Below are 144,179 nucleotides of genomic sequence, written 5' to 3'. Positions count from 1 at the left end.
CAGATTCATGAACAGTTATTACCCTACAACCATCAGGCTCAAACTGGCATGGATAACAAGACTCACCACAAATCTGAACTGATTCTACAACCTACAGACTCATTTATAAGGACTTTTTACAATTCATGTTCTCAGGATTGTTTATTTTCTCATTTAATTCCACAATTTGTCTGCTACTGCACATTGGTTATTTGTCCATCTTGTTACATGCATAGTCTTTCATGAATTATATTGTATTTCTTATTTTGCTGTAAGTCGCTGCAAGAAAATGAATCTCAAGGTAATATAATGGTAACATTTACATACTTGAACATTGAAAGAGTCATAGTCCATATTGTCAGCTTAAACGCTTTTAAAATTTGGATTTCAGCAGCTGCAATTTAATTTTTTTACACAGTGCAGTTAGAATTATTTTTAGGAAGTGAGCTCCAGATAATTTAAAGGTACCATAAAAATTTCAATTCGATGTCCAAGAGTTATTGTATTTCTCACTTTTAAAAATCTGGAGGAGTAAGGTTGTTGCAGAGTTACCCATGCTGACAGCTAAATTATTAACACAGCACCACCATCTGGTGTATGCTGGTACTGCAAGCGCCTTTTCAAATTATTCTAAATATGATGGCTATTGCAATTACTCTTTTACCCAAAGGTTATAAAAGATTATTCAAGCTTTCTCTACATCTGTGAGATGGTGTAAAATATAAAGTTAAGCAAATAGGGAAATTGTAATAGTTGATTGTTGATTGATTTGGATGTGGAACAATGGAAAGAGGCTCAGACGCAGCACAATACCACGTGGACTGTTTGGATGAGGGAGAGCCTGACTGAAGTGCATCATATAATTAACAGATGTGGTAGCAGAAATTCTGTTTTCTTGTATGACGAAGTCCCGAACAAGAACAAAGTTGCAACTTGGCCAGGAGAGAAAGAGAAACCAGAAACCCAGGCTGAGTGAGCTGAAACTTTCAGCAATGAAATGAGTATATTTTTGTGGCTTACAATGTGAGCTAGAGGTAATCTCATTAAAGGACAGGAGAGCCACAAGATGGAATGTGGCCACCACCTGTCACAAAGTTCAAGTTAAAAGACAGCACTCCTCCTATATATTAGCTGCATATAGTTACACACCAAATGCTGTGACTGTCATTGTAACCTTGGTCCTAAAGACAAACAGTTCAGCATAATTTTGCAACAAAACTACTTTAATGGTTTTAGATCAAAGTTTTACAGCTTTAACAACCGATGGTGGAAATCTGAAATCGTAACGGGCTGGCAGCATCTGTGGATAGGGAAACAGGGTTAATGTTTTGTCCAAACTGGGGAAAGTGAGAACTCAAGTTAGTTTTAAGTTGCAGAGAGGAATGGATACAATGTAGGTTAAGACTAGGGATAAAGTAACGTATAGACCATTGTCTGTTACTATACCCTTGGTCTCTACGTTATCACTAACTTCCACAAATAAATGACATAACTTTCATCTTAATTCTGACCTCATCCAATAGCTATTTAATTCTGTACAGTAAATATTTTAGTTGTTATTTTAGCTAGGAGAAGGCAAGATGTATATTTAATTAAAACCAATTTGCAAGATTGTGGTAGAAAATATGAGGTGTGGAACTCATATTTTCAATCGAAGCAAGAGGCTGAGAGTGGAAGACTGAAGGCATCGTGGAGAGAAGGTCGTTTTTCTTTAACAGTTCAGGGAAAAGCGGCTAGGCTGTGCAGGCGTGTGACGTAGCACGCCAAGGTTTAAAAGGGAGAGAAAAACTTTCAACAGTCTTTTCAATTGAAGCAAGAGGCTAAGAGTGGAAGACTGAAGGCATCGCAGAGAGAAGGTCATTTTTCTTTAACAGCTCGGGGAAAAGAGGCTAGACTGTGCAGGTGTGTGACATAGTGCACCAAGGTTTAAAAGAAAGACTGCCATATACAGCGGCCATCGTTGGAGTAGACTGAGTCGGAGTGGGACAGCTTTGGCTTAGTCAGACTTCAGCGAGAAACAGGCAGAGGCAAGGATAGATTCCGGTAATTTTCTATTTTCTTCTTTTTTTTGTTCAGACTAGAGAATATGTCTAGAGGCAGGATGTTGGAACGCTCCTCTTGCAGGATGTGGGAAGTCAGGGAGTCCTCCGGTATCCCTGACAACGATACCTGCAAGAAGTGCATCCAGCTGCAGCTCCTAATAGACTGCGTTAGGGAACTGGAGCAGGAGCTGGATGACCTCCAGATCATTCTGGAGACTGAGCAGTTTATAGATAGTAGCTTCCAGGAGGTAGTTACATCTAAGGAACAGGGCACAGGTAATTGGGTTACCGTCAGGCGAGGGAAGGGGAAAGGGCAGGTAGTGCAGGGTTCCCCTGTGGCCATTCCCCTCCAAAACAGGTATATCAATTTGGATACTGTTGGGGGGGATGGCTTACCTGGGACAAGCTGCGGCAGACGGATCTCTAGCACTGAATCTGGTTCTGCAGTGCAGAAGGGAGGGAGGAAGAAGAGGAGAGTGGTAGTGATAGGGGACTCCATAGTCAGGGGTACAGACAGGAGATTCTGTGGTCGTGACAGAGACATGGTTTGTTGCCTCCCGGGTGCCAGGGTCAGGGATGTTTCTGATCGTGTGCACAGCATTCTGAGGTTGGGAGGGTGATCAGCCAGATGTCGTGGTACAGATCGGTACCAATGACATAGGTAGAAAGAGTCAGAAGGTCCTGAAGAGCGAGTACAGAGAGCTTGGTAGGAAGTTGAGAAACAGGACCTCGAGGGTAGTAATCTCCGGATTGCTGCCTGTACCACGTGCCAGTGAGGGTAAGAGTAGGATGCTCTGGCAGATGAACACGTGGCTGAGAAACTGGTGTAGGGGGCAGGGTTTCAGATTTCTAGATCATTGGGACCTCTTCTGGGGCAGGTGGGATCTGTACAAGAGAGACAGGTTACACCTGAACTACAAGGGGACCAATATACTCGCAGGGAGGTTTGCTAGTTGATGCACCATCAATAACTCACTCTGAGACATAAGAAGCGAGATATAGGCTTTTATTGACTGGAAGAATGAACAACACTACATCCTGGAGAATGAGGCCGGGCTCAGGCTTCAATCGCCTTTATACAGGGGTCTGTGGGAGGGGCCACAGGAGCAGTCCAGACAGGTATATGTAGTTCACCACATTCACACCCCCCCCCCCCTTTGTTTTAAAAAGAGTCCCCAGGTGGCGAAGTTTCTTACAAGTATATTTACAGGTTAAGTCTATCAGGTGGTCGAATCTGTCGCTGCGATCTATGTAGCTCCGGCTGCGATTGCACAGGTGCCAGAGGTGGTGATTGCACAGGAGATGGAGGTTGTGCTGGTTCTGGCCTAACTGGAGGTGTCAGGGATCCCTCACGTGTGTGCGAGGCGCCCGGAATATACGCGTACGAGATGCCTGGTACATGAGCGTCGTGAGGAGTCTGTGTAGGGCTCGGTGTGCGCAGTGTCACCTCGGGTACAGGGTTCATAGTTACCGTGGAGAGTTCGGGGTAGTGGTCTGCTGCTCCTGCGGGCGACAGGTCGCGGACAGAGACCGTGTCCTCCCGCCCATCAGGCAAGACCACGTAGGCATACTGGGGGTTAGCATGCAAAAGGTGAACCCTCTCGACCAGCGGGGAGTATTTATTACTCCTCACATGTTTTCGGAGCAGCACTGGCCCCGGGGACGTCAGCCAAACTGGTAGGGTGGTCCCAGTGACAGACTTCCTGGGAAAAGAGAATAGGCGTTCGTAAGGGGTGGCATTGGTGGACGTACATAACAGGGAGCGGATAGAGTGGAGTGCCTCAGGGAGGACCTCCTGCCATCGAGAGACCGGCAACCCTTTTGACTTAAGGGCTAAAAGTGTGGCCTTCCACACTGTGGCATTCTCCCTCTCCACCTGTCCATTCCCACGGGGATTGTAACTCATGGTTCGACTAGTAGCAATGCCCCTAGCTAGCAGGTACCGGCGCAGCTCGTCATTCATAAAGGAGGACCCTCTATCACTGTGGATATAGCAGGGATATCCGAACAGAGTGAAGAGCTGGCGCAGGGCTTTTATGACGGACGTGGTAGTGGTGTCGGGGCAGGGAATGGCAAAGGGGAATCGCGAGTACTCGTCAATAATATTGAGAAAATAGACATTGCGGTCGGTGGAGGGAAGGGGGCCCTTAAAGTCAACACTCAGTCGCTCAAAAGGGCGGGTGGCCTTGACAAGTTGCGCCATGTCAGGATGGTAGAAGTGCGGTTTGCACTCAGCGCAGATTTGGCAGTCCCTGGTCATCGTCCTGATGTCCTCCAGGGAGTACGGCAGGTTCTGGGCTTTAACGAAATGGTAAAATCGGGTGACTCCCGGATGGCAAAGATGTGCATGAAGGGCATACAGCTGGTCAAGCTGTGCGCTAGCACACATTCCCCGGGATAGGGCATCAGGGGGCTCATTGAGTCTGCCAGGCCGGTACAGGATATCATAATTGTAGGTAGAGAGTTCTATTCTCCACCACAAAATTTTATCATTTTTGATTTTGCCCCGCTGTTGGTTGCTGAACATGAACGCAACTGAGCGCTGGTCGGTCAGCAAGGTGAACCTTTTGCCGGCGAGATTGTGCCTCCAGTGCCTAATAGCTTCCACTATGGCCTGGGCTTCTTTCTCCACCGCGGAGTGCCAAAGTTCAGAGCCTTGAAGGGTACGAGAAAAGAATGCTACTGGCCTGCCTTCCTGATTGAGGGTAGCGGCAAGCGCAAAATCGGAGGTGTCACTCTCTACTTGGAAGGGAATGGTCTCGTCCACCGCATGCATCGTTGCTTTGGCAATGTCCCCTTTAATGCAGCTGAAGGCCGCGCAGGCCTCGGCAGAGAGGGGAAAAGTGGTAGACTTGACCAGGGGGCGGGCCTTGTCTGCATAATGAGGGACCCATTGGGCGTAATAGGAAAAGAAGCCCAGGCACCGTCTGAGGGCTTTGAGAGTGGTGGGAAGAGGGAGTTCTAACAGGGGGCGCATACGGTCGGGATCAGGGCCAATGACCCCGTTTTCCACGACATACCCAAGGATAGCGAGTCGGGTGGTTCCGAACACACACTTGTCCCTATTATAAGTAAGGTTCAGGGCTTTGGCCACTTGGAAAAATCATTGGAGGTTGGTGTTGTGATCCGACCAGTCGTGACCACAGATGGTGATGTTATCCAGATAGGGAAATATGACCTTCAGTTGGCACTGGTCCACCATCCGGTCCATTTTCCTCTGGAAGACCGAGACACCATTTGTGACACAGAATGCGAATGGGACACGCAGGAAGTGATAGAGCCTGCCGCCCGCCTCGAAGGCAGTGTAGGGGCAGTCCTCTGGGCGGATGGGGAGCTGGTGATAAGCGGATTTCAGATCTATTGTCGAGTACACCTTGTACTGAGCTATCTGGTTGACCATATCCGCGATGCAGGGTAGGGGGTACGCGTCAAGCTGCGTGAACCTATTGATGGTCTGTCTATAGTCCACAACCATCCTATTTTTCTGCCCAGTCCGAACAACAACCACCTGGGACCGCCAAGGGTTTGTGCTTGTCTCGATGATCCCCTCCCCGAGCAGCCGCTGTACCTCTGACTGAATGAAGGCCCTGTCCCCCACGCTGTACCTCCTGCTTTTAGTCGCCACCGGTTTACAGTTGGGGGTCAGGTTGGCGAACAGCGGTGGGGGAGGGATCTTGAGGGTGGAGAGGCTGCAAGTAGTGTCAGTAGCACAGCTATCGGCATGGTGCTGGGCGGGACGTGTGGTTCGGTGTGTATGAGTGTGCGGTAACGGGGTATATGGCAAAGTCCCACCAAACTGAGGATTCCTGACAGTGAGCGGTGGGAGAGGCCCGTCATATGCCATAGTCACACTTTCAGATGGCTCTGGAAGTCCAGCCCCAATAGCACAGGTGCGCACAGTCGAGGCATGACCAGTAGCGCAAAGTTCCGATATTCTGTGCCCTGCACCATCAATGTCGCTACACAACCCACCCGGATGTCTGTGGAATGCGACCCAGAAGCCAAGGTGATCCTGTGACTTACCGGCCGTGTCACGAGTCCACAGCGTTGCACTGTGTCCGGGTCAATAAAACTCTCAGTGCTGCCCATGTCAAACAGGCAGCTAGTCCTGTGTCCCTCCACCAGGATGTCCATCATTGACCTTGCGAGCTGGTGCGGAGAGCTTTGGTCGAGGGTTACGGTGGCCAGAGTTGAAATGCCATCTTGGTGCCCGGTAAACACCGGCGAGTCGGGGGCGGGGCATGGAGACGCCGGCAAAGATGGCCGCCCACATCCGGGCATGCAAGATGGCGGCCCCCACGTCTCACACGGGTAGGTAGGGGCGGGGCATGGTGACGCCGGCAAAGATGGCCGCCCACATCTGGGCATGGAAGATGGCGGCCCCCACGTCTCAAACACAGCGCTGCTCGACCCCGCACGCGGTTTAGACTTACAGGCTCTGGTGAAATGGCCCGGTTTTCCGCAGCTGGAGCAGGTCGCTTCTCGAGCTGGGCAACGGTTTCGAGGATGTTTCTCAAGCCCACAGAAATAACGCAGCTTTCGCTTGGTCAAGTTCGGGGAGTGCGTGGAACCATGACTGGCAGCGGCGTTGGCGAATTCGCTCGCGGAAACCGGTGGCGGCGGAGTCGGAGGTGTCCATGGAACCGGCGGGGGATCGCACAGCTGGACAGCGTCAGCGTTGTGCAGAGCAGCCTCCAGCGTGTCGGCCATTTCGATCGCCGAGCGTAAGGTAAGATCAGCATTTTCCAGCAGCCGCTGGCGCACATACACTGACCTAATTCCGGTCACAAAGGCGTCTCGTACCAAGAGTTCCACATGCTGTTCCGCCGTGAGCGTTTTGCAGTCACAAGTCCGCACGAGTGCCTGTAGAGCTCGGAGAAATTCGGCGGATTTGTGGTGTCTGGCGATGTCTGGCGTAGACGGCGTTCACCGGCCGCAGGTATTGTCTTTTGAGGGCGTCAAGCGCCCCTTCGTAGGTCGAGAGGTCCCTGATGAATGAATAAACTTTTGGGGCGACTCTCGAGAGGAGAATTCTGTGCCTAACAGCGGGGTCAGTTGCACGAACCTCCTCCAAGTATGATTGGAAGCATGCAAGCCAGAGTTCAAAGGCAAGAGCTGCTTCAGGGTCTTGGGAGTCCAAATCCAATCTTTCCGGATGTAAAACGGTTTCCATGTTTTAACTTCCAGTCAATAAAATTGATGCACCATCAATAACTCACTCTGAGACGTAAGAAGCGAGATATCAGCTTTTATTGACTGGAAGAATGAACAACACTACATCCTGGAGAATGAGGCCGGGCTCAGGCCTCAATCGCCTTTATACAGGGGTCTGTGGGAGGAGCCACAGGAGCAGTCCAGACAGGTATATGTAGTTCACCACACTAGTGTTATTGGGGAGGGTTTAAACTAGATTTGCAGGGGGGTGGGAACCAGAGTGCCAGAGTAGATAGTGGAACAGGGGTAAAAATAAATGATGTTAGTAGTTCATGCAAAGTCACAAATAGTAAGGTTGTGTGTGGTGGTAATAATCTTCTGAGGTGTGTGTATTTCAATGCGAGGAGTATTGTGGGAAAGGCAGATGAGCTGAGGGCCTGGATTGACACATGGAATTATGACATCATAGCCATTACTGAAACTTGGCTACAGGAGGGGCAGGACTGGCAGCTCAATGTTCCAGGGTTCCGATGTTTCAGACATGATAGAGGCAGAGGGATGAAGGGTGATGGGGGGTGACTTTGCTAGTCAGGGAAAATATTACAGCAGTGCTTCGGCAGGACAAATTAGAGAGCTTGTCTGCTGAGGCCATAAGGGTGGAGCTGAGAAACAGAAAAGGTATGACCACATTAATAGGATTGTATTATAGACCACCCAATAGTCAGGGAGAATTGGAGGAGCAAATCTGCAGAGAGTTAACAGACAACTGCAGGAGACAGAAAGTTGTGATTGTAGGGGATTTTAATTTTCCACACATTGATTGGGACTCCCATACTGTTAAAGGTCTAGATGGGTTAGAGTTTGTAAAACGTGTTCAGGAAAGTTTTCTAAATCAATATATAGATGTACCAACTAGGGAGGATGCAATATTAGATCTCCTATTAAGAAATGAGTTAGGGCAGGTGACGGAAGTGTGTGTAGGGGAACACTTTGGTTCCAGTGATCATAACGCCATTAGTGTCAACTTGATCATGGATAAAGATAGATCTGGTCCTTGGGTTGAAGTTCTAAACTGGAAAGAGGCCAAATTTGAAGAAATGAGAAAGGATCTAAAAAGCATTGATTGGGACAGGTTGTTCTCTGGCAAGGATGTGATTGGTAAGTGGGAGGCCTTCAAAGGAGAAATTTTGAGAGTGCAGAGTTTGTATGTTCCTGTCAGGGTTAAAGGCAAAATGAATAAGAATAAGGAACCTTGGTTCTCGAGGGATATTGGAACTCTGATAAAGAAGAAGAGAGAGATGTATAACATGTATAGGCAACAGGGAGGAAATAAGATGCTTGAGGATTATAAAAAGAGTAAGAAAATACTTAAGAAAGAAATCAGGAGGGCTAAAAGAAGACATGAAGTTTCTTTGGCAATCAGGGTGAAGGATAATTCTAAGAGCTTCTACAGGTATGTTAAGAGCAAAAGGATAGTAAGGGTTAAAATTGATCCCCTTGAAGATCAGAGTTCTCGGTTATGTATGGAACCAAAAGAAATGGGAGAGATATTAAATGGGTTTTTTGCATCTGTATTTACTAAGGAAACTGGAATGGAGTCTATGGAAACAAGGCAAACAAGTAGGGAGGTCATGGAACTTATACAGATTAAAGAGGAGGAGGTGCTCGCTGTCTTGAGGCAAATCAGAGTAGATAAATCCCCAGGACCTGACAGGGTATTCCCTCGGACCTTGAAGGAGACTAGTGTTGAAATTGCAGGGGCCCTGGCAGAAATATTTAAAATGTCAATATCCACGGGTCAGGTGCCGGAGGATTGGAGGATAGCTCATGCAGTTCCGTTGTTTAAAAAAGGCTCAAAAAGTAAGTGGGAAATTATAGGCCGGTAAGTTTGACATCGGTAGTAGGTAAATTATTGGAAGGAATACCAAGAGATAGGATCTACAAGTATTTGGATAGACAGGGACTTATTAGAAAAAGTCAGCATGGCTATGTGCATGGTAGGTCATGTTTAACCAATCTGTTAGAGTTTTTCGAGGAAGTTACCAGGAAAGTGGATGAAGGGAAGGCAGTGGATGTTGTCAACATGGACTTCAGTAAGGCCTTTGACAAGGTCCCGCATGGGAGGTTAATTAGGAAGATTCAGTCGCTAGGTATACATGGAGAGGTAGTAAATTGGATTAGACATTGGCTCAATGGAAGAAGCCAGAGAGTGGTAGTGGAGGATTGCTACTCTGAGTGGAGGCCTGTGACTAGTGGTGTGCCACAGGGATCAGTGCCGGGTCCATTGTTATTTGTCATCTATATCAATGATCTGGATGATAATGTGGCAAATTGGATCAGCAAATTTGCTGATGATACAGAGATTGGAGGTGTAGTGGACAGTGAGGAAGGTTTTCAAAGCTTGCAGAGGGATTTGGACCAGTTGGAGGAATGGGCTGAAAAATGGCAGATGGAATTTAATACAGACAAGTGTGAGGTATTGCACTTCGGAAGGTCAAACCGAGGTAGAACATACAAGGTAAATGGTAGGACACTGAGGAGTGCAGTAGAACAGAGGGATCTGGGAGTACAGAAAGTGGTGTCACAAGTAGATAGGGTCGTAAAGAGAGCTTTTGGTACATTGGCCTTTATAAATCAAAGTATTGAGTATAAGAGTTGGAATGTAATGGTGAGGTTGTATAAGACATTGGTGAGACCGAATTTGGAGTATTGTGTGCAGTTTTGGTCACCCAGTTATGGGAAGGATATTAACAGGGTTGAAAGAGTGCAGAGAAGGTTTACAAGGATGTTGCCGGGACTTGAGAAACTGAGTTACAGAGAAAGGTTGAATAGGTTAGGACTTCATTCCCTGGAGCATAGGAGAATGAGGGGTGATTTGATAGAGGTGTATAAAATTATGATGCGTATAGATAGAGTGAATGCAAGCAGGCTTTTTCCACTGAGACTAGAGGAGAAAAAAAAACAGGTTAAGGGTGAAGGGGGAAAAGTTTAAAGGGAACATTAAGTGGGGCTTCTTCATGCAGAGAGTGGTGGGAGTGTGGAATGAGCTGCCAGATGAAGTGGTGAATGCGGGCTCACTTTTGACATTTAAGAAAACCTTGGACAGGTATATGGATGAGAGGGGTTTGGAGGGATATGGCCCAGGTGCAGGTCAGTGGGACTAGGCAGAAAATGGTTTGGCACAGTCAAGAAGGGCCAAAAGGCCTGTTGTTGTGTTATATTGTTCTAACTAAACTGGGCAGCATTCTCAAAGGGCCAGTGGGAGATGACAAGTCAAATGGCCTCCGTATGTTGTGTATCAGTCGATGATTCAATGATAAATTACCATCTATTACATTCATCGGGGTCCTGATGCTTTGGCCCTTGGATAATTACTGATCAAACATTGACAACAATGCTTTAAACACACCCAGAGTTACACAACACACCGAATATAAGAAACAGGAGAAGTCAATCCAGTGAATTAATTTTACTTCCCCTGAGACAGTATATCTTTCCTCATATAGGGAGATTAAAGTGGCATACCATATGCCAAGTCTGACCACATGAAAGCCCTGAACAAAGAACAGGAAAACTTATTGAATTTGCTATCCAATGTACTGTTAGCCTTCGTGCTTGCTTTTTATAAGTTTCGATAACTTTCCACATTTTGGGTATAACACAACCCACTTTCTTGCTAACTCATGCAGTGTATTCATTTCTGTTACTGTTGCTTTTTTGCATAGTTGTAGAAGCCTTTGCATATTCCATTTGCTGCCTCTTGGCATTTGACAAGGTCCCTCATGAGAGACTCATCCAGAAAGTCATGAGGCATGGGATAAGTGGAACCTTGGCTGTTTGGATAAAAATTTGGCTTAAAGGAAGAAAGCAGAGGGTAGTTGTGGAAGGAAAGTATTCTGCCTGGAGGTCGGTAACTAGTGGAGTGCTGTAGGGATCTGTCCTGGGACCCCTGCTATTTGTGATTTTTATAGATGACCTGGATGTAGAGGCGGAAGGATGGGTTTGTAAGTTTGCGGATGACACGAAGATTGGAGTAGTTGTGGATGGAGCTGTAGGTTGTCGAAGATTACAAGAGGATATAGACAGGCTGCAGAGTTGGGCAGAAAAATGGCAGATGGAGTTCAATCTGGATAAGTGTGAGGTGATGCATTTTGGAAGGACAAACCAGAAGACTGAGTACAGGATTAATGGTCAGTTACTTAAGAGTGTGGATGAACAGAGGGACATTGGGGTTCAAATCCATACATCCCTCAAGGTCGCTGCACAGGTTGATAGGGTAGTTAAGAAGGCCTATGGGATGCTAGGCTTCATTAACGGGGGATTGAGTTCAAGAGTAGAGAGGTCATGTTGCAACTTTACAAATCTCTGGTGAGACCGCACTTAAGAGTATTGTGTTCAATTCTGGTCACCTCATTATAGGAAGGATGTGGAAGCTATGGAGAGGGTGCAGAGGAGATTTACCAGGATGTTGCCTGATTTGGAGAACAAGTCATATGAAGCAAAGTTAGCAGAGCTGGGACTTTTCTCTTAGGAGCGTAGAAGAATGAGAGGGGACTTGATAGAGGTGTACAAGATTATGAGAGGCATAGATAGAGTGGATAGTCAGTACCTGTTTCCCAGGGCACGAATAGCAAACACCAGAGGGCATATGTGCAAAATTAAGGGAGGGAAGTTTAGGGGAGACATCAGGGGTAAGTTTTTTAGACAGAGGGTTGTGAGTGCCTGGAATGACTTGCCAGGGATGGTGGTGGAGGCTAAAACATTAGGGGTTTTTAGGAGCCTCTTGGACAGGCACATGGATGAAAGAAAAATAGAGGGTTATGGGGTAGTGTGGATTTAGTACTTTTTTAAGGATTATATGGGTCAGCACAACATGGAGGGCTGCAGGGCCTGTACTGCGCTGTTGTGTTCTATGGCTCTATTTGGTCACAATCTCATGGTTTCTACTGCTCTTGACTCCTCAGGTTTATGCTTCTTTATAAAATTATAAGATAATGGAACTGCTGCATAAATGGTGCTTCCTCTCTGTCTGTCTTACCGAGAAAATACAGAACTATTTGAAGCTGTCACTTCAGTTGAAGTAATGTTCTAAAAGAGCTTTTGTGTGACATTTATTTTCTGATAAATCGATACCTGGACCAAAACAATACCTGAGGTATATGTTGTGTCAGGTCACTGAGACCTTACCAGCAAGGAGAAGAAGTAGAGTATAAGAATAAATCGAGTACAAAAAGGGCTGAGCATGTACAGAAACATTAGAGGACCCTTATGAACTTGGATGCCTGACAGCCTGAAGTTCCTTCTTTGGGTCCGTGTTTTCTGGATCAATTCTGCTGCCCCACCAGAAGCACCGAACTAATGATTCATCTGCTGGGATAATCTGAAACACTACCTTCCCAAGATCCAAATGAAACAATGCAAGAAGAGGGAAGAAAGGCTGTATTTCAATAAATATATACCCAGGCATTAGTTGGAAGCAGGTGTCGTAAAAAAGTGTAAAAAAAAATCGTCTTCAATGTATATTTAAAATATATTTATATTTATATTTAAACCACACACCATATTCATTTCTCAAACAAAGTTTCTGCCTTATTACGATACATCCATGCCTCGCATAGTATTAAACTCCAGTCGTTGAAAAGCACTTTTTCCTCCAATTAACCATAAATATTGCCAAGGAGAGCACATGCTTTTTCTTGAATCAGATTTGAATATTATCTTAGACCTCCTTTGATCTGATTTTAAATCTAGTAAAGAAAAAGATTGTGCCCACTGGTGGTGTAGTGGCATCAGCACTGGACTTTGAGACAAATGGTCCTGGGTTGGAATCTAGCATGTTAGGCATCGAGCCAGCAACTCAGCCTCGTAAAAAAGAACAGCCAAATGCTGAAGAAGCAGAAAGGTTGCTGCCCAATGCACCACAAGGAACACAAAAACTGAAAAATGCAGCAGGTCAGAATCTGAAGTGTCCTGTGTACTGCATAGACATGAAATTTTACAAATTTACAGTCACAAAAAAGCCTTTCAGCCAGGGTTCCTATGTATGTTCTAGATCTCAAACCCTTTTCTTTGCTCATAATCTTCTATTCTACTGCTCATTATCTGTTAAACCAATTACCTACTGAATGCTACAACTGAATTTTCTTCCTCTAAGGACATTCCAAATCCTGATGTTTCATTGAATGGAAAGAAGATATTGCCGCTCTGGGTATTCTGCACTGATTTTGAGCTCAAGTCTTTGGATTTTGGCTTGAGTCCATGACCCAGAGACAAGAATGCTGTCTGTATTATTATGACTGTCACCCTAATGTGGTTGAAGATCAAACTGTGTGTATGGACCTTCTAAAGCTGTTTCATAAAGTGTTACATAATGTCAGTTTAATTGTCAGTATCTCCTGGGACCACCACTTGGCTTAATATACACTACTGACTTCGATACAGTTTAGACATTTGCAAATTAAACAGTGAGAAGAGTTGTGCCAAGCTTCAGCCAGCAGAGACTGGTGAAAAGGCCAAGGCACACAGCAGATGGACTTGATGATGAGTAGTACAAAGCATTATAGCCTCATTAAAGCTAAAAAAAAAAAGTCTGTATAAGGACGATGATACAATTTCAAATAATATGCAGGAGCAGAAAGATTCAGGCATTTATGTGCATTAATCCTTAAAGGAACATTCAGCATCCTGAAAGAGACATTCACTACAAAGTGTAATTTTCGTAAATCAAATGCAAAGGGGTTGTAAGTTGAAGGGAAACAGTAACAACTCACTTGATTGCCAACCAAACACAACATAAAGTGCAATTAAAAAATTCACATAATTACATCATCACATCAGACTGTCCTCTTAAAGTGAACCCCAGCTCAATATTGGTGTTTATGAATTAGGGGTTTCCACCCCTTACGTTACCCTACACAGAGTCTCTATAAAAACACAAACAAGAGAAAATCTGTGATGCTGGAAATCCAAGCAACACACAGGACACGAAGGGTCTTGGCCTGAAATGTCGACTGTACTTTTTAGCCTGGACTGCTGAGTTCCTCCAGCATTTTGTGTGTGTTGCCTCCATAAAACACTGGTTCCGCTGCAACTAGACTACTGTGCCCAATACTTTAAGAAAATGATTTATTAGAATCCCGGGAGTTATGAGAGATTCTGTTTACCTGGAAAAGCTGGAGAGATTGAGAAGTGATTGACTGAAATGTTAAAGGTCACAAAGTTAAGCAGAAGGAACAAAGAGAAGTAGTTTTGTTACAAGAAGGACTAAGAAATAAATAACATGGATTTAAGGTGACACCCTGGCTATTTTTGATCTGGAATTTACTGCCTGAAAGGGAGATGAAAGCAAAGACTATTGCAGGACAATAAAGAATTGCTCTAAACCATATATGTCAAACTCAAGGCCCGCGGGCCAAATCCGGCCCGCGGTAGAATTATCTTTGGTCCACGAGATAATATCTAATTACTATTAAAGCTGGCCCCAGTAATCGAAGCGCCTATGGCGTATGATATGGCTAATGCTGAGTTTATTCAGGTACCAGGTTTTCAGGGTTTTTAGTGTTTATTCGGCAGTCTTCTTCATAAGAAACGGAATTTGTAAAGTGAAACACTTTGTAGTTATAGCAGAGACTGAGACACATGAGAGCAGGCTGAAAAAACGGAGGCAACGAAAGCTGCGTTCGCACGCGTCCGACTGATCCGGCCCGCATGAAGCTGCATTTTGCTCAATCCGGCCCGTAACCTAAAATGAGTTTGACACCCCTGCAAACACAAAGTACACTGCAGATGCTGTGGTCAAATCAACACGTACAAAAGCTGGATGAACTCAGCAGGTCGGGCAGCATCTGTTGAATGGCTCTGACTGGATTACAGTTAGATATTTCTGGATGGAATGAAGTTTCACTAAAATGGGTTTAGTATTTTTTTTGACAGAATTGTATTCCATATGGCAGAAACCTACCAAGTTATAAAGTCTATTGATGTCATTATTGACGTTGTTATTGATGTCACTAGTTACTCTCATGTGAAGAGGTTCCACGTGACTTTAAAATACACAATCCAGAGAATTTTTTTAAACATTCCCCAGGTAACAAAAACAGAAAATGCTGGAAATGCTCAGCAGGTCAGGCGACTGTTGTGAAAATATAACAGGGTTAATGCTTCAGGTCAAAGTCTGTCAAAAATTGTAGATTTATGGGAAATGATACTATTCAGGTGTTGTGACTGTGAACCAGAGAGACACTGAAGCTACTGGATATAGCAAAACAAGCAGCTGGCATCATATTTGAAACACTTTAGGAAGAAGAGGTTTCTTAAGCTCAAAGTACATCACATCTTTATATCCCTAAAATTGATGGTAAAGTCAATACAGTTTCGAAGGTTACAGTGACATTGACTCTTAAAGATAGCAGAGTCAAGGGATATAGGGAGAGGGCAGGAACGGGGTACTGATTGTGGATGGTCAGCCATGATCACAGTGAATGGTGGTACTGGCTCAAAGGGCCAAATGGCCTACTCCTGCACCTATTGTCTATTGACATTGTTTACTCCAATACTTCAGGTAGACAATGCTTTATTTAAATTACATATAATTTTCAAACATCTAAATCCTCATACCAACACTCTAGACACCCTAGACTGAATGTTAATCAGCATTGTCTCTCTCCAGCTGCATTCACACAGACATCTCAGGCAAATGGATGCTTCCTGGTTTGCAATCAATCCCAGTCTGCAGCTCCAGGAAGACCATTGTTCAGAGCTGCATTTTAAATTCAATCCACAATCCACGTTCAGATCTGAAGACTGGCTGCTGTTGAAATTAGTATTTGCTATATACCATAACTCCAGAGTATGCCCTAGCACAGGTATAACCGGGAATGTAACTGCTGTGTCCTCCCAGAGCTGTGATTGAAAGAAGCTGCATTGTAACACTCTGCAGAAATGAAATGTGTCCATTTAACAATGTAATGTATATTCAGCCTTTTGGGGACCTGTAATCCTGCTTGCTGGTTAATTTTCTTGCATTTTACACTTTACCTGGAGATAACCTTCACCTGATTTTTTTTTTCAGTACTGAAAGAAGGCTGCAAGAAACCACACCTTCTCTTCTAGTAAATCATAAGGATTTAATGGAACCCATTAAGTGCAAAAGCCTATAACACTGAAAGATTGAGTTTCTGTACTCATTAAGCTTGCAACCATCTGTGAATGTCTGCTGAGAAAAAGGCTGATCTCCAAAAAAGAAACTGTTTGACTGTATGGTTACTGGTGGTGGTCCATCATGTCCGCAATGACGGAACCCGTGTGGGAGAGTTTTTTTACAGTGGAAGAGAAGTTGTACTGGGGCAGTTCCACTCTCTTGACCTCAGAAGTCCAAGTCCAGTGGTACAAGCAAGTGTCACAAACTGAGGTCTTCCTTGGTTGCTTACTGACTGCAAATAATATTGCTTATTTTTCTCACTAATGTCTTATCTTTGCTGAGTCCGTAATTAGTGGTATACAATCTGTAGGTGTTAGCCAGCTGAGGCAGGTGCACCCAGCTCTTTATTTTCCAGCCCTGATCTTCATGCATTTTGCACTTCACTAATTAGCTGGATTTTCACTCTTTTTCTGTGGTTCCAGTTGGAGTTTTCTGTGGGGCGAGTCCAGATGAACTTTTTGCATTTGCTGAGCTCCGAGGCAGTCCAGCACATCACCATTCACTGCCTGAATATGCCAGTGTGGACGGACGGGAAGTCAAACAAACCTTTCAAACAAGCCGTGAAGTTCAAGTCCTGGAATGGCCTGATGCTGGAGGCAGGAGGACACTTTATTCCAAAAGTGCTGCTGGATGATTGCCGGGTACAGATCATGTTAAAATCAAACTGACTTTCCATGTTGTGACTTTGTTCTTACACTACCAAAGCTTTTATGTGTTTTGTTGCTCCTCGGCCAAGCTCAATCACATTGAGAACTAAAAGGGGAGCAGGCCATCACACACTGTGTCATGGTAAGACTTTCCATATTGTCCCTTCCCATCTTATTCAGGTGATAAACAGTTTATCAGTGTAATCATAGCCATGGTGCACATGTCTGTGCCTCAATAAACAATATCTGCAGGTAAACCACACACCCCTGGATCCTTCACAGGACCAACATCAGACAATATTTCACACCAAACTACATTTAGCGAGATATTAAATCATGTCAAAGGAGGACAATTTGGGAAGAGAGTTGGTTCAAAGTAAATCAAAGTACATATATGTCACCATATAGAATCCTGAGATTAATGTTCCTACGGGCATACTCAATAAATTCAATAGACAATAGGTACAGAAGTAGACCATTCGGCCCTTCGAGCTTGCACTGCCATTCTGAGATCATGGCTGATCATCTACTATCAATACCCGGTTCCTGCCTTGTCCCCATATCCCTTGATTCCCCTATCCATAAGATACCTATCTAGCTCCTTCTTGAAAGCATCCAGAGAATTGGCCTCCACTGCCTTCTGAGGCAGTGCATTCCACACCCCCACAACTCTCTGGGAGAAGAAGTTTTTCCTTAACTCTGTCCTAAATGACCTACCCCTTATTCTTAAACCATGCCCTCTGGTACTGGACTCTCCCAGCATCTGGAACATATTTCCTTCCTCTATCTTGTCCAATCCCTTAATAATCTTATATGTTGCAATCAGATCCCCTCTCAATCTCCTTAATTCCAGCGTGTACAAGCCCAGTCTCTCTAACCTCTCTGCGTAAGACAGTCCGGACATCCCAGGAATTAACCTTGTGAAACTATGCTGCACTTCCTCTACAGCCAGGATATCCTTCCTTAACCCTGGAGACCAAAACTGTACACAATACTCCAGGTGTAGTCTCACCAGGGCCCTGTACAAATGCAAAAGGATTTCCTTGCTCTTGTACTCAATTCCCTTTGTAATAAAGGCCAACATTTCATTAGCCTTCTTCACTGCTTGTTGCACTTGCTCATTCACCTTCAGTGACTGATGAACAAGGACTCCTAGATCTCTTTGTATTTCTCCCTTACCTAACTCTACACCGTTCAGATAATAATCTGCCTTCCTGTTCTTACTCCCAAAGTGGATAACCTCACACTTATTCACATTAAACATCATCTGCCAAGTATCTGCTCACTCACCCAGCCTATCCAAGTCACCCTGAATTCTCCTAACATCCTCATCACATGTCACACTGCCACCCAGCTTAGTATCCTCAGCAAACTTGCTGATGTTATTCTCAATGCCTTCATCTAAATCGTTGATGTAAATCGTAATTAGCTGTGGTCCCAATACCGAGCCCTGTGGCACCCCACTAGTCACCACCTGCCATTCCAAGAAACACCCATTCACCGCTACCCTTTGCTTACTATCTGCCAACCAGTTTTCTATCCATGTCAATATCTTCCCCCCAATGCCATGAGCTCTGATTTTACCCACCAATCTCCTATGTGGGACCTTATCAAATTCAATAGCCATAATAGAATCAATGAAAGACTGCACCATCAGGGCAGACACCAGAGTGTAAAAGACAAAAAACTGTAAAAATATAAAAAGTAAGAAAAAATAAGAAATAAATATCGAGAACATGAGATGAAGAGTCCTTGCAAATGAGTCCATTGATTGATGGAACAGTTCAATGATGGGGCAAGTGAAGTTTAGTGAAGTTATCCCCTCTGGTTCAAGATCCTGATGGTTGAGGGGTAATAATTGTTTCTGAACCTGGTGGGGTGAGTCATGAGGCTCCTGCACCTCCTTCCTGATGGCAGCAGCGTGAAGAGAGCATGTCCTGGGTGGTGGGGTCCCTGACGATGGATGCTGCTTTCCCACAACAACGCTCCATGTAGAAGTGCTTAATGCTGGGGAGTGATTTATCCGTGATGGACTGGGCCATATCCACTGCTTTTTGTAGGATTTGCCATTCAGGGGCATTGGTGTTTCCAAACCAGGGTGAGATACAACTGGTCAGTATACTCCCCACCACACATCTATAGAGGTTTGACAAAGTTTTAGATGCTGTGCCAAATCTTTGCAAACTTCTAAGGAAGTAAAGGCATTGCTGTGCTTTCGTAGTAATTGCACTTGCGTGCAGGGCGCAGGAATGATAACACCATGGAATTTAAAGTTGCTGACCCTGTTAAGGACTGGTTCACATACCTCCAGTTCATTTCTCCTGACCAAGCTCCTTGCTCTTGCTGAGGTTGAGTAAGAGGTTTAGAGAACCACAAGCAGTTAAAGGGAAGGCTCCCAATGGACTATGCCTTTTGGTGAAGCCCTTTTCACTGAAAGAAAGTTTAAATTTGATCCTGTCAAATTGCTGTGAAAACGCAGTTGCCGTCATTGTACCTCAGAGTGATTGAGGATCTTCTGGGAAGAAAGCAAAGTACTTATTAACTCAGTGGAACCCTTTATTTCAGCTGCTTTACTCACGAGTATAGATAAAACTGGTGACTATTTTATTTCTCTTTATTGCCTTTCAGATACAGGATGGCCGATGGCATCAGACTCACTTCTTTTTTCACACACAAGATCCCAATCAACTGCCAATAATTGGCATCTATAACTTACCACAACCAAAGCCTGGAATTCATTACCACCTAGAGGTCGGGCCCGTCTGCTTTCTCTGAACTTCTGACTGAACAAGCTTTAACCCACATCACAGCATAGTTATTCTTTACTATATATTAATAAAAGTGAAGGAATTGCTAGTATGATGTGAAGATGTCACATTGCTGATCAGAGAAGGCCATGGAAGGCGGTTCCAAAATAACTAAGGAAAATGTTATCGGACTTGATTTGAGCGAGAGTTCTGAGCTAAAACAACTAGAATTTAAAAATCTCCAACAGTAGCCAAAGAATCTTTCTGCCATTGTGTTGAGAGAAGTGAGAATGTCTATAACTGGGCTGCAGAAAATCCATTTTCTTTTTAAAACTAAACAATTCGGTTTCTAGTGGCTCTGAAACTAAGATGGCATAATGTCAATAGCCACAAGAGGGATTGAATAGCTGGTGACTGCATGTCCGATAAGCATCACCAATGTGCAATAGTGGTGGGGAAAGGGAAACTTACAAGTTGTTGAAATTTTCTAAATCCATGACATTTAATTTAATGTGTGACCCAATCTAGAACTGGCTTGCAGCCGAAAGATGCCTGATTTAATTGACTGGTTGCAGGCAAAAGGAATCAGAGGGGGAAAAGGAAGAGGTGCACCTGCACCACCTGCTTGTCTAGATTTATGAAATGGTGCTAATAGGATGAGCTTCCCGGGGTGATTTTCTACCTCCCATTACCTGGTACTGGTGCTCACGTTCTCATGTCTTGTTTCCATTCACATGTCAGCTCTGACTCAATGGTGCTATGTTATTCCCATAGAGCAAAGAGGCTGTCCCGGGGTAGAATTTCTACTACTTTCTGAGTGGGGTGAGATCCCTCATCCTTGTCTCACTCCTCCCTACAGAAGTGCAACAATAGTTGTTAACTTAATTATGTCTAAGGTGCCTTTAATATTTTAAGGGGTAATTTTAATTGTGTCTTGGAGAGGTATGACAGCAGCCTACCATTCCTGAGTCACTGAATGACTTTTTTTTAAAGAGTAAAGTTGGGAAATTGATGAGAGTTAATCTATTTTTGAAAGCTATTCTGTCTCTTAAGTTCTTTATTTTGAATACTGCTTCTGTTTGTACAAAGTTGCCCTTGAAAGCTGTAATTAATATTTAGGGAAGCTTTATTACAAAGGAACTAGGACTTTTCTGAAATGGTAGATTCTCCACCTTCTTATCAAATTGTGTAAAATGTTTCTACATGCCATGTTGTATACAGTGGATCAATATTTTACAGTCTGCTATTTAATGTTATTTAAATGTTTTAAAATCTTAGTTAAAAAAAAGTTGCCTTTCCCTATCACAGATGTCTATGTTTCAAAGTAGATCTATCTTTTTGTAGTTGTAAACATATTGCTTCAGCACCCAACTGGTCTTGGAGAGTTACGTGGAGTTCTTTTGTGGCTTGTCTAATGTGTAAATTTGGTGCTTCGAAGAGAATATTTCATTGTTTGAAATCTATAAGGTATTATGCAGAGTTTAAACGTACTGTATAGGAAAATGCATTAAGCGCTTTTTAATTCCTGATTTTTTTTACTTTGAAGGAAATATGTGAAGAATCTAAAATTCTAATACATTATTTTTAAAAATCTGATAATACAGTTGAAAAAAAAAAGCCATCAGAATACCTCAAATTCATTTTGGTACCATTCTGAACACATTTCAACTTTGTTTCATTTTATTTGAATCTTTCCTTTTTTTTACTTTGTTTTTTCTATTCCATTTGCTTTTCTGTGTGTCTGTTGCTATAGAAACAGAGTTGCCATAAGATGGTCATCTGCAGACAACAGTATCATTATTGCCTTAGTTGCAAATGTTTGAACGTACTGTACAACAGTTCACTATTTAGCTGTGAAGTACCTTACTCAGCCTTTGCTAGTCTCATTGGAGCAGACTTCCATTGTTTGAAATTAAAAGTTTCTGAAACTTTATTGAAATAAATATTTCAAACTGAAGCAATGAAACCCTGAGTTGTGTTTTGTGCATTTTTCAAGAAAAATGACATTTCTACAAAATAAACTAATACTTTTTTGAATGTGCCAAAGTTTTCTAACACTGGAAATAAAAGCCACTGCTCACTTCTTGGTTACACATCAGATTTACTTCACGGCTTAATAACCAAAAGACTTCTTTTAACAGTTCATAGTTGCTGTTGTCATGCTTCTGACAGGCTTTTTGTTTCAGCTTTTTCTTGTTGGAAGAGCAAATTGTGCAGAGGACACAGTCTGCAGAGAGATATGGATAGGTTAAGTGAGTGGGCAAGGGTCTAGCAGATGGAGTACAATGTTGGTAAATGCGAGGTCATCCACTTTGGGAGAAAAAAGATTGCTATTTAAATAGTAACAGATCGCAGCATGTTGCTGTGCAGAAGGACTTGGGATTGCTTGTGTATGAATCGCAAAAGGTTGGTTTGCAGGTGTAGCAGGCCATCAAGAAGGTAAATGGAATATTGGCTTCATCACTGGCAGCACCAGAGATTTTTTCTTGCTGGTGCTACAGTGGGGCTGGATTATTCAGTGACAGTGCTGAGGGACATATTGTACGGTAATATGTATTCGCAAGGCCAGACGCGTGGCATTCAAAAGTCAGTTTCAAGCATTATGTGCCTACTATAAATGCCTCTGTTGATTCACAAGCAACAGCAATTGATAGATCTAATATAGAAGTGAACTGTGACTGTGTCAACAGCATCGGAGACAACCCAGGCTACCCAGAGCATAAACAAATAAACCAACAGAGCATCGGACCCACAGCGTACAGCATGAATCATGCACCAATCCCACAATCAGCATCAAATGCGTGCTTTTCAACTGAAAAACACAACACTAACCCACAATATCCATTGCTATTCGCATTACATAAACAGACAATGCCAAAAAAAAAACTGTTATTAAAGTCAAATAAGGCAAACAACAGATGCAAGGCTTTACCAGGAGTTGGACAAATCATACTCTGACCATGAAATACCTCAATTAATTCGGCTACTGAATTTAAAACAAAAATCAACAGAATCATCGCTTAGAAGTCTAAGCAAAACCAGTAGACTTATAGCAGTAAATGTAATATTTCAGGTTTTGCAGGAAACATAAGGAAAATAATAATTATAATCAGCATTAGCCTAGGCCCAAATTTTTTTTAAAAATCAACTGCACTCACCATTGATGTTTTCAGAGAAGTACAATCCATCTGTTGTGATTGGTGGCGAAAGCATTAATGATTTTCTGGATGTCAAGTGCCTTGGTCCTCCAGCTGTTTATGGCTAACAGGACCAAGTTGCTGTTCCAAGCATCGCCGCTGCTATTCCTTAGGTAGTTTTTGAGGCGTTTGAGGCAAGAGAAACTTTGTTCGCATGAGGCAGATGCGACAGGCAGAGTCAGTGATGTGCAGATTAGTTTGCATAAATCTATAAATGCATCGCAGTAGGGTCTCATTAGAGCTAGAAATTCCACTGTGTAATTCACTGTCTGTCCTTGCTTTTGTTTTGTTTCCAGTAGACGCTGAACCTGATGTAGCTCTGCAGTCAGGTTCACTTCAGTCACTCTATAGTATTGGGCCATTGGCCACAGACAATTCTTGTCTAGGAAGAACTTGTGTTTGGGACTCAATGCTGAGACTCCAGTCAGAACACCTCCAGTCTCAACTGAGAACCGTATTTTCATTTCAGTCAGAAGTCTATCTATAACCGGATAGAAACAGTGCTTGCGGAGGTCATCAGAGGAAGTGACAGGTGTTACGAACCCCGTAACTGGGTTACTTACCAGCAAAGATAGAGTCGTCCGTTGGAGTCTGGTGATACTATTTTTAACAGTATTTATTAGCAAAAATACACAAAAATAATATCATTGCAAATACACAGATAATATACGTCGTCAATACTAAACCTAAAAGTGCGGGTATAATAATAATCAATAAGAAATAAGCTCTATCGTTGTCTAAGGGATAATGAATTGTCCGATGGAAATATAAAGTTCGCTGCAGTTCACACAGGCTGCCGTCGTTTGTTTGTCGTTGGGTTGCAATTGTTGGAGAGAGAGAGAGAAAGAGACTTTCCTTTATGATTTCAATCCATCAGGTGTCTCGTTGTCGCGGCCATTCAAGTGTGACCTCTCCTTTAACTAAACCGTTCTTCCATGATGAGCCCGCCACCCAGGCAAGGGAGGACACACACGAGCTCCCACCGGCTTTCGCTATAAAACGCTGTCACTGGATTTCTAGCATTTCTCCTGGTGCGTCTAAAGGGGTGTTCCCCAGACCCCTCTTTTATCCTCACTCACGGGGTCTCAGATGTCAATCAGGTTGGGATGATGCAATCCCTCAACCAGACCACTCTGGTTGTCCCCTGAGGGGTTTCAATGAATAGTACAGTACTCAATACACAATTCCTTCTCCAAGAGACAATAGCAGTACTCAGTGGATCCATTCCGCTTTTGTTAGGAGGCATTCCCCCTACCTTGTGTAATCTGCATCTCGCTCTCTCATTATTGACATGACGTGTATCTCTCTCATTTCCTGGGTCTCAGACCCGAAATAATAGCGATCTTGCGATTCTCAAAAAGGAGGGGGTGACTTTGTACCCTTCAGCCCCTCAGAGTTGCTCCACGTTCGTAACACAGGTGTGTGTTCAGTTTGAGCCTCAACAACAAATTCATGTAGGCAGCATGGTGGCTGGGCCTGTCTCCTTTCATGTGATCTGCTCTGTATACCGGCCTTGACGCACAGGTCCCTAGCTCTTGCCTGAATTTCACTCCATGATTCCTCTCCCTGTTTTGCTGAGAATGCATCAATAATAGACTGAGCCAAGTCCACAGCAGATGAAAGCTCCAAACTGGGAGATTGTAGCTAGTCTAACAGACCAGCTACAATCTCCTCAAACAGAGTGAGAAGTAAAGCAAACTGCTTGTCAATCAGTCCATTTACAGCTCTGGCCCTCCATTTTCCTCCGTACATTTGGTTGACCCATAATATCCTGTAGTGTAGCTAGAATGGCAGGGAGTGATTTCCTTATAGCCCACAAAGCTGTATACTGCCATGCCCAGCGTGTATCTGACAATTTCTTCAACTCCACGGGCTGTGCAGTTGATTCTAGTTCTCTCTGTTTCTTCATGAAAAGATTGTGGGCAGCAGAGTTTGAAAAGAAGTTGTAAAGCAGCTGCACTGATTCTAAAAACTCACCCGCTTGTTGTACATTGCTCACAACATCCACTAAAACAAGGTTAAGTCTGTGAGCATGGCAGCATATATATAATGCCTGCGAGACCTCTTTCCTAAACCTCTCTTGTACCCCGTTATTGCACCCGGACATCACTGCCACCCCGTCATAACACTGACCTATACATGTGTTCTTATCAATAACACACTGGGCGAGTGTCTGTTCAATGCTTTTAGGAAGCGACTCTGTGTCCAACCCTTCTGCTGGAGTAAAGTGCAAGAATTCTTCAAGCACTGTTTCGTTATTCAAATACTGCACCACCACTGATATTTGCTCCTTTTTACTCAAGTCTTTACGTTCATCCACCATGATGGCAAAATGTCCAGCCTCCTTGATTTTGGCACTTATTTGACATCTGACCATATCTGCCATAATACCCATAATTTCATTTTGGATATCGTGATGGGTGTTTTTTGCATTTCCAGGATTGTCCTCTAGTTTCTTAACAAATTGCCCAATTACACTGAGCAGCTCAACAAAGTTTCCCCTATTGCCAGATCTATTATCCTCCTGGTGTCCTCGCTGGGCAACGACTTGGCACGCAGAATAGCGTAGAGACTCAACCACTGCTCTCATATACTCACAATTTTCTTGGACAATCTTTGCATGTCCTTTATCAAGCATATTTCCCAATCTTGAACCATCTTGTTCTCTGAATCTGAATTCGGCCCATGCCTCCATAGCAAACTTATGTGCTGCACTTACATGGTGGGTTTTGAAAGCTGTTGTAGCTTTCCGCCAGTTGCGGTAACCGGTGACAGTGAAGGTGGACTCAGAATGGAACCCATGTCCTCCTCATAGGAAATGCCTGCAGGCGAAGCAAAACGTATCTTCCCTGATCGAATATTCCAGCCAGGAGTACAGGACAAACCAGCCATGAATAAAACTCCTTTGCTGATTGCCAAACTGTTGCAAAGGGTACTTTTTCAATGCTGGCCGACGGGGTCCTTCCTCAGGCTACTGGCTAACATCGCTAGCAGTATTCCCACTAGCACTAAGAGCAGCTTCATCCATGTTCTCTTCTGAATCCCACTCTGTGGTGAACTACATATACCTGTCTGGACACGCACCCCCCTGCTGACTGCTCCTGTGGCTCCTCCCACGGACCCCGGTATAAAGGCGATTGGAGACACCGCCCCGGCCTCAGTCTCCAGGATGTAGTGTGGTGGTCAATTGCTGCTTGTTCTTTCTTCCAGCCAATAAAAGCCTATATCTCGCCTCACGTCTCCGAGAGTTATTGATGGTGCATCACACTCCATTTCTTGTTCCTCTACTTCACCCTCACACTCCTTCGATGAACTGCTGTCGTCCTTGTGCCTACTTACTTCTTTCTGCATGTCACTTTCAATTAAGACAGTCTCAGGCTGAGACGCCACTGATTCCTCTGGATGAGGTTGTTTTCTCACTAAGAATTGATCCATTTTTCACGCTGGCCAAAATAATGCACGTGCCAAGCCCATGCTAGCTTGCACACAATGTATGCACGTGGCATCCATTAGTCTCATGAGACCATGGAACTGCGCCTGGATCCTACACAATGTATGTATACTATCAATCTCTCACGTGAGTGAGAGTGAGTGATATCACCACTTTGTGATCTTAGATCAGCTTAACTGATCTGAGTGAGGACAGCAATGGCAAGACATTGACAACAAATGAATAAGCAGAAGTGTAGAGTGGATTGGACCTTAGACCTGCACAGAGTTTATAACTTTATTGCTGCATGGTAATTGGGGGTGCTGTTTCAGTAGATCAGCTGGAGAAACAAGCTGTATTCAAAACTATACTGAGAAAGCAGCTGCAATGTGTATGTCAAATTCCAGTTAATTTCTTGGTAGTGCTATGGTGCTGCTATTGTAATTTCTGCTGGGGCTATAGCACCAGCAAGCACCACCTCAGTGCTGCCACTGGGCTTCATTGCTAGAGGGATTGAATTTAAGAGCAGGGAGGTTATGCTGCAACTGTATAGAATACTGGTGAGGCCACATCTGAAGTTCTGGTCTCCTAACATGAGGAGGGATATACTGGATTTGGAGGCAGTACAGAGGAGGTTCACCAAGTTGATTCCAGAGAAGAGGGGGTTAGATTATGAGGAGATTTTCAAAAAACGTATAAAATTATGAAAGGGATAGATAAAATAGAGGCAGAAATTTTGTTTCCACTGGTAGGTGAGACTAGAACTAGGGGACATGGCCTCAAGGTTCCGGGGAGCAGATTTAGGATGGAGATGAGGAGGAACTACTTTTCCCAGAGAGTGGTGAATCTGTGGAATTCTCTGCCCAATGAAGCAGTGGAGGCTACCTCAGTAAATGTATTTAAGACACTGTTGGGTAGATTTTTGCATGGAAGGGGAATTAAGGGTTATGGGGAAAAGGCAGGTAGGTGGAGATGAGTCCATGGTCAGATCGGCCATGATCTTATTGAATGACGGAGAAGGCTCAATGGGCCAGATGGCCGACTCCTGCTCCTATTTCTTGTGATGTTCTTAAAATTCTTAAGTTTTTAATCAGAATTGAACCCCAGTAACCTTCTCACTCAAGAGTACTACCAGTCACTTTCTGGTACTAACACTTCTACTTTGTAATAACTTTGCACAATATTTCCTCAAGACTTTTAGAATTCTCTCAAACTGCTTTTTTTCCAAAATCTCTCCTGATTGATTAGTCCTCATCCAATCAGGTTTATGCTCTCACACCTCGTTTACAATCGAATTCCAGTTCTTAGAGCGAGACCTTCACCTGTGTTAAAACTCTTTCCTCTAGTTTTATTTCAGTGGCTTCCTTTACCAGGTGGTCCCAAAAGCCATTGGCGTGGCACAGTAGTTTTGTGGCATTGAAGTCAATCCTATGGCCATTGCAAATGCTGTGTCTTGTTATCGCTGATTTCTCTGGGTAACCCAAATGGATACACCTCCTGTGCTCCTTGGTGTGGGTTTCCATCGTGCACCCAATCTGAACAATATACAGTGCTTCGCATTCACAGAGATAAATGTGGCAGGGTTTGTCATCGAAACATAGGTTATAATTGTAACCGGCTGGAAGTCCAAGAAGAATTTATTCATCATATATGTCAGGAAAGCACTAGATCCTTTTTGGATTCATTTATTTTTGTTATATTCTCTGATACCTGATGAAAAATGAAGCAGATTCTATTAAGGGTGTCATAGAGGCTAGGTCACAAATGACACATCAAACCACAAGACATAGGAACAGAATTAGGCCATCCGGCCCATCAAGACTGCTCTGCCACTCAATCATGGCTGATCCTTCTTTTCCCCTCCTCAACCCCAGTTCCCGGCCTTCTCCCAGTAACCCTTGATGCTATGTCCAATCAAGAACTTATCAATCTCTGCCTTAAATACACCCAATGACCTGGCTCCCATGGCTGCATGTGGCAACAAATTCACCAGCCTTTGGCTAAAGACATCTGGACTGTGACCCAGATCTGCTGCAGCAAAATTCAGTAAGCACAAAGCTTAATGTTCTCACTGAATCCATCACCCCCCCCCCCTCATCACAGAGTCACCAAAACAAGTCCTTGTCCCACTGCAGCTGTGCCACCATCCAGCCATTTATGAAAATCCAGCATTAATCCCGTTATTGTAAACTCTCCACATACTCGTATTGACAACCTACATGTTCAGATATATCACATATATCTGCTTCAGGATCCGAGCCTCCGAGGCCAGGGTCTGTTCAGCAAAGTACAGCACAAGACATCCCTCTGAAAATCCAAACTCCAAACACGGTCGTGTTTTGTCAGCCAATTAGGCAAAACACAGACATTCAGATGTACAGAATCTCTAAAAGTCGGTAAACATCTCTGACATTCATAAACACTGAAAAATATCTGCAAAACCTGTAAGTTCAAAAAAGAACTAACATGTAAAAACACCAAAAAAAGACTTAAAACTATTGAATGCATTTTAATAATAAAATGTATTTACATTAATTAATTTTTTTAAATATACATTACCTGAAATGTACCCATTTCTGGAGGAGCCATTCCTTTTCATTAAAGGAGTGGGGCTCATTAAACAACTAGAGCACATTCATATGCAGGATGATATTGCTGTAAGAGAAGTCTCACCTGGTCCCTCAACACCAGCTCCATAGCCAAGAAAGCCCAGCAGCGTCTCTACTTTCTGCGAAGGCTGAGAAAAGTCCATCTCCCACCCTCCCGCATCCTCACCACATTCTACAGGGGTTGTATTGAGAGCATCCTGAGCAGCTGCATCACTGCCTGGTTCGAGAATTGCACCATCTCGGATCACAAAATCCTGCAGCAGATAGTGAGGTCAGCTGAGAAGATCATCGGGGTCTCCCTTCCCGCCATTACGGACATTTACACTACATGCTGCATCCACAAAGCAAACAGCATAATGAAGGACCCCTCGCACCCTCATACAAACTCTTCTCCCTCTGCTATCTGGCAAAAGGTACCAAAGCATTCGGGCTCTCACAACCAAACTGAGCAACAGTTTCTTGCCCCAAGCCATCAGACTCCTCAATACCCAGTCTAGACCGACATCTACATCATTTATTATTATATTGAAATTTGTCCTCTACTGTGCCTATTGTCTTGTTTATTAATTATTGTACTGCCCTGCGCTGTTTTGTGCACTTTATGTAGTCCTGTGCAGGTCTGTAGTCTAGTGCAGTTTTTAAGTTGTTTTACGTAGTCTAGTGTAGCCTTGTGCTGTCTCACATAGTCGAGAGTAGTTTTGTGTTGTTTCATGTAGAACCAGCATCTTGGAGGAACGCTGTTTCATTTTTACTGTGTACTGTACCAGCAGTTTATGGTCAAAATGACAATAAAAGCAACTTGAATTTGAACTTGAACATCAGCCCAGTTGGAGTGACAGTGACAGGGATCCCCAGAAAGTTCAGGACTTTCACATTTGTATGCCTAACCTTCAAAACTGTTTTAGATTGTCAATCTGAACCTCTCTGCAATAGAATTGTGCACCATCAGTCTAAACTTGTACAAAAACAGCACTCCTTCACCATAACAACACACACAAAATGCTGGTGGAACACAGCAGGCCAGGCAGCATCCATAAGGAGAAGCACTGTCAACGTTTCAGGTTGAGAACCTTCATCAGGACCATACCCCCTTCACCATACCCCATCCCCTTTTCCCTCTTTTACCTGATCTCCTTACCTGCCCTCACCTCCCTCTGGTGCTCCTCCCCCACCTTTTCTTTTTTCCATGGCCTTCTGTCCTCTCCTATCAGACTCCCCCTTCTTTTTCACCAATCAACTTCCCAGCTCTTTACTTCACCTCTCCCATTCCTGGTTTCACCTGTCACCTTGTGTCTCTCCCTCCCCTCCCCCCACCTTTCAAATATACTCCTTATCTTTTTTTTCTCTCCAGTCCTGATGAAGGCTCTCGCTCCGAAACGTCGACTGTACTCTTTTCCATAGATGCTGCCTGGCCTGCTGCGTTCCTCCAGGATTTGTGTGTGTTGCTTGGATTTCCATCATCTGCAGGTTTTCTCTTGTTTGTGAAAAGATGTGAGGTGGATGCAATTAACCAGTACTAAGCAAAAATCAATTCCAAAGAAAATGTTTCCAATAAAAACTATTAAAAGACACGCAGCAGAAACATGTTGCCTCGGTTTGATGAAAGTAGTTCACCAAATAAACCCAATATCACTTCACCAAAACACAAAATCACATTGCACTTCACTGGTCCAGCCCCCTACAATTACAGTCGAGTTGGCATTGAAATAGGTTAAATTGCCCACAAGTGGGGGTAAAAAATATGCAAATTGCCCAAAGGAGGAATTATAAGCAATTCTTGCACAGATAGTTCCCATTGTCTTGCAGTATAGCAATGTCACAATAGCGAATTAGACGAAGACAAAGAATAACACACACAAAATGCTGGAGGAACTCAGAAGGTGAAGCAGCACCAAGAGGAATAGAGTTCTGATAAAGGTCTTGGCCCAAAACATCGACTGCTTATTCCTTTCCATAGATGCTGCCTGACCTGCTAGTTCCTCCAGCATTTTGTGTGTGTTGTTCTGGATTTCCAGCATCTGCCGAATCTCTTGTGTTTAAGACCAAGGATACATGGGTAACTATCTTCCAGCAAACAAATGAAACAGAACCATCTTGTTCAGATAGACTTTTCATAGGCAATAACTTTTTGGATGTTAAATGTAGTTTTTGACTTAGAATCACATTACAAATTAAACCATACAGAATTAAACATGTTTAAAAAGGTACAATGGAAGTGGGGTTTCATTTACTCCATCAGTTAAGTATTCGATCACGAATCTACTGTGTATCTGGCAGATGAGCGAATGTACTGAATGTTTTACTTAAATAAAATCACCCATAACAGAATTACAGAGCTTCAGTGTTTGAAAGCACTGCAAATTTTAAATCACATATATCAAACAAGGACAATAACCCATTATAGGAATATGTAGAGACTTAAGTAATTGATAAACTATTATGTCTTTCATCAGCAAAGACACCGATTTTTCTGTTTATTTCATTTGTAAACAGTTTCCTAGCACAGTTTTGGGCAATTTCACAATTTTATATTGTAAGGTGCAATCATGCAGGCTTCTCCAAGAACTAGTCACTAAACAAGACCTAAGAGGAAACTGCCACCCATACATTGTGAAGGGTATCAGTCCTTAAAGAGTCTCCTCACTGAAGAGAAGGCACTAGACAGCTAGATAAAAATCTGCCTGAGGTGAGGGGCAACTTGGCAGAGAGGGAGGGGGAGAAATGGAAAGTTTTGCACTATATGAGAACTTCACTAGGGTGGCCTGCCCTGATTGAATCCTGTGCCTTGAGTGTCCCCACACCATGGTAAGGTGAAGTGATGAACAGCACAGAGCTCTCAGTATGTAACACCATAGAAAATCATAGATAATCTGCATGGAACAACCAGTGCTGCGGACTCAGCTTTCAAATAGACTGGCAGATGCTGTGATCAGAATCAGAATCAGATACTCATGATAGAATAGAGCCCCTTCAACTGGTGACCTCAGCATGATGTCCTTTTTTATTGTGTATCAGATTTCATCAAAGGTCACAGTTATAGCCACAAGTTTCAATTTATGGCAGTACTTGAGGAAATATGTGGCATGTAACACATGACTTTGCTGAGTACGTCTGACTTCAGCAAAGTGTCAGCCAGACAAACTTGAATTATATATGGGAGGGTTTCATCCAACTTTCCAACAGATACAGCTTTATCCAGGATTGATCGCAGTCGAAACTGAGTTAGATTGCTTTTCTGTGTGATTCGCCCTCAAAACCCCAATGCTAATGGATTTAATTTCTGTCAAATGCTGAAAAATAAAAGACCCTCAGCAACAGCATTCTGAAGAGGAACATCATGCAACATTTATCTCTCAAAAAAAAAGAATTAACTGATTACATGAACCCTCCCTGAGGGAGCTCAGTGCTCAAGCAGGGGTTAAACTAAAATACTTCAAACCAAAAACTACAACATACTTTTGGACGTACCAACCATAATGGAATGTGTATTAAGGAACAACATTTTTAATATAATTTATAATCCTTAACAGCATTAAACACTTCCAGGGGTTGAACCATACAGACAATTTGGATTAGCAGCCTTTTTCAGAGAAGTAAACATTTCCCAGGGGTCTCCGCACAATGAAACGCTCTTGCAGAATATTCCAGAATGAAGCAAGCACGAAGACCACTTGACAGCATCATTCATTGCAACCAGAAATCAGAATTAAAGATGGTTTATCCAGGTTCCCTGACGCTGGGCAAGTTTCCCCAGGGAGCAGTTGGAGAGTCTCTATGTGCTATCCCAGACTTCACACGGTAACCATGTAATAGTCTTATCCAGCCCACTGAAGGATGATAAAATTGTCATTTTATTTCATCACCTGGTGCTGATCACCACTCAGCACCAGCTGTTAACGTGTGTGTGAAAGTCAAGTCAGGACACATTTAGGCCATGAGGCAATTTCAGTTGACTACTCCGGCAGTGCTCTCTTATTGATGGCCGCTTGGATGAGAGACTAGGGGAGCCAACACAAACATTGTGGGCTGAAGGGCCTGTGATGTGCTGTAGATTTCTATGTTCTATAATAATCTCAGAGCAGCATTTGGCTACTGAACTGCATGCTGGAGGAAATGGCTTTTCACTGCCCTCTTCATCGATTCCTCCAAGAGGACCATAACCTTGTCGTTGGGTTTGGAGACTTGCATGCCTCAATGACCTGGAGAACTATGTTGGCTGGAGTCAGGGCTTTATGTCTTGGCTCTTCGTAGGGTCACCCATGCCAAACAGGTCAAAAGGTAGTGGCCAGACTAAGAGTGGTCCACCGGTCCCTCAGGTTCTAGGGTTCAGCTCAGGGCTAACAACCCTGACTAGTAAAACAAAACTGTTATGAAAAAAGCAATGAAGAATCCTTCTACACCTGAGTGTGATGGTATTCCCGAGTCTCCATCAGGGACTTGCATGACTGACAGTAGTGAAAACCAAGAGGAAGCTACTGACATGATGAAGGAAGCCTGGCAAAGGACAGACAGTGATGGAGGACCTTCATTGTTGCCCTAACTGCCAGTGACATAACAGGCAGTAATGAGATTTTAGGTATAAGATCTCCCATTAATCTCCTCTGCTGAAAAGGGACACATCACCTTCACCAGATACCTTCATCCCTGCCGTCACCCTAGTAAACTGCCTAAGACCGAGATGGGCTCCTTATTTCTCAGTTCCCCTATTAACAAAGCCGAGTATCCCATATAGTCTCCCCTCAAAATGCCTTCTCAACCCCTCTGTGCCTCACCACCAACCCCTCAAAATTGTAACATTAAATTACACTGTCTCCTCACATTGCTTTCCCCAACTGCATCTCTTCTGAATTACTCACCAAACCTACTCCGCCCATTCGACTGGCTCTCTCTGTCCTCCTAAAGACCACCCTCGCTCAGTACTTTCTGTGCTGATAGGTTTTGCATCTTTCATAAACTATGCAATTGTTCTCCCTGTATCTTCAAGTCAAGTCAAGTCACTTTATTGTCATTTCAACCATAACTGCTGGTACAGTACAGAGTAAAAACGAAACAATGTTCCTCCAGGACCATGTTGCTACATGAAACAACACAAAACTACACCAGACTACCTGAAACAACACAAAACTACACTAGACCTACACGGGACCACATAAAGTGCACAAAACAGTGCAAGACAATACAATAATTAATAAACAAGACAATAGGCACAGTAAAGGGCAAATTACAATATAATAATAAATGATGTAAATGTAAACAATGTTTCAGCAGGAATTGAGAAAGAAATGAGCAAAAATTGCAAAGGGAGTGGAGTGGTGTTCAGGTGGGGTGGTGGTGGTGGTGGTGGTGGTGGTGGTGGTGGTGGTGGTGGTGGTGGTGTGTGTGTGTGTGTGTGTGTGTGTGTGTGTGTGTGTGTGTGTGTGTGTGTGTGTGTGTGTGTGTGTGTGTGTGTGTGTGTGTGTGTGTTAGCCTCAATATGTAGCTCACTAAACAATGGCCCTACTGTAGCCCCACTGTCCACCATTCCAGTCACCAGTAGTCTTTGCCCGTCAATCCTAGGCCTATTTTGTACACAAGTTATCACTGTACCTTTAATGCCATGTCCTTCTGCATTGTCAGTCGTTATAAAATAGCTTCATCCAAAACTTTTAGGAAGTCAACACATAAATGTCAACTACCGTATGTTGCCTCATCAATATTCAATCCCTGATTATAAAGGACAAGGCCAGGGATCCCTACCATAAACTGTCTCACTGCTCTATGAGTTGTCCCTTAATACCTTCTGAAAGTCACACACTCAGTCACACTGGCAACTGCTCTCTCGATATCACTCAGAGTCACAGAAAACTAACTTAATTTTCATTCTGAATATAAATTCTTGAAGGTGCCCTTATTAAAAGGGCTTTTCTTGTTTAACCTCCTTAACAAAGCATGTTTCAACATACTAGATTAACCAGACTCAAGGTGATGGAACTATAATCCTATAATGGTTTATGATCAGGCAGAAAAGGTACAAATTACATAGAAAAGTTGAGCTAAAGTATCTAGGGAAAGTTGCAAAATTCCTTCCCTGAAAAACATCAGTAAACATGCTCACTCTTTACGATAAAGCAATAGTTTTGGATAATTAATTTCCTAATCTCAGCCCAGATTTGTTAAATTCCATTTCACAATATAACATAGCAGGTAGTGGCCTGGGAAACAATGTCCTATGCTTCCCGTAACAAACCACATATTGTTGCCTAACCCTTCTCAGCTTAAAAAAATACAATTTAACCGCAGTTCTTCAAAAACCCTGGCTAAAACAAATATTTTCCCTGAACACCGACAAGGAACTTGGAGGAATTTCAAGGATCATATATCAGAAGGCATGTTTGGAAAATCTGTTTGTTCTGAGATTGTAACACTGGAGCTCTTGCCTTTTCCCTAGATACTGGAACAGAAGACCATGAATTGCCCTTCAGTCCAGTACAGGGAGAGCTGTTGTAGGAGGTGCCGTTAAACTGAGCTCTTCTATCCTCTTGCTCATGTTAAATAACTCCAGCAGCTGCCAGCTCCATGTGATACCCAGAAAGACAATTTCATTTACTTAGCACATACCAAGATCTCAGAGATTCCCCAAGAGGTGTTGGACCTACTCCGGGCTGCTTTGGGGGGTGTTCGGATCTGAGAATTTAATTTGGTTCAGAATGCTGTTGTTCGTTTCAATTGTTTGTATGATTTTTTTTTATTCTCTTGTGCATCAGGTGTTGGTCTTTATCTTTTTCCTCTTTCTTTAATTGGGTTCACTCAGGTTTCTTACTCTGCGGCTACCTGTAAGCAAGCAAACTTCAAGGTTATATAATTTATACGTTCTTCGATACTAAAAGTTCTTTGAATCTTTAAACCTTTATAAATTTACAAGGTTCTAAGTGTCTCTGAAATGTTGTAATGTAGGAAGCACAGAAGCCAAAGACTCCACAAGCAACATTGCCATAATGCCCATATTAATCGGTTGTATGTGGTATTGGTCAAGAAATAAGTAGCAGTCAACACTATCCATTCTTCTTGAGGTAGTGGCCATGGGGACTTTTTGCATCCACTGAGAGATGATCCAGATCAGATCTTTTCTTTGTCTGCCGCAAAAGACAGGATCTCCTGGTGGCCAACCATTTCAATTTGACTTCCCACTCTGGCATGTCTGTCCCTGGCCTCCTCTACTGCCAGGATGAGGTCAAACTCAGGTCGGAGGAGCAACACCGTATATTCCATCTAAAGAGCCTCCAATCTGATAGCACAAATGTTGATTTCTCCAATTACTGCTACTTATGCTCTTCTCCCCCTCCTGTATTTTTCCATTTTCTATTTCCCATGCTGGCTAACCTCTCACCTTCTCTTCTCCTCGCCAGAACATTATTTCTTTCTGGTTCCCTTCATTCCTCTCCAATCAGATTCCTTCTTCTTCAGCCCTTGACCTCTTCCACCTGTCACCACCCAGCTTCTTATATTATCTCCCCACCCCAACCCACCTAGCTTCCCCCTCACCTGGTCTCACCTATCACCTACCAGCTTGTACTAATCTCTTAGCCCCCCACTTCCTGATGAAGTCTTCACCAGTTGTGATGAAGGGTCTCAGCCCAAAACACTGGGTGCTTGTTCCCTTCTGTAGGTGCTACCTGACTCGTTGAGTTCTTCCAGCAGTTTCTGTGTGTTGTTCAAGCATCTGCAGAATCTCTTGAGTCCAGATCATGCCTGCCTTGTAACAGTGCTCAGCTTCCTGGCAGCTCGGAGGCAAGAGTGTCACCTATTGAGCAACGGCCGAGACATGTCAACTTGGCCAGCTCAGGGCTATGCAGAACATTCCACGATTCCCCCATGTGGACAGTTTCTGGTTAATGAACTCAACCGTGCATTCATGGCATCGGTCCAAGAAAACACATCATCCTGTGATGAAGTAAGAAATACCGGGCTGCTGTTGGGTAAACATTGTGCCAGTACTCAGATTGCAACAGACGCCAAGGTTCCTATAAAAAGCCCAGTGCCGCTAACTCTCTGCAGTTCGTTCACAACCAGGACAATGGCTGCTTCCACTGTGCTGGTCTTCGTTGCTATCAACCTGATTCAGTCGTTTGCTGCTACTCCCCCCAACTGCAAGATGCTCCAACCAAAAAAGATTGATCTGAAGAGTACGACGGTAAGACGATCATAAATCAATCTGAATAAAAAACGGAAATAGCTCACATTTTCGGAAAATTTTTCAAATCCTTTGTTTGTCTGAAAGTAGTTTCACAAGCAATAGAGGTTTCTGGTGTATGATCACTGTTGTATTGTATGAAGCATGGCTAAGTGGATACAGCTTGCTCTCACTAACAATGGGGTAATGACCAGATGATCTGTTACCAGTGAAAAGGGATAAGATTGAAACATTAGTCAGAATACAACGATAACTCTTCTTTACAAAGGTGCTATGAGATCACTGGTGACCATCTTAGAGGCGGCGATGGGTTAAAACTGCACTGAACTACAGCTCGAGTCACTTTGACTCAGGTTCACTGACTGAAATCTGAACCTTATTCTACCAACACTGTACAAATGGCTCGGTGTGTACCTGAATACTTGACCTTGATTCAAAACAGGGAAATCACTCCATTCTTGAGAGATGTTATTTCAGATGTAGCAGGTTGGTTTGGAGTCTTCTGGCATCGTGCCCAGCAATAAAATCAGCTGGACAATGGAACATTTTTCTCTTTTTTCTTGTGCATTTCTGTCCTTTAGTTACAAAAATGTTGCTGCTGGCAATGGGGTGGATTATTGGGCTGAGTTACAGATCCTGGAATGGGTAACAAAGTGCTTTTTCACTCCCCAATTGGCCTCGAGGAGACAGAGCACGAGGGAGGGTGTATCAGTCAACCTAAGACACGGACATTGGGGAGGGAGGCAAGTCACATGGGGAAACCTACAGGAGTACATTCAGCTAGACTTGGGATCACATTGGAAATGGGTATCCAGCTCTCAGCAAAGCTCTAGATAGTTGTTGTAGCCTGGTTCTGCTCTAGAGGGCTTCCTTTGCTGACTGGCTGATTTCTCCTGCCAATGAGGTGGTGGTGAGTAGTCACCCTGGAACCTGTTGTCATCGAAGAAGGTTGCTACATGCAAGCCTTTTTTGTACCTTCGGTGGTTATGTCACCAAACTCGTATGATGTGCCCCACAAGCCCACAAACAACACTGAAAGATCATCGCCCACAAAGTCCACTTACAATGATGATTTTTACTCCTCTTTATCTCCAACAGTTCTCTGGCAAATGGCACTTACTGCGCTGGGCAACTCAGTACAAGCCCTACCGAGAGGAGTTTGGCCAAGTGGACAATGCTTTCCTTGTGAACTCTCCTGTTGTCGAAAAGAACAAAACGCTGATGAAGGGCTACATGCGGATGTAAGTCCAACTGACTCCGTGCCTTCCCTTTCTTTCCCTTTGGCTCATTCAACCCCTTACCCCTATTGACAAACTGGCACAGTAGGTAGTACTTCTACGTCAGGCTTGAAGGGGATTGATGGGATTGCTCAGAGCTGGCAGGGACATGATGGGTCAAATAGCCTCTTTCAATGTCATATTAAATTTTTTAAAAAACACTAACTGTATCTATCTTCCTATTTCTATATCCTTGCCTCACCAAACTCTTTAAATTGAGAAACAAAAGATCAAAGACATTGAAATCAGGTGCAAAAATAAACGATCTATTGGTGGAACTCTGCAGGTCAGGCAGCATCTGTGAGAGAAATGGGCATTTGATGTTTTGGGTTGAAATCCTTCATCTGGACTTAAAAGAGTAGAGGGAAGATGGCCAGGACAATGAAATGAGGGGAAGGGATGAAAGAGAAGCTGGTGAGTGATGGATGGATCCAATTGAGAGGGGTGAAAGGCAGATGAATGAAGGGAGTGGAAATAGAGAGAAGAGTGCCGGCAAGTCATGGGGAAGAGGTTCATCATAGGGGTTAGGACTAATCTTCACCTGAATGCAAAGACATTAGAGCAACTCAGCTATGATCCACATGGAGGGGTGGGGGGGAGTCGTTCAACAATGAACTGATCCATCATATAAGCTCTGACCCTGGGGAGGGAGGCTGTGGGTGCTGGTGTTGGAAAACAATGGAACTAAGCAGTTACCATAGCAATAGTAAAGGATGTAATAAACTAGCAACACAGAATAGACTCAACAGTTCTCACTTTGACGTTAATTCTTATTTTTCCCAATCAACTAGAGGAGACAAATGCATCTCTGAGATGGAGGCCTACGATTTATCGAGAAACGGTGTGGATTTCACCAGTGAAGGTAAATACCAAGGTTAAAAGTAAACAGAAACGCAAAGGGTTGAGCATCTCAGTTCAGATGAGCCACAAGAACAGGATGGGTGGAAACATCACACTCATAAAACTCAGAGGAGCTTTCAAACTTGGGAAAATTATTAGCCACTCAGTTCTACCATTCAAGGTGATGATGTCAGATTAAGCTCATTTTTGCCTAGAAGCTAAAGCATTTTGTTTTCAGGCACCAATCATACAAAGTTCTCTTTTCTGCAGGTCTCAATAACCATCATTTCCACATAATATTTCACCATTAAAAATTGGACCGGGTAACTCCAAGTGCAATAGTCAACTGGGTATCTGATGTTTCACTGGCATCAGCTACATGTCCAATGACATTGTTGTCCACCAATCACCCATCTTTGCCCACAAGTATGGACATAAAATGGAACACCAAGCTCAACACACTAATAAAACGAGCAGCATATTATACTAGTTTTTCTTGCTGTGTTAAGGGACATTGTAATATCAGGAAACCTGGCTAGTCAGCTCAAATATTTCCAAAAAATATATATATACTTGTTCTTTGTAAAAATTTACTTGTTCAATCTCCATGTACGACCGAAGGAATCTGGAATATGATCTGTACAGCTTGCTTCCGTGAGTCAATTATATTACGTGCTGGATGGCCATCTCATAAACACAAGAGAGTCTGCAGATGCTGGAAATTCAGAGTAACACACACAAAATGCTTGAAGAACTCAGCAGGTCAGGCAGCACCCACAGAGAGGAATAAAGAGTTGATGTTTCAGGCCGAGAGCCTTTATTAAGACTCACTATGAAGGGTTTCGGCCTGAAATGTCGACCTTTCCACAGATGCTGCCTGACCTACTGAGCTCCTCCAGCATTTTGTGGATGGCTAGTTCTCCCAGCTTAGACATGCAGGTGTTAATGAGGGCTTTGCAGCATTGAGCAGAATGGAAGTGGATCTGCTGCTTCTGAGCTGTATGCCTTGGCCACTACCAGGTGCTCTGCTAGTTCTAAATTTTCTCTCTTCAAACATCACAGTAATGATATAAATAGCTTGCTAGTCTTATCACAGGGCACTTCAGCCAACTGCACTGGGTCAAGGGCCAACCAGTAAGGATGGCATAGTTCCTTAAAGGGCATTAATGAACCCAATGTTTTTTAATGGCAAAATGAGTTATGTGTTCATCATTATTTATTGTTTTACCTTGTACTGCCTCAATGCACTGTGTAATGAATTGATCTGTTTAAGGAGTACTTAAGCCAAACTTTTTACTGTACCACGGTACGCGTGACAATAATAAGCCAATTCCAATTTTTAAGTTCCAGATCATTAACTGAATTTAAATGCCATTGTTGCAGTGATGGGATTTGAACTCATGTCTCTTGACTAGCAATGCTAGGGTCTAAGTGCTGTGCACTACTTTAATCAATTTTCAGTAACGCGGTACATTTGATTCCTATTCCTAACCTGCAGCCGTATCTGAGTAAAAAAGTTCAAAGTTCCAAGTAAAAACAGCACCACATTCCATACTTTTTCTTCAACTTTGCTTCCTACTTGGGAAATTGTCAATTGGGTGAACTAAATCTTACTTCCTTTACTTGCAGCCATGCCATTTATGGTGTTCAGAATTCTCGACACAAAGATTCAAAATTCCTTGCTTTTCTACATTGAGGAGAAAAGAGAAGGCAAAATGTACCACACACTTTCCCTCTATGGTGAGTGCATGTTGCTTTATTCAGGAAAATGTTGAATGAAGAATATTTTCTAAGCCAAGAAATGCAGTGGGTCAGAGGTCTTATCCTATCTCCTATCCTGTCACCCCTCCAGCCCCCTCTGATTTTCATTCTTACGGCTCTCTGCTCCTTCAATCCTACTGTACATCCACCCTTCCACCTGTCTCTCTGCTCTTCATCCATTCTTCCCACTACACCTTTGGTTCCATCTCTACCCTCTTCCTTCTCCCCTTTCTCTTTGCTGTCTTGGTCCCTCCACCTATATCTCCTTTCCTCTTCCAACTTCCCCCTTTTACGTCTTTCACCCTTCCCTTACGGCACCACCTCTCCCTGCCCAGCTATCACAACTCCACCCTGCCTTTCCCCTTCCAATTCTTCCTTCCTCCATTAACCACCCCCAGAGCTCTGTCCTCACAGGCACTCCAGCCCCAGTGTCAGATATGCCTTCTAGCAGATGAGATGTGCCAAGGCTAATTCCTTTCAGCAATCTGCAAATCATAATCCACCTTAAGATTTATGACCAGGAAACAGAAACCATTTTATCTAACCCATGAACAGGTCGAAAGCCAATTGCAATGGAGAATGAGCTGAAGATCTTTGAAGAACAGGTGCAATGTGCAGGAATGAAGACGGATAGAATCATAGTGCTACCTCAATTGAAGGTTAGCTTCCTATTTTTTCCCCAACAGATATCATGTTTGCAACCTGAAAGCAGAACATTAATATAAATATAATATGTATATATTAATATATGATGTCTATATTATTTATATGATAGTTTGATCCGGTAATTCCAACCTACACCTCAATCAAGCTCTACAAGAGTATTGTCCATGCTCAATTTGCAGTGTCCTAACTATCAGACTACCCATCTTCACTGACCTACAGTATACTGTTTCCCAATCCCCGTCTTGAAACTCTGTTTTCAAGTTCTCCCTTTCTCTTTTCAGATCCGTGCACTCTTCTCTAATCCCAGCCACTTGAACCACTCTGATTTTTTAACATTCCGTGACTAATGACTGCACCTTCAGTTCCCTAAAACATCTAATTTTTTTCCAATCATAAGACTGAGTGCAATTAGGCAGAGATTTTGCTAAAATTATTGAAAGTCAGAGAGCATCTGAAGGGATTCCACCAATAATCTTCATTATGCAGCAGCCTGGCTCTTCCCAGATGCACATCTGAGAGAAAGGAACTAAAATCCATAAACACATGGTTCATACTGAACTAAAATACTTTATACTGTGGGTAAAGGCCATAAGACAAGGAGCTGAATTAGGCCATTTGAAATATCAATTCTGTTCAGCCATTCGATCACAGCTGATTTATTCCCCCTCAATCTTATTCTCCTGCCTTCTGCCTGTAACTATTGACACCCTTACTAATCAAGTCCTTAAAGAAATACCCATTGACTTGTCCTCCATAGCCATCTATGGCAATGAATTCCACAGATTCTGTCTGACTCCTAAATGGACATTGAACCCATGAACACTACCTCACTTTTTTATATTATTTCTGTTTTTGCACTATTTTTAATTTAACTATTTAATATACTTACTGTAATTGATTTATTTACTTTTCTGTATCATCATGTATTTCATTGTACTTCTGCCACTAAGTAAACAAATTTCACAACACATGATCCTGAGATTCACCACACTTTGGTTACAGAAATTCCCCCTCATCTCTGTATTTGAGGCTGTGCCCTGTGATCCTGCACTCTGGACCCTCTCCAATGCTAGCATATTCTTTCCTTAGATATGGCCCAGATCTACTCACAATACTCCGGATGTGATGGAAGCTGAAAGACCCAAGGGTGCACAAGTCACCCAAACCAGATGAACTGCACCCTAGGGTTCTGAACAAGGTAGCGGTAGAGATTGTGGAGGCATTAGCAATGATCTTTCAAAAATCATCGGACTCTGACATGGTGCCAGAGGACTGGAAAATTGCAAATGTCATTCCACTCTTCAAGAAAGGAGGAAAACAGCAAAAAGGAAACTGTAGACCAGTTAACCCGACCTTAGTGGTTGGGAAGATGTTGGAGTCAGTTGTTAAGGATGGGGTTATAGAGTACTTGGTGTCACCAGGACAAGTTAGGGCAAAGTCAGCATGGTTTCCTTAAGGGAAAATTTTGTCTGACAAACCTGTTGGAATTCTTTGAGGAGATTACATGTAGGATAGATAAAGGGGATGTAGTGAATGTTGTATATTTGGACTTTCAGAAGGCCTTTGACAAGGTGCCACACATGAAGCTGCTTATCAAATTAAGAGCCCATTGTATTACAGGAAAGTTACTAACATGGTTAGAGCATTGGCTGATTGGTAGGAAGCAGCAAGTGGGAATAAAAGGATTCTTTTCTGGTTGGCTGCCAGTGACGAGTGGTGCTCCACAGGGGTCAGTGTTGGGACCACTTCTTTTTATGTTGTACGTATATCAATGATTTGGATGATGGAATATCTAGATAGCTTTGTTGTCAAGTTTGCAGATGATATGAAGATTGGTGGAGGGGCATCTAGTATTGAAGAAACAGGTAGGCTGCAGAAGGTTTCCAACACATTAGGAGAACCAACAAAAGAGTGGCGAATGAAATACAATGTTGAAAGATGCAGTTATGCACTTTGGTAGTAGAAATAAATGTACAGACTATTTTCTAAGTGGGGAGAAAATCAAAAACCTGAGATGCAAAGGGATTTGGGAATCCTTGTGAAGAACACCCTAAAGGTTAACTGGCAGGTTAAGTCGGTGATGAGGAAGACAAATGCAAAGCTAGCAATCATTTTGAGAGAGCTATAATACAACAGCAGGGATGTGATGCTGAGGCTTTATAAGGCATTAGTGAGGCCTCACCTTGAGTATTGTGAACAGTTCTGGGCTCCTCATCTAAGAAAAGATATGTTGGCAATGGATAGGGTTCAGAGGCAGTTCACAAAGATGATTCCAGGAGTGAAAGGGTTATTGCGGAACATTTGATAGCTCTGGGTCTGTACTCGCTGGAATTTAGGTGGATGAGTGGGGATCTCATTGAAACCTTTCGAATGTTGAAAGGCCTAGATATAGTAGATGTGGAAAGGATATTCCCCATGGTGTGGGAGTTTATTACAAGAGGGCACAGCCTCAGGGTAAGGGGTGTTAATTTAAAACAGAGATGTGGAGAAATTCCTTTAGCCAGAGGGTGGTGAGTTTGTGGAATTTATTTCCACAGGCTGCTGTGGAGGACAGGTCATTGGGTGTATACAGGGCAGAGCTTGACAGGTTCCTGATTGGACACAGCTTTAAAGGTTACGGGGAGAAAGTTGGGGAGTGGGGCTGAGAGGGGGATAAAGAATCAGCCATGATTGTATGGTGGAGTAGACTCAATGGGCTGAATGGCCTAATTCTGCTCCTATGTCTTATGGGTTTATGGACTAATGCCCAATAAAGATTCAGCAGTGCTTTTATATTCTAGTCCTCTCAAAATGATTACTAACATTGCATCTGTCTTCCTTATTACGGATTCAATCTGCAAATTAACCTATCGGGATCCTACGCTATCACTCATAAATCACTCTGAGCTCTGAATGACTTTCAATTTAGAAAATAGCTTGTCTCTTTATTTCTTCTGCCACCTCTTCGCCCATCATTCCAACCCTGTCCAAGACCTTCTGCAGACCCCCTGCTTCCTCAACACTATCAACAGCTCCACCTTTCTTTATATCATCTGCAAAATTGGCCACAAAGACACAGGTAGATAGGGTAATTAAGAAAGCTTATGGGGTGTTAGCTTTCATAAGTCGAGGGATAGAGTTTAAGAGATGCAATGTAATGATGGAGCTCTATAAAACTCTGGTTAGGCCACACTTGGAGTACTGTGTCCAGTTCTGGTCGCCTCACTATAGGAAGGATGTGGAAGCACTGGAAAGGGTACAGAGGAGATTTACCAGGATGCTGCCTGGTTTAGAGAGTATAGATTATGATCAGAGATTAAGGGAGCTAGGGCTTTACTCTTTGGAGAGAAGGAGGATGAGAGGAGACATGATAGAGGTGTACAAGATATTAAGAGGAATAGACAGAATGGACAGCCAGCGCCTCTTCCCCAGGGCACCACTGCTCAGTACAAGAGGACATGGCTTTAAGGTAAGAGGAGGGAAGTTCAAGGGGGATATTAGAGGAAGGTGGTGATTGTGGGAGATTTTAATTTTCCACACATAGATTGGGAAGCTCATTCTGTAAAAGGGCTGGATGGTTTAGAGTTTGTGAAATGTGTGCAGGATAGCTTTTTGCAACAATACATAGAAGTACCGACTAGAGATGGGGCAGTGTTGGATCTCCTGTTAGGGAATGCGATAGGTCAGCTGACAGATGTATGTGTTGGGGAGCACTTCGGGTCCAGTGATCACAATAGCATTAGCTTCAATATAATTATGGAGAAGGACAGGACTGGACCTAGAGTTGAGATTTTTGATTGGAGAAAGGCTAACTTTGAGGAGATGCGCAGGGATTTAGAGAGAGTGGAATGGGTCAAGTTGTTTTATGGGAAGGATGTAATAGAGAAATGGAGGTCATTTAAGGGTGAAATTATGAGGGTACAGAATCTTTATGTTCCTGTTCGGTTGAAAGGAAAGGTTAAAGGTTTGAAAGCGCCATGGTTTTCAAGGGATATTAGAAACTTGGTTCGAAAAAAGAGGGATGTCTACAATAGATATAGGCAGCATGGAGTAAAGGAATTGCTCGAGGAATATAAAGAATGTAAAAGGAAACTTAAGAAAGAGATTAGAAAAGCTAAAAGAAGTTACGAGTTTGGTTTGGCAAATAAGGTGGAAGTAAATCCGAAAGGCTTCTACAGTTATATTAAAAGCAAGAGGATAGTGAGGGATAAAATTGGTCCCTTAGAGAATCAGGGTGGTCAGCTATGTGTGGAGCCGAGGGAGATGGGAGAGATTTTGAACGATTTCTTCTCTTCGGTATTCACTAAGGAGAAGGATATTGAATGGTGTAAGGTGTGGGAAACAAGTAAGGAAGTTATGGAACCTATGACAATTAAAGAGGTGGAAGTACTGGCGCTTTTAAGAAATTTAAAAGTGGATAAATCTCCGGGTCCTGACCGGATATTCCCCAGGACCTTGAGGGAAGTTTGTGTAGAGATAGCAGGAGCTCTGACGGAGATCTTTCAGATGTCATTAGAAACAGGGATTGTGCCGGAGGATTAGCGTATTGCTCATGTGGTTCCATTGTTTAAAAAGGGTTCTAGAAGTAAGCCTGGCAATTATAGACCTGTCAGTTTGACATCAGTGGTGGGTAAATTAATGGAAAGTATTCTTAGAGATAGTATTTATAATTATCTGGATAGACAGGATCTGATTAGGAGTAGCCAGCATGGATTTGTGCGTGGAAGGTCATGTTTGACAAACCTTATTGAATTTTTTGAAGTAGTTACGAGGAATGTTGACGAGGGTAAGGTAGTGGATGTAGTCTATATGGACTTCAGCAAGGCCTTTGACAAAGTTCCACATGGAAGGTTAGTTAAGAAGGTTCAGTCGTTAGGTATTAATGCTGGAGTAATAAAATGGATTCAACAGTGGCTAGATGGGAGATGCCAGAGAGTAGTGGTGGATAATTGTTTATCGGGATGGAGGCCGGTGACTAGCGGGGTGCCTCAGGGATCTGTTTTGGGCCCAATGTTGTTTGTAATATACATAAATGATCTGGATGATGGGGTGGTAAATTGGATTAGTAAGTATGCTGATGATACTAAGGTAGGAGGTGTTGTGGATAATGAGGTGGGTTTTCAAAGCTTGCAGGGAGATTTATGCCGGTTAGAAGAATGGGCTGAACGTTGGCAGATGGAGTTTAATGCTGAGAAGTGTGAGGTTCTACATTTTGGCAGGAATAATCCAAATAGAACATACAGGGTAAATGGTAGGGCATTGAGGAATGCAGTGGAACAGAGAGATCTAGGAATAACAGTGCATAGTTCCCTGAAGGTGGAGTCTCATGTAGATAGGGTGGTGAAGAAGGCTTTTGGAACGCTGGCCTTTATAAATCAGAGCATTGAGTACAGAAGTTGGGATGTAATGTTAAAATTGTACAAGGCATTGGTAAGGCCAAATTTGGAATATTGTGTACAGTTCTGGTCACCGAATTATAGGAAAGATATCAATAAATTAGAGAGAGTGCAGAGACGATTTACTAGGATGTTACCTGGGTTTCAGCACTTAAGTTACAGAGAAAGGTTGAACAAGTTAGGTCTCTATTCATTGGAGCGTAGAAGGTTGAGGGGGGATTTGATCGAGGTATTTAAAATGTTGAGAGGGATAGATAGAGTTGACGTGAATAGGCTGTTTCCATTGAGAGTAGGGGAGATTCAAACGAGGGGACATGATTTGAGAGTTAGGGGGCAAAAGTTTAAGGGAAACACGAGGGGGTATTTCTTTACTCAGAGAGTGATAGCTGTGTGGAATGAGCTTCCTGTAGAAGTAGTAGAGGCCAGTTCAGTTGTGTCATTTAAGGTAAAATTGGATAGGTATATGGATAGGAAAGGAGTGGAGGGTTATGGGCTGAGTGCGGGTAGGTGGGACTAGGTGAGATTAAGAGTTCGGCACGGACTAGGAGGGCCGGAATGGCCTGTTTCCGTGCTGTGATTGTTATATGGTTATATGGTTATATGGTTTTTCACTCAGAGAGTGGTTGGTGCGTGGAATGCACTGCCTGAGTCAGTGGTGAAGGCAGATACACTAGTGAAATTTAAGAGACTACTAGACAGGTATATGGAGGAATTTAAGGTGGGGGGTTATATGGGAGGCAAGGTTTGATGGTTGGCACAACATTGTTGGGCCTAAGGGCCTGTAATGTGCTGTACTATTCTATGTTCTATGTTCTAAGACATCAATTCCATCATCCAGATCATTGACATCCAACCAGCCCGAGTGTCTTATGCACCTCCAGATCTTTCAGCTTCCCAAGCATCTTTTCCTCAGTAATAGTGACTACACTCACTTTTGAACCCAACTCTCTTGAATTTCTGATATGCTGCTGGTGTCTTCCACAGTGAAAAATGCCAAAAGCATTTCTTCAGTTCATCTGCCATTACTTTGTCCCCCAGTACTACCTCTCCAGCGGCCTGGTGTCCACTCTTCCCTTGCTTTTACTCTTTATATATCTGAAAAAAACCCTTTTGGTATCCTCTTTTATATTATTAGGTAGCTTACCTTTATTTTTCATCTTTTCTCTCCTTAACACCTTGTTAATTGTCTTCTGTTGTTGTTTATTTAAAAGCTTCCCAATCCTTTCGCTTCCCACTTGTGTTTGCAATATTGTACGCACTCTTTTGCTTTTATGATGTCTTTGATTTCTCTTTTCACCCAAGGTTACCTCATTGTCCCTTTTGCTTTGCAATGAATTGATAATACTTCTTCCAAACTACTCCCTGAAACTCCAGCCATTGCTGCTCTACCATTATCCCTGGTAGGGTTCCCATTCAATCAACTTTGGCCAGCTCCCCTCTTATTCCTCTATTCAACAGTAAATTGCCTTTATTCAATAGAAATCTCCATACACCTGATTTTAGCTTCTCCCTCTCAAGCTGCAGGGTGAATCCTTTCACATTATGATTACTACTTTCTATAGGCACCTTCTCCTTAAATGAAATCTGGTTGCAGAAACACCAATGCCCTTGAATAGAAAATTCTGCCCAAAGTAGTTGGAATGGGCCAGTCTATTCTAAGTAAAGCCCTCCCCACCACTGAGCACATATACATGAAGCACTTTTGCAGGAAAACAGCATCCATCATCAGGAACGCCCACCAGCCAGGCCATGTTCTCTTCTTACTGCTGCCATCAGGAAGAAGGTACAGGAGCCTCAGGACTCTCAATACTGAAGTTCAAGAACAGTTATTACTCAACCATCAGACTCTTCAACCAATAGGGATAACTTCACTTGCCCCATCACTGAACTCTTCCCAACCTGATGACACATTTCACAGATTCTTCATCTCATGTTCTCAATATTTATTGCTTATTTACTTATTTTCATTATTTACTTTTCTTTTGTATTTGCACAATTTGTTGTCTTTTGCACATTGGCTGTTTGTCCACCTTGTTAGGTGCAGTCTTTCATTGATTCTATTATGGTTCTTAGATTTACTGAGTATGCACCTCAAAAAAACAAATCTCCGGGTTGTATATGACAACATATATGCATTTTGATAATACATTTATTTTGAACTTTGAACTTTGATTCACTATACAACACCAAATCCAGAATTGCCTTTTCCCTAATGTGCTCAACCACAAGCTGCTCTAAGAGGCTATTCAGTAGGCATTCTACAAATTCTTTCCCTTAGGATCCAGCACCAACCTTTATTTTCCCAGTCTAACTAAATCATGAAATCCCCCCATTGTCTTTTCTTATCTCCAGTTGTAATTTCTGCCCTACCACCTGGCTATTCCTCGGAGACCTGGATATAACACCCATCGTGTCTTTTTACCCTTGCAGATTCTTAATTCTATCCACAAGGATTCTACATTTTGTGATTCTATTATTTAGATTATTGGTATACTGTGATAGAACGAAAGCAGACGGTGGTATCATAAACGTGAATTTCATTGTTTTTCTTTCTTTCCATCAGGACGAGTGCAACCCAGAAGACACAGTGGAAGCCCTCAAATTAATATAAAAGCACCAAAAGAGGAGCTTTGGAAATATTTCTGTAATAATTCCAAGTTAGCACAGGTAGTTGTATTCATTTAGCATTAGTTCTAAAACCATTCCCTAACGAAATCTGCTTTCCCCAATCTGAGTGATGATCAGAAGTGATAAGTAGATTCTTATCTGTTATATGGTACATAGATTTGAACATGTCTACTTTGGAGAGGTGTTTTGACAAAAGGAGAAAGGAAAATTTTATTTTAAGCACAGTGATTTATAATGATCTGCATGGAGCTGACTGAAAGGCTGGTGAAAATTATGATGTTCAAAAGGAAAACGGATATATTCAGTATTACTTTCATAATAAAACTTTTCTCTGTATATTACTATACCACCAGTTATTTGTGTACGTATATATTAAAGGTGTTTGCACATCACATATTGCAGTGTTCCAAAGCATCTATTTTAAACTTAATAGTGGATGGATGTCCTTGCCTTAGAACCAGCTAGGCTTTACCCATAGCCCTCTATTTTTCTAAGCTCCATGTAGCCATCCAGGAGTCTCTTAAAAGACCCTATCGTTTCCGCCTCCACCACCGCTGACGGCAGCCCATTCCATGCACTCACCACTCTCTGCGTAAAAAATTTACCCCGACGTCTCCTCTGTACCTACTTCTATGCACCTTAAAACTATGCCATCTCATGCTAGCCATTTCAGCCTTGGGGAAAAGCCTCTAACTATCCACACGATCAATGCCTCATTATCTTGAGCACCTCTATCAGGTCACCTCTCATCCTCCGTCACTCCAAGGAGAAAAGGCCGAGTTCACTCAATCTATTCTCATAAAGCATGCTCCCCAATCCAGGCAACATCCTTGTAAATCTCCTCTGCACCCTTTCCACACCCTTCCTGTAGTGAGGTGACCAGAATTGAGCACAGTACTCCAAGTGGGGTCTAACCAGGGTCTTATATAGCTGCAACATTACCTCTCAGCTCTTAAACTCAATCCCATGATTAATGAAGGCCAATGCATCGTATGCCTTCTTAACCACAGAGTCAACCTGCACAGCAGCTTTGAGTGTCCTATGGACTCGGGCCCCAAGATCCCTCTGATCCTCCACACTGCCAAGAGTCTTACCATTAATATTATATTCTACCATCATATTTGACCTACCAAAATGAACCACTTCACACTTATCTGTGTTAAACTTCATCTGCCACTTCTCAGCCCAGTTTTGCATCCTATCAATGTCCTGTTGTAACCTCTGACAGCCCTCCACGCTAGCCACAACAACCCCAACCTTTGAGTCATCAGGAAATTTACTAACCCATCCCTCCACTTCCTCATCCAGGTCATTTATAAAAATCACAAAGAGTAGGGGTCCCAGAACAGATCCCTGAGGCACACTACTGGTCACTGGCCTTCATGCAGAATATGACCAGTCTACAACCACTCTTTGCCTTCTGTGGGCAAGCCATTTCCGGATCCACAAATAATGTCCCCTTGGATCCCACGCCTCCTTACTTTCTCAATAAGCCTTGCATGGGGTACCTTATCAAATGCCTTTCTAAAATCCATATACACTACATCTACTGCTCTACCTTCATCAATGTGTTTAGTCGCATCCTCAAAAAATTCAGTCAGGCTCGTAAGGCATGACCTGCCTTTGACAAAGCTATGCTGACTATTCCTAATCATATTATGCTTCTCCAAATGTTCATAAATCCTACCTCTCAGGATCTTCTCCATCAACTTAACAACTACTGAAGTAAGACTCACTGGCCTATAATTTCCTGGGCTATCCCTACTCTCTTTCTTGAATAAAGGAACAACATCCACAACCCTCCAATCCTCCCAAACCTCTTCTGTCCTAATTAATGATGCAAAGATTATTGCCAGAGGCTCAGCAATCTTTTCCCTCGCTTCTCACAGTAGCCTGGGGTACATCCCGTCCAGTCCCAGTAACTTATCCAACTTGATGCTTTCCAAAAGCTCCAGCACATCCTCTTCTTTAATATCTACATGCTCAAGCTTTACAGTCCACTGCAAGTTATCCCTACAATCGCCAAGATCCTTTTCCATAGTGAATACTGAAGCAAAGTATTTATTAAGTGCCTCCACTATTCCCTCCGGTTCCATTCACACTTTTCCACTGTCACACTTGATTGGTCCTATTCTCTCACGTCTTATCCTCTTGCTCTTGATAATGGTAAGTTTAGCTAGGTATCACACCTTGGACAAATTACTGAAGCACAGCTACACCTAAAAGGGAGTAAATTCTAAACACAATCTGTGGGAACAGATCTGGCAGAGAAGACTCAATAGGCCGAATGGCTTCATTCTACTCCTATGGTCTTATGGAACAATATGCAACTGAGAAAGCAGTCAAGTTGTAAACTAGGTTCCCTAGATAGAACAGAGAGCAGCCAATATTAATCCAGGTAAATTCAAATTAAACATGTTTCCTTTAAAAAAAATGAGTTTAGAAATTAATCTGAGATATGACCTACAGCAGCCAGCAATTATGAGATGGGCATCTGTGAGACAAGTTCAGACTCAATATAATTTTCCATGGAAATTTAGCAACAGTAAACAGCAAATACAAGAGTTTCAAACCAAGGGGTGGGGAGAAAGGGGAATGGTGAGAAAACATCAAGCAGATGACTCTCTTAAATTGGGCTGCATGAATAAAGATGCTCTCCAATTCAATCCAGGTCAGTATTGAAATAGTTATTCTAAAGTAAAAAGACAAAGGCACAGCAGTAAAATAATAGTATTACATGGTAGTTACAGAACAAAAATTTGCCATTCAGGCCAACAAGTCCATGCAGAGTCTGTTTTCTAAGTCTCTCTCCTCCTTCCTTTCTTAGTCCAATCCCATCAACAGTTTCTTGAATTTCTTTCTCATGTCCAAATAGTATCTCTGCTATTTGCCTCTGACAATTAATTCCTCAGGCTTATCCACCTTCTGGATTTATTAATGACCAAGGTACCTAGGCTGACATTATAACTAAGCAGCTTGGTTTATGGGTGAGGGAATTTGATGGGCAGAAACTCACACCTGGAGATTCTGTTTCCCTGATGGTTACCAGGATCCAGACATTTGGCCTCACCAAGATGGCTTTGCACGTCCTTCTCCATTCTCAGAGAAGGCAACCTTACATAGTTAAAGACTTGATCTCCCTTCACATTCTCACAGCACAGGCTTAAAGCTTTCATCTTACTCTTAGCTATCTATGCTGAGATTCTCTGGGGGAGTTGGTGGTAGGAGGGGCCTGCTGATCTGATGAAAACTAGGCCTTCCCATCAATTACCCGCACTCCTCCATCCTTCTTTCCTCTCTGTTTCCTCTTAGCCATTCAATTTCCCGTAGAGGAAAGATGAACTAATAAAGGGAAAATAAACCTTGCAAAATTCTTCTCAACCCTCTCAGCCAATCTTTTGAATTATATAACATCTTGTATTTTGAGTGCATCCAAATCAAGGAGCTAATATGGGTTTTATATTTTTCCTTATGAAGTCAAGTGTCTGAAAAAAGCAGTAAGATGGCAATAAACTGGTTGTCAAAAAAAACTGAAGGTACAGTAAATCTGAAATAAAAACAGAAAATACTCAGAACTGTTCTGACGAAAGGTCTTTGACCTGAAATATTAGCTGTTTCACTTCCCACAGAAGCTGTTTGACATCCTGAGTATTCCCAGCATTTTCTATTTTTTATTATAATAAATTGGTCAAGATCAACTAAGTTACTGATATTCATAATACCATCTCAAAATAAATTAGCCTTCTGGATGTCAATCAGGTGCCCAAAGACTGAGACCAGGCACAATTTAACACGGCTACTTCAGGAAAGGGAGATAAATTGTTGGAAACAAAGCAAGAGAACTAAACAGAATGTAATTATCATGTCCTCACTGGTAAGCAAAGTTTCAGCTCAAACTTTCAAGGAGAAGTCAGCATCTCTCTGATAAATATTGTCTAAATATTTAGTGGTTCTGTAGGGAGTATGAACCTTGTAACCATGGGCAATATTATCCTCTCCCAGTTGTTATTCCACAAGCCAAGTGTTGACACACAGCACTGGCATCAGCAGGGTTTTCTCATTGTCTCCATTTTCTATCTACTCTCCAACCAGGATACACTAAATAAACAAACTACAACCATGAACATAAAGTAGCATTGGACTAAATGTTAGAGATATTTCCATGCACTGACTCCTTACTTACTTTTCCAACTGGTAGCATGTATGTGAAGGTTGTATCTTATTAAAACTTGCAGATCCTAAAATATTTCCTTAGCCCATAAATGAGGGGCTAGGTCTTTTACCATGATGGTGCATTGGGTGTATTCCTGTATAGATTATTCTACAGAGAATACACAATGCATACTTTCAATTGTATGTTAGAATTAAGTAATGCTTTAATGATGAAGATATTCAGTGGATCACAGAACTTCTATGCAAAAAAGAACAGAATTAATGTTTCTGCTTTTTGACCTTACCTCAAACTCTTTACTCTTCACAGGTGCTGTTTCTAATTTACTTTGTTCAGGTCTGATACATCTAGTCCAAAGGTTCCAAGGTTCGAAAGTATGTATCCAGTATTCATCTTATCCAAATAAGCCACAAAACTAAGAAAACCATGGGAGTTGTTCAATCTCATCCTGCACAAATAAAAACAAATTTCACAAACGGCGACATGATCAAACCGGCACACGTAAAAGAAAATGTGCAAACAGCAACGAGAACATCAACAACCTCCCCCCCACACTCAAAAAATAACAAATCGTGTGAACAGCAAGAACATCAAACCCCAATTATAAAAAAAATCTAACAAATCGCCAAAAGAATGGGCAAAAATACCAAATATAAAAAAAACATAAAACTGAAAGAGTCCAGTCCAATTGATAAATCACAGAACTTCCTCTGACAGCATCAAGGGAGAGTCCACTCCAAAGCAAAGGCTTCCTTCAGGTACGAGCTGTGATCTCCTGACATCCAGTTATGAATTATCTAAATGGAGGACTATACAGGAGGGAAGAGTTAGATTAATCTTAGAGAAAAAAAAGTCGGCACATCATGGGCTGAAGGGCCCACACTGTGCTGTAATGCCCTATGTTCTAAATGTAATCAATTATGTTATAATTACCATTTCACACACACTTTCTGATGGTTATATTTTGCATGGCAAACGTTAATACAGGCTTCACTGTTGTAACATCATATTATAAAGAGCAAGGAACACCAGACCAGAGCAAGTTATGAATAGACATCTATATAAATAATGGCAGGTTTATTATCTCCAGCCTCTTCAAAGAACAGTTATAGACATTGATTTACAGAATCATAAAAGACACTCAGCTAAGGCGATGAATATATTATATAATGTTCCTGTCTTTGGAGAGTATATTGTTCATGGTGAGCTATGGATTCTGGGAATCATCAGTGTTGTATACATTTTATTTTTTTAAGTCCATGACCGAATTTGTGTTTCACTTAAAAGAAAGTGCAACTTATATGAAAATCAGGAGAGAAGGACGACGGGAGGTGAGTATATACACCACCAGACTGGACGCGCCTAGGCATCATCCCTGATGAAGATGACAGAGTTCATCATTGAAACATCGGTTAGAATCAGCACCTGGACCTGGTCAAAAGCCTGAGGAGAGTTTATGTATAACACTGGTAAATTTAAAGCTGCTGACCCTCTCCACCTCTGATGAGGATTAGTTAGTGGACCTCTGGTTTCCTCCTCTTGAAGTCAATAATCAGTTCCTTGGTCTCGCTGACATTATGTGAGAGGTTGTTGTTGTGGAACCACTCAGCCAGATTTTCAATCTCCCTCCTATATGCTGATTTGTCACCAGTTTTGATCCACCCTGTGACAGTGGTGTTGTCAGCAAACTTGAATATGGCATTGGAGCTGTGCTTAGCCACACAGTCATAGATGTCAAGCGAGAAGTGCAGGGGCTGAGCACACAGCCTTGTGATGCACCTGTTGATGCGGTTTGTAGAGGAGATGTTGCCAATCTGAACTTACTGGGGTCTGCAGGTGAGATAATCAAGGATCTAATTGTAGAAAGAGCTACTGAGGTCAAAGTCTTGAAGCTCTTTGATTAGCTTTGGGGGGATGATAGTACTAAATGCCGAGCTGTAATTGATTAAGAGCAACCTGATGTGTACATATTTGCTGTCCAGATGTTCCAGGGTTGAGTGAAGCGCCAATGAGATGGCATCTACTCTGGACCTGTTGCAAATTGGAGTGGATCCAAGTCACTTCTCAGGCGGGAGCTGATTCGTTTCATCATCAGCCTCTCAAAACACTTCATCACTTTGGATGTAAGTGCTGCAGGATGACAGTCATTGAGAGAGGTTACCACATTCTTTATGGGCACCAGTATATGTGAAGCCTGCTTTAATCAGGTGGGTACCTCAGACTGCCTGAGTGAGAGGTTGAGTATCTCTGTGATTCTAGTTATTTGGAGTTCCTTGCACTTATTTATAAAATTCTTTAACTGAAAGAGAAAATGGTGTAAGGAATTAAGAAAACAGAATGAACTTCATACCACAATGACAATTATTATTAGTAAGAGATCTGAAGGATAAAATGATGAAAGTCACAATATTTGCAGTCCATTCTTTATTTAACCTTCTGCTTCAAAGAGGAGAAAGAAAGACTATTATTTCATTTTCTGACAGTGAAATAGAAGATTCATTAATTTGAGACTAATTTTGTGGCTTTCACAGAGCAACATTTTATTAAAATTATTCATTATGTATTCAACAGTATATTATTGTTTACTTTACAAAACAAATTATTGGAAGCAATGTGGGAGATTTGCCAGAACCATCTAGGAGGACACTGGCAGCAGACACCTGGGAACTGCAAACATTGCTGTTCCTTATTGTCAATAAATTGAATTCCCAAAATTCCTTACCCAACTGCACATGAAGTGCCTTCCCCAAACAGTCTTCCTAATGTAGCTCACCATCATCTCCTCAAAGACCATTAGAATGAGCAATTATCCTGCTTGTGACAGCCCATGAATTTTTTTATTATTAGCTTAAGTACCCACAAAAGATTTAAAGGACTTGAAGGAACAAGACAACTATTCCCAGCATGCTCCTAGATATATATGACTTAACCAAAATCACACAAACAGATTAACTGAAATTATTCCCCTTGTCCTAACCAGCATCCCCTTGAGACCCCACATCCAACACATCCCTCTCTGCAACTTCCACCATCACCAAACACATATTTACCTTCTCTGCACTTGCCACTTTTCCACAGGGATTGTTCCCTCAATGGTTTCCTTGTCCATCCGTTCCTCCCTACTATTGTCCCTCCTGGCATTTATCCCTGCAAGTGGCTAAAGTTTACTGCTCATTCACCTCCTCCTTCACATCCTTTCAGGGCTCCTAACTGTCCTTCCAGGAGAGGCAACACTTCACCTGTGGACCTGTTGGGGTTGTCTACTGTACCCGGTACTCCTAATGCATTCTACATTGGTGAGACCCATCATAAATTGGGGACCACTTTGCCAAGCACCACCGCTCCATCAGTCCATGACCACCTTATGTGCCATGATGAGGCCACTTTCAAGGTGAAGCAGCAACACCTCATATTCCATCAGGGTAGCCTCCAACTTGATGGCATGAATATTGGTTTCTCTTTCCGGTAAAAAAAAAACCTTCCCCTTCCCTCTTCTTCTATTCGGCTCTCTGGCCTCTTACCTCTTCTCACCTATCTATCAGCTTCCCCTCCTTCTTCACTTTCTCCCATGGTCCTTTCTATCTTTCAAGCCTTTTAGCTTTCCCACCCACCTGGTTTTTTCTATCACCTTCTGGCTTTTCTTTCTTCCCCCCCCCCCCCACCCCCTTTTACTCTACCACCTTTACTCTGGAGTCGTGCATCTGAGGAATTTCTTGTGTTTAAGATTATCCAGTGATTACTTTTTGTGGCTACATGCTATGCTGCATTTCCTTCTCTAAAACCAGTGAATAAATATCAATAGCTTGCTGTTTGCTGTACAATACTTTTGAGAAATTTAGACATTGGATAAAAAAGGTTATAGAAATTCAAGACTTGATTAAACCTGAAGATCAAATGGCCAACTAAGTATGCAGTACTGCCTTACTCCACCAGAGGATGCAAGATGATCAATTATTCTAGCTTGCCAATTGCGCGTGTACTCCATAATAAACTTCTCCCACTTTCTACCTTCCCTTTTTATCTTTTTAAAATCAGGGCTGAGATCAGTCATACAACACTGAAAAAGGTCCTTTGGCTCAACTGGTCCATGCTGACCAATATTCCTATCTAATCCAGTCCAATTTGCCCAAATTTGGCTCATATCTTTCTAAATCTTTCCCATCTATGTACCTGGCCAAGTAACTTCTAAATGTTGTTAATGTATCAACCTCAACTACTTTCTTTGGCAGCTTATTTCAGATACTGACCACATTCTGTCTGAAAAAGATCTCCCTTAGATCAAATCTTTCCACTTTTACCTAAAAGGTTAGATTAAATCTCTAGAGCAAACACGAGGAAATCTGCAGATGCTGAAAATTCAAACAACACACACAAAATGATGGTGGAACACAGCAGGCCAGGCAGCATCTATAGGGAGAAGCACTGTTGACATTTCGGGCCGAGACCCCGCAGCAGGCCAGGCAGCATCCATAGGGAGAAGCACTGTCGACGTTTCGGGCCGAGACCCCGCAGCAGGCCAGGCAGCATCCATAGGGAGAAGCACTGTCGACGTTTCGGGCCGAGACCCTAACCCTTCGGGGTCTCGACCCAAAACATTGACAGTGCTTCTCCTTATAGATGCTGCGTGGTCTGCTGCGTTCCACCAGCATTTTGTGTGTGTAGATTAAGTCTCTCCACTCTTGCCTTCTAGATCTTGATTCCCTGGCCACGGGAAAAAGACAACAGAATGATCCTACCTATTCCTCTTGTGATTTGATACACTTCTATAACCTAAATGGATTTTCAGAAAGCTTTTGCTAAGGTCCCATTACAGGAGGTCAGTCAGGGTTAGAGTGTAGAAATTGGGGTTAATATATCAAAATGGATTTTGAACATATTATTCAGCAGAAACCAGAGTGAAGCTAAAAAGAATCTTTTCACAGATTGGCAGACTGTGATCAGTGAGATACCAAGGAATCAATGCTTTGAACACAGATTCTTTACGAACTAGATCAAGCAGCTAGGCTGAAGAAAGTAAATACCATTGTTCCAAATTTGTTTACAATACAAAATGAAGTGCATTGTAAATTGGGGGAAGATGTAAAAAGGCTTTAAGAGCAGTCTTTTTCACCTCGCTTCCAGAATTTAGTGTTTTACTCCATGCTTAGACTTTGATAACTAACCCTAGCAAAACCAGTAACAGACATCAGCAAATTGATGAGACAGATTAGGCAGTGATTAACCAGATTGGATTCAAGTCACACCTAACTCTGAAACAAATCATAAACACAAGCAATTCTGCCATGCTAGAAACCCAGAGGAACAAACACAAGTGCTGGAGGAACTCAGCAGATCATGCAGCATTTATAAAGGGGAATGACCACATCAACGCTTCAGGCTGAGACCCTTCATCAGGAGGGATGGAGCAAATTCCGGGGCACTTTGCTCTAGATACTGAGAATCTATCAACCACATATCTACTAGAATTTCAACATAGCTAAGCAACCCAAAGTGCTTCATGGGAGTGTTATCAAACAAAATTTAATGTAAAATCAGTAGATTGACAAGATATTGATTTTTTTTCAAAGAGGGTTTTAGAGGTGAGATGGAGCAGAGACAAGTTTGGGTGGTTGTCTGCAATCTTAGGGGCTGGGCAATTGAAACCACGGCCACTACTGGAGCAATCATAATTGTACAAGAACTTACAGTTGGAGAAGCATTCAACATATCTCCCTAATGTCATTTGACAATTAGATAAAAATCCTTAAGTTTTATTTAGATTTCATTCTTTCCCTGTTATTGCATTTCCAGGATCAGAACAAAAACATGCTTAAATAGTAATTTTTTGAAAATTTATTTTTTATATGTGTGAGGCTTGTCACAATAGGTCATGGATACACATTAAACTTCTTTGGGGGGGCATAGGGCAATACAGCCATTGGGGATGAAAGAATTTGTTAGGGTTGGGTTTCAAGAATCCAACATTCTGGAATTGGAATTGGTTTATTACTGTCACATGCACCAAAAAACAATGAAAAGTTTGTTATGCATACTGTCATATAGATTAAGTCATTACACAGTGCTCTGGGATAGAACAAGGTAAAGCAATAACAATGCAGAATAAGTTTTAGAGGAAGTTTAGTGCAGAAAAAGATTAGCATGCAAGATCATAACAGATAGTGCGGTAGAGTCCATCTTATTGTACTAACCATTTAAAGTTGTTTAACAGAGGAATAAAACATGCCCTCAAGCCTGGCGGTACATGCTTTTAAGGCTTTTGTATACTATGCCTGTTGAGAGGGGGAGAAATGAGAATTCGGCGGTGAAGTGGGGTCTTTGAATATGCTGGCTGTTTTAGTGAGGCATAGAGGGGAGGTTGGTTTCCATGATGTGCTATACCCACAACTCTCTGCTGTTTCTTACAGTATAGGCAGCACAGTTGCTTTTTATGGGGCATCAATAGAAATTGGTATGGGTCACTGACCGATACATGCCAAACTTCTTTAGGCTCCTGAGGAAGTAGAGGTGTTGGTAAGCTTCCGTAGCTGTGTGTCTATGTGGTTGAATCAGGAAAGGTTATTGGTGATACTCATTCCTAGGGACTGGAAGCTCAACTTCAACAACTCTCTTCTTAGAATGGAGTGACATTTGTGATTTTCCAGACCTCCAGAGCTATTCTAGAAATGGCGATTCCTGAAATATCATTACTTATGCCTCCACGATCTCTTCAGCTACTTCTTTCATAACCCTGGGGTGTAGTCCATCTGGTCCAGGTGACTTATCCACCCTTCAGACCTTTCAGCTTCCCAAACACATTCCCCTTAATAATGGTGACTACACTCACATCTGAGCCTGACACTTGAATTTCTAGCATACTGTAGAAAAGACTGATGTAGAGGGATGATCTTGTTGTGAAATACTTTTGTTTACAGAATAGCTAGAGGTAATATCTCCCTTGGCTAAGGTGAAACAAGTTGTGGAGAGTGATGGAGTTAAAAACAGATCAAATCAGAAGCAATTTTCAAAACAAGAGGCTAGCCATTCAGAAAAAGATGAATAAGTTTCTTCACCCAGACTTTTCTACCCAAGAGGGCAATAGAAGTTCAGCTGCAGACTACATTCTTAACGGAGATCATCTAGATTTTTAGATGATTTTTTTTTTGAAAGGGGGATTCAGGTTTAATACAGGAAAGAGAACAACCTTGACATTACTGAATAGTAAAACACATACAAGGGGCTTAATGACTTCCTCGCCCCCACTCATTTCTTGTCTCATTTAAATGAAAGAAGATTCCACACTTATTTCAAACAACCCATTATCCTATCAATATTTATCACTCAGTCAACACCATATAATCATTTGATTATTAGAACACTGCTCTTTGTGCAAGCTCTCTGCTGGATTTCCTACATTATCTGACTGCACTTAAAATACTGATAAACAATCACAAATCTCAGTCAATCACTCCATTGATGTAACCCCATCATACAAGACATGTCCTCATCTCATTGCTACCATCAGGTAGAGGAGTTTGAAGGCACATTCTCAATGATCCATAGCTTCCTCACTTCTGCCATCAAATTTCTGAACGGACATTGAACCCATGAACACTACCTCATTACTTTTGTGTTTCAAAACTATATTTTGTGACAGCTCATTTTGAAACCATGATTCCTGTGAATTATTAGGGTGGGATTGCTTAACTATTCCACAACACCACCAAAATTTTGGGCCTGTTTAGTTCTTTTTTAAAAAAGAAATACTTGAAGGGTCTCAGCCCAAAACGTTGACTGTACTCTTTTCCATAGATGCTGCCTGGCTTGCTGAGTTCCTCCAACATGTTGTGCATGTTGCTTGGATTTTCAGCATCTGCAGATTTTCTTGTTTGTGGCCTGCCTCCCTCCTTTTTCAGCCACTCACCAGTTCAAACAACCCAGCCCACTAAATCATTCTTCAACTCTGAGGCCAGAGTCAGAATTTGCATGTTATTCAAACTGAGACAACATATGAGGTTAATCCAGTCCTCACTCCATGAGCAAATTCACCCATTTCACACATGATAATGGTGATCAGAACAAGGTATCTAGCTGGCAATTCCTCCCCCAACCCAATTTTAGCTCAGAAATACTTATGGGCAATTTCAAGTCAAAGAAAAAATAGATGATATACTGGTCTACAAAACCTTGCAATCCACCACCCATGACAGCAGACAGTAATGTATTAAATGAAGAGAATGAGACAAAACAGCATATTCACTTAGAAATAAATTTTATTAGTAGATTTTTAAATTTGAACATAAATACACAGGGTTGAAACTCAAGTTTTGCTCTGCAACATAACAGGAACAACAAATACAGAACCTGCCTTGCATTGGTTCTGCTTAACTTGCATTCATAATTTAAACAATAACCAGTAACAGGCTGCCTTTGGAAAATCAGCAACGTGAGTCTACTGTTACTTTCCAAAATGTTTTTCATTCAGATGTGAAGTAAAAGGATCGGGCTGAAAAGCAGCATTACAGTACATTTGTATCTGTTCTCTAGAGACACTGTCCCAAAAGAAGGGGATTCACAGCAAAGTTCCAAAACAGGGTCAGCATATGTCATCAGGATCAGCTTATGTAATCAGGATCTGCAGAGGCACTTTAATGCCACTGCTTTGAAAACAGACCAATGGTCACAGTTTGTGGATCTTGGGGTACAGATCGGGTACTCTCAATAAACCTCAGTTGATCAATATGCAGTGTTTTTTTATTAATACTTAGTATTTATAAAGTTAAACTGTACTCACATGATCAACTGATCAACAACGTGAAAATAAGCCTTCAGTGGAAGACACCCAATGGTCCCAGCAAAATATTATTACATTAACTCTGACATGTTTGAAAAGGAGGTCAACCAAGTGTAACAGCAAACCACTTCATTCCTTACTTCATACTCTCCTTCCCCACCCCCCCAAACATTCCTGACTCGAATTAAATTAGTAAGATTGCCTCACAGGTGCCTCATCCTTATCCCACAACCTGAGTGTAAGACATCACTGGAAACAAGCAAGGTTTTCTCAAAAATCAATGGGACAAACATCCTGCTCATCCCACAGAATAGCAGCTTAATGTCCCTGTAAACTTTTGTGGAAATATCTAGAACAGAAACAATTTGAACAGAGCCCAAGCCATGCTCCAAATCCACTGACTAAATTTAGTGATTACACAGTTACAATTAAAGCTACATGTATGTTTTTCACGCATCTCCAAAATAAATAGATAAATTAGGAGTGGGGAAAGTCCCTCAAAACTCAGCCATCAGCACGTACAGCCAACAGTGAATACATGAATAAGACAGTTTGTACTGTAATTCTAAAACATCCCACAAAGGGTTGTGCAACCAGAGGGTCAGGTTAAAAGTTCGGAAAAAAAGGAAACTGCCTTCTTAAAAAAACAATTCAGCAATAGACTTTCAACTAGCTACAATATGGAATATTGCTGCTTAAACATTTTTTTAAAACAACATGAGGCATAGAGAATGTTGCTTTAGCTGAACTACACCTTAAGACCCACTGTTATAACATGTTCAAATACACAAGGATCAGACTCGCTCAATTGGGCCCCAAGGTGATTCTGCTGAAACCTACATTTTCTACATAATATCTGGTCCCAAAATCCTGAACTTAATTTGATACTTGTAAACCAGAGTCACAGGCTCTGTGTAATTCCCCTAGGAGGCTTGCATTATCATCATTATACTTCCCTCAATATCCCCCCCACCTTCAAAATATTTTTTTTTAATAATCAAAGCAGTCATTAGTTGATTGGTCCTATACACATACAACACAAGATTTTCAAACTCTTTTGAAGATTCAAAAAAAATCTTCAGGTTTGTACATTATGGACAAGCGTATGTCCACAGAACCATACAAGGCCTTTCTATTACACACCAATAGAGACACTATTATTCCCTTTACATATTTTGCACAAAATAGTAATGTTTGACAGTTCAGAGCTTCTTTATAAATATTCAGAATTTTAAAATCTTCATTTTAAATCGTTGCAATGACTTAAAATGGAGTGGCTCATCTTTGACTAGAATTCAATGTTTTGCAATTCACAATCTCTTGACAATTTAACACCACTGCAAAAATTTGCTACACTGGAAAGAGTTGTGCATTGTAGTTTATTTTTCTTTTCATTCTTTAACCTAATCATCCAAAAACAGGAAAATACAAAGGAAGTCTAAACATTTAAACTTAGGTTAAGAATTAACAACACAACAAAGGGGATCTGGAAGATCTTTAAACCACACAAAATGAGTAGCTTATTTACAGCATCACAATCTGCCCTCATTTAGACATTTAATTAATAAATATCTGCTTTGCCTCAAGATGTACAAAAATAAATAATTTACCCTTTTGCTAAATGCAAGCTGACTGTTTAAGGTTTCTTTAAGATACAGCTGATCACTTGTAAAGCTGAAGAAATTTTAAAAATCAGCTTTCTCTGAGTTCAGATTTCAGAGTGGTACAACAGATTTGTGCAAAGGCCTAATATTTAGTTGCTGCACTGAAAACTTAAGCCTTCACTATCACTGATTATGAGCCTTGTGAAAACTTGTAAACAATAAATAATATAAATATCCAGTTTACACCAGCACTACATATTAAAAACCAGACAATAACAAAATTAAACTGATAATGAAACTGATGGATTCCACAAGTTTGACAAAAGAACGATCGTTTCTTGCTTAAAAATTATGCACAAACCAAAATCCTTCATCAAACGTTCAGAAGTGAATCTTACGCCAAATCAGAAATAAACCCTTAAGACATATTACATTCAGTAACCGTCAGAATTCCATCTCTACTGATTCAAACACTCATTAAGACTTCTGATTTGGTTTCTCAAGCCTTTCGTCATAGGTTATTAATAATGATGAATAGTGATATTAATTTAAGAATACTTTAAAGCATTCCTATGATGTTCCTTTGCTTGTTACCTAGGCTACTTACTCTAGATAGCATAACACTGCTAGTTGAATAGCAGATAAATATCACATGGGTGTGCAAGCATTCACACTCTATAACAGCCAATATTTGATGCAATGATCAAGATGGTCCAAGTGACTTCCAAACACGTCACAGTAAAACCAATGAGCCACAGTGGCACCAATACTGTACAAAGCGTCTCCATCAGGGTTTCAGGCAGCATTTTAGAGCTGATAAAAAAATGCTAATCAGAAAATAAATCTGCTGATAAATATTGGGGAGTGGTCCCTTTAATCCTCTTCCCCAAAGCATTGTTATTTCACTAGTGTTTAATGACATTCACAGAATGAGCCAGTCAAATCCCAGGATGATCACCCAAGATCAATTAACTTCAAGCTAGTTTTCCCAAGCCTCTTCATCGCGATGTGACTCCAAGTGTCATTTTCAAGTTTTCATATACCACATAACTAATGCTCACAGCAGGAATAACTTTCATGAAATTTGGTGCTAATCCTCTGTACAGTCCAATCGCCCCCTCTGTGCTTAGAATGTGTTTGAATAGTCCAAGCATTGTCTGTTGAGGTGCTCCTTCGGTGGTAGCTTTAAAGAAAGAAAATAGTTGTGATTTATCCATTTGTAATCAAAGGAAAACCATAAACTCTAGAGATAAGAGTACAACTACGAGGCCAAAGAAGATGCTCGTGCCATGAAAAGTATCCTACTATTGTATCAACATCATTACTAGAAATTAAGCTCTAGCATTTAATTTTGACTAAAACGAGCTTCTGCCAATTTCTCGTCTTATTATTCATTTGGTAAATATATTGCATTGGGAAGTATTAAACGACAGAACAAGGCAGCCCAAGTCTCTAACCTAGATGTAAACCAAAACTGGTGAGAACTGAAATTGACAAAAGCTGGAACCGTAGCTTTAGAATGCCACAATCAAAGTCTCGCAGCCTGGGAACACGTGCACAAAGGCCAAAAAAGTATGGCTTACTTTCTACACCCATGTACAATGTCAAGATCACAATTAATCTTTTCATGGCTTTTAAACAATACCTTAATCTATAGTCATTCACAGGTACAGGCACATATACCACTACAGGAGAGCTGCTGCAAACTTCAAGACTCCAGCAGTTTGGCAAAATCGTTTGTTAGTTTATCATGATTTATGACACAGTAACAATTCTTTTACAAACACACCAAAAACCTCAAGGGTTCAGATTTAGCAGTTGCTACTAAATGTACAAGTATATAGATTATATGAAGGTAATTTTGCACTTTCATAGCTTCGTGATCTGTTCAAACAATTGCCACCTTAGCCAAATACCTTGTGCTTGCATTCGCGTCCTGACAAGTGCCAAGGGATAACTGGCTAACTGTCCGCATGTGCTTGAAACGGTGCCACAAGCCAAGAGAACAAAGACACCAGGATCCACACTATCAGTGGCACAGCGCTGCAACCATGAATTTTTTAAAGTCTACAGAGAAACAAAAAATGCTTGTGATAAACTTACGTACATCTAATTAGTAACACTTCATACAGTGCAAGGCAAGAATTTGCTTGTAACAGATAAAAAAATGTGGCAATGAAATTAGGCTGTGCATTCGGGTATGGTTGCAATTTTTTAAACAAATTCTGTAAGTTTGAAATCTCACCTCATATATAGCTAAGTCTATACCAGCATAAGGAATGATGCCCAGCATGTTGGGAACATAGCCTTTGTAGAATGCAGTAATTCCCTCCTTCTTAAAAATGTGTTTTGCACAGTTAAGAATTCCTGAATACTGCCCAGTTTTCCTCAGTGCCAGCCTAGTCTTTAATACCTGATTGAAGCAATAATCAAAATGAGAGCAACAAATATATTTTTTTAAATAATGGAAATGTAAACTAACAAGCAGATTATAACTTTAAAATTAAGTCTTTTTACCTCCATTGGATAGATGGTGCTCTGAGCAATTACTCCAGCTAGTGATCCTGCAAACAATCTCTCCTGTATTCCCAAAGTTTGTTGGTTACTGCCAATTATTCTCTTTATCTGCAAGATAACATCCACAATGAACAATATGAATATCATCAAGTAATGGTTATTCACAATTGCTTACCTTTTTAACATTAAAAAAAACTCTATAGGACCAATGCAACTTTGAGCAAGATTATAACTACTAATAATTTATAGTAGGAGTCAAAATAGTAAATTTATTGATAAGTTCACTTTTAATTAATTATATTTTATAAATTTAAATTTTCCTTATATTTCAGCTTTCTCACCTGTTCATACGCCATGAACTTGAGTGCAGACTCTGGAGCAATTTTGATTGCATTAATTCCATTTCCTCTCCACAGAGACCGGAATCCTCCTTCTTTAATCATCTGGCTAAATCCTCCCGCAATGCACATGTTGTTAGATTTAGAAGCATGAACCTGTTGACAGAAGATTTCAATACAGTTTTGCTCTAGGTTATGTTCTCCATTTGTTGCGAATGCACCGATGACTGAAATGTCATTCTTATTGCCACTTAAAAGATACCTATATCCACACTGAATCTTGTGGCATCCAAAATTCTTCACAAGGAGTATATTTTTATTCAACACAGCTTTGTAAACTAAATTTGGTCCAAACTAAAGATGTCTGAAATTTATACACTGGTATCACTGAACTCCATGCATTTCTGATGGATGCTGAAATTGATCCAAATACTTGGGTATTAGGGAGACTCAACTAATATCCTGTTGGATGTACAATATGGTGCAGTATGATCAGTCCCCAAAAAAATCTCAAAAATTTTAACCTATTAGACAAAATCAAGAAAATTAAGGCATGATTTTAATGTCACAGAGTAGATCAAATATTCTTACAAAACATTCAAAGAGTTATTTTACAAAATCACTAATTAAAAGAATAAATGTTTTGTCTAAACTGAAAAAAATAATTTAAAGAACAGTAATCAGGGTATTATCCTGCTTTTCATACCCAGGTTAATAACACAGACTACAAAAACATTCTTGCTAATGCCCTGGCATCAGCAGCACAACTTTACAGGAACAATCATACTTCGCAAATCAAATTTTGAGAAACTAGAAAAATAACTGAGCTGAATACCAATAAATGAAAAAGTTCACAAAAACTACAGATGCCAAGAATCTTAAATGAAAACTGAACATGTTAGAGGAACTCAGCAGGTCTTTCCCTTCCTATCATCCAGGAACCCAATCATTTCTTCAAGGTGAAGCACAGGTACAATGGTATTTCTTCCACTGTACTGCATTTGATGGTTACAAATGCTTTGCCTGCATTGGAGAAGCCAAAGACAGATTGGACAATTGCTTTGGGGAACACTTAAAGCTCAGTCCACTGAAGTGACCCATTAAGCTTTCAGCTGCTTGCCACTTTAATTCACTCTCATCCAATCATTTTACTCCCACTCTGGTCTCTCTATTTGTGGCCTCTTACACTGCTATGACATGCTTAGATAGAAGACAAGGTGTTGTTCCTTGTTCTTGATACAGAGCTTTCACCCAAAAGGTTGACAATTCCTTTACCTACACAAATGCTTCTTGACCTGCCAAATTCCTCCAGAGAATTTTTTCCATCATCCGCAGACTTAAGTTTTAACACATCTTCCATCTAGGCACATTTGCAGTCTTCTGGACTTGATAACAAATTCTCGAACTTCAGATAACTTGTTTTTTCTTCCTGTCTGTATGAGAACCAATTCTCCCTACCTTCCATTTTACTTCCTTCTATAGCCAGACTGGTTCTAGTACACTAGAACCAATCAGCAACAAATTACATAGCCATAACATCCTATCATTCCATCTGTCACATGTGCTCACTCAGAGAAATTCCTTTGGTTTCAGCCACATTTCACTGCTACTCAGACAAATTTATTTTCCTCATTCCCAAATTTGAAGAAGGGTCCTTGCTTGTTTCTCTTTCTAAGAATATGATTAACTGAATAGTTTTCCCATTATTTTGCATTTTTTGTTGTTATCTAATACATGCAAGTTTAGCTTGTCAGGCAAGTCCCACCACCCAGCCATTTCAACTCATCCTATACAGACAACTCCCTCTGTTTTACAATCCTCCACCTCTTAAAACCACAGGAGCAGAATTAGGCCATTCAGCCCAACAAGTCTGTCCCGTCATTCCATCATAGCTGATCACAGATTCCATACACCTAAATTCTCACCATATCCTTTGATGCCCTGACCAATCAGGAAACTATTAACTTTCGCCTTAAATATACCCACAGACTTTGCCTCTACCGCAGCCTGTGGCAGAGTATTCCACATATTCACTACTCTATGGCCAAAAAAAAAATTCCTCCTTACCTCTGTTCTAAAAGGTCGCCCCTCAATTTTGAGGCTGTGCCCTCTGGTTCTGGATACCCCCACCATCGGAAACATCCTCTCCACATCCACCTTACCTAGCCCTTTCAACATTCAGTAGGTTTCAGTGAGATCCCCACCTCCACATTCTTCTAAATTCCAGTGAGTACAGGCCCAAAGATGCCAAATGTATGTTTATTTTAACCTGTCCTATGTTAACCTCTTCATTCCTGGAATCACCCTTGTGAACCTCCTCTGGACTCTTTCCAATAACAACACATCCTTTCTGAGACATGGGGCCCAAAACAGTTGACAATACTACAAGTGCAGCCTGACTAGCGTCTTATAAAGCCTCAGCATTAGCTCCATGTTTTTATATATTTAATCCACCCTGAAATGTATGCCAACATTGCATTTGCCTTCTTCACCACAGACTCAACCTGTAAATTAACCTTATCGGAGTCTTGCACGATGACTCCCAATTCCCTCTTCACTTCTGATGTTTGAACCTTCTCCCCATTTAGATAATAGTCTGCACTATTGTTCCTTTTACCAAAATGCATCATACATTTCCTAACACTATATTCCATCTGCCACTTTTTGCCCATTCTTCAAATTTGTCTAAGTCCTGCTGCAATCGAATTGTTTCCTCAGCACTACCTACCCCTCCACCCATCTTCATATCATTCGCAAACTTTGCCATAAAGCCATCAATTACATTATCCAAATCATTGACAATGTGAAAAATAGCAGTCCCAATACTGGCCCCCGAGGAACACCACTAATCACTGGCAGCCAACAAGACCCCTTTTATTCTCACTAGCCACCTTCTGCCTGTCAGCCATTCTGCTTTCCATGCCAGTATCTTTCCTACCTTCACTCCTGTCATCCTTTTGTTCTTCACATAATTGAAGAATGCCTTGGGGTTTTCCTTTACCCTACTCACCAAGGCCTTCTCATGCCCCCTTCTTGCTCTTCTCAGCTCCTTCTTAAGCTCCTTTCTTGCTACCCTATATTCCTCAATAGACCCATCTGATCCTTGCTTCCTAAACCTCATGTATGCTGCCTTCTTCCACCTGACTAGATTTTCCACTTCACTTGTCACCCATGGTTCCCTCACCCTACCATTTTTTATCTTCCTCACCGGGACAAATTTATCCCTAACATCTTGCAAGAGATCCTTAAACATCGACCACATGTACATAGTACATTTCCTTGCAAAAACATCATCCCAATTCACACCCGCAAGTTCTAGCCTTATAGCCTCATAATTTGCCCTTCCCCAATTAAAAATTTTCCTGTCCTCCCTGATTCTATCCTTTTCCATGATAATGCTAAAAGCTAGGGAGCGGTGATCACTGTCCCCCAGATGCCCCAGAAAGGAAGAAAGAAAACAGAAAAAATTTTGCTCTTGGTGACCAGCCAAGCGTACTTGCTGGAAGTGTGGGGACAGAACAGACGAGCTAAGATGCATTGAATGATCAAAGAGTAAACCAACACTTGTGGGCAACTCACCTGCATTAGCACCTTGAGTCGGTCAAGTGGGGCAGTGCACGTCCTAGACACAGCACCTGCACCCCCTCCTGCTACTAGCTGTCGCCACCACATGCCAGTTTGCTTCTCCTCCTCTGTGAACTCATCCGGAATTGTTAAACTCTCGCCTACATCAAATATCTGAAACAGGAAATATTAGCCAATGGACGTTAACCAATGAAGATTTAAATAATATTCAGCATAGTAGCTTTTTCCAAAGAGGTGGACCTGCACTCAAACTTAAAATTTACTGATTAAGATACAAATTAAATTCAGAGATGGAAACAGAATTTAAAAGTCGAAGGCTTTTTTTTAAAAAATGAATTTTATCAACACATGTCCAAAGGTTAGTTAAACTCAGGTCTTTGCTCAATTCAAAAGTTGAGCAATGGAAACCATTGCTTCATACTAATCAATCTGATTCAATCAGGTCTGTCAGCATTCAATTCCCTGCAATAAAACACTTAAACTTGACTACAATGGAATGTTACAGTTCAAAAGTCACTTTTGTAATAAAGTAGGAAAGATTCTGAACTACTGTAGATTTCGCACTACAGAGCGCACCTGATTAAAAGCCGCTGGCTCTAATTTTAGAAAGAAAATCAATTTTGTACTTGTACAAGCCGCACCGGATTTTAGGCCGCAGGTGTCCCACGTTGTAATATGAGATATTTACACAGAAAGATACTACACGTGAGGATTTTTTAACTTTTAATTAAATCCATATGGTAACATAAACAAATACATATTGCAAATGCTTTTTTTCGAACCGTGCCTCTAACACGGCTACTTTTAAATATACATACGTATCGGTAACACACAAATTACGTTGCGTATACTTTTTTACTGAACAGTGCACGAACAACATTCCAATATCTCCTTAGGACTGGTAAAAAAAAATATACTGCAGCCTACCAGGAAAAAGTTATTGATCGCCTTTAACTTAAAAGCAGCGTTTTCGATCGGGTCTAATGCCGCTCCCCCCCACCTTCCCGTTTATCGCAAACCGGTATTTCCCACAAGACGCGGCGAAACTGGATGTGACGTCATAGTATCCCGGGATGTAGTACTTCTAACTTTAACTAGAAAATACTAACAAATGAATTACTAAGCGAAAATATTATAAACTAAATAACTGCCATAAAGGCAGCACAATGCTTTTCTTCGAGTGTTTTCCATGTTGATGAGGGTGAGTACAAATGACTGATTTACAATAATTTAATTGTGAAAGTGCGCTTGATTTATTGTACAATTTCATTGGACCTCTGTGAACTACTCATCAATTTTATTGGTCTACTGTTACGAGGCAAAATGTTTTTGGCGGCATGAAAAAAAATCATGCATTAGCCGCACCGTAGTAAAGGCCGCAGTGTTCAAAGCTGTTCAAAATGTGGGAAAAAAGTAGCGGCTTATAATCCGACATCTACGGTACTAATTTTCACGTGTTATACAACTAACCAACTTCTGCAAGAACTCAATCCTTTCTAATTAATCTTGGAATATCAAAACATAGTTTTAACATGCCAATAATAAGATAGAAACCATCCTTGCAACTAAAACTGGAAGCAACATTGGTGTGAATATTGAATCAGTATCAGAGCTATGATTTATGATAAAGCAAACCACTCACCACTAACTGCAGATGAAGGTCTTGACAAATTTTACAGGCTAACAATCAATGAGAATTAAATATCTGTGCACCTCTGAAACATTGTACCAATTATTGCAGTAACTCCAATATTAGAAATTTGTAAAAATTACTCAAATTTTTGTTCGGTTCAAGAAATGGTGAGCAGAGAACATCAAAATAACAGTAGCTTGTAACATGTTCTTTAGAATGTGAAGAAATGCAGCCACATAAAGCTTTGAACAAGAACTTGACCACGCCACTTTCTAACACTTTTACATTAGACCTTAGACAACGCCATCAGAAACAAGAAACAAGATAATATAAATTGTAGCTATCTATCTGACTTTCTGGTTACTGCTAAACACCAAATCACAATTAAGAGTTGTAAACATCCAACTCATACCTATTGAGGAGCTGAAAATTATGACTAACGAAGGCAGGGCAGTGGATGTTGTAGTCTAATAAAGCTCTCAACAACCTCCCTTGTGGCAGGTTGAGTCAGACAATTAAGGCACATAGGATCAATGGAGGCTTGGTAGATTGGTTTCAAAACTGTCAAAGCTATGGAACAGAGAGTAGTCATGTAGGGTGTTATTCTGACTGGAGATCTGTGACCCACTGGTGTTCTACAGGGATTAATGATGGGACCTGTCTAGTTTGCCTTTACTGATTTTATATTATGATTTGTTCAAATATGTAGACAGGCTTCCTGGCAATTTTGCAGATGACATGTGTACCATATAGCCTACATTATAATAAGGGACTACTTTATGTTATAGTAACATGTTGTTGCTTGCACTATTAGGTGCGTAAGGATCTGTATGTGTGTGTTTAAGTTTGGACTCTACCAGTAAAGAACCATGAAACTTCGTTCCCATCTCCAGCATTGTTATTAATAATATAGTTGTGGTAACAGGCCACATACACAACGTGAAAATTTGTGGAGCTGTAGATAGTGAGGAAAGGTTGTTAAAGGATACAGCACAATACAGATCAGTTGGAACTCTAGGTAGAGATATGGCAGAAGAAGCTTAATCTTGACAAGTACAAGGTGTCATACTTTGGGAGGCCAGGTGCAAGAAGAAAGTCAACTGCGTATGGCAGGAGCATTAGAAGGACTGGTGTACAAAGATATCTTTAGGTGCAAGCCCAGAGCTCCCTTAAAATGCTTTTTAAGATGGTAAAGATGGGGGCTTTGAGCACATCCTTGAATATTTTCCTCCACCCACTGTGCAATCTCTTCTCATCATAGAGCTCAGGTTCAGAGTAGCTGTTTTGGTAGTCTGGTGTTGCAAACAATGATTTGCACAAGAGCCACCAGAGTTTAACTATAGCCTCAGTATCAAGAATATTAGTCTGGGAGAGGACATTGTACTAAACTATTTGCTGAACTTACTGTGGAGTGCTTCCAGTACAGAATTATTTCAGGAATGTTGTCCGCAGGATGCAGAAGATGATAATCTCGCCATTCATTCCAGTCAATTGTCATTGTCCCATTTTTATCCATGCTATTTAAAAACAAGAGAAAATATATGTTGTGGTTTTTGAATATTCAACTCTTTTTGTTTAACAGCAAGCTTTGACTGATATAATTAAATTGTTAAACACTAGACTTTCTCATACTATAAAGTGCTGAAGGATGTTAGGAACAAAATTGGAAAGTTAAGGCAATGTAGGCTGAGGTCTGTGCAGGGACATTATTTCAACCTATTTTGCAAGGGAAGGGTGAAGCTGCATATCATGGATACAAAATGCTGCTTAACTATTTCAATGAAGTAAAAGCAGAGAAACAGACAGACATAACTGGTACTTACTAAGCAATAGGGCCCCAAAGGTGCCCTCTCCAAATTCTGAAGACAGAAAGCAAAAGATGTAGAAAAATAGTACAGATAAGGTATTTTGTACATGTAACAGAGAACACAGAACAATATGCTGCAGTTCTTATACAAAAAAAAAATCAGCTTTTAAAGTTTTTTGTCATCTTCCTGAATATCACATAATCTATGGTGATACCTACTTTGCAGAAACACCATTTCACTTTGCTAAAAAGAAGCAAAGATGTCATTCACACACAAGTTCATAAGGACTGTCCAAAAAAATGTCAGAAATAGGAACATGGATTTCCTGTTAAATCAGACAATTTTTATTATGCCAGGTCACGCAAATGTATAGAAGTGTGTATGCAAAATTGATGTTTTAGACAATGAAGTAGCATTAGTATGTCACCATGTTATGTAACTGGATCATCATGGAGTTCCATGTGTAAGAAACTGGAGGTAGTGAGTAGAAATCAAAACAAAAATATTACATGTTGTGTTGCCCCACCACGGTAGCAACTACTTAAATTGAGTTATTTATATTTGACCCCAAAATTTTTTTTAAAAGATTTAATTTTCCCTCAAAGGACTAAATAATGGCCATCAGACAAATGTATATTAAAATCATGAAAAGGATGCTTCAGTACAGGATTCCTTTCTTGTACCTCTCAGCTTTTTGACGTTATCTGGTTTATAACCAAACAGGGAATACAAGGAAATAAACACAGCAGAGAAATTTTGTGCAATTATAAGACAGGAGAGCACCGCATATTGATAATAATGGTACAGATAAGTTACAATTATTACAATTCAAAGGCAAATGCTTTAACAAGTAACTCACCTTTTCAGGATCTTCTCAGCCTGCTGTTCTGAAATATGGACTCCAAGGTCACGCAATGACTGCATGATTTCTTGTGCATCAATTTTACCTGAGAAATTAAGAAAAAAATCTGAATATACTGTACAATACACTGAACATTATGAACACTCGCAAAGGATATCACTACAATACACCCAGGCCATATTACAAGCTCAAATGTAAAGTTAATATTGTATTGTACAAAATTTAAGACAGTATGTTTATTTCACTTAGATTATATATTTTTAAATTACTAAACTGCACACAGTTGTAGGAGGAAAAGATTAGTTCTTACCATCGTTTTTCTTATCTAGACTTTTGAAAACGAGCCTGAGTTTCTTCTCGTGATCTTTTAAATAATGAACAAATTCTTCAAAATCAAGTTGGCCATCTAAGTCTTTGTCACCAGCTTTAACAATTTTCTGTTAAAGACAAAAATAAATCTTTTATTTTTCAGGAAGACAATTGGAAAGTATGGTGATTGGAAACTAGTTGAATCAAAACCCAACATATTACTACCTATTACGGATGAGCAACTTAATCTTGAAAGAGAATCTGAGCCTACACACTAAACATTTTAGATAGCATTCTGACTAATGATCCTTAATGGTTTGGTACAAGTGGCTTAATATTAATAACTTTTTCATTATAATCACATTTTTCAGCATTTTAAAATAGGTTCTTTCTTGTTTCTGACATACTGTCTTATTTGAAGAGCTTAGTGAGAAACACAAAATACTTGTGAAATACTAATCCTCAATTACAATCGTTGAGTTGTAGTGTACATAGATGTGCCTAGAGGACATCAATAAATCGAAATGTTATCAACATCTGACATTTGCATTGTTGAATCACAGTCCATAATTTAAGAAACAGATGTTGATGGTATTTTATTTTGAAGAAATAAAATTTTGAAGAAAAGTGACAAACTGACTAGTTTCAAATTTTCCAAGATCAACATTCTGGAATTTAACTGCTCCAAGCTCAGAAAATCCTGAATTCAGCTGAATTTCTTCATGTTGTGCAATGATTACTTTAACCATTTTGGTTTTAAGACATTCAAACATTCAGGGCAATTATGCCACTGATATTCTTGACACTATATTCTGCCTGGTGGAATACTGATCAATAAAATTTGCATTAATGGTTCTTTCACAGTTCCATGGCCAACTTAGATTCAAGCTAAGTAGCCCCTCTACAGACAAAATTCCAGTAATTCCCCATCCCTTCCAATGTACATTTTAATATGCTGCATATTGATGCACATTTTAAAAAAATGAGTGAGGATACCTATACCAAATATCAAGCTCCAACAAGAATCATGTGCAGGGATCAAGTTTCTTACTGAACTGAATGGCATGTTAGTTGATGGAAGACAGCTGTCTCAGCAGATGCCAAATCAGGCAACTATCTACATTCACTTAGAAGCAAGCTAACATGAGATGTACAACATTTTGAAAAATGTTTCACTTGAGACAAAAAAGGGATAGCAGCTCAGGAAATTGGGATTACTTGGCCTCAAATTTTACATATGTGCAGTAGGGTCAATAGGAAATAGTTTTCCCTCTAGGAGCATCAAAGATCTGTGTAATGCATTAGCATACTGCCAAACAGAACTTTGCAATCTATATCGCTAACATGGAGAATATATATGGTTCAATTTGAAAGTATTTTATTTCAAGGCTTCAAGGCAGCTGCACATCAAGAGTTTACAAGAAGGCTAGAATGGTGCAGGAAGTACCTGCATACCTTTAATAAAATTTTTAAAAAGTCAAGCATTTAATGAATTTCAATAATCCTGTATTTCATTACAACTTCCTTGGTCTTATACTCTTTACCCATGTACAAAGTCCATAATTATTACTTTTAAAGAAAACATATTCTTAACTTTTAAAGCATTATATGCACATCTTCAGATCTTAATTCTTAGACCCTTTTCAAAATTACATAGTTTAGTTTACATTGTGCTTCTTGTTCTTGTAGTCAAGACAATACTTCACATTTCATAGCATTGTTTTTTGCTGACCACCAACAACTATGTCCTTAAAAGTCCATTAAAAATCCTGCTAACAGATCACCAAGCCTCCACATCTTATATCATTCAGGATATGACAGCTTGCAATAATGATAAGACAATAAGCAAGAGACTCTTAACCTCCCAAGGCTTGCACAGCTGGAAAACTGCTCAGTAATACTGAAGTGTGCAAACAAGCTCAAGTATTTTCTACACGATTATCAGATAAGTGAAGGCTCCTAAAGCTTAAGAAAGATCCTTCAAAAACATTAACCACTCTAGAATAGACAATTAGGATTTACCTCTCTCCACTGACGATAGGTCATTAACTCATTTGAAGGGATGAAAAGACTGAGCCTAAACAATGATTTTAGTTCAACAGGCAGCTGTCCCGATTCGAAGTATTCAAACTCTCTTTCCACAGTGTCTAGAACTGGTATACTTAAACATAGGCACAGCATACTGGCCAAAATATACAAACCTAAGACATACAAAATACATAAAAATCAAATTAAAATTATTGCAATTATCTAACAACCTCTGAGACAGCAGTGGAGTACTGCGAGGCTGACACTTAGAACTGGAAGCCATCCACGTCACTTTTATAGCAGAGCAAACTGACCCTGACCTTTCATGTCTAAGTATCATGACTACCTCACTTCTCACTAATCAAACTTTTAAGTTCACTACAGATTAGTAATTAAAGATCCTCTGCCAAGTTTCAGAAACAAAGTAAAAAAAAAGGTTGAAAAATTAAATACTTCTCACATAATACTGGACTAAACATAATCCATTTAGAGAGTATTGATTACGCATCAACCAAGAATTTTCTGGCAATTCTCCAACATTATGCAATGGACGTAATGATGTCAAAGCACACGTAAACAGGTTAAGTTCACCAGTACATTTACTCCATGTTCCAATTTCAGGGAGTTCAAGACATTACATTTCAACAAAACTAACCATGAACTTTATAAATCCAAGCATGTGTCCACAATTACCAAATGTTTACATAAATGCCATCAAACAACAGATTTGGGCACATAATTGGTACACTAATCTGTGCACAGAATAATATAATGCACTAAAATTAAGTCCATGACACTAGCAGCAATGATACTTTTCCTGAAACCAAATTCATCAATGCTTCCCCTAGGACGGACATGTTTCAATGGGTTTATTTCACTTATTCCCATAAGGTGCACATCTCACAAGAGGCTCTAAGCATTAATGAAATTGTACTCATTACACTATTCACAAGTATCCTTAAATATCCATATTTGACACAAACTCAACAACAAACATCCTGAATCTCTGCAGAAAAATCAAAATTGAACAAACTAAGCTTGGATTTTGATACTAAGAATAACATTTCCAAACCTAGCAGCAAACTCAAAGAACATTTCTGAGCTTTTAATCTCAAAGGATTCAAATTCAAGTATCATTCAGCCCACTCTGGGTTTAGTTGTCATGAGTTCTTCACACAGGATAAACTAACAAAACAAAATTCAAGCCACACACACAAAATGCTGGTGGAACGCAGCAGGCCAGGCAGCATCTATAGGGAGAAGCGCTGTCGACGTTTCAGGCCCAGACCCTTCGTCAGGACTAACTGAAAGGAAAGATAGTAAGAGATTTGAAAGTAGGAGGGGGAGGGGAAAATGCAAAATGATAGGAGAAGACCAGAGGGGGTGGGGTGAAGCTGAGAGCCAGAAAGGTGATTGGCAAAAGGGATACTGAGCTAGAGAAAGGATCATGGGACGGGAGGCCTAGGGAGAAAGAAAGGGGGAGGGAAGCACCAGAGGGAAATGGAGAACAGGGAGAGTGATGGGCAGAGAGAGAAAGAAAAAAAAGGGAGGGGGAGAAAAAAACTAAATATATCAGGGATGGGGTAAGAAGGGGAGGAGGGGCATTAACGAAAGTTAGAGACGTCAATGTTCATGCCATCAGGTTGGAGGCTACCCAGCGGTATTTAAGGTGTTGTTCCTCCAACCTGAATGTGGCTTCATCTGGACAGCAGAGGAGGCCATAGATAGACATATCAGAATGGGAATGGGACATGGAATTAAAATGTGTGGCCACTGGGAGATCCTGCTTTCTCTGGCGGACAGAGCGTAGGTGTTCAGCGAAACGGTCTCCCAGTCTGCGTCGGGTCTCACCAATATATAAAAGGTCACACCGGGAACACCAAACGCAGTATACCACACCAGCCTAGTGGTGCTGAAGTGTTGCCTCACCTGGAAGGACTGCCTGGAGCCCTGAATGATGGTGAGGGAGGAAGTGTAAGGGCAGGTGTAGCACTTGTTCCACTTGCAAGGATAAGTGTCAGGAGGGAGATCGGTGGGAAGGGATGGGGGGGGGAATGAATGGACAAGGGAGTTGTGTTGGGAGCAATCCCTGTGGAAAGCAAAAAGGGGGGGGGCAGGGAAAAATGTGGTTGGTAGTGGGATCCCGTTGGACGTGGCAGAAATTACGGAGAATTATACAATGAAAAAAAATTCAATCTATTTTCAAATAAAAGAGCCTCAAAATTCCAAGGAGTTTGACTATTGCTCAATAGGAATTACATCAGACTTCTAAGACACCCAAGAACAATTATTGCTAGGTGATTCCTGGTGACAATGTAAGTGGATGTAATTCAAAGCAAGCAATGGACATGAGATGGGTCTCATATGTTTGAATTTCCCCTGGCAGACTATGCAATTGCTAAGGAAACATCAAGTTGTACCACTCAAGGAGATATCCCACCATCACTATGAACTCCAGTTGAATGCAATGCTGAAGAGCAGAGGTGAGAACAACACATCAGGATTACTAGTTGTAGAATGAGGAGGCTCTCTTTCATCCTAAAGTCTAATGAAATCATGGCAGTGAAGCAGACTGCATTTCCATGGACAAAACATTATCAAGGAGAGATGAGAATTTTGGGAAAAGAAAGCCATTAGCACAAACTCAATCCCTATTCAACAGTAGCTACATCTTCCTGGACAGATCTCAATTATATTTTTTCCTGCTCATAGTCAATCTTTTGACTTTAGAGTATTACAATTGCTAGTACAGTACTTTCCTCAATAATAAAAAGGAAAACTATTTAACCCTCATTTATTCTTACCATCGTAAAGACTAACCTGTGACCACTTGCAGTTCAACATTTCACCATGAGAAACTATTTACATCAATTGTGTCAATTCTCAGCTATTTTGAAAATTTCAAATGTTATTACATGGTCTAAATATTTATTGGTAGCATATAGTTAATTGTAGGATATGTTATTTATCAGATCTATGCTTTCTGATATAAATTCTATCTATACTCCATCCCTCTACTAATGCATAGAACTTGGAATTCAATAAATTTACCCTTTATACTTATTTCCAGAATTGATTTTGGTCAATGTTCAGTATGACTCCTACATCATTTATACTATGGAACAAGATTTAGATTTCACTCATAACCCAAGCACCACAAACTTCCTGACAGTCAGGTGCTAATTTATATTTCATTGCAGGAGTTAAGTTTTCAACATACCAAAGTGACAGCAGCTGCTGTTTTACTCACGAGTGGTCATGTTGGCCATTGTTGTGAAGTGGTTCCCAAGATGAGCCAGCCAGAATTCTGTGGAGTAACTGAATACCCATCGTTACTTTCAAATACAGAGATCTTCCCCATGTGCATAAAGTTTAACTGCAACAATGAGGAACACAAAATAATCAAGAATTAAGCATGTCATTCCTTACCTACTCCTCTCACCTTGGTCACAAAATATCCTCACACTGAACTTGACAAACAATTTTTTTTGGAAGTGTTTTTTTTCACAATAATGCCAAAAACAAAGTTTTGATGTTCTAGTTGATGTGACCTGGCTTTCATCTCATGATGATGCAGATTTGTTTTTCTTAAATTAATTCTCAGGATTTGAGCAACACTAGCAATTTATTGTTCATTCCTCTTGGATAGGCCATTTTGTCAATGAAACCTGTATGGCAAGATGCTCCTGGAGTTCCAAACTTACAGAAAATGTAAATGCATAGCAATTTATCCAAAAGACACTGTACAATTTAAAAATAGAACCAGGAAATGACTGCATTTACAACTGTAACCCCAAGTGGAGAGTGATTTTGGTGGTGGTGTTGCCAAGAACACTTCACAAGTTGCTTAGATTGTGTGCACCATGGTGATGGTATGTTGCCAACAAACCAAGCAACCCCATGGTTGTTTTCTAGTAGTTTGCCTATCTATTTATTTATGTAGAGATACTGCATGAACAGGCCCTTCCAGTCCAATGAGCCACGCCACCCAGCAACCTACCTATTTAATCCTAGCCTAATCACAGGGCAATTTACAATGATCAATTAGCCTACTAACTGGTACAGTAGGAGGAAACCCACGTGGTCACAGGAATAACGTACAAACTCCTTACAGGCAGTGCTGGAATTGAACTCTAAATTCCAACGCCCCGAGCTGTAATAGTGTTACACTGGCAACTATGCTACCATGAGCTTTTGGAGGTGAACACATCTGACACATGGAAAGCTTTCCTTCATTATACAAAAGACAAATATCAGGAGCATGAAGTAACATTGGGGACCAAGGAAGAGAGTCACATGCTCTGACCAATGTGACTAGATGAGAGGAATCTCCATAACATCAAAGCAGAATTTAATCAGCATGCCAGCAAGGACTACTGCTAAAACTGAAGCCAAAGGACATCAAAAGGGAAAATATTCCAATGGTTGCAGTCATAACTCACACAGATGGATAGATAGATGAACAAATGTGGTTGTTGGAGGTTAGTTATCCCAACCCCAAGGTAGCAATGAACCAATTATTCAGAGTAACGTCTAGGCCTGCCCATCTACATCCAATTCATTAATGGCATTCCATTAAAGTTCAGAAGTACAGATTTCTACCCCTGAATGCGTATTGGTTAATTACATTTGCAATTCCTCAACAATGGGAGTAGTTCATGCACAAAAGACAGAACATTAATGCTACAAAAAAAAGTTACACAATGAACAACACCATAAAGACAATCTAATCACTCCTCTTGACAGTGCAGAGCACCCCACCCTCAACATCCTTTTAGGCCCATTAAACAGAATATTACTGTGTGAACCACAAAAGCAGCATATCCTGTGGCAAGCAGATGACTTTGAAACACCCAAAAACTCTTTAAATATATTGACGAGACACACAACATCATACTTTTCACTTGCCTAGCTAAGTGCAGTTCCAATGACATTCAAGCAGCTTGATACTATTCAAGATCTTGTAACCAATCTATTTCCTAACCATTCATTTGCTCCACCAGTGGCTGGAGTATATACCATTAACAACACGTATCAACACGTATGTATTACAGTTATTCCCGAAGCTGCCAGAGCAATAGTTCACAAACCTGCAGAATCTATCAAGGACAGGGGCTTCAAGCACATGTATCACTACTTGCCTAATTCCCTTCAAGTACACTACCCTGACTTTGGAGACATGTCATGAAGGCTCTTCCTTCATTGTCACCAAGTTAAATCCTGCAACTCAAGAGCACCAAGGGAGTACTTCACCAGCACTACAGCAGTTCATGAAGGCGATTCAGCAACATTGTTCAAGAATGACAAATTCAACTCTTGCCAATGATGCTCAGATCCTGAAAACAAAATGAATGAAAAAAGCATAACAAAAGCTTGTATCAGGTATAACTATAGCCATTAACTTATTCATCCATGAGTGCAGCCATAAATTGACATTCTTTGCCCATTTTGATAACTCACAAGGTAAATGCTAGCCATATTCTGGCAAAAGTGCAGGCAAAAGGCACATTCAGAGCACACAGCAGATTTATCAGTTTGTTGAGCTACTTACTTCAGGAGGGCATTTTAAAGACAACTACGTAAAGGTAGAGTCAAGTACATGTCAGACTGGTTAACAATGGCAGATATTTATCCCCAGAAACATTGGTAAACCAGTTGTTGTTTTAAGATAACACAGTACTTTCATGGCTACCAATAAAGCAGCTACTTTATACCCCAAATTATATAAATAATTAAATTTGGTTTCTACAGTGATTTTCTGGATGACTAGCCCAGCACTGCAAGTTCTACAATCCAATCTTTGCACCATTGTACCCTTGATTGACACAGGCAGCATTTTAAGCTACTGAATAGTTTAAAACTCCAATAATCCAAATGTTCAGCATCCAGAGTGCTGGGGGCAAGCACAGATGGAGCTGATGTCAGGAACACTGTGGGACAGGAACACAAGTAGGTTTGCAGCCAAAGCCAGGATTTGGTATCTCATCTTATTTTGGCAACCTGAAATTCACTGTTTTATTTCCTGCTCTTTTAAAATTCATCAGATTCACTGGGAAAATATTTAACTGTGTAACATACTAATACTAAAAAAATGTTGGAATATCATTAATTTTGGGATATCTAATAATCAGAGGGTGGTGGGTTATTGAAATTTTTCTGCACCCGAACTCTTTGGTAGCATACTCAGTAAAATTCTACTTTGATACCAGTGACTCTCAAGGACAAGATATTTCCAGTAAGGCCAGATGTTACTGGCTTATCCACGTACAGTTTGTTTTATAAACAACTTGAAAAACTACAGTTGCTGATATTAGCAGAGGAACATTAAACAGTTCCATCATGTTTTCCTTCAGATGTTAACCTGCTTACTTCATCCAAAATACTAATGAAATCTAATAGATGCCTCAGTTAACATTAAAAGCTTTATGCTTTTTAAAGATATTCATGCCGCTGAATTCTCCCCTCAGCTTTTCTTATATCAATACCTTCATGTTTGAATTTCATGATGTCCTTTAAATACCATCGGGATCAATCACAACAAGGATGGCTAAGAAGAAAACATTCTTACAATGGATGAAACGAACAAAAGGACAACTTGCAGCTGGAGAATCAAAAGTTACCAAAAGCAATGAATTAAGCTGATTATACAAGTAGCCAGATTAAAATATCAAAAAGATATGATCCAAATCGATATTCCAAAAGGACTGTCTATTTGAATATAATTCCCATTTTGAAAACTTCAGCTATCTAAATACCAACATGAAAAGGAATAGACAGATAGGAATAACAGTGCATAGTTCCCTGAAGGTGGAATCTCATGTAGATAGGGTGGTGAAGAAGGCTTTTGGAACGCTGGCCTTTATAAATCAGAGCATTGAGTACAGAAGTTGGGATGTAATGTTAAAATTGTACAAGGCATTGGTAAGGCCAAATTTGGAATATTGTGTACAGTTCTGGTCACCGAATTACAGGAAAGATATAGGAACGACGAAGACCATGGAGCGGCTGATAATACAGAATCTGCGGCCACAAACCAGGCACGCCCAGGATCCTCTTCAGTTTGCGTATACGGAGAAGGTGGGAGTGGAGGATGCTATCACGTATTTGCTGCACAAATCACTCTCTCACCTAGATGGGGTCAGTTGTGCTGTGAGGATTACATTCCTTGACTTCTCTAGTGCCTTTAACACCATCCAGCCCAAGATCTTAAGGCACAAACTAACGGAGATGGGAGTAGACTCTCATATGGTGGATTGGATAGTGGACTACTTGACAGATAGACCTCAGTATGTGTGGTTGGGAGACTGTAGGTCTGACACGGTGGTCAGCAGCACAGGAGCGCCACAGGGAACCGTACTCTCTCCGGTCCTGTTCACCCTGTACACATCAGACTTCCAATATATCTCGGAGTCCTGCCATGTGCAGAAGTTTGCTGATGACACGGCCATAGTGGGGTGTGTCAGGAATGGACAGGAGGAGGAGTATAGGAAACTGATACAGGACTTTGTGATATGGTGCAACTCAAACTACCTGCATCTCAATATCACCAAGACCAAGGAGATGGTGGTGGACTTTAGGAGATCTAGGCCTCATATGGAGCCAGTGATCATTAATGGAGAATGTGTGGAGCAGGTTAAGACCTACAAATATCTGGGAGTACAGTTAGACGAGAAGCTAGACTGGACTGCCAACACAGATGCCTTGTGCAGGAAGGCACAGAGTCGACTGTACTTCCTAAGAAGGTTGGCGTCATTCAATGTCTGTAGTGAGATGCTGAAGATGTTCTATAGGTCAGTTGTGGAGAGCGCCCTCTTCTTTGTGGTGGCGTGTTGGGGAGGAAGCATTAAGAAGAGGGACGCCTCACGTCTTAATAAGCTGGTAAGGAAGGCGGGCTCTGTCGTGGGCAAAGTACTGGAGAGTTTAACATCGGTAGCTGAGCGAAGGGCGCTGAGTAGGCTACGGTCAATTATGGAAAACTCTGAACATCCTCTACATAGCACCATCCAGAGACAGAGAAGCAGTTTCAGCGACAGGTTACTATCGATGCAATGCTCCTCAGACAGGATGAAGAGGTCAATACTCCCCAATGCCATTAGGCTTTACAATTCAACCGCCAGGACTTAAGAACTTTTTAAAAGCTATTATTAATGCTTTTTGAGATAGTGATTTAGATGCATATCATATTTTTTACTGAGTTAAGTATTGTATGTAATTAGTTTTGCTACAACAAGTGTATGGGACATTGGAAAAAAAGTTGAATTTCCCCATGGGGATGAATAAAGTATCTATCTATCTATCTATAAATTAGAGAGAGTGCAGAGACGATTTACTAGGATGTTACCTGGGTTTCAGCACTTAAGTTACAGAGAAAGGTTGAACAAGTTAGGTCTCTATTCATTGGAGCGTAGAAGGTTGAGGGGGGATTTGATCGAGGTATTTAAAATGTTGAGAGGGATAGATAGAGTTGACGTGAATAGGCTGTTTCCATTGAGAGTAGGGGAGATTCAAACGAGAGGACATGATTTGAGAGTTAGGGGGCAAAAGTTTAAGGGAAACACGAGGGGGTATTTCTTTACTCAGAGAGTGATAGCTGTGTGGAATGAGCTTCCTGTAGAAGTAGTAGAGGCCAGTTCAGTTGTGTCATTTAAGGTAAAATTGGATAGGTATATGGACAGGAAAGGAGTGGAGGGTTATGGGCTGAGTGCGGGTAGATGGAACTAGGTGAGATTAAGAGTTCGGCACGGACTAGGAGGGCCGGAATGGCCTGTTTCCGTGCTGTGATTGTTATATATAAGGTTATATATATAAAAATAAAAGGTTACCCCATTTCACTTTTACACTATTTATCCCCATACAATTAGTAAGTACTTGTTAAACATACTCATATTAACAGTCACTTGTTAAATAGAATTCAAAACTGGCTGCTTTTTTAAATGCTAGAGATTATATTGAATAGTAGATGTTGGTACCAGCAATACTTGGACAGCTTCATAGACAAACTACAAGTGGCCCCCTTTTTTCGAACATTCGCTTTACGACAACTCGCTGTTACGAAAGACCTATATTAGTACCTGTTTTCGCTAACCAAAGAGGATTTTCGCTTTTACGAAAAAAGACGCTCGCTTTATACGTGTTTACCCCGAGAAAGACTACCATGACCGTGAAGCCTTGTGCGTGCTGTTGTGTGCGCATGCGTGTACGTGCATATGCGTGTACATGCTTGCACATGTATGTACATATACGTCTACGTGCACATGCGTGTATGCGCCGATTTTTTTCCTCCAAATCAATTTTGGCTCGATGGCTTCCTGATTGTGGCAAGTGAAACTACACCGCACATACAATATTTCTACTTTATATAAGCTGTATATTTATCATATCATTCCTGCTTTTACTATATAAAAGTGTTATTTTAGGTTTTATGTGTTATTTGGTAGGGTTTTTTTTGGGTCTGGGAAACGCTCAAAAAATTTTCCCATATAAATTAATGGTAATTGCTTCTTCACTTTACAACATTTCGGCTTACAAACAGTTTCATAGGAACTCTCTACCTTCAGATAGTGGGGGAAACCTGTATTTCAATACTCTAAGCTTCTGTATACCAGGCTCCCAATCAACAATTGACATGTCAATGCTGAACATACTGTATATTTAACAGTGAAAGAGCATGTGCAAGGATGGAAGCAAAATAGAGAAATTTAGCTGAGGAAAGTAGTAGTTAATGAGTAGAACAATCAATCCCATCACAGAAAGTAGTTAAGTACGATTGTATACTTCCACTTTGAAACATTTTTTGTTCCACAACCTGCCCATTCTCTCTATTACCACCAAGCCCACGCAAGAGAAATAAGTAGATATGATGTAACAGCAACCACACAGTTAACTAACCAAGATTTGGAATTAATAGTTGAAGATATTTAGAGGATATAGGCAAAATGAAAAAGGGAGGCAGGCTAATATGATATTCAACAATGGGACAAAAAGCAGTGGTGGGCAGGGAGAAGGATCTTAGCTCAAAAATTATAGAATCAAACTGCATGGAGCCAAGAACAAAAGTATTGGTGAGAGGTGCAAAATGACCCACCAATAGTAATGCAAAAAGTAGTATAAAGCATGTAACAAGAGCAACACAATCATGGGGACTTTAACCTGCATATAAACTGGGCAAACTACATTAGCAGTATGGTGAGTATGGTGTAGAGAGGTACTCAGTTCTTGGAGAGTAAGAGATAGTTTTCTTGATAGATACGTTGAGGAACAATAAAGGAACAAGCTCCAGTATTACATGACAAGAAAGGATTAGTTAGTAGTGTGTTAATTAAAAGGCTCATTACAAAACAGCGATCACAATATGATGACTACAGGTAACAAAGTTTAGCTCAGTATGAAATAAATTTGAATAAAGAAAACTATAAAGCACAAGAGGAAACAACATTAAAAAGAATAATGATAAATAAGATCCTTTGTACAAGAATTGAAATGTCTATAGCTGAACTCTTTAGAACTATAATCATTCAATTTTACAGTACTCTGCAAAGTGTTAGGCACATGCAAAAAATTTGCAATCAGTCAGACTACTCTCTACAGCACATCTATACAAGTTTGTCAAAGTTTTGCATGAAATGCCAGATTCGTTAAACAACGAAACCCAAAGGAATGAGTCACTGTGAAACAAAATTACCTATGACAGTTATGCTTGTCTTTATCATTGCTTTTGGAAAAAGTTAAACAATAGCTTACAAGGATCAAAGTAAAATTATTATTAAATTTATGCATATAATGTAATAGCATATATTACCTTGAAATTTATCTTGTAGGCATTTACAGGAAAAAACACAATAGAATTTTATGAAAAGCTATAAATAAACAGAATGACAAAAGCCAATATGTAAAAGAAAATGAATTGCGCAAATAAAAAATATACTGAAGAAATGAGCTGTAAAGAGTCCTTGAAAGTGAATCTGTGGTCATAGAATTAGTTCAGAGTCATGCCGAATGAAGCTATCCATGACGGTTCAGGAGCTTGATGGTTCAAAGTAAATTTATCATCAAAATACATACATGTCACCTAATACAATTGAGATTCATTTTCTAACGGGCAAACACAGTAAATACAAAGAAACTCGACAGAATCAATGAAAGACTGTTCATAACAAGATGGACAAACAACCAATGCGCAAAAGGCAACAAACAGTGCAAATACAAACAAAAGAAAAAAATAATGATAATATTTATTGCATCGTTATTTTATTAAGAACATGAGATGAAGAGTCCTTGAAAGCAAGTCCATAGTTGGTTGGGGTGAATGAAGTTGAGTGACTTTATCCTCTCCAGTTGAAAAGCCTGATGGCTGACGAGTAATAACTGTTCCTGAACCTGGTGGTGTTGGTTTGGAGGCTCCTGTACCTGATGGAAGCAGCAAGAAGAGAGCTGGGTGGTGGGGGTCTTTGATGATGGATGCTGCTTACCCAGGACAGCGCCCTATGTAGATGTGGTCAATGGTGGGGAAGCCTTTACCCATCACAGACTGGGCTTTATTCATTACTTTTTGTAGGTTTTTCTGTCAAGGCTATTGGTGTTTCCATACCAAACTGGTGTCAACAGACTCTCCATACACATCTACACAAGTTCAAAGTTTTAGATGATATGCCCAAATCTTCACAAACTTCTGAGAAAGTTGAGGTGTTGCCATGCTTTCTTTGTAATGGCACTTACATGCTAGACCAGGGGTGGGCAAACTTTTTGACTTGTGGGCCACAAAGGGTTCTAAAATTTGACAGGGGGGCCAGACCAGGAGCAGATGGATGGAGTGTTTTGGTAATACACCTCATAAGAGAAAATAAAATATCATGGGATATGTAGAAAACATGTGCTTTAATTTCAATTGAAAATGAACAAGTGCATTACAACAAAATATCTGTCTTTGAAGTCCCATGGTATTTAGCTATTTATTGAAATGACTTTTAAAACACTGAAAATTAAATGAATAAAATACAGCTTTTTTTAATAGTAACAGTTATTATTTTAAAACACTGAAAATTCTGTTATCCTTCAAGATATTATCATCATCACTCTCCTCCTGACTGTCTTTATTTCAAAAACGGTAGGAGATGCAGGTCTACTTGTCCTGCTCCTTCTTATTCAATTGTCCCGTGCCAAAACTCAACAACGACCAGCACAAGGACAGAACAGTGACAGCGTGCCAGTATGCGGTGCGCGTTATTTGATCTGGAGCGCATTTTTTATTTTGAGAATGTACGTGCACCTGTGCACTACTCATGTCCATCACTTAACAGAAATGACATGTAACATGTAAGGCTTATTGAAAAAAATATTTTCAAATGGATTTTTTTACATAACACAACGAAGAAACTTATTTTTAATTTCAGTGGGAACAGTGTTGTTGGTCGCCCTTTTTAGCCAGCGCATCAAAGTCTGGATTTAGTTTTGTTGTGGCGATTCTCAGGATGGATCTGAGGTGTTGGTCAGTTAACTTGGATCTGTGGCTGGCTTTGTTGATGTTCATGACGCTGAACGCCTGTTCACACAAATAGGTCGAGCCGAACAACGCCAGCATCTTCTGTGCTGTCCTCCGGAGGTTTGGAAACACCTCTTTACCAAGTGAAGCATAAAAGTCATTCAGTTTAAGAGAGTTGAACTTCTCTTTTAAGACGGGGTCAGACTGAAGGTCGATCAGTTCCAGCTGTAGCTCCTCTGGTGCTGTTTCAGGATCTTGTGACAGGGGACAGGCCACCAACTGAAGTGACTTGTCAATTTTTTCAAAATCAGAAAAGCGACGGCAGAATTCTCTGTGCAGCGCATCCAGTGACTCGCTGTATTTTTTCACATTTGCGCCGGCCTCTTCCAGCATGGCTAGTGTGGGAAAATGAGTGAATAACTTATTCAAAATTTGCCTGGAGAAAAAAGCCAGCTTGGATTTAAAGGCTTTCACGTTTGTGTACATGTCATGCACAAACTGATCCTTCCCCTGTAGCTTCACGTTCAGTTCATTCATGTATGAAAATATATCCACAGCAAACGCAAAGTCACAAAGCCAGCTCCTGTTGCTCAGCTCAGGAAATTCGCCGGCCTTCCTCAGTAACTCCAAAAATGCACCGATCTAGTCTTTGAGCTCCCATACTCGTTGAAACACTTTGCCCAAACTTAACCAGCGGACACGGGAGTGATAAAGTAGGTCCTGGTGATCCGCATCAGTTTCCTCCAGGAACGCGATGAACTGACGGTGCTGAAGTCCCCTTGCACGTATAAAGTTGACAAGTTTTACGACAGGATTCACAACATGATTCAGCTGTAATACCAATTTACATAGAGATTCCTGGTGGATGATGCAGTGAAGGAAAATAACATCCTGGTCAGGATTTTCATCTTTCACTTTATTCTGTATTCTCCTCAGCAGGCCGACATTTTTCCCTGTCAAATTAGGAGATCCATCTGTGGTGACGTTGATAAGTTTACTCCAAGGGAGCTTCATATTTTCGATGACAGCAGACACCCGGTCATACAAGTCCTCTCCCCGTGTTTTTCCTTTCAGATTCTCCATTGTCAAAAACTCCTCCGTTATTTCAAAAGTATTGTTAATTCCTCGGATAAAAATGAGGAGCTGAGCAGTGTCTTTTACATCGTTGCTTTCATCCAGTGCTAATGAATATAACGTGAACGACTCTGCCTTTTTATTTAAGTCGCTGGTTATATCTTCATCTATCAGTTCCACACGGTGAGTCACTGTCCTGCGTGATAAACTGATTTTTTCAAATTTGTCTTTGCTCTCCGTACACAATACACCTGCTGTCTCCACCATACATTCTTTTAAAAACTCGCCTTCAGACAGAGGCTTGCTGGCCTTTGCTAATTTGAATGACAGCATAAAACTCGCCTTGGTACTTGACTCATGAATGGCAGTTTGACGGTGAAAAAAATTTTGTTGAGCCTGTAAATTAGCTGCCAACCTCTGAGCATTAGCTTCCCGTTCTTTCGTTGACTGGTTGCTAGCATAGTTGGCATGTTTTGTGGCAAAGTGACGGCTGATATTATATTCTTTAAAAACCGCCACAGTCTCTTGGCATATCAGGCATACAGCAGTTGATCGGTGTTCGGTAAAAAGATATTTAGTTGTCCACTCCTTATTAAACACCCGACATTCTCTATCCACTTTTCTTTTCTTAGCTCCACTCATCTTTACAGAAGGGGTGAGAGGTCAAAGAGTAAAGCGCAAATGTGGAATAATACGCTGCACCTCAACAAAGGTCAATGTATATAGAGTGCGTCATCTATTGGGAAAACGCCAGAATTGCGGGGAAAAAATGTTAACAAGGTTTATTAATATAATTTCATCAAGTTCTGCGGGCCGGATTAAAAAGCTTAACGGGCCGCATATGGCCCCCGGGCCGTAGTTTGCCCATGCCTGTGCTAGACCTAGGACAATTTTCTGAAATGATAATACTGGGGAATATAAAGTTTCTGATCCTTTCTACCTTTAATCCCCTGATGGGCCCCTCATGGATCTCTGGTTTCCTCCTGTAGTCAATAAAAATCAGCTCCTTGGTCTTGCTGACATTGAATGAGAGGTTGTTGTTGTGGCATCACTCAGCCAGATTTTCAATTTCCTCCTACGTGCTGATTCGTCACCATCTTTGATTCAGCCAAAGACAGTGGCGTCGTCAGCAAACTTCAATATGGCATTGAAGCTGTGCTTAGACTCAGTCATAAGTATAAAGTGAATAGAGCAAGGGGCTAAGCACACAGCTTTGTGGTGCAACTGTGTTAACAGTAATTGTGGAGGAGACGTTGCCAATCTGAACTGACTAGGGTCTGCAAGTGAAGATACCAAGGATCCAACTGCACAAGAAGGTACTAAAGCCTAAGTCTTGGAGTTTATTAATTAGTTTTGAGGGGTTGATAGTATTGAATCCCAGTCTGTTGCCAATGAAGAGCATCTTGATGTATGCATCTTCACAGTCCAGATGTTCCAGTGTTGAGTGAAGAGCCAATGAAATTATACCTGCTGTTGACCTATCATGGCAGAGGGCAAATTGGAGTGGATCCAAGTCACTTCTCAAGGCAGGAATTGGTATGTTTCATCACCAACCTCTCAAAGCACTTCATCACAGTGGATACAAGTGCTTCTGGACGATAGTCTTTGAGACAAGATTACCATGTTCCTCTTAAGCACTGGTAAAATTGATGAAAGCTCTGATGATCGGCCAAGTGACTACTCGGAAATCCCCATTGTTCAGCATCTGGATTACAAGGACCAAGGTAAAGAGATGTTGTGATGAGTGAGAGAGTTCAAGAGAAAAGTTAAATCAGAATATTTCTGACCTGCAATTCACTGTCCACCTGGCTTTCAAAACATAATTAGATAGGCACAAACTGGAAAATAATTTACAAGGAAAAAAACCTAACCGGATTACTTTAGAAACACCTGGCAAAAACAGAATAGGCTGTGAGTTTTACCAATGTAACAACAGTAGGATTCTTCTGTCACAACTGACAAAACATACAGTGCTTTTCAGAGATCAAAAGGCCACAATTCCCTGCAAACCCAGATAAAATATGGTCTACATACATGAAGACTTCATGGTTCTGCAGTGTTCTTTGGCATCTACATTGTTTGTAAATCCCCTATGCTAACTTCTGGTTATACTGTATTTGCATCAGAAGCACCATTGTAAAGAGGTATTAACTGACATTAGACATTCCACAACAATTTCATTTTCTGGCTTGGATTCACACCCATGGTTTCCATCAGAGTAAATGCAGGTGCAAGTGATTCTTCAAATATATATGTTTATTACCTCAATGACAGCACAGGTCGATGTGAAAAATTGGTTCAGTAGACAAGCCAGTTTGTTTTTCTTAAATCAGACAAAAATGTGAGGCAATTTTGGAGGACATTTCAATCCTAAGTGGCCTAAAAGGAAAAGTGACATTCAGACAGTGTACTGAAAAAGTATTCAACCCCACAAAACATAAGACACCTCAGTACACTAAATCAATAAAAAGTGGAAAAAAATATGAAATCACAGCCACACTAGGTCAGGCCACCCCTCTAAACTTACGTCACCAGGTAAGAAAGGCATTTGTAAGAGAGGCTATTATGATGACAAAAGTCACTCTGAGTGAGCTGCATAAATCATTGGCTGCAACTGGAGATGAAATTCATGGTTCCATAATCTCCAAGGCATTTCACAAAAAGGGTATTCTTGGAAGAGTGCCAAGGGAGAAGTCCTGTCTAAAAAATGTATCCTTGGTCTTAAAGACTTTGCAAAGTGTCACTTAGAAGATACTGTAAAGATGTGGAAGATCTTGTGGTCAGATGAAACTAAAATTGAACTTTTTGGCTTCAACATTAGATGGATACTTTATTGATCCCAAAGGAAATTACAGTGTCACAGTAGCATTACAAGTGCATAGATATATAAATATTAGAAGAGAAGTAAGAAAATATAAAAAAGTACGTTACCTCAAAAAATCAGAAAGTAGAGGCTTTATGTACCTTTCTCTATGTTGATGCTCTACTCAAGTCTGTCATCTGGGTGCATCCCTCGATACTTGTCACACTAACCAGTATGTGTGATATTAAAGTAATGCTGCACATCAGCCAGGTAATACAATCCCTACAGTAAAGTGTGGTGGAGATCACATCATGCATTGGGGATGCTTTTCAACAACAGGGACTGGAAATCTGATAAGGATTGATGGGAAAATGAACGTTGCTAAATACAGAGAGATCCTGGATAAAAACCTGCTAGCCTCTGCTAGAAAGCTTAAACTGGGAAGGGAGCTCATCCTTCAACAGAACAACAACCCAAAGCACACTACCTAACCAATCATGGAGTGGCTTCAAATGAAGAAAATTTATGTCCTTGAGTGGCCTAGTCAGAATCCTGGCCTTAACCCTATCAAATATCTCCAGCAAGACCTAAACATTGCTGATCACCACTGCTGCTGCTCAACTAACCTGACACAGCTTGAGCAATTTTGTAAGGAGAAACAGGCAAATCTTGCTCTATCACCTTGTGCTAAGCTGATAGAGACCTGTCTAAAAACACTACTGGCTGTAACAGCTGCAAGAGGTGGTGCAACTAAGTACTGAGCAAAGGGGGATGAATACTTTTGAACTGCTGACATTTCAGTTTTTGAATGTTTTAGTTTTCCATGCTTTATAACTCCTTTTTTTTTTAAACTCTACTGTATAAAAAAAGAGGAGCATGTGATTCAGAAATTGATCAAAAATCCCAATTTGTCATATTCAATTATGTGAACAAAAAATTGAAGGCTCAATACTTTTTTCAAGGCACTGTATCTAAAAAATTATAATGTCATCATGACATGGGTACTCCAACCATTTTGGCATCAGTACTGAAAATTTTGATTGCAGTGTGCAGTATGTTATCCTAACACACATAAAGACAGTTATACTAAATCAGTGATAGAGGAGAATAACACACAAAAAATGCTGGTGGAACAAAGCAGGCCAGGCAGCATCTATAGGGAGAAGCACTGTTGATGTTTCCAGCCGAGACCCTTCATCAGGACTGGAGAATGTTGGGGGTGCAGTGGCAGTGGTGCCAAACAAGCAGACTACAGGTCTCTACTGAGTACCAAAAATTAGGGTTCAAAAGAAAAAAGTTATGAGAAAATTTGTACACCAGGGAATACAGTTTACTTTTGCCACTGATGTTAAGTGAGAAGCTTGACAAATTCTTTCCTAAAAGCTTGCCGTAGATAAATTTTATGAGCTAAAATATATAAGTTTCACCCTATACATGTTCATCCAGTATCTATCATTGCCAGAAAGAATAGTTCCCAACTTTATACTGCCTGCAATGCCCATTTTAACTACATTGAGGCATGTTTCTTTCAGACTCATTCTCATTAACCCAATGAACAAGGCTTAAGTATTCCTGCTTTTAATTAAGTTGTGTTTGAAAAATAGTATCCAAACATGCTCCCTTATCTTTTGCTATAAGTAAACATTCATTTATGAAAGAAGTCCTGCATTTGTCTGAAATACATTGGAACTTGCAATTCATCCAGATAATTAGTGATTACTTAATTACCTGACCAAGTTCAGATTCTCATAAATGGTCTCCATATTAACACAATGAAATTTTAAGATTGTTAGCAAGTTAATGGGTCTTTGCCAAGTCTGCAATTTCAACCCAAGACAAGTCCCTACCAGATAAAGTTTTGCTTTGAAGTTTCTTTGTGGGGCAGTGAGAACAGATGTTCTCTTCAGAACTGAACACATGAAAGACTGGGGCTCCATTGTCGAATTTAGACCACACCTGCTGGAATAAATTTGTTCCAAGTTCCTGGAGATGGCATTGTGGGAACTAACAGCAAAATGATACCCAAGTCAAAATAATTCACTTAGCTTCACTCCTCCCATCACTGAACTGTTCCCACAACCTATGGACTCAAGTCAAGTCACTTTTATTGTCATTTTGACCGTAACTGCTAGTACAGTGCATAGTAAAAATGAGACGTTTTTCAAGACCATGGTGTTACATGACACAGTACAAAACTAGACTGACCTAAGTAAAAAAAACAACACAGAGAAAGCTACACTAGACTACAGACCTACACAGGACTGCGTAAAGTGCACAAAAACAGTGCAGGCAGTGCAATAAATAATAAACAGGACAATAGGGCAAGGTGTCTCACTTTCAAGGTCAAGGACTGTCATGTTCTCAATACTTATTGCTAATTTTTTTCCCCATTTGTATTTGCACAGTTTGTTGTATTTTGCACACTGGTTGTTGTCCGTCCTGATGGGTAAAGCTTTCATTGATCCTATTGTGTTTCTTGGATTTACTGAATATACCCACAAGAAAATAAATCTCAGGGTTGCATATGGTGGCATATATAGATAATAAATTTACCCTGAACTTTAAAATATCTTGTGTCTTTGCTCTCTAGACATAACCCATTCAAGGGCACTTGACTGAAAAGAGACAAACTTTTGTTTCAAAAAGGTTAAAATTCTACAGCTGCCACAGCTCGAACTAAACTCATGCTTCTGGTGTGTTAGACAAGGCGTCTGTGTTACTATTCTCATATTATCACCACACCAACTAAAATTTGAGTGAAGAAGCCCCTAAAAGGCTTAGGAATATAACAACAGAAAAACACAAACGGGTGTTTAGCAATGTCCCAACCCCACCCTGTAAACCTATTCCGTAATTAAACGTCATGACCTCTATAACTATATTTTTTAAATTACCAAGTTAATTACCTTCACAGAAGAGGATTCTGTGCATCCACCTTTTGCAATTAGATACAAGTCTAAGCCTCACGTGTTAACGAGTTGGCCTTCTAGAACATAGAATAGTACAGCACATTACAGGCCCTTCAGCCCACAATGTTGTGCCGACCCTCAAACCCTGCCTCCCATATAACCCCCCCACCTTAAATTCCTCCATATACCCGTCTAGTAGTCTCTTAAATTTCTCTAGCCTCCACCACTTAAATTTCACTAGCCTCCACCACTGGTTCAGGCAGTGCATTCCACGCACCAACCACTCTCTGAGTGAAAAACCTTTCTCTAATATCCCCCCTTGAACTTCCCTCCCCTTACCTTAAAGCCATGTCCTCTTGTACTGAGCAGTGGTGCTCTGGGGAAGAGGCACTGGCTGTCCACTGTCTATTCCTCTTAATATCTTGTACACCTCTATCATGTCTCCTCTCATCCTCCTTCTCTCCAAAGAGTAAAGCCCTAGCTCCCTTAATCTCTGATCATAATCCATACTCTCTAAACCAGGCAGCATCCTGGTAAATCTCCTCTGTACTCTTTCCAATGCTTCCACATCCTTCCAATACTGAGGAAACCAGAACTGGACACAGTACTCCAAGTGTGGCCTAACTAGTTTTATACAGCTCCATCATTACATCGCGTCTCTTAAACTCTCGACTTATGAAAGCTAACACCCCATAAGCTTTCTTAACTACCCTATCTACCTGTGAGGCAACTTTCAGGGATCTGTGAACATGTACCCCCAGATCCTTCTGCTCCTCCACACTACCAAGTATCCTGCCATTTACTTTGTACTCTGCCTTGGAGTTTGTCCTTCCAAAGTGTACCACCTCACACTTCTCCAGGTTGAACTCCATCTGCCACTTCTCAGCCCACTTCTGCATCCTATCAATGTCTCTCTGCAATCTTTGACAATCCTCTACACTATCTACAACACCACCAACCTTGGTGTCATCTGCAAACTTGCCAACCCACCCCTCTACCCCCACATTCAGGTCGTTAATAAAAATCACAAAAAGTAGAGGTCCCAGAACAGATCCTTGTGGGACACCACTAGTCACAACCCTCCAATCTGAATGTACTCGCTCCACCACGACCCTCTACCTTCTGCAGGCAAGCCAATTCTGAATCCACCTGACCAAACTTCCCTGGATCCCATGCCTTCTGACTTTCTGAATAAGCCTACCATGGGGAACCTTGTCAAATGCCTTACTAAAATCCATGTAGATCACATCCACTGCACTACCCTCATCTATGTGCCTGGTCACCTCCTCAAAGAACTCTATCAGGCTTGTTAGGCACGATCTGCCCTTCACAAAACCATGCTGACTGTCCCTGATCAGACCATGATTCTCTAAATGCCCATAGATCCTATCTCTAAGAATCTTTTCCAACAGCTTTCCCACCACAGACGTAAGGCTCACTGGTCTGTAATTACCCGGACTATCCCTACTACCTTTTTCGAACAAGGGGACAATATTCACCTCCCTTCAATCCTCCGGTACCATTCCCGTGGACAACGAGGACATAAAGATCCCAGCCAGAGGTTCAGCAATCTCTTCCCTTGTCTCGTGGAGCAGCCTGGGGAATATTCCGTCAGGCCCTGAGGACTTATCCATCCTAATGTATTTTAACAACTTCAACACCTCCTCTCCCTTAATATCAACATGCTCCAGAACATCAACCTCACTCATATTGTCCTCACCGTCATCAAGTTCCCTCTCAGTGGTGAATACCGAAGAGAAGTATTCATTGAGGACCTCGCTCACTTCCACAGCCTCCAGGCACATCTTCCCACTTCTATCTCTAATCAGTCCTACCTTCACTCCTGTCATCCTTTTGTTCTTCACATAATTGAAGAATGCCTTGGGGTTTTCCTTTACCCTACTCGCCAAGGCCTTCTCATGCCCCCTTCTTGCTCTTCTCAGCTCCTTCTTAAGCTCCTTTCTTGCTACCCTATATTCCTCAATAGATCCATCTGATCCTTGCTTCCTAAACCTCATGTATGCTGCCTTCTTCCACCTGACTAGATTTTCCACTTCACTTGTCACCCATGGTTCCCTCACCCTACCATTCTTTATCTTCCTCACCAGGACAAATTTATCCCTAACATCTTGCAAGAGATCCTTAAACATCGACCACATGTCCATAGTATATTTCCCTGAAAAAACATCATCCCAGTTCACACCTGCAAGTTCTAACCTTATAGCCTCATAACTTGCCCTTCCCCAATTAAAAATTTTCCTGTCCTCTCTGATTCTATCTTTTTCCATGATAATGCTAAAGGTCAGGGAGCGGTGATCACTGTCCTCCAGATGCTCACCCACTGACAGATCTGTGACCTGACCTGGTTTGTTACCTAATACTAGATCTAGTATGGCATTCCCCCTAGTCGGCCTATCAATATACTGTGACAGGAATCCATCCTGGACACACTTAACAAACTCTGCCCCATTCTTTATCTCTGTTTTTGTTAAACTTAGCTGGATGATACAAGGTCTATTGCAATAACTCAAAACTTTTTTATTATCTAGCAAACGTTTTACCTTTATCACCTAAAAGAGCCAAGAGGGTATACATAAACACCATCACATCGTAGCTCCTCCAAGGCACAATCCATCCTGACAATAAGATTTTGGCCTGAAACACTGACCATCTCCCTCCACAGATGCTGCCTGATGCACAGACTTCCTCCAGTGATTTGTTTTTCCAGTATCTTCAGTCCCTTCTGCCTCCAAGGAAATGTGTTACATCATCCTCAAATACTCAAACATATCATTGAGTAAGTACTTTCATTAGAGAGACTGCTGTGCATCAAAGCAGCAGATTTCCAGCATGTTCTCAAGAACAATTGAGAATGGCTATTTAAAACTGGCTTTAAGATCAACACCCACATCCCATGAATGTTCAAGTAAAAATATATCAGCTTAAAGACACATAGGAACAAAGAGTTTAAACTTAAAATATGACTTGAAATTTTCAAGTAGTTTCATAGCTGGTCTTTTATAATAATTATATGAATAACTGAAATCTATGATTTCCAGTTATAGGATTTTGATTATTTTCAAAGTGCAGTATGACTGTACTTAATCAAAAATATTAATACTTAATTAAATTATGAATACTCATACTCAAATTTAATTGCTATTTCATATAATCTGACCAGTTGTACAATGTTTTTTGATATTGAACTATATTCAAATCAATTTTAATTTTGGTATCACATTTCTCCCAACATAAATTATGATGATGTAAGAGCATTTTGAGAGATTTATTATTGCACATGATTGGTTCCAGTAACTTCCACATCTCCGATGATTCCTCCAGAGAACAAACTCAAAATTGGAAGGACACTGGGACCAACTTTTCATGAAAATACAATCAGAAATTCAATTCCTTTACATATGCAAATCAGCAAATTGTAAACTTTAACTAGTTCCTAAAGCATTTTAGAGTGTTTAGTAGCATGATTTTTTCCCCAAATTTTGAAAACTAATCTCAAGAATATACCCTATAATTTAACTCTACATTTCAAAATAATTTGCAATTAATGCCTTTAAATAAATAAAAATCATTGCCTACATGATGAAAATAGGTCACAAATTATGCTGCTTTCACATTGTAAGTCAATCAAATGGAGAGACATTTGAAGGACAAAGACAATAAAGACTGCACCAGAAGGCACTCACACTTATAGCAGACATTACTTCTGGGAAAATAAATCACTGATCTATTGTTAACAAACCAATCAAATAAATATTGTTAACATTCAGAAGTGTTGCAAAAACACCTTAACTTGACCAGACAAAAGTACAATAGCTGAGAAAGTAAGACAAGATATATTGAATTCTAATTTTCCTACAAACCACAATATTAAAAAGCATCTCTTCTCACCCAATTAAAATAACTTGTTAAATTCAATTTCCAAACAGTTTATGGTGGCATTTTTATAAATGGCTGCTGAGTGCAAATCAAAAAAAATCACAGAAGCATATTGTTAGCAAACAAATCTATGAGTCATCATTTTGACTTCTTAACTAAGAGTTTTTAAATACAGATATCTTCTTCGTTATGTTCTGCTGTTTTACAAAACAGAAGGATTTAAAACTGGATAAAATTTCTGCTATGCCGCACATACCACAAAACATCTTTTAAAAATCAATTAAAGAAGAATAATATTTAACTCCAACCACAGAATCTCCACGTATTACCTTTATTGGTTCCTGCACAGATGATTTCTGATCCTGCCTAAGGCACTTTGCATCAGCATCAATCGCATCCTCTGTGTTGGTGGATGCCCCATGCTTTTCAGGTGCATTGTCCAAGTCATTGGTCAGTTCTTTCCCCAATTCTGCTTCCTGACATAGCACTTTTAAGAATAATTTATGCAAGAACTCGTACACAGCACTTAACATCCTGTACTCTTCAGAGTTTGAGAATAGAAATTTCTATCACTCCGACTGGAGACACACTGCAGCACAATGTACTCTAATATGCTTCAACTTCAGGCCAAAAACGATATGCGAAAGCAATGCAGGGGAGTCTCACTCTCTCTCTCTCTGCAATGTCGCAAAGCCTGCAGGTTCAATGCAGCATTTTCTGAGCCATTCATAGAACAAGATACTAAGATGTTTTATTTCAAAACCACCTATCAGCCAATCAGATTACAAGTGTCCGTTGCCTAAGCATCTACAGGGTCATGGTTGACAAAAAAAAGCCGCTGAACAACTTGTATTCAATCATTTTCCCATTTGTCACACCAGACCAATGTACTTCATGCGCACACAGCTTAACTAAGATAGACTGAAAATTAGCTAATACCATTGTGCAAAAATCTGAAAGAAACATGGGCTGATCCAATCTAATTAAAATTCTCATCAGCATATCACACAGTACAAAATTGTGAAGAGGAAACACTTGACAACTTTACTTCATTCTTACCCTTGGTCTACAGAAGTCAGTAATTAAATTAACATAAAAATAAAATACTGCAAAATTTTACCCATGGATTATGCACCCCTTTGATTTCAGTTTTTCAAATTGGCACAATTGATATTAGAAATTAATTCAATGGTTAAATTATCATTTCTGACGTGGCAAAACTATCACTTGTGGCCCATCCTTATCCTCCCTCCACCCTGTCCCCTTGAATAGATGGCAGAAAATTTCACAAGTAGCCATAGTCTATAATGTGAAATTACTTTCATAATGCAAAGATTAGGTACAAGTGCCAGGATATTGGCCAATTGATACAAAACGAAAAAGCAAAATGTGCAGAAGTCAGGATGGTATGCCACATGGAGTGGTTTTAGTGTACGTCTAAGACTGGAATCTATAAACAGCAGCTGTGGACAAGTAACAACTTGCAGTACCAAAATGTTTAATGTGCAAAAAACATCAATTTTTGGGAAGACAGATGAAGCTTCCTTAATGAGAAAACAAAAGTTTCCACATAGACCATAAGACACAGGAACAGAATTAGGCTAATCACCAAGGAGATGGTGGTGGACTTTAGGAGATCTAGGCCTTATATGGAGCCAGTGATCATTAATGGAGAATGTGTGGAGCAGGTTAAGACCTACAAGTATCTGGGAGTACAGTTAGACGAGAAGCTAGACTGGACTGCCAACACAGATGCCTTGTGCAGGAAGGCACAGAGTCGACTGCACTTCCTTAGAAGGTTGGCGTCATTCAATGTCTGTAGTGAGATGCTGAAGATGTTCTATAGGTCAGTTGTGGAGAGCGCCCTCTTCTTTGTGGTGGCGTGTTGGGGAGGAAGCATTAAGAAGAGGGACGCCTCACGTCTTAATAAGCTGGTAAGGAAGGCGGGCTCTGTCGTGGGCAAAGTACTGGAGAGTTTAACATCGGTAGCTGAGCGAAGGGCGCTGAGTAGGCTACGGTCAATTATGGAAAACTCTGAACATCCTCTACATAGCACCATCCAGAGACAGAGAAGCAGTTTCAGCGACAGGTTACTATCGATGCAATGCTCCTCAGACAGGATGAAGAGGTCAATACTCCCCAATGCCATTAGGCTTTACAATTCAACCGCCAGGACTTAAAAACTTTTTAAAAGCTATTATTAATGCTTTTTGAGATAGTGATTTAGATGCATATCATATTTTTTACTGAGTTAAGTATTGTATGTAATTAGTTTTGCTACAACAAGTGTATGGGACATTGGAAAAAAAGTTGAATTTCCCCATGGGGATGAATAAAGTATCTATCTATCTATCTATCATCAAGTCTGCTCCACCATTCCATCATGGCTGATTTATTATCCCTCTCAAACCCATTCTCCTGTCTTTTCCCTGTAACATTTGACACCCTGATTAATAAAGAACCTATCAACCCCCACTTGACATATATCCAGTGACTTGGCCTTCACAGTCATCTGGCAAAATAAATTCCTCCTCATCTTTTCTCTAAATAGACATCACTCGATTCTGAGGTTGTGCCCTTCAGTCCTAGACTTACCCACTGTAAGAAATCTTCTCTCCACATTCACTATCTAGGCCTTTCACTATTTGATAGGTTTCAATGAGGTTCCCCCCCCCCCAATGAGCATATAGAATTCATTATATTAATACAAATATCAAAATACAAAAAAAAAGTAATGACTGTTGGAATAGTTCAGATTCTGTTAGTAGGACAATCAAAAATGCTTATGTTAAAACAATCTTACAGAAAAATGTGACAACAGTGTAATTAACTATATCCCATCCATTTGTATGGTTTAATTTCCAGTAAGATGTTAGTAACAATATCAAAATGGAAGACATCGTGAAATCTTATTCTAACTGTGCCTGGTTGAGAAGTCTTGAACTAGCAGAGTTTAAAACAGGTGGACAATTTTGAACTAATATGAGGGGAAATTTCTACAATCACAACGAATGTAAACATTTGGCATTATCTACCTTGGAGGGTTGTAGATTTATCATTCACAAATTTTGAACATCACGTCACCCAGTTTAAATATTACACACCCCACTGGGCAAACCACAATCTAATGGCTCATCTTTCATACTTATCAATTCAACATTACAAAACATCATTTGAAGATATCTTAAAGTTACTGAGAACACTGTAACAGTGCCTCAATCATATTGGATGTCCGAAATATTAATACAGAGAATTTCAACAACTGGGTATTTAAATAGTTAATTAAATGGAATCTCAATTTTAAAATCTAATACATTTCCTACAGAAACCCGTCTCGTCCAAAGAAGGAAAATCTGAATAGTTTTTGGCTCTCAATAAGTCACTATACTGTGCCACTACAAAATAGTGCATTGTCTAGGCAGTTGGCAAAACAACGGGCACATCCAGCCATTTATGACTGCAAAGATTTGGCAGACCTGCTCCAAAGACAAGCAACAGACTGAAAGAATAACTTTCCCCAGCAGCTAGTCAAATCCAAAGTAAAAGAAAGTAAACCAAAATTAATTCACTCCATAGAATATCATGGCATCAGTTCAAACATACAAGCAGTAGGTTCCCTTGCATTGCTACCCACAGTCTCCAGTTCCTTCAGCTGAATCCACACACGTGTTCACTATTATTTGGAACAAACACCAGAATCAAAAAGGCACAGATGTGAGGAAAATTCCCTTTACCAAAATATACTTCACCACCAGATTATCCTGTATTTAATTAAGATCTTCAGCCAAGTCAAATCATACCAAATAATATTCATCAAAGCACATTGATATTCAAAGTTCACAAGCCTGACTGTAGTGTTTGAAACTCACATTATGCATGAAACTGCACTTCTTGACAAACTGTTTCAGTGGGAAAATACCTAAAATTCAGGACAAAAAACATAGAAAACTTACAGCACAATAAATACTGTTCGGCCCACAAAGCTCTGCGAACATGTCCTTACCTGAGAAATTACCTAGGGTTACCTATAGCCCTCTATTTTTCTGAGCTCCATGTACCTGTCCAGCAGTCTCTTAAAATCCACTGATATTACTCACACCACTGAGCAAACTGTAATCTAATGGCTCATCTTTCATACTTTTCAATTCAACATTAACAAACCATCATTCAATGAATATCCTAAAGTTACAAATCTGATGTTGTCAATTAGCACCTAGTCTACTTTTCCGTATTCCACAAAATGATTCCAGTCATCCTCAGCAGTGCAATCAAGCTGCTTTTACTAAACAATAACAAGATTATTGGTGCAGTTTGGATTTCGCAAGTAACCACTGGTTCCAAACATCCAAATCCTATAAGTGACACCAGAACAACAACTGACTGGAGATCAACACTACAACTAGCAGGGTGTTGGATTAAAAAGTCTTTGTAGTTTTGAAGTCAATGGGGATAAAAAGGGACAGAACTTTCTACTGAATCGTGTTGTATATAATTGAAATGATCATAGCTATTACCAAATCACGTGTTACAACTTCCTAGGACCACATACACAAAAAAAGCACAAAATGAAAGATTAGGTTGGTGAAGGATAAATATTTGACATAATTTCTATCACCCAACTATTAATGAGCACCTGTTTAGTTGCTTCAACAGATGACAAGTTACACAGTGCTAAAAGGTTGATTAGAATGTCTCAAAATGCTATGAATTTGGTAAGGCTTTTGGGGGGGGGTGGGGGGAGACTGAGAGAAATTCATCCCTAGGCCTCTGGAATCCATTCTTTAAACCTCTCCAACACTACACCTTTTGAATCTTTGATCTAGCTTTTGGTAGCTGCACATCTTGTAACAATCTGGATGGTTTGCTGCAAACATCACCACATACCTTTTTTTTAATTAATTGGACGAAACTGTTGACTGCTGATCAGCAACAAATCACTTGTGACTACTTCCTCTTAACTTGTAAAGTGGCTTTTCCATGAAACAAAAAACTGATTTACTTAGTAAGAAGCACGAGTTTGCTCTGTCAGTCAAACAGGTCATCACACCTCAAGTAGTTTGGAACATAAAATATGAGAATTATTGCCACAACTGCACAAAAGTATTATAGTAGTAGTACCCAGAATACCATGAACAGCTCCAAGTGTCTTATTTAAGGAAAGTTAACATTTTAAATAGGCATTTTGGTGAAGATTCACTAGAATAATTCTGATACGAACAGATAGTCTAATGAGGAAAGACTGCACAGGTTAGGTTTATTCTCACTGGTGTTTAGAAGAATGAGTTGCAGCCTTACCAAAAAATACAAAATTCTTAAAAGGTTTGGCTCTTTGCTCTAAGTGCTGGAGAAATGCTTCCTCTCGTGGGAGTCTACAACCAGGTTGCAATCTCAGAATAAAGAGGCAAGAGTGGAAATGGCAAGAGGCTGAGGGGTTCATGCAGATGATGGAATCTGATATGAAAGGAAGCTGGAGCATAGAAGGCATGTGGGGGTGGGTAGAAAGAAACAGTAGGGAGAGAGTGAAGAACAGAAGAGGAGTAACCAGTCATCTAATGCTCTAACATTCATCAAGACTTTGGCATTATCCCCAGATCCCTATTTCCTTACTATCCAAAAATCTATCAGTTTGTGTTCTATATGCACTGAATGAGAGAGTCTCTACAACCCTCCAAGGTAGATAATGCCAAAGGTTTACACTCCTTGTGATTGTAGAAATTTCCCCTCATATTAGTTCAAAATTGTCCACCCGTTTTAAACTCTGCTAGTTCAAGACTTCTCAACCAGGAAAAATTACCTTCTCTGCAGTTAGCCTATTCAGCCCTGTTACAATTTATAGACAATAGGTGCAGGAGTAGGCCATTTGGCCCTTTGAGCCATTCACTGTGATCATGGCTGATCATCCACAATCAGTACCCCATTCCTGCCTTCTCCCCATATCCCTTGACTCCGCTATCTTTAACAGCTCTATCTAACTCTTTCTTGAAAGCATCCAGAGAGAATTGACCTCCACTGCCATCTGAGGCAGAGCATTCCACAGATTCCCCCAACTCCCCCATCATATAGTCCTTTAACATCTTTGGACTATTTTTACTGTGCCCATGGTCTGTTTTTTTTAAAACAATTATGCTATTGTTTGCACTGTTGTAACTATGTGGTTTTGTACAGGTCTTGTAGCTTTAGTTTTTGGTCTTGTTTGTCTGGTGGATTTGGAGCTCCTTTCCGGGGGAACGCGCTAAGACAGTAGCACAATATTAATACGCAGCAGTCTCTCCGGACTCTGGATTGGGGATTGCCAAATGTTATATGGATTTTCTGGTGTAGTCTGTTTTGTCATATGCTTTTGTGATATCATTCTGGTGGAACCTTGTCTCATTTTTTAACTGCATTGTATTTGTGGTTTCTAAATGAAAATACACTGAATCTGAATCTGAATATGTGTACCATACATTATCATGCACATTCAGCTAGTCTAGATCTCCTTGAAGTCCCTAAATTCCAATCTAGTTTTCCACCATCAACAAAATTCCTGTAGGATCTCCAACCATTCTGCAAAACTCTAGAAGTTTTCCCAAATCTCCTTAAAAACAAGCCCACCAAACTACGAGCCAGTCCATAAATTTTAAAAACCATTTCCTCAATGGCAAGAAGTTTCTTTTAGGCAGAGTCTAAAACTGTAAAATATCCCAGATGCTGTCTCACCAAGATTTTTATAATTGAAGACATTTCCCACCTACACAAAACCTCATAATAAAAAGCCAATGTACCATTTGATTTCCCAATCAGCTTGCTAAACCTGCACATTGGTGTTCCTGTACACTAGTCACTGAAAGCCAGAGTCCCATTGGTCATCAACATATCCCACTCTCTCAGCACTCAGCTTTTTGTTCTGTGCACCAAAGGTGATAAAATTCACTCCCTCTCTCCCCACTCCCCTATCATATACATACCATACATAATCATGCACATTCAGCTAGTCTAGATCTCCTTGAAGTTCCAAGCTAGTTTTCCACCATCAACAAAATTTAGAAATAGGACATTTGGCCCTCTCAACTAAATTACAGTTGACCCCCCTTATCCATGAGTTCCGCATCCGCGAATTCAACCAACCGCGAATGGAGAAAACCCAGAAGTGCTCTTCCAGCACTTGATGTTCCAGCATTTACAGGCTTGTTCTTCTTGTCATTATTCCCTAAACTAGTGGTCACCAACCTTTTTAAGCCCAAGATCCCCTGCCTCGGCCTCAGTAAAAGGCAAGATCAACCCCAGATCAGTTACACGCATGTGCACCGGGGCAGAAAAGACCAGAAGTAAAACCCCACAACCCGGAAGCAGAAATAATGTATGAACACCAGGGGTACCCACCCTTATTTTGCACTGCGGACCTGTTTAATACTGACAATATTCTTGCGGACCGGCCAACGGGGGGGGGGGGGTGTTAATCACGACCGGATTACAGCGATACTCGAAGCAGGTTCTTTATGTCCAGTCTATCCCACAATTTAGTTTTCGCGGCTCTCGGCACTTAGCTTCTGTCCCGCTTGCTCACGTTTTTTCCGCTCACAAAACTCAACGGGTTTGTCTTTAAGTGCTAGGTGATTGGACTCAGGGTACCGAAGCAGTTTTGAGTGCTTCATTGCCTCATTGGACAGCCTCCGGGCCCAAACTCCAGCTTCCCGCTCACCACCAGACGCCTTGGCCAGGTGCGGCCGGTCATAGGTGGGGTGAGAGGACTAGGTCAGGGCCAGAGGTCTCCGTGCCGGGGCCGCGGCGGTCGCAGTCCGGAGAGAGCGACCAACCAAGCAATGAGTGTGACAGAGTGCGCTCCCACCCCCCCCCCTTGTAGGATCTATCGGCCGACAAAAGTTTGTTTCACTAGATCGCAGCAAGGAAACTGCTCTGATACTTACGAAACACTGTGCCCGAATTAGGTCATCTGCGAATATTCTAGCACCGGGTTCCCCACAAACATTCAGTGTGCTGAACAGGTTTAGAGGCGGCGCCCATTTGTCTGCACTCCGGGCCAGTAACATTGGCGCTTCCCGCCAGCCGTGCTCCGGGCCAGTAGCATCGGCGGTTCTCGCCGGCCACGCTCCGAGCCAGTAGCATCGGTGGTTCTCGCCGGCCGCGCAAGGTGAACACTGGCGCGAGGGTATCACTGCGTTTAGGTGACCGATGACCTCACATGGGTTCAAGTTCAACGGTGGGCGTGGCAGGGAATGAGGAAAGGTGCAACTGACTCATATTGTTTCCTCGCAGCCCGGTGCTTGGAGACCACTGAGGTACACTGTGTAGTACAGGGGAGCTATGCACATGCGCACTGGGCAGAAAGAACGGAACTAAAACCCCGCAACCCAGAAACAATCTCTCAACAGTATTTGTGTATTTATTTTTCTTTTTTTTCGGGATCTACTGGGAAAGTCTCAAAGATTGACCAGTCGATCGCGATCGACAGGTTGGCGACCACTAGACTACAGTGAGGGTAGGACCACTCAGGGATAAAGTGGGGAAACATGCCCAGAGGAACAGAAAGTAGGGGAGGTCCTTAATTAAAGCTTTGCCTCTGTGAGGTAGTGTTGGATATTTTGAAAAACATTCAGAGGTTCATCCATGGAGCTGGACAAAATGTACTCAGATTACTATGGGATGTGAGGGAAGAGAATGCTGGGGCATTGATGATGATCTTTGCAACCTCACCAGCCATAGGAGGGGTATCAGAGGATTGGAAGATGGCAAATGTTGCTCTGTTGTTTGAATGTGATAGGGATAATCCTAGGGATTACTGTGTTGCCTTTATGGCATTTGTTTAGTTTATTATATTTTTGCTTTAGTTATTCATTTGTTATCGTTTTCTAGTTAAAGTTATGATTGTTTAAAGTAAATTCGTTGTCTGTGATATATCGCGGCATGTGATGACGTCACACCCGGTTTTGCCATGTCTTGTGGGAAAATACCGGTTTGGAGAAACGGGAAGGAGGGGGCTCACATGTGCAGGATCAGCGAGAGAAAAGTTTTCTTTCTACGCACTAGAAACATCAGTGAAGCAACGCCGTAAGTTCATGAGATGATCGATATGTTGAATTAAAAATGCTAACGCTGATTCTGTTAAAAGTAATGACGGTTGATAAGGTTTATGTTTTTGTTATTTAAAGAGTTGCTGATAGTTTGTGTTGAAGTGTATTTAAAGCAGTCGATGGCATAGGTAGATTCTGACTGTATGCTGCACTTTAATGTAATATAGTTGTTGTAGTTTTACTTTTCCAAGTATTTATGATGTAAATGTGATATCAAGAAGGAAACAAATACTGTATATATTTTGTATTGTTTTATCAACAGTTTTCACCATACGTTAATGTGGAAGAGTGAACAGTAAACGGTTAATCTTACTGGGACCGCCTCATTGATTGGTTTAAACTTGGTGTTTAGTTCAGAGTTCTTTTACACCTGTGCGAGAACACTACAATTACAGACCAGCAAGTCCTACATACTTGGTGGGTAAACTAATGGAGAGAATTCTTAAGGACAGGATTTACGAGCATTTGGATAAGCATAGTCTTATTAGAGATAATTGGCATGGCTTTGTGAGGGGAAACTGATGCTTCACAAGCCTAACTGAGTTTTTGGAGGTAACAAAACAAACTGATAAAGGTAGAGCAGTAGATGTAGTATATATGGATTTTACTAAGGCACAGTGGATAGGCACATCCAGAATGTCACAACGCATGGAATCCATGGAAACTTAGCTGTGTAGATGCAGAATTGTCTTGCATTCAAAAGGCAGAAGATGGCAGATGTAGTATTCTGCCTGGGTGTCAGTGATTAGTGGTGTTCCACAGGGATCTGTCCTGGGACCCCTCCTCATTATGATTTTTATAAATGAGTTGGAGTTTACAAATGATACAGAGGTTGGTGGTGTTCTGGATAGTGTAGGTTGTCATCATAGGTTACAATTGAACATAAAGAGGATGAAGAGTTGGGCAGAGAAGTCAATCCAGAAAAGTGTGAAGTGATGCTCTTTGGAAACTCAAACAAAGGCAGATTACAAGGCTAATGGCAGGGTTCCTAGTCATGCGAAGGAACAGAGAGATCTAGTGATCCAAGTACAGAGATCCCTCTAAATCACTGTGTAACTTGATCAGATGGTGAAGAAGGCACTTAATGTGTTGACCTTCATTAATAAGAGGACTGAGTTATTCTGATTAGACCACACTTTAAACATTATGTTCAGTTCTAGTCACCTCATTACAGAAAAGATGTGGAAACTTTAGAGAGGGTGCAGGGATTTACCAGGATGCTGCCTGGATTAGAAAATATATCTTATGACAAAAGGTTGAGCAAGCTATGGTTTTTCTCTTTGTAATGATAGAGGATGAGAGGCAAAGATAGAGGTATATAAGATTATGAGAGCCATAGGAAGGTATGAGATATGACAAGTTCTTCAGAAATATCCTACAGATGACTGACAACATGCCACTAGATAGATAGATAGATAGATAGATAGATAGATACTTTATTCATCCCCATGGGGAAATTCAACATTTTTTCCAATGTCCCATACACTTGTTGTACATACAATACTTAACTCAGTAATAATATGATATGCATCTAAATCACTAACTCAAAAAGCATTAATAATAGCTTTAAAAAAAAAGTTCTTAAGTCCTGGCAGTTGAATTGTAAAGCCTAATGGCATTGGGGAGTATTGACCTCTTCATCCTGTCTGAGGAGCATTGCATCGACAGTAACCTGTCGCTGAAACTGCTTCTCTGTCTCTGGATGGTGCTATGTAGAGGATGTTCAGGGTTTTCCATAATTGACCGTAGCCTACTCAGCGCCCTTCGCTCAGCTACTTCACTCAGATCCTTCACTAAGGCAGGATCTTGTCACATGCCAACAAGGTGTCACATTCTAAGTAATCCTGTTATATGCCATTTATTAGATAAATAGAACATTATTCACAGAATAATCTTTCACTTCTCTCAAGTGGCCCTTTGGCCTTTCACTTACTTCTGGACCAATTCTATAACTCTGTGCAACTGACAAGGCCAACAATGAATTTGAAAATTTTACCACAAGTGGAACAGAATATGCCTGTCACAACAGGCAGGTAGTCTAGGATGTGGCACACTTCTGTTGTTGTTTACATGAAGCTTCTGCAGGCTCTAAAGCACAGCTAGAGGCTGTCAGTCATCCCAGAAGCTACTTCTCCACTTGAACTGTCAGAGGCCAAAGATTCCCATGGAGATGTAGCAGTTTTTATTCAGGCAGGTTTAGAGGATAGCTTTAAAATCTTTCCTCTTTCTTCCATTGAGAGTCCAGAACAATAAACTTTCTGAGTCTGATCAGGTGTGCACACAATACAACCTTCACAACACAGCCATCTGAAAACACTAGAGCTACAAGGCTTGGGATGTCAGCCTGCATCAGGATTTCTTGTGTAAGTCCCAGAAGCAAATAAGAGGGCAGAAATCACTACTGCTGTGATCAAACTCCCAGAGTTCATGAGTCATTGCATTTATTATACATTTCAAATAGCCTTCTACCTGAAAAGGGAATTAACGTTCTGCATTTGGACGTCCCTAAGAAGGGTTGCATGTATTACCCATCTCCAAATGATGAGTTACCTTGTTCTTGAATTGCTGCAATCTATAGACAATAGACAGTAGATGCAGGAGTAGGTCATTCAGCCCTTCTAGCCAGCACCACCATTCACTGTGATCATGGCTGATCATACACAATCAGTACCCCGTTCCTGCCCTCTCCCCATATCCCTTGACCCCGGAATCTAATCTGTGAAAGTACTCCCAAAGTGCTTTGGTAGAAAGTGCCAAAATTTACATACAGCCATGATCAAGAACATACTTCCAAGATCTGCAGGTGGTTGTATTCCTGTGCATCAGATTCACTTATCCTTTTTGGTCATGAGGGAGGAGGCATTAGGGAGGTGCTGTTGGACTAGCCTAAGCAAGTAAATAAGGTATATTGTGTTAATGTACACACTGAAGCCACTTCGCACTGCAGATAGATGGATGAATGTTTAATGTAGTTGGACTGCCACTCTACTTTGACGACTTTTTTGAGAGTTATTGGCCTTATAGAAGGTGAAAAGTCTGGAAAGCATCAGGAGACACATATCTTGCTGCAGGCTATCTGACTAATTCTTGTAGTGACGGTTATCTATGCAGCTGGACCACTTGAGTGAGTTTCTGGTTAATTGTGACATGCAAGATACTGATGATAGGGGACCTAGCATCAGTCAGCTGGTGACTGTCAAAAGTAAATGACCAGGTTTTCCTACTGGAGAAGGTGACTGCCTGACATTTTGAGCCACAAACATCAGTCCTGATGAAGGGTCTCGGCCCAAAACGTTGACTGTTCATTTCCATGGATGCTGCCCAACATGCTGAGTTCCTCCAGCGTCTTGCAACGTCATTGAACCCTGCCTGAATGCTGTTGAAATTGTGTTATGCACAGTTATAAATAATGAAGAATTGCAAATGGAATATAGGGCTCAAGTACTTAATGATTGTATTTAATGTATCTAAGTAAACTACTTAAGAACTTTTTAAAAGCTATTATTAATGCTTTTTGAGAGAGTGATTTAGATGCATATCATATTTTTACTGAGTAATTTATGTAATTAGTTTTGCTAAAACAAGTGTATGGGACATTGGAAAAAATGTTGAATTTCCCCATGGGGATGAATAAAGTATCTATCTATCTATCTATTGATCGGTGCAAGACCATTGATGGGGCTGGGAACCAGCTTCTTCATTATCATTAACCACCAGATGTCACAGGACTACAGATCTGGTCTGTTAATTTTGAGATCACTTACTGGGGTCTTTGGCATACTGTGTAGCACACCTGTCATCTCCTGCTGCAGCTTCGTCAGGATAGCATCTCATCTTTTATGCTGCTCCTGATGTGTACTGCTGAACTCATTGAACTAGGGTTGATTCCTTGGCTTGATAGCAATAATATAGATATGCCAGACCTCAAGTTTACACATCACCACGTTGTATATTTCAGTTGCTCATGGATGCCAAATGAGCTCCAGATCTTATTTAGTACAGCTGTAAATTCACACAATGTGTGTTCTCAATGTGAAGACTGGGCATTGTCTCTAGAAGCATTGCAAAGCAGTCATCTCTACCTATGCTGTCACAGCCTGATGCATCTGTACAAGCCGATTAACAAGAATGAGTCCAAATTTCTCTCTCTCCACCTGCTATGAATTATTTATGATGGCTATGTCCTTCAGGGCTAATCATGATCAGGGCTGGTGCTATCAAATCATTCTTGCTGGTGAATACTTAAGTACCCCACCCAGTGTCATTTTTTTTTTGCTTGGCCGTGTGCTAATCAACAGAGAAGAGCACTGATTTATATAACAAGCTGGAAGGTCCCTTGCTACAGTTTGGTCAAATGCCATAAGACTTCAGGGAAGTCTGTAGACCATACTGAGAATTCCAAGGGCTACTCCGTCCTACTGTGCTGCCACCTCTGTTAAGACTGAACTGCCAGTGGTACTATCATAACCAGTTTGTGATTAAAGAGTTTGGTCCAATTCTAGCATAATTAATCCGTGGGGCATCCCTTTCTGAATGTAGACATTAATGCCAAGATATCTCGGAGAGGTGGACTTTGCTGTGTCCAAAGTCAGTGATCATGCGGTTGGCTTTATTACTTGCAAGTAACGTTACAACCAATTGGTTTGCTGAGCCTTTTAAGATGCGTTCATTTTAGATAACAGAGGATAAAGACAGTAGATTTCCTTTCCTTGAGATCTTAATGTGGGTGGATTTTTTTACAAGACTGCTATCATTTCATATGCATCAATGAAACTAGCTTGCTGTGCCACTACAATCAATGCACATAACACTAAAAGTTCTGATGAAAAATCATCGGGTTGAAATAGTAACTCTTTCTTCGCTTATGCTGCCTGACCAATCTCCAACACTTAACTTTGATCGTTAGAGATCATTCATTCCGGTGCCGAATACCGTGCTAATCGCGGAACTGCTCCGATTTCGAGGGGCCCCTCTTTCAATGCACCGCCTAGACTCCACCCAGCAGATGTACCGGCCGGCATTTTCCAGGCCCGCTGGCTGGAGCCGGGAACAAACCAAACCCGACTCACCCTCAGCTCCGATTCAGTCCGATGGACACCGAGCCGCTGCAGCCCCGCTGCCAGGTCGTTGACGCACAGCCCGCCGTCCTGGTTGACATCCAGTTGCTGAAAGAGGACCTGCAACCGCCGCTCCTGCTCGAGCCGGGCCGCCTGGCAGTGACTGTCGGCCGGGCACGCCGCCTCGCACTCGCAGAAGAGGCCGCTGAACAGTGGCGAGGCGAGGGCAGGTTCTTTCATTCCCGGGCGAGCTGGATTCTGAGGGGAAAGGTGGCTCAAGGGCCGAACTGACGGTTACGATGCCCGAGGGGGAAAACACGATGAAAGAACGGTACCCGCGCTGGCTCCTGCCGCCAGAAGATCGCCAGCACGGCTTTCCACAGATGGCGGGCGGAACTGGATTGACAGGCGCGTTGACCACTCCTGGCAGTCGATGTCGATGTGTCAGCCAATGACACTGGACACGGCGAGTCACGGGACAGATCATTGACATCATTATCTATCAGTCCATCTGGGGATCTTCAGTGGGTGTGGTCAAACTTTCACCAATCAGAAGGTGGGGCGTTGCCAAATGATGGACAGCTTTATAAATAAAGTACACTGCAGATGCTGTGGTGAAATCAAGACGTACAAAAAAGCTGGATGAACTCAACAGATCGGGCAGCATCCGTTGAAAGAAGCAGTCAATGTTTCGGGTCGAGACCCTACGTCAGGACTAAAGAAGGAGGGGGCAGGGGCCCTATAAAGAAGGTGGGGGCAGGGTGGAAAACCAATCAGAGGAAAGATCAAGGAGTGGGGGAGGGGAAGCAGGGTGGGGATAGGCAGGAGAGGGGAAGAAGGAATCTAAGGGGAAAGCTCTATGGGTAGTAGAAGAAGGCAGAGTCATGAGAGGTGATAGGCAGCTAGAAGAGGAGACAGAATGAAGGTGAGATGGGGGAAGGGAGAGGGAGGAAATTACCGGAAGTTGGAGAATTCGATGTTCATACCAAGGGGCTGGAGACTACCCAGACAGTATATGAGATGTTGTTCCTTCAACCGAAGTCTGGCCTCATCATGGCAGTAGAGGAGGCCATGTATGGACATATCCAAATGGGAATGTGAAGGAGAGTTCAAGTGAGTGGCAACCAGGAGATCCTGTCTGTTGTGGCGGACAGAGCGTAGGTGCTCGATGAAGCGGTCCCCCAATCTGCGTCGGGTCTCGCCGATGTAGAGGAGGCCACACCGGGAGCACCAGATGCAATAGATTACCCCAACAGACTCACAAGTGAAGTGTTGCCTCACCTGGAAGGACTGTTTGGGGCCCTGAATGGTGGTAAGAGAGGTGGTGTAGGGACAGGTGTAGCACTTACACTTGGAGGGATAAGTGCCAGGTGGGAGATCTGTGGGGAGGGACGTGTGGACCAGGCAGTCGTGGAGGGAATGATCCCTGCGAAAAGCAGAGAGGGAAAGATGTTCTTAGTGGTGCGGTTCTGTTGAAGGTTGCGGAGGATAATATGTTGGATCCGGAGGCTGGTGGGGTGATAGGTGAGGACAAGGGGAACATGGTCCCTGTTGTGGTGACGGGAGGATGGGGTGAGGGCCGGTTTGGGAAATGGAGGAGATGCGGGTGAGGGCATTATTGATGACGGCAGAAGTGAAACCACGATTCTTAAAGAAAAAGGACATTTGGGATGTCCTGGAATGGAAAGCCTCATCCTTGGAGTAGATACGGCGGAGATGGAGGAACTGGGAATAGGGAATAGAATTTTTGCATTTGGCAGGGTGGGAAGAGGTATAATCAAGGTAGTTATGGGAGTCAGTGGGTTTATAGAAGATGTCAGTAGACAGTCTATCTCCAGAGATGGAGACCGAGAGATCGAGAAAGGGGAGAGAAGTATCCGAGATGGACCAAGTGAATTTGAGGGCTGGGTGAAAGTTAGAGGCAATTGCATTTGGCAGGGTGGGAAGAGGTATAATCAATGGACAGCTTTATTCCCCGATAACTTGCTTTGCGAATGAACTGTTATTAAAACGCTGGGTTCACGGATTTTTCCATCCTAATGTAACGTCTTATATTCAGATTCAGATTTAGTTTATTGTCATTTAAAAACCACAAATGCAATTCAGTTAAAAAATGAGACAACATTCCTCCAGAATGATATCAACAAAGCACATGACAAAAACAGACTACACCAGAAAATCCACATAACGTTTGGCAATCCCCAATCCAGAGTCCGGAGTGGCTGCTGCGTATTAATATCGCGCTACCATCTATATATATATATATATATACATAAACATATATTTAAAAATAAATTCCATTGTCTGTTCATTTGAGCCTATTTATGAATATTACTTATTATCTACCTTGGTGCCATTTTCCAGCTTTATACCCATAACCCTAGATTCCCTTAATTTCCTAATATGTATGTTTGAATTAATTTATAGGCACTTATAGACGGACTGAGGAATCTGTTTCTGTTTTGTATGACAAATCACAACGATGAGCTTCCCTTGGGCTAAAAAAAAGGGAGAAGTTCACCACCCTCCAGAAATTCCTCTTCTTCCCCTCAAACTTTCTGCCACTTTTTCTGAGCAGTGCACACAAAATGCTGGAGGAACTCAACAAGTCTGGCCGCATCTATGGAGGAGAATAAACAGCAAGATCCTTCATCAGGGACGGGAGAAGGAGCCAGAATAAGGAAGTGGGGGAGAGGAGAGTACAGGTTGACAGATGAAAGGTGAGACCAGGTGAGTGGAACACCTGCCCCTATACCTCCTGCCTCAGACCAATTAGGCCCTAAACTGTCCTTCCAGGCGAGGCAGCACATCACCTGAGAGACTGTCAGGGTGATCCATCATATCCAGTGTTCTCCTCAACATTTGTGAGACCAAACGCAGAGTGGGGGACTGTTTTATAGAATACCTTCACTCTGACTGCCACAAAAAAGCAGGATCTCCTGGTGGTTATTTAATTCAATTTGACTTTTCATTCCCACTCTGACATGCCTGTCCGTGGCCTCCTCCACTGCTATGATGAGGCCAAACTCTGGTTGGAGGAGTAACACTTCATCATCAGTCCTGTTGGCCTCCAAGCTGATAACAAGAACATCTATTTTTTCTAACTTTGGGCATTTCCCTCCTCTCTTTCTGGATTCCACAAACCAGTTACCCCTCTCACCTTTCTCTCCTCACATCTCTTTGGTTCCTCTCCTCCTTCTCACTGTCCTCTCCTAATAGATTCATTCTTCTTCAGCCCTTTCCCTCTTATACCTATCATCTCTCCCTTCTTATTTCATGACCCCAACCATCTGCCTGCCCCCTCACCTATAATCTGCCAATTTGAATTCTTTCCTCTCCCTCCACCTTTTTATTCTGGCTTCTGCCCCGCTCCTTTCCAATCCTGATGAATTGGTCTTGGCCCTAAACTGTTTATTGATTGACTGTTTATCCCCCTCCATAGATGCTGAGTACCTTCAGCATTTTGTGTATGTTGCCCAAGATTCCCAGTATCTGCAGAACCTCTTGTGTTTCCCCCTTATTCTAAAACCAAACCCTTCCCCCATTTGAGTCTTTTCTCAACCAGGAAAACATTTTTCCTGTGTCTTTTCTGTCATTCTTTAAGAATCGTATGCATTTTAATCAGATTTTCTTCCAATGTTTTAAACTCTGGAGGATACAGTCACAGATTACTCTATCTCTCCTCAACAAACTCACCATCCTTGAAGTAGTCCAGTGAATCTCTGTAGCATTCCCTCTTCGGTGAATACATCTTTTCTGAAGTGACAAGACTGAAACTATGCAAAATATACAAAGGTTGAACTTAATGTCAGAGAAATGTATACAATATACATTCTGAAATGCTTTTTCTTCGCAAACATCCATGAAAACAGAGTAGTCCCCCAAAGAATAATGTGAGAATTACAGGAAGGATATTAATAAGGTTGAAAGAGTGCAGAGAAGGTTTACAAGGATGTTGCGGGGACTTGAGAAACTGAGTTACAGAGAAAGGTTGAATAGGTTAGGACTTTATTCCCTGGAGCGTAGAAGAATGAGGGGAGATTTGATAGAGGTATATAAAATTATGATGGGTATAGATAGAGTGAATGCAAGCAGGTTCTTTCCACTGAGGCTAGGGGAGAAAAAAACCAGAGGACATGGGTTAAGGGTTAAGAGGGAAAAGTTTAAAGGGAACATTAGGGGGAGCTTCTTCACACAGAGTGGTGGGAGTGTGGAATGAGCTGCCAGATGAAGTGGTAAATGCGGGCTCACTTTTAACATTTAAGAAAAACTTGGACAGGTACTTGGATGAGAGGTGTATGGAGGGATATGGGCCAGGTGCAGGTCAGTGGGACTAGGCAGAAAAATGGTTCAGCACAGCCAAGAAAGGCCAAAAGGCCTGTTTCTGTGCTGTAATATTCTATGGTTCTATGGTTCTAATTCCAAAGTCCCTCCCCAGTTCCCCCCCCCATGCGTAAACGACGTCAAGCAATTATTCCCCCTCCCCCTACCAGCAAAAAAACGCATCAGTACCATCACCCAACCCAAGCATGTGCTAAGCAATAGCAAAGACACAGACCAAAGTTACCCCAGCATTTCATCTGACATTCGACAAACCACAGATTTGATCTCTCTCCCTAATAAGGGAGAGGGAGGTGTCTCTTTTACATTTGCAATAACTGATTGTTGATGCTGTAATCTGAAACAAAAAAGCAAAGTGCCGGGGGAACTCAATGGATGAGCAGCCACAGTATAGTGCAAGACATAAAAGTTACTATAAGTTACAAAATAACAACAAAGTAGAGTTCGTGGACCATTCAAAAATATGATGGTCTGGGAAGAAGCTGTTCTTAAAATGGTGAGTGTGAGTCTTCAGGTTTCTGTATCTCCTTCCCAAGGGCAGCAACATGAAGAGGGCATGTCCTGGATGGTGAAGGTCTTCAACGATGGATGCCGCCTTCTTGAGGCATGGCCTCTTGCAGATGTCCTCAACAGCAGGGAGTTTGTTGCCATGATGGAACTGGCTGAGTCTCCATCTCCCGTGTATCGTAGGCTCCATGCCAGGCCGTGATACAAGCCAACAGAATGTTCTCCACCGTACATCTGTAAAAAACGCAAGAGTCTTTAATAACATACCAAATCTCAAACTCCTAATGAAGCAGAGTTACAGGCCTGTCTCTTTGTGATTGCAATATTATATTGGGCACAGGATTGATCTTCTAAGATGTTAACACCCACTTATCAAATGGAAGTCGTCTCCAGGTTATCAACGGTGAATTTATGTGCAGATTGTACTCACGATCACGTTTGAGAGGGCAGTGGGATGGATTTTCTGGTTCTGGCAGCTGTGGGGCGGCAGCATCTACTGCCACTTGGGAACTCAGTGGCCACATTTCCAACTTGCAAACTGTCCAGGTTATGAATAGTTCACAGGAACTGAACCCTGATGTACCTCGGAGAGGACCTGCACCCAGTTTTTCCATTGTGTGCACCAAAGTGGATAACTTCACATAGGTGCAGACAATAATCTGTCTGCTAGATTTTCATCCAATCACTTTACTCATTGACACTTTGTTGAGACCTTTACACCCTCCTTAGTCAATTCTAGTACAACATTAAAAACAAAAATGGAAAATATGTCATTTGGCTCTCACAAATAGTTCATATAAATCATGAAAACTCAGGCAGTGTTCTTTGCTGTAATCCATTAATTTCAGTCTGCTGACCTGATAGCAAACCATTTTTCTAACTCTTTGTTTTCTGTCCCATAAACAATTGTCAATTCATGTCCCTGTATTACCCCCAATTTCATGTGCTGTAATCTGGTTGATCAGCCTCATGTGTGTGGCCTTTGGTAAATTGAAATATACCAAATCCACTTGACTGGTCACATCCTCCAAAGCATTCCAGCAAATTAATCAATTATTTTTCTCCTTTCATAAATCCTTATTAACTCTGCTCAATCTAGCAAATCCTTCATTATAAATTTCAGCTTCTTCTCTACCATTGGTGTTAGTCCAGCAAGTCAATGGTTTTATATTTTCTCTCCCTTCATCTTTTAAATAGTGTCTATAACATTTGCTATCCAATTCACAGAAACATTTCCAAAATGTACATACTTTGGAAGGTGTAATCAGAGCACACCCACCATATCCATCTGTTTCATAATCCTATAATATAAAAACTTCATGTCCTTGATATTTAACTGCTTTAAATTTCAACTTCTCTAATAATATTTTTGACTAATATGTAATTCCTTCATTTCTCCATCATCTAGCATATCTGTATTTTGCATGTCTTCTTTCATTAAGACAAGTGCCAAGTAAGTACTTAATAATTCCTCTGTTGTTTGTTTAGAGGATGCCTTCTTACCACAGTTTGGGTACCAGTGTCCAGAACCTGAAATTATAAACATAAGACATACTGTCATTTTACAAATATGCTAAAACAAAAGTTATTGTTGCAACGATGTGATGAAGACCTTGGATCCTACATTTAGTCGGCAATGCTCACTGAAAACAAAAGGGCCTCAAACAAGTTGGTGGGTGTCTCATGGTCCAATCCTGAACCAAGCTGAGCAAAAAAGATTTCAGAAGTGAGATGATCAGAGCACCACCTCCCCATTGTCACAGCTAAACTTAACACAATGCTCTGGTAATGTGAGAAAATTGCTGGGTTCCAGTTAGATAGCAAACATTAGTTTGTATGTGTGCATCTTGAATTCTGGCCTGGAACACCCAAATTCAGACCTGGAATGCCTGAATTCTTGCCTTTTAGATTCAAGTTGGTGTATGTTTGATGAACATGTGGGATTATGGAAGTTCAGCTTGAGAAACTGCAGCCTGAGAAATCTGAGGATGAAAATTCTTGGGAGTTTCCCATGTATAACCCTCTCTCTTTTCCCACTGTCCTGTGATTTGTAGTCTTCCTAAAGGTTAGGAATGTGAATTTGAATTTAAACGAGAATCAGAAAATCACCTTCTTTAGGTAACTAATTTGGCTGCAATTTCTCACGTTCAGCATAATGATGCAATATGGATACTTGCATTGTATGGCTTGGACTCATGAAAATGTCTGACTGATCTGTTAAATAGTCTTGAAATCAGATAGGGGCTCTCCACTGTAGTTTACCATTCAGTGTACTATTGGGTGGAGTTTGTCTCTGAGCATTATGAGATTCAAAGAGATTGACGTTCAACAAAAGAAAACATTGTCTTTCTACTGCTTCAGAATAAAATAATGTCTGAAGCAAAGCTTGGAAACAAGAAAACGTATCAATTATCATCTGGTTCTGAGAATGAATAATATGGGAAATGTGGACTTATTCCAGTTTTGCTTCTGCTCCCAATATTTATTATTGTTTCTCATCAATGCCTGGAAAAGTGTCTGTTGGTATTTGTCCAATTAAGCTACGTAATTGTCTAGCTATGTCACATATTTTACAATGAATTGTGAACATGATCTAGGGAGTCAATGACTGAGGGTTATCAATTTATAATCAATCCTTATGAATGAGGGCAGAGGTAGAAACATGAATTTCCCTAATCTTTAAGGAGAAACTAGGATAAATATTTTTCTAGCAACGTAAAATTTTCTAGCAAAGCAATAGAGGAAAATGCCACATTCTGCAAAAATATAACAGAGTTTTCAATTTTCAGATGCATTCCAGTGATGCTTAATACTTGAAAACAGTAATATCCATTTATATGGAGGAGATCATTAAAGAAGGTGTAAATTTAGCTAGAATATGTGTTGTATATTATGTAAGTTTCTGCAAGTAACTAATAGAAGTTCTGGTCTTCTGGCCTCTGTTTCCTGCAATCTAAGATATCAAAAAAAATCTTCAGTTCTTCAATTTCTTCACTAATGACCTTTCCATCATCAGGTTAAAAGTAGAGATGTGTGATTATCAGTAGACTATACTGAACTCAGTTTTCAGTTCCGCATGACATCAAGCAGTCCAAGTCTGCATGCAAAAAGAACTAGGCAACATTCAAGAATGGACTAATGTGGCAAATAATGTTCGTGCATCAGAAGCATTTGGCACTTACCATCTCCTTAAAGAGTCTAGCCACCTATCGTTGACATTCAGTGACAAAATCATGACAGAGTTCCAAACTAATAAAATCCAGGAGCGTAAGAAATTGAAGCAGGGGTTAACATTTGGTGTATTGTACCTATTCTGCCAGTCAATAAGCTCACGATTGATTTCGTTAATCACAGAGCTGTTTTCTTCACTTCCTTTGATGTTATTATTATCTAAAAATGTATCAATCTCTTTCTTGAAAATACTGAGTGCAAAGTCTATATGGTCTGTTGATGAAATATTCCAAAGATTCACCACCCTCATCTACTCATCTGTATTCTAAATAGCCTATTCCCCATTTTAATGTTGTGAACCCCTGGTTCTAGACACCTCTACCAGGGAGGTATCTTCCTCACACTTACCCTGTCAAACATTGTGAGAACTATGTATATTTCTATGAGATATCCTTTTCATTTTCCTAAAGTCAAGAGAAAAAAAGGCCCAGTCTACTTAATCTCCCCTCATCAGACAACCCTGGCTCCATCCCAAAAATCTAGTTGAACAGAAGAGAAATTCAGCTGGATCAGCCTCATAAAGGCTAAGGTCCTAATACAGCCAAATTGAATTAGCACAGATAAATGAAAAGGGTAACAGAGGCATGGTGGGATTTACAACTCCATAACCAAATGCTATGATTATGTCAGTATCAACATAGGACATAGAGTGTTGACAAGGGGACTAGTTCATTATCTATTTCATCCATTCATTCATTCATCCTCACCGCAGAAATCCACACCAGGCTTACTTCCCTCACAGGAAAATAGCCACTCACAGGAGACCTTGCCCACGCCCAGGATTACGGCTGCACAGGTGGAAGGTCAACTGAGGAAGATCTGTACCAGCAAGGCGGCTGGACCGGATGGAGTTTCCCCACGATTACTGAGGGCCTGTGCGACTGAGCTGGGAGAACCACTAAAGCGCATCTTCAACATGAGCCTGGAGCAGAGAAGAGTACCCAGACAGTGGAAATCATCCTGTATTGTCCCGGTACCGAAGAAACCACAACCAAAGGAGTTGAATGACTTCAGACCTGTTGCCTTGACGTCGCACGTGATGAAGACCATGGAGCGGCTGATAATACAGAATCTGAGGCCACAAACCAGGCACGCCCAGGATCCTCTTCAGTTTGCGTATAAGGAGAAGGTGGGAGTGGAGGATGCTATCACGTATTTGCTGCACAAATCACTCTCTCACCTAGAGGGGGTCAGTTGTGCTGTGAGGATTACATTCCTTGACTTCTCTAGTGCCTTTAACACCATCCAGCCCAAGATCTTAAGGCACAAACTAACGGAGATGGGAGTAGACTCTCACATGGTGGATTGGATAGTGGACTACTTGACAGATAGACCTCAGTATGTGCGGTTGGGAGACTGTAGGTCTGACACGGTGGTCAGCAGCACAGGGGCGCCGCAGGGAACCGTACTCTCTCCGGTCCTGTTCACCCTGTACACATCAGACTTCCAATATAACTCGGAGTCCTGCCATGTGCAGAAGTTTGCTGATGACACGGCCATAGTGGGGTGTGTCAGGAATGGACAGGAGGAGGAGTATAGGAAACTGATACAGGACTTTGTGATATGGTGCAACTCAAACTACCTGCGTCTCAATATCACCAAGACCAAGGAGATGGTGGTGGACTTTAGGAGATCTAGGCCTCATATGGAGCCAGTGATCATTAATGGAGAATGTGTGGAGCAGGTTAAGACCTACAAGTATCTGGGAGTACAGTTAGACGAGAAGCTAGACTGGACTGCCAACACAGATGCCTTGTGCAGGAAGGCACAGAGTCGACTGTACTTCCTAAGAAGGTTGGCGTCATTCAATGTCTGTAGTGAGATGCTGAAGATGTTCTATAGGTCAGTTGTGGAGAGCGCCCTCTTCTTTGTGGTGGCGTGTTGGGGAGGAAGCATTAAGAAGAGGGACGCCTCACGTCTTAATAAGCTGGTAAGGAAGGCGGGCTCTGTCGTGGGCAAAGTACTGGAGAGTTTAACATCGGTAGCTGAGCGAAGGGCGCTGAGTAGGCTACGGTCAATTATGGATAACTATGAACATCCTCTACATAGCACCATCCAGAGACAGAGAAGCAGTTTCAGCGACAGGTTACTATCGATGCAATGCTCCTCAGACAGGATGAAGAGGTCAATACTCCCCAATGCCATTAGGCTTTACAATTCTACCGCCAGGACTTAAGAACTTTTTAAAAGCTATTATTAATGCTTTTTGAGATAGTGATTTAGATGCATATCATATTTTTTACTGAGTTAAGTATTGTATGTAATTAGTTTTGCTACAACAAGTGTATGGGACATTGGAAAAAAGTTGAATTTCCCCATGGGGATGAATAAAGTATCTATCTATCTATCTATTTATGTTATTTTGTTTTGAGCTGCTCTAACAAAATCAATGTCTGCAGCAATTTACTTAATTCTTTCACAGATTAAGGGGATCAGAAATTTCATCATAAACTGAATATGCTCAGCCTATGGAGATTGAACTCACTGTATTGTGGCCATTTGATGATGCTATTTGAAAAATAAATTCAAATACATAATCTCAAGGCTATTAAAATGCCGCGCACAATGTGTCACTAGAATGAAATGTGACTAAATAGTAATATGAGTACAATTTCAACTCTCAAATTTTACAACAATATTACCCCAGATACTACTATATATTAATGGAAATTTTATTTATGGATTTTAAAGGTTTATAGGTGGAAAAGTAGTACTTGTTTTAGAAACACATTGCTGAATGAGTCCTCCAAAGTGGGAGTGGAATGAAAGCTAGTGTGGAAACGATTACATAAATCCACTGTCAATCATGCTTGATGCACAATATAGATAATTATGAGCATATAATTTCTATGTGAACACACTCCATGCTATATTTTCCAGGAGAAATTACCCTGCAGAAATTGTTGTAATTTCTGTCATGAAATCTTTTTCCTCTTTTCTCTTTAAATTGACTATTCCCAAGTGTTTGCTACATAATGGACTATTTGTGGTGGGATTAGGTCTGGACTGTGTCCCATCTCCAGCTCATTCATTGACACAGCGTTGTCAATAGATACAGTTTGTTTTAATGCAGTGAAAATTATCTCTCTCTAATGCCTGTAGATCACATTGATGGAAGCAACTGCAGTTTACTTTATGCCAGGATATTCTGGAAATAGTTCCATGTCATTTTTTGTGATGTTAAAACAGTATTGTGGGTCATCTTATCATTGTTTCCGAAAGTTGCAGACTAAGAACTTCATTTGCGAGGTTCCTAAAAATAGCATTGTCATTCCCACGTGTAATGCCTTGAACTAATTTAGCCTGCTTCAGCTCAGTGTTCCCTACTGATGTGTTGCTGATTCCCACAGTTGTCAACATGAAGCCCAGCAGGTGTGATATATACAGCCAGCTAGATAGATAGATAGATGCTACTAATTGGTCGTTGTGCAAGGTGGGGCATAGTGAATAGTACTGGCCACAGAGACTCCCAATGGCTATGGGCAACATGCCATAAAGTCTCCACAAGATCATGAGTGCAGTTTATAAATTCCATCACCTTGCTTGCAGATGTCCTTGGCAGCTCAGCCCACATTGTAGGCAAATATTCATGCCTGCTCCTGTGGGCTGAAGGGAAAAGAAACTAAGTTTTCTCCTCTTCAAATTTGCTGATGATACAAAGATTGGAGGTGTAGTGGACAGTGAGGAAAGTTTTCAAAGCTTGCAGAGGGATCTGGACCAGCTGGAAAAATGGGCTGAAAAGTGGCAGTTGGAGTTTAATACAGACAAGTGTGAGGTATTGCACTGGAAGGAAAAACCAAGGTAGAACATACAAGGTAAATGGTAGGGCACTGAAGAGTGCAGTAGAACAGAGGGATCTAGGAATACAGATACAAAATTCCCAAAAAGTGTCATCATAGGTAGGGTAGTAAAGAGAGCTTTTGGTACATTGGCCTTTATAAATCAAAGTACTGAGTATAAGAGTTGTAATGTTATAGTGAGATTATATAAGGCATTGGTGAGGCCGAATTTGGAGTATTGTGTGCAATTTTGGTCACTGAATTACAGGAAGGATATTAATAAGGTTGAAAGAGTGCAGAGAAAGTTTACAAGGATGTTGATGGAACTTGAGAAACTGAATCACAGAGAAAGGTTGAATAGGTTAGGACTTTATTCCCTGGAGCGTAGAAAAATGAGGGGAGATTTGATAGAAGTATATAAAATTATGATGGGTATAGATAGAGTGAATGCAAGCAGGCTTTTTTCACTGAGGCTAGGGGAGAAAAAACAGAGGACATGGGTTAAGGATGAAGGGGGAAAGTTCAAAGGGAATATTAGGAGGGCTTCTTCACACAGAGAGTGGTGGGAGTATGGAATGAGCTGCCAGATGAAGTGGTAAATACAGGCTTACTTTTAACATTTAAGAAAAACTTGGGCAGGTACTTGGATGAGAGGTGTATGGAAGGATATGGGCCAGGTGCAAGTCAGTGGGACTAGGCAGAAAAATGGTTTGGCACAGCCAAGAAAGGCCAAAAGGCCTGTTTCTGTGCTGTAATGTTCTATGGTTCTATGCTTCAATGAGCAAGCTGACTGAGATGTGGCAGAGGTGAGCAGCAACAACCTGGAATGATCCCGAGGCTAAGAAACTGAGAATGACTGTGATCCTGGTCTATGTACAGAGCCTTTGAAGGACATATAGTATGAGAGGCTGTTTTTAAGGCTGCAGTAAACAACAGATCTCAGTAATCACAACAAATGCAATTTGAGTTTTGAGCAAGTCATGGGAAACAACCTAGTAAGCTTTATATCTGTGAGTATACACAAAATGTGATTTTTCAAACGAACATAGTTGAAAAACCACACTGCATTTTAAAAGAGAAAGAAGATGAGCTTTATTCATCACCTGTACATCAAAATATACAGTGGACTGTGTTGTGTGCATCAACGACCAACACGGCCCATGGATGCGCTGGGTGCAGCCTGTAAGTGTCACCATGCTTCCAGTGCCAACTTTGCCCACATCTCACAAACCCTAGCATGTACATCTTTGGAATGGTGTAATGGGAGGAAACTAGGGCACTGGGAGAAATCCACACAGTCAAGAGGAGAACAGAGAAACTCCTTACAGACGATGGCAGGAATTGAACCTTAATTGCTGGCACTATAAAGTGCTGTGCTGCCCATGCACATTGTTTATGGCATTTAGGGGAATTTTATGCAAGAGCAACAAGTGAACGAAGACTCCCTCTATAAGTAAGGAAATTTGTTTGCAGATGAGCATGATATTGAGAAAGTTGCAAAACTGCTACCCTCTGAGTGAAACCAATTTTCAACAGCATGACGTTGATATTTTGAAATAGTGTGATACTCATGTGTCTTATGTAGTAATCTTCTATTCAGTGCTTTCAGTTTTGCTATGCTTGGGAGAGTGCTGTAATTTTGATTTTTTTTTCATTATGATGAGTAAAAGGCAGCACAATACAACAGCTTCATGAAGCCCAAGCATGCCACAAGGAGAAAAATCTCAGGAATACATGACCTGTTGGTGTAAATAACAAGTGCTTTCACCACCTAACACCTATACCCGGGTGTATTTCATTTATAGTTAAAATTTTCACAATCAGCAAAGGATAAATCTACAAGATTTCCTTGTGAACCTGAGGTGGTCACAGGAGTTCATTGCTAGCAAGGATGGTGCCCACCTTGGTGATGTGATTTCTTGCCCAGCTCACATTTGAAAGTATTCATAGAGTTCCCATCCATTGTACCGGCTGATCATGTATTCCTGAGATGCTCAACATTGGTGTCAGGCTATTGAGGAGAGAGGTGTCCAGAGTATAATGAAACATGTGGCCCTCAATATGAAGGTGAGTTTCCATTGCTCAAACCTTTTATTTTAAAAAAAAACCCTTGTTTTTGGTAAGAGCTGACAGAGGTCAGGGAGAAGTTTACTTCCTACCTTCATTAAAGAGATTCTAACAGACAAATCCGTTCATTGAAGAAAATCTGGGCAATTACAATGTGATAGATGTGTTCCAAGGTGACCTCAGTCATCTTCTCAAGGGAGAGATGGAATCTGTAGACTAAGGTGCCGCAAAAGAGATTTATAAATAAGATACGGATGCATGGAGTTGGAGGAAGTGTATTGGCATGTATAGTGGATTGGTTAACCAATAGAAAGCAGTGAGTTGGTATAAATGGGTGTTTCTCCAGTTAGCAGTCAGTGGTGAGTGAGGTGCCGCAGGGGTCGGTGCTGGGCTCGCAGCTGTTTACCATTTTGATGATCATTGATCATTGATTGAAATCATTGATGATTTCGAAGCGGGGACTGAGTGTAGCATAGCAAAATTTGCTGATGACACTAAACTGAGTGGAAAAGCAAATTGAACTTGAAGAGTCTGCAGAGGGATATAGATAGGTTAAGTGAGTGGGCCAAGGTCTGGCAGATGGAATACAACATTGGTAAATGGGAGATCATCCACTTTGGAAGGAATAATAGAAGAGCAGATTATTATTTAAATGGTGAAAGATTGCAGCATGCTGTTGTGCAGAGGGATTTGGGAGTGCTTGTGCTTAAATCGCAAAAAGTTGGCTTGCAGGTACAACAGGTTATTAAGAAGGCAAACGGAATGTTGGCCTTCATTGCTAGAGGAATTGATTTCAAGAGCAGGGAGATCATGCTGCAACTATACAGGGTACTGGTGAGGCCACACCTGGAGTACTCTGCAGTTCTGGTCTCCATACTTGAGGAAGGATATACTGGCTTTGGAGGCAGTGCAGAGGAGGTTCACGAGGTTGATTCCAGGGACGAAGGTGTTAACCTATGAGGAGAGATTGAGCCGCCTGGGACTATACTCTCTGGAATTCAGAAGAATGAGAGGGGATCTTATAGAAACATACAAAATTTTGAAAGGGATAGATAAGATAGAAGTAGGAATGTTGTTTCCATTGGTAGGTGAAACTAGAACTAGGAGACATTGCCTGAAGATTCAGGGGAGAAAATTTAGGATGGAAATGAGGAGAAACTGTTTTTCCCAGAGAGTGGTGAATCTGGAATTCTTTGCCCAGGGAAGGAGTTAAGGCTTCTTCACTAAATATATTTAAGATACAGTTAGATAGATTTTTACATAGTAGGGGAATTAAGGGTTATTGAGGAAGAGGCAGGTAAATGGAACTGAGTTTATGGACAGATCAGCCATTATCATATTGAATGGCAAGGCATGCTCGATGGGCCGGATGGTCAACTCCTGCTCCTATTTCTTATGTTCTTACGTATGCTCAGGCCAGCCCAAATCTCTCATTTATATGGCACATTGGGGAGTGAGGGGGATAAAGGGAGGTAGCAATAAAATTATACCAGGCTGTTTCTCAGAGATTTCAGAAAGAATCGACATTAATATGGCATACACCTTCAACTCTCTAAAACGCCAATGAAACATGTGAAAACTGAGAAGTAGATTTTTGCCAGACAGGGTTTTTAAAAGCTACTGAATGAATGAAGGTAGTTGGAGAGTTGAGTTGAACAATCTGAAGAGATTGGTGACTCTCCTGATCTTATTCCACAATTCCAGATGCTCTATGTTGAGGGATGGTGCAGGAGGCCAGCATGCAGGATATTCAACTGAACTTTATTGATCACCGTCCTTGTACAGTATGTGAACTCCTTCCATGTGGGAGAGGCTAACTGTGTGGTGTAGGAATAAAACTATTAACTACCACTACCCTTGTAGGTGCTATTCAAATTCTTGGGTTTGTTCATTGCCAACTTTTGTTCTTAGTCCTTTATGAAGAATGGCTCCTTGGAAGAAATAATAAAAGGAAATTGGCATTGAAGGAATCTCAAACTGCCAAACCGTCCTGATGAAGGGTCTCAGCCCAAAACATCGACTCTACTCCTTTCCATAGACGCTGCCTGAACTGCTGAGCTCTTCCAGCATTTTGTATGTGTTACTCCGATAAGAAGTTGTCGTCTTCTGCAATGCTATAGAAAAGTTAGGAAAACCTCTAAGAGGAATTCTTTGTCCAGACTAACTTTTGGTGTAATCTGTAGCTCAATGGATAGCACTTTTTTTTTTGGTTCAAGCTCCACTCCTGAAAGAATGCAAACTGGCATTCCAAGTATTAAGGGAGTACTGCAAGGAACTACAAAGAAGCAGAGTCTTTCAGATAAGACCAAATGGTGTGAGAGTGCACAGTTACCAAGTGGAGGAGGAGGCAGGAGCTCTCCCTAGAGTTCTGCCAATCTCCTTTCCATAAACTATCTCATTAAAGCAGTAAACATTGCTCTTTGCAGGTTTTTGATGTGTGCAGGTTCATGGTGCATTTCCTTTATTAATTTTCATTACTACCCTTCAAAATTGATTTACTTGTTATAATTTGAGGAAACTAAATCCACTGTAGTTATAGGTATGCACATTATTATAACATACGTCTTTCCATGGGAGATGGAGATAGAGAGAAAGAAGCTCGTAAATCTACATATTTGTTGAGAGGACTCTTGTCAAACTATGAACCTGCAATCTCCCACTTTCTTTCCATTACTAAGTCTACGTTGTTGGCCACAGCATTTTGCACAACCCATTTTTGCAGAAAATATTCCATTGAAGTCTTTAACCCCACTGCCTTGTAACCTTTGCCTCTAGAATGCAACAATTCGCCGAATCTTGCCACATTCTAGTGCTGTGAAATTTTGTTCTACTCAGCTTGTTTACCAATATATTGGTCTTTGCCAACGTGCCTTGCTAATCATTCTCTTGTCTGCAATGTGCAAACACCATTGTAAGTATTTTATATGCCATGGAAATTTCCCTTGTGTGTTTGTGAGCAATTCTCTGGTGACATGGCTGTTATTTTTTCCCCTGCTTTGAGAGCACATTTGTACACATTTGGGGCAGCTACTTAGTTTATCTGTCATAGAAACAAACATAAAAACAAATATTTTAATTTTCCCAGTGAAAAACGCTGCAACTAAAAAACCAAATGCATATACAGAACCTCCCACCAGGTTCCTTAAATACAGACATTACCTTATGTGGTGCTAGGTTTATCAGTCAGGTTAGACAAGGTTCCTTGCTGAACTGGCTGACCTCAAACTGAGGGGATGTGCTCAAATTGGATAGAATTAGTAGTCTCACCCATAAAAAGTGAGAAATACGAGTACAAGGTGATAAATTATTTTGCTGAAAAAGACTTCTAAGTAAAAGCCTTGATGGGAGAGCAAAGTGGCAGGGAAGCTGATCAAATGAATTTAGGAAAGGCCATGACAGTGTTAATTTGTATCTAGCTATGATTAGAAGGGTTAGGAAGCTGGAGTGAAGGCACCTAACATCTTTCCATTTATCAAGTTACTGTGGGTGACACATCTTGGGACACAAATGAATTTACAAGCCTAGAAAACGTCAGATTATATAGATAGCTTTTTCCCTAACATTGCACTTTATGGTATAGGATAAAGGAGACCAATCTATTAGTCACCAATTTCCATCAATTTTGTACTTCTGGATTAGAATGTCTTGACAATTACCAGCATATTTCATCTCATGTTTAATTTGATTAACTCGGCAATTTTGGGGTGGATTTTCCTTTCCCACAATCAATGACAGCCCAACAACTGTCTGAGCTCACGATGACCCCTGATGTTAATAGCTGTACCACTGGTGATTGTATCTTCAGTTCCCAGGGCGTTAAGTTCTGACTGTCATTTGTTACCTAAACCTTACCACTTCTCGTCTGTCCTTTTAAGGGATTTTGATCAATGTAACTGAGAATTTGTATTTGTGAATCACAGTAGAAACCATAAAACAGGGAAGATTGTAAAGCATGAAAAACTAAAAATTCACTATCTGAAATGACTGCAGTTCAAAAGTATTCATCCCCCTTGCTCAGTACTTAGTTGAACCACCTCTCACGGCTATTACAGCCAGTAGTTTTTTTTTGGATAAGTCTATGTTAGCTTTGTACAATGTAATTGAGCAATGCCCATTCCTCCCTGCAAAATTGCTCAAACTGTGCCAGGTTAGTTGGGGAGTGGTGGTGAATAGCAATGCTGAGGTCTTGCCAGAGATATTTGATCAGGTTAAGGTCAGGACTCTGACTGGGCCACTCAAGAATGTTAATTTTCTTCATTTGAAACCACTCCATGGTTGCTCTGGCAGTGTGCTTTGGGTCGTTGTCCTGCTGAAAGATAAACTTCCTCCCTAGTTTAAGCTTTCTGGTAGAGGCGAGCAGGTTTTATCTAGGATCTCTCTGTATTTAGCAGCATTCATCTTGTCATCAATCCTCAGCAGATCTCCAATCCCTGCTCCTGAAAAGCATCCCCATAGCATAATGCTACCTCCACCATACTTTACAGTAGCGATGGTGTTAACTGGCTGAAGAGCAGTATTAGATTTATGCGACACATACCACTTACTGTTGGGGCCAAAATATTCCACTTTAGTGTCATCCAACCACCTTAACAGTATCTTTACAGTATCTTCTAAGTGACACTTTGCAGAATCTTTATGGGAAGAATCTGTTTTTTTTACCCAAGTCTTCTTCCTTGCCATTCTTCCATAAATACCCTTCTTGTGCAAAGTTTTAGAGATTGTGGAGTCATGAAATTCATGTCCAGTTGTGGTGCACCATCAATAACTCTCGGAGACGTGAGTCGAGATAGGCTTTTATTGGCTGGAAGAAAGCACCGTCAGCAGCAAGAGACCACCACACAACATCCTGGAGACTGAGGGAGGAGCAGTGCCTCCAATCGCCTTTATACAGGGGTCTGTGGGAGGAGCCACAGGAGCAGTCAGCCGGGGGGGGCGTGTCCAGACTGGTATATGTAGTTTACCACAAGTTGTAGCCACTGACTTCTGCAGTTCACCCAGGGTGACCTTTGGTCTCACAGTAGCCTCTCTTACATATGCCATTCTTCTCCAGTGACCAAGTTTAGAAGGGTGGCTTGACATAGGCAGAGTGGCTGTGGTTTCATATTTTTTCCACTTTTTCATGATGGATTGCATTGGGCTCTGAGGTATTTTCAGTGCATATGAGATGGTCTTTGATGGATTTGTGCTTTTCTATAATCATTTGCCTGATTTGTCCTGAATGTTCTTTTGTTCTTTTGTCTTTACTTTGGTTTGATCTGTTGAAAATCTACCATACTGTTGGATGTTACAGAGAGAGAGGGTTATTTATTCTTATGTATTCATTGAAAACAGGTGATCCTCCAATTTTTTACAATGACAAATTGGGTGAGTTGCTAAGGTGTATATTGCACCTGAGGAATGTTAGCATAGTATTTACAAAGGGGATGAATACTTCTTCAGCCTCACAATTTTGGCTTTTACTTTTTAGTAAATTGTTGGCAGATTTTAGAAACATAGAAAATAGGTGCAGGAGTAGGCCATTCGGCCCTTTGAGCCTGCACCGCCATTCAGTATGATCATGGCTGATCATCCAACTCAGAACCCTGTACCTGCTTTCTCTCCATACCCCCTGATCCCTTTAGCCACAAGGGCCATATCTAACTTCCTCTTAAATATAGCCAATGAACCGGCCTCAACTGTTTCCTGTGGCAGAGAATTCCACAGATTCACCACTCTCTGTGTGAAGAAGTTTTTCCTCATCTCGGTCCTAAAAGGCTTCCCCTTTATCCTTAATCTGTGACCCCTCATTCTGGACTTCCCTAACATCAGAAACAGTCTTCCTGCATCTAGCCTGTCCAATCCCTTTAGAATTTTATACGTTTCAATAAGATCCCCCCTCAATCTTCTAAACTCCAGTGAGTATAAGCCTAGTCGATCCAGTCTTTCTTCATATGAAAGTCCTGCCATCTCAGGAATCAATCTAGTGAACCTTCTCTGTACTCCCTCTATGGCAAGAATGTCTTTCCTCAGATTAGGGGACCAAAACTGCACACAATATTCTAGGTGTGGTCTCACCAAAGCCTTGTACAACTGCAGTAGAACCTCCCTGCTCCTGTACTCAAATCCTTTTGCTATGAATACCAATATACCATTTGCCTTTTTCACCGCCTGCTGTACCTGCATGCCCACCTTCAATGAATGGTGTACAATGACACCCAGGTCTCGTTGCATCTCCCCTTTTCCTAATCGGCCACCATTCAGATAATAATCTGTTTTCCTGTTCTTGCAACCAAAGTGGATAACCTCACATTTATCCACATTAAATTGCAACTGCCATGAATTTGCCCACTCACCTAACCTATCCAAGTCACCCTGCATCCTCTTAGCATCCTCCTCACAGCCAACACTGCCGCCCAGCTTCGTGTCATCCGCAAACTTGGAGATGCTGCATTTAATTCCATCGTCTAAATCATTAATATATATTGTAAACAACTGGGGTCCCAGCACTGAGCCTTGCGGTACCCCACTAGTCACTGCCTGCCATTCTGAAAAGGTCCTGTTTACTCCCACTCTTTGCTTCCTGTCTGCCAACCAATTCTCTATCCACATCAATACCATACCCCCAATACCGTGTGCTTTAAGTTTGCACACCAATCTCCTGTGTGGGACCTTATCAAAAGCCTTTTGAAAATCTAAATATACCACATCCACTGGCTCTCCCCTATCCACTCTACTAGTTACATCTTCAAAAAATTCTATAAGATTCGTCAGACATGATTTTCCTTTCACAAATCCATGCTGACTTTGTCTGATGATTTCACGTCTTTCCAAATGTGCTGTTATCACATCTTTGATAACCGACTCTAGCATTTTCCCCACCACCAATGTCAGACTAACCGGTCTATAATTCCCCGGTTTCTCTCTCCCTCCTTTTTTAAAAAGTGGGGTTACATTAGCCACCCTCCAATCTTCAGGAACTAATCCAGAATCTAAGGAGTTTTGAAAAATTATCACTAATGCATCCACTATTTCTTGGGCTACTTCCTTAAGCACTCTGGGATGCAGACCATTTGGCCCTGGGGATTTATCTACCTTTAATTTACCTAACACCACTTCCCTACTAACATGTATTTCCCTCAGTTCCTCCATCTCACTAGACCCTCAGTCCCTTACTATTTCCGGAAGGTTATTTATGTCCTCCTTAGTGAAGACAGAACCAAAGTAGTTATTCAATTGGTCTGCCATGTCTTTGTTCCCTATGATCAATTCACCTGTTTCTGACTGTAAAGGACCTACATTTGTCTTGACCAATCTTTTTCTTTTCATGTATCTATAAAAGCTTTTACAATCAGTTTTTATGTTCCCTGCCAGCTTTCTCTCATAATCTTTTTTCCCTTTCCTAATTAAGCCCTTTGTCCTCCTCTGCTGGTCTCTGAATTTCTCCCAGTCCTCAGGTGTGCTGCTTCTTTTTGCTAATTTATGTGTTTCTTCTTTGGACTTGATACTATCCCTAATTTCCCTTGTCAGGCACGGGTACACTACCTTCCCTGGTTTATTCTTTTGCCAAACTGGGATGAACAATTGTATTTCATCCATGCGATCTTTAAATGCTTGCCATTGCATATCCACCGTCAACCCTTTAAGTATCATTTGCCAGTCTATCTTAGCTAATTCACGTCTCATACCTTCAAAGTTACCCTTCTTTAAGTTCAGAACCTTTGTTTCTGAATTAACTATGTCACTCTCCATTTTAATGAAGAATTCCACCATATTATGGTCACTCTTACCCAAGGGGCCTCGCACGACAAGATTGCTAACTAACCCTTCCTCATTGCTCAATACCCAATCTAGAATGGCCTGCTCTCTAGTTGGTTCCTCGACATGTTGGTTCAGAAAACCATCCCGCATGCATTCCAAGAAATCCTCTTCCTCAGCACCCTTACCAATTTGGTTCACCCAATCTATATGTAGATTGAAGTCACCCATTATAACTACTGTTCCTTTATTGCACGCATTTCTAATTTCCTGTTTAATGCCATCCCCAAACTCACTACTACTGTTAGGTGGCCTGTACACAACTCCCACCAGTGTTTTCTGCCCCTTAGTGTTATGCAGCTCTACCCATATCGATTCCACATCCTTCAGGCTAATGTCCTTCCTTTCTATTGCGTTAATCTCCTCTCTAACCAGCAATGCTACCCCACCTCCTTTTCTTTCCTGTCTATCCCTCCTGAATATTGAATATCCCTGGATGTTGAGCTCCCATCCTTGGTCACCCTGGAGCCATGTCTCTGTGATCCCAACTATATCATATTCATTAATACCTATCTGCACATTCAATTCATCCACCTTATTACGAATGCCCCTCGCATTGACACACAAAGTCTTCAGGTTTGTTTTTACAACATTCTTAGCCCTTATACAATTATGTTGAAAAGTGGCCCTTTTTGCTTTTTGCCCTGGATTTGCCTGCCTGCCACTTTTACTTTTCACCTTACTACTTTTTGCTGCTACCCTCATTTTACACCCCTCTGTCTCTCTGCACTTGTTCCCATCCCCTTGCCACATTAGTTTAAAGCCTCCTGAACAGCAGTAGCAAACGCTCCCCCTAGGACATTGGTTCCAGTCCAGCCCAGGTGCAGACCATCCTGTTTATACCAGTCCCACCTCCCCCAGAACTGGTTCCAATGCCCCAGAAATTTGAATCCCTCCCCCTGAAACCATTTTTCAAGCCACGTATTCATCTGAAATATCCTCCTATTTCTACTCTGACTAGCACGTGGCACTGGTAGTAATCCAGAGATTATTACCTTTGTGATCCTACTTTTTAGTTTATCTCCTAACTCCCTAAATTCACCTTGTAGGACCTCATCCCGTTTTTTACCTATATCATTGGTACCTATGTGCACCACGACCACTGGCTGTTCACCCTCCCACTCCAGAATGTCCTGCAGCAGCTCAGAGACATCCTTGATCGTTGCACCAGGGAGGCAACATACCATCCTGGAGTCTCGTTTGTGGCCGCAGAAACACCTATCTATTCCCCTTACAATCGAATCCCCTATCACTATAGCTCTTCCACTCCTTTTCCTTCCCTCCTGTGCCACAGAGCCACCCATGGTGCAATGAACTCGGCTGCTGCTGCCTTCCCCTGATGAGACATCTCCCCCAACAGTATCCAAAATAGTATATCTGTTTAGGAGGGAGATGACCTCAGGGGACTCCTGCACTACCTGCCTACTGCTACGCTGTCTCGTGGCCATCCCTTCCCTTTCTGCCTGTGTAGCCTTTACCTGCGGTGTGGCCAACTCACTGAACGTGCTATTCACGACTTTCTCAGCATCGCGGATGCTCCAGTATGAATCCAATCGCAGCTCCAGACGCTCAATGTGGCCTGCCAGAAGCTGCAGTTGGACACACTTCCTGCACACATAGTCGTCAGGGACACTGGAAGTATCCCTGATTTCCCACATGCTGCAGGATGAACAAACTACGGGGCCGATCTCAGCTGCCAAGACCTACCCAATACTTGCCTCAACTTTTGAAACTTTCTCCTTTGAAAGGAACTTACCCGGCCTTACCTCACTTGGAGTGAAGCTCATCCTCAGCCTCTTTTGGAATTTGGAACTTTTCTTTTGATTTGACATACTTTTGCAGAATACTTTTAGATTAGCTCAAAATACCTACTTCAATATATTTTACATTTTGAAAATGAGACAGTAAGATGTGAAAATAGTTGTGGGGGTTGAACAGTTTTTCAAAGCACTGTATCACCAACTTGAGACATTGAATCATAGAGGCCTCCATGAGGAACTTTGCAATATCAAGCTGTGGTTAATAAAACCAGAAATTGTATGCAATGGGGACTCCAACATCAAAATTAGTGTTTTAAAATTTTTTGAAAAAATTTGAAATATTGCAAAATATTCTTCGCACCGTAGCTTGACATAGATGTGTTATGCCTGTCACAAATGGTTAAGTAGTAAATGAATGAAATTTAAAAAAACTATCCCTGGCTAATCATTAACTAGTGGATGTCCCTGAAAGACCCACATGGCTTGGCCTTAGGAGACAGTATAGTGGTGGTGGTCGTTATTCTGACTAGAGGTGTCTGACCAGTTGTGCTCCACGAGGATCAGAAGCTGGACCTTTATTGTTTGTGATATGCAGAAATGATCTGGAGCAAAACGTGGGCAGCTAATTAGTAAGAATGGACTCTTCAACATTGAGCCCAATATGCATGAAGTCTCATGACATCAAGTTAAACACAGGCAAGGAAACTTCCTCCTTAATGCCACTGACTCAATGGTTGAATCACCAGTACGGTGGTACCATCATCACTGAATGAACTGGCCCTGAGTTGAAGGTTCAGTGCTGCCTAAGTGGATCTGTGAGAAGTATTAATAAATTTACAGCAGAGATAAACCTGCATGACCTGTCCTGAACAATCTACTTAATGTACATGGTGCTCATCACTACCACCTAATCTTAATGGAGACCAATCTTATTTTCACACAGTGTATACCCTCTAATATTAGCTACATGTTAGATAGTTCTGAACAATATCTAACTCAGCTTGTTCATGAAAATTGATACAACTGATAACCGGGCATTGCACATCTGAAAGTGCAACTAAGAACAGGTGTGAATTTGTATTAAAAATGTGGAAAATGGGTTCTAGCATTTTCTCTTCTCTTGGACCATTGATGACCTCACGACTCTATCGTCCTCTGAAGTCAAAATTCAAAGTTCATTTATTATCAAAGTATGTGTACATTATACAACCTTGAGATTCGTCCCCTAACAGGCAGCCATGAAACAAAAAAAACCCCATATTAAAGAAGAAGACTGTCGAACACCCAATGTGCAGAGAAAAAAAGACAAACAGACATACTGATCCTGAGGGAAATTGGATTTCGTTACAGCTGCACCAAACAAGAATAGTGAAGAAATATAGCAATATAAAAACCATAAACAATTAAATAATAATAAGTTAATCATGCCAAGTGGAAATAAGTCCAGGACCAGCCTATTGGCTCATGCCCATGTCATGGCCATATGTCATGCCAAACATATCATGCCCATAAAAACAGAAGCCATAAAAAACAGCAGTTGAACACCCATTGTGCAGAGAGGAATAAACACATCATACAAACAATAATTGCAAGTAAATAGCGTTCTGAACTGAAGTCTGCAAAGAGAGTCCCGTAGTTCAGTGCAGAGCCAACTTGCGGACTGGCGATCTGAGCCACCCGTCCTTCCCCTCAGGCCCCATATACTCTGACCTTTTTAATCTGGCCCAGCACCTAAATCAATATCCAAACATTGGGTTCAATCGCCTCAACACTCTCTGGTGCCTCGGCCCATCTGCCTCAATTTGGCCCGTAGCCAACCCTTCCAATTTGGCCCTGCACTTGTCTCCACTCGAACATTGAGTTCAGTTGCCTCAATCTGCTCTGATGCCCAGACCTCACTGCCTTTGATTCAGTCTTTGGCACGATGCTTAAAACTATCGAACCTCGGGTTTTCCTCGCTGTTGGCAACGGGCCCACCGACAGGCCTCACCTCGGTTCTGCAACATCGAATTGCCTCCAAGTCCAAAGAGAAGTTACAAGCTATTACTTGTGATGATTGTTTGCCAGAAAAAGTGTGATTAACAAAGTATTTAGTTGTTTTCTTTGTTTCTGGAAGTCACTGAGGTAAACCAGCACCATCCTAAACTGATGGTATGGTTGGAGTTCATCAACGCATCTACAGTCCATTGCCTCCACGGTGCAGGGATTGGTCTGTACAGCCTCACCAGAGCCCTGCTGGCTGGCCTTGCCCATTCCCACCTCTCACGAATGGGATGCAGGGTTGGACTTTGAGAGGCAAATTAAATATACCAAGGATGAAATTTTTGATTGTATTATTAATGCAAACACCTTTCATACTGTTACTAAATATAAGTTATTGAAAATGGATCCAACAATGAATTCTGTGCAAAAATGGCCCCCCTTTCATTGAGCAACCTATTCTCAGGCATGGGCTCATTGGTAGTGTGTAAACAGCCATGCCAATGAAATAATCACTCATCACTTTTTCCACTGTTTAATGGTGTGTCCAATGCAGAGTCCCTTACTGATAACATCTCAGAAGGGAGGGGGGGAGGGGTGAGTGGGAATGGGGGCAATCACCATAGACCAGGAATTCAACTGGACTAGCCATATAAATATATTTATGACATCATGTCAGATGCTGGATACAGTGGTGGTTTATCCCTGACATCCCAAATCATTCCTATCTTCTTGGAAGTCCATCCGGAATGACGATGATGTCAGTGACGCCTCTGATGAGAGCGAGGTCTGAACTGGGGAGCGTAGATGTGCCCGCAGGTCAGGCACATTACGTCCATTGAAGGGTCTGGTCATCTCCCCTTGTGGTCCTGGCACTTTTGATTGAGATCCTTCACCCGCTGCTCTTTGAATGTGCTGGTGCCTTTGTAGACTGCCAGGTGCCAGGCGTTGCGGTCTTTTGCGAAGGCTTCCCAACCAGTCACAGGGATATTGCATGCCTTCAAGGACACTTTCACACAGTCTTTATAGTGCCTTGTGGGGCCTCCCTGCTTTCTGGTGCCATGTGCCAGCTCGGAAAAGAATACCATCTTTGGGAGGCAGTTGTCTTCCATCCGGACCACATGTCCAACCCATCGAAGTTGAGCCTTCATGATCCATGTCTCTGTGCCAGAGCCCTCGGCTCTTCGTAGCTCTATGATGGAATACTCTCTGCTTGCCTGCATGGCACTTCCAACAACACTGAAGAAGCTTTATGTTAGGACAAAGCAGTCCACATTGATTGATACCCATTCACTACCTTAAGGTATAATAATACTTGTTATTCCGCACTGTACCTCTGCCACAAAACAATAACATTTCCCGATTGATGTCAGTGACAATTAATTCTGATTCTGAAAGGTACACTCTCCCTGCTTCCAGCGCCCCAGTGTGTACCATCCATAACTTTGCAAACTTTTAACTCTCTTGGATATTTTAACAGAATGTCCCAAAACTATAACCTCAGAAATTAGGAACAACAAGAATAGTTGGCACATAGGAACAGAACCATCTGCAGCTTCCCTCTAAGCCACATAACACCTCAAATTGGAAAAAAATTGACTATTTTTCATCATTTCCAGGGATAGATCTTGGTGACACCTGGGACCTTCACCAGGCTTGCAGCAGTTCAAAGTGGCAGCGTTGAGGAATGAGCCATTAACATTGGCCTTGTCGTAGACAGCCACATCATATAATTTTAAAAATCCTAAAATCCCCCTTATATCAGCATGATTACATTTCCCTCCTGCTCTAAAACTTGGAGTAGGTGTTGGCATTCTCTCAGCAAGAGCTTCAGATGGAAAGGTACAGTGCCCTCTAGTGGAAGGGAGAGAGCTGGCAACCAACAAAGCTGCTCATCAGTCTGCCTTTTATAACAAGTCAAAACCACTGGATTGACCAAGAGACAACAAATAATCTGCTTCTGATTAACTTATAAATACTGTTTCAAACACTGGGGTTCAGTCCTTTGCTCTTTGATGCAGTGTCACCATACTCTTACATCCACGTGGGAAAGCAGGCAGTACTTTAGTTGGAATATTATCCATAAGACACCACCACTGACAGTAAAACGATCATTTCTACACTGGAATCTTGGTCTAAATACAAGAGCAGATATAAACCACAATCTCCTTTTTTCAGAAGTGAGAAGTTTACCTACTGAACTATTGAGATATTTAATCATGCTGATACACTTTTCCTTAGTATGTTATTGCAAGGCTGTGTGAAATGCGCACAAGTACAGTGCCAGAAGTAAACAAATATACTGCTATAAACAACAGGAAGTCCACAGCTACTGGAAATCCTAAGCAAAACACACAAAATGCTGAAGAAACGCAATAGGTCAAGGCTCCAAGCTCCAAGCCGATTCGGTCAGACCAAGAGCGGCTTTGGGCTGGGTGGCCCAAGTGTTTAGCTATGCCGGGGTCCAGGCACTACCTGGTGCTTAGACAATTTAAACGCTGGTCCAGATAGACCGGACCGCCCAAGTGTCAGGACCTGAGGCAAGGCTGGGGCTGGTTTTGCTTGCTCTCCTGTATTGTTCGTTCATATCTTGGTGATGAACTGATCCGGCTGCTGTGCTACTGATACCGAGGCCTGGGCCTGCTCCAGCGGATCAAGGGAGTGGATCTAAGAACTCAATATGGTTTGGAACGCTGTCATTTGCTTCTGTTGTTTGTACGATTGTGTCTTTTTCTTTTTCTTTCTCCACGCAGTGGTTTTGGTTTGTCTTTTATTTAATTGGGTTCTTCAGGTTTCTTGTTTCATGGCTGCCTATAAGCAGTCAAATCTCAAGGTGTATAATTTATACATTTTTTGATAATAAATATTCTTTGAATCTTGAATCTATGGAAATGAACATGTTCATTATTCAGGCCCAGACCCTTCTTCTGGACTGAGAAGAAGGGAGAAGACACCAGAATAAAAAAGTGGGGGATGGGAAGGAGACTAGGTGAAAGTGATGAGTGAAGCCAGGTAGGTGGGAAAGGTCAAGGGCTGGAAAAGAAGGAATCTGATAGGAGAGGAGAATGGACCATAGGAGAATGGGAGGGAGGAGGAGACCCAATTGGAAATAACAGGCAGGTGAGAAAAGGTAAAAAGTCAGAGTAGGGAAAATGGGGGATTTGTTTTCCAGAAGGAGAAATCAATACTAATGCCATCAGGTTGGAGGCTACCGGATGGAATATAATCTGTTGCTCCTCCACCTCATCTTGGCACAAGAGGAGCCGTGGACCGACATGTCGGAATAGGAATTGAAAAGTTTGGCCACCAGCAAGTCCTGTTTGTGGCAGAAGGAGCAGAATGTACTGTTAATTTTTTTTATTGCTTTCCCAGAAGGAAACATGAAACTTCATAACATTTTATAGTATTAACAAGGGCAATGTTATATTTCTTATACAGGTTACAGACTACATAACCTACTGCAGCCAGGTTCAATAGGGGCTTGCACACTTTATACATCAGTGGTCAGTGTAGGAACAGAACAGGTTGAACCAGGTAGAAAGACATCTTGGCCCAAATCGGCATTTCTAAATACAGGTACCAATCTTATCAGGTGATCTGCAGGACTGTCAGTAACGAGGCACATGATCTGAAAGTGAATTTGATGATCAAACTTCTTAAATACTTCTGGTACTGTCACATCACTATAGTAAAATGGAATTGACATTTTTTTTGTATGCTAAACTTAGCATCATTTGGAGCATGACTGTGACATTTCAGTTGTTTTGATGAAGCTCTGTCTAAAGTACTCCCAGTGGATTACATCAATTCATGCTAACGTCAATTGGGTCAACAATATGCTGAGAGATTTTAGATTTAGAGATAGGGCACAATAACAGGCACTTCTGGCCCGATGAGCCCGCGCCACCCAATTACACCCATGTGACCAATTAACCTACTAACCCGTACATCCTTGGGACGCGGGAAGGAACAGGGAGAACGTACAGACCCCTTCAGACAGCGTCGGGATTGCTGGCACTGTAACCACTATGTTATCGCGCTGCTGAGAAGTGGGTCTGATGATTGAAAGCTACTTTCCAAGCCCC

At 41.3% G+C, this 144,179-nt stretch overlaps 3 protein-coding genes across 11 annotated transcripts in view; 2 read left to right on the top strand and 1 right to left on the bottom strand.

Annotated features, from left to right (window-relative positions):
* Positions 1–21,734, top strand: part of col27a1b (collagen, type XXVII, alpha 1b) — a 591,175-nt gene extending 569,441 nt beyond the window's left edge. For all 4 annotated transcript variants that reach the window (XM_073052881.1, XM_073052882.1, XM_073052884.1 and 1 more), the window contains exons 60-61: positions 16,797–17,015; positions 19,650–21,734. In XM_073052881.1, coding sequence (XP_072908982.1) covers positions 16,797–17,015; positions 19,650–19,796 — 366 coding nt within the window. In that variant the 3' untranslated portion in view covers positions 19,797–21,734. The remainder of the gene's footprint in view (positions 1–16,796; positions 17,016–19,649) is intronic.
* Positions 21,735–36,880: 15,146 nt separating this feature from the next.
* Positions 36,881–50,057, top strand: LOC140731280 (lipocalin-15-like). The gene is made up of 6 exons (XM_073052880.1): positions 36,881–37,174; positions 38,273–38,415; positions 39,243–39,313; positions 40,921–41,031; positions 41,608–41,711; positions 49,657–50,057. The coding sequence occupies exons 1-6, from the start codon at positions 36,896–36,898 to the stop codon at positions 49,702–49,704; spliced, it is 756 nt and encodes a 251-aa protein (XP_072908981.1). The 5' UTR covers positions 36,881–36,895; the 3' UTR covers positions 49,705–50,057.
* A 12,066-nt stretch (positions 50,058–62,123) lies between these two features.
* LOC140731278 (calcium-binding mitochondrial carrier protein SCaMC-2-B) lies at positions 62,124–115,108 on the bottom strand. Of its 6 annotated transcripts, none has more exons than XM_073052874.1 (11): positions 114,648–115,108; positions 75,320–75,446; positions 75,007–75,094; positions 74,163–74,198; positions 73,745–73,856; positions 70,701–70,859; positions 67,125–67,277; positions 66,784–66,891; positions 66,512–66,679; positions 66,183–66,333; positions 62,124–65,449 (listed from the first exon to the last, which is right to left on the bottom strand). In XM_073052874.1, the coding sequence occupies exons 1-11, from the start codon at positions 114,873–114,875 to the stop codon at positions 65,265–65,267; spliced, it is 1,515 nt and encodes a 504-aa protein (XP_072908975.1). In that variant the 5' UTR covers positions 114,876–115,108; the 3' UTR covers positions 62,124–65,264. The 6 variants fall into 6 exon arrangements, with proteins under 6 accessions (XP_072908975.1, XP_072908976.1, XP_072908980.1 ...); XM_073052875.1 differs by lacking the exon at positions 114,648–115,108 and adding an exon at positions 100,837–101,144; XM_073052879.1 differs by lacking the exon at positions 114,648–115,108 and adding an exon at positions 80,597–81,053.
* Between the last annotated feature and the right edge of the window lie 29,071 nt (positions 115,109–144,179).

Source organism: Hemitrygon akajei, chromosome 7, assembly GCF_048418815.1.
Source record: "Hemitrygon akajei chromosome 7, sHemAka1.3, whole genome shotgun sequence".
NCBI lineage: Eukaryota > Metazoa > Chordata > Chondrichthyes > Myliobatiformes > Dasyatidae > Hemitrygon > Hemitrygon akajei.
Note: the sequence above shows the minus strand (reverse complement) of the source record. Positions and strands in the feature narration are given on the sequence as shown.

Bases quoted from the DNA above. Each gene is read 5' to 3' on its own strand.
- LOC140731280 (XM_073052880.1), top strand. From the start codon at position 36,896: ATGGCATCGGTCCAAGAAAACACATCATCCTGTGATGAAGTAAGAAAT. The intron at 41,032-41,607 runs GTGAGTGCATGT...ACCCATGAACAG, and splicing joins CCACACACTTTCCCTCTATG to GTCGAAAGCCAATTGCAATG. The intron at 41,712-49,656 runs GTTAGCTTCCTA...TCTTTCCATCAG, and splicing joins TAGTGCTACCTCAATTGAAG to GACGAGTGCAACCCAGAAGA.
- LOC140731278 (XM_073052874.1), bottom strand. From the start codon at position 114,875: ATGAAAGAACCTGCCCTCGCCTCGCCACTGTTCAGCGGCCTCTTCTGC. The intron at 70,860-73,744 runs GTAAGTTCAGCA...TTCCTGTTTCAG, and splicing joins TGTACTGGAAGCACTCCACA to ATATTTGATGTAGGCGAGAG. The intron at 66,892-67,124 runs GTGAGAAAGCTG...GTTATCTTGCAG, and splicing joins AGTTCATGGCGTATGAACAG to ATAAAGAGAATAATTGGCAG.